The sequence below is a fragment of the Bufo gargarizans genome, chromosome 4 (genome assembly GCF_014858855.1).
Source record: "Bufo gargarizans isolate SCDJY-AF-19 chromosome 4, ASM1485885v1, whole genome shotgun sequence".
Taxonomy (NCBI): Eukaryota; Metazoa; Chordata; class Amphibia; order Anura; family Bufonidae; genus Bufo; species Bufo gargarizans.
Genome location: NC_058083.1, coordinates 433,179,584 through 433,323,762, shown reverse-complemented (window position 1 = coordinate 433,323,762; position 144,179 = coordinate 433,179,584). Strand labels below are relative to the sequence as shown.

Below are 144,179 nucleotides of genomic sequence, written 5' to 3'. Positions count from 1 at the left end.
GGGTGATCAATGACAGGGGGGTGATCAGGGAGTCTATATGGGTGATCGCCCCCTTGTCATTGATCACCCCCCTGTAAGGCTCCATTCAGAATTTTTTTTGGCTAACTTGTGTCAAAAAATAAAATCTCACATGAACTCACCATACCCCTCACGGAATCCAAATGCGTACATTTTTTTTTACATTTATATTCCAGATTTCTTCTCACGCTTTAGGGCCCCTAAAATGCCAGGGCAGTATAAATACCCCACATGTGACCCCATTTCGGGTGTCTTTTTCATAAAAAAGACACCCCAAGGTATTCCGTGAGGGGCATATTGAGTCCATGAAAGATTGAAATTTTTGTCCCAAGTTAGCGGAAAGGGAGACTTTGTGAGAAAATACAAAAAAAATCAATTTCCGCTAACTTGTGCCAAAAAAAAAAAAAATCTATGAACTCGCCATGCCCCTCATTGAATACCTTAGGGTGTCTTCTTTCCAAAATGGGGTCACATGTGGGGTATTTGTGCTGCCCTGGAATTTTAGGGGCCCGAAAGCGTGAGAAGAAGTCTGGGATCCAAATGTCTAAAATGCCCTCCTAAAAGGAATTTGGGCCGCTTTGCGCATCTAGGCTGCAAAAAAGTGTCAAACATCTGGTATCGCCGTACTCAGAAGAAGTTGGGGAATGTGTTTTGGGATGTCATTTTACATATACCCATGCTGGGTGAGATAAATATCTTGGTCAAATGCCAACTTTGTATAAAAAAATGGGAAAAGTTGTCTTTTGCCAAGATATTTATCTCACCCAGCATGGGTATATGTAAAATGACACCCCAAAACACATTCCCCAACTTCTCCTGAGTACGGCGATACCACATGTGTGACACTTTTTTGAAGCCTAGGTGGGCAAAGGGGCACACATTCCAAAGAGCACCTTTCGGATTTCACAGGTCATTTTTTACACATTTTGATTTCAAACTACTTACCACACATTAGGGCCCCTAGAATGCCAGGGCAGTATAACTACCCCACAAGTGACCCCATTTTGGAAAGAAGACACCCCAAGGTATTCTGTGAGGGGCATGGAGAGTTCCTAGAATTTTGTATTTTTTGTCACAAGTTAGCGGAAAATGATGATTTTTTTATTTATTTATTTTTCTTACAAAGTCTCATATTCCACTAACTTGTGACAAAAAATAAAAAATTCTAGGAACTCGCCATGCCCCTCACGGAATACCTTGGGGTGTCTTCTTTCCAAAATGGGGTCACTTGTGGGGTAGTTATACTGCCCTGGCAATTTAGGGGCCCAGATGTGTGCAAAGTAGTTTGAAATCAAAATCTGTAAAAAATGGCTGGTGAAATCCTAAAGGTGCTCTTTGGAACGTGGGCCTCTTTGCCCATCTAGGCTGCAAAAAAGTGTCACACATCTGGTATCGCCGTACTCAGGAGAAGTTGGGCAATGTGTTTTGGGGTGTCATTTCTCACCCATGCTGGGTGAGATAAATATCTTGGTCAAATGCCAACTTTGTATAAAAAAATGGGAAAAGTTGTCTTTTGCCAAGATATTTCTCTCACCCAGCATGGGTATATGTAAAATGACACCCCAAAACACATTCCCCAACTTCTCCTGAGTACGGTGATACCAGATGTGTGACACTTTTACTGGCACAGGCTACTTTCACACTGGCGTTCGGTGCAGATGCGTCTTGTATCTGCACAGACAGATCCGCTCCAATAATGCAAACACTTGCATCCGTTCATAACGGATCCGTTTGCATTATTCATAAAAAAATAGTCTAAGTCAAAACGGATCCGTCTTGACTTGCATTGAAAGTGAATGGGGGACGGATCCCATTTCAATTGCACCGTATTGTGTCAGTGAAAACGGATCCGTCCCCATTGACTTAGGCTGCTTTCACACTGGCGTTCGGTGCGGATGCGTCTTGTATCTGCACAGACGGATCCGCTTCAATAGTACAAACACTTGCATCCGTTCATAATGGATCCGTTTGCATTATTCATTTAAAAAAAGTCTAAGTCAAAACGGATCTGTCTTGCCTTGCATTGAAAGTGAATGGGGGACGGATCCCATTTCAATTGCACCGTATTGTGTCAGTGAAAACGGATCCGTCCCCATTGACTTAGGCTTCTTTCACACTGGCGTTCGGTGCGGATGCGTCTTGTATCTGCACAGACGGATCCGCTTCAATAATGCAAACACTTGCATCCGTTCATAATGGATCCGTTTGCATTATTCATTTAAAAAAAGTCTAAGTCAAAACGGATCTGTCTTGCCTTGCATTGAAAGTGAATGGGGGACGGATCCCATTTCAATTGCACCATATTGTGTCAGTGAAAACGAATCCGTCCCCATTGACTTAGGCTGCTTTCACACTGGCGTTCGGTGCGGATGCGTCTTGTATCTGCACAGACGGATCCGTTACAATAATGCAAATGCTTGCATCCGTTCATAACGGATCCGTTTGCATTATTCATTTAAAAAAAAGTCTAAGTCAAAACGGATCCGTCTTGACCTGCATTGAAAGTGAATGGGGGACGGATCCCATTTCAATTGCACCATATTGTGTCAGTGAAAACGGATCCGTCCCCATTGACTTAGGCTGCTTTCCACACTGGCGTTCGGTGCGGATGTGGGTAGGTCATGAGATATTTATATAGAGCAGGTTGGTATGGACGTGGGGATGCAGGATCAGATTTTTGTTATTTTTTCTATTTTTATAATTTAATTTATAGTTTTTTAAAGTTTTTTTTTTTTTTTCATTCCAGCACTGCCAGAGCAGCTCAGAGGCCTGATGTAGAAGGGAGGGATCTAGCCTCCTGTCACACTCCAAACACACTTGTGCAGCAAGCAAAGCTGCACAAATGGGTAACCCCTTCCATACAGAGGTACCTATGGCATAAATTGGGTTAAACAGCCGCCATCCACCGTGACAGCACCGTGTCAGGTGTATATTACAACTAACACTATGCTCACAGTTCGGCCATCATGAATTTTTGGGGCGGGGGGTAAAGGGCGTGGGCGCAGCAAGACGCTCAGCTATCCTGCATTATTTTATAGAGATCACTTGTATGAGGTATATCCCGGTAGTGGGCAGCAGAGGGCGGCAAATGAGCTCATCTGCACCTCAGGTAGAGATCACTTATATGAGGTATATCCCGGTAGTGGGCAGCAGAGGGCGTCAAATGAGCTCATCTGCACCTCAGGCAGAGATCACTTGTATGAGGTATATCCCGGTAGTGGGCAGCAGAGGGAGCGGCAAATGAGCTCATCTGCACCTCAGGCAGAGATCACTTGTATAAGGTATATCCCGGTAGTGGGCAGCAGAGGGCATCAAATGAGCTCATCTGCACCTTAGGTAGAGGTCACTTGTATGAGGTATATCCCGGTAGTTGGCAGCAGAGGGCGGCAAATGAGCTCATCTGCACCTCAGGTAGAGATCACTTGTATGAGGTATATCCCGGTACTGGGCAGCAGAGGGCGTCAGATGGGCTCATCTGCACCTCATGTAGAGATCACTTGTATAAGGTATATCCCGGTAGGGGGCAGCAGAGGGCGTCAAATGAGCTCATCTGCACCTCAGGTAGAGATCACTTGTATGAGGTATATCCCGGTAGTGGGCAGCAGAGGGCGTCAAATGAGCTCATCTGCACCTCAGGTAGAGATCACTTGTATGAGGTATATCCCGGTAGTGGGCAGCAGAGGGCGTCAAATGAGCTCATCTGCACCTCAGGTAGAGATCACTTGTATGAGGTATATACCGGTAGTGGGCAGCAGAGGGCGTCAAATGAGCTCATCTGCACCTCAGGTAGAGATCACTTGTATGAGGTATATCCCGGTAGTGGGCAGCAGAGGGCAGCATATGAGCTCATCTGCACCTCAGGTAGAGATCACTTATATGAGGTATATCCCGGTAGTGGGCAGCAGAGGGCGGCAAATGAGCTCATCTGCACCTCAGGTAGAGATCACTTGTATGAGGTATATCCCGGTAGGGGGCAGCAGAGGGCGTCAAATGAGCTCATCTGCACCTCAGGTAGAGATCACTTGTATGAGGTATATCCCGGTAGTGGGCAGCAGAGGGCGTCAAATGAGCTCATCTGCACCTCAGGTAGAGATCACTTGTATGAGGTATATCCCGGTAGTGGGCAGCAGAGGGCGTCAAATGAGCTCATCTGCACCTCAGGTAGAGATCACTTGTATAAGGTATATCCCGGTAGTGGGCAGCAGAGGGCGGCAAATGAGCTAATCTGCACCTCAGGTAGAGATCACTTGTATGAGGTATATCCCGGTAGTGGGCAGCAGAGGGCGGCAAATGAGCTCATCTGCACCTCAGGTAGAGATCACTTGTATGAGGTATATCCCGGTAGTGGGCAGCAGAGGGCGGCAAATGAGCTCATCTGCACCTCAGGTAGAGATCACTTGTATGAGGTATATCCCGGTAGTGGGCAGCAGAGGGCGGCAAATGAGCTCATCTGCACCTCAGGTAGAGATCACTTGTATGAGGTATATCCCGGTAGTGGGCAGCAGAGGGCGGCAAATGAGCTCATCTGCACCTCAGGCAGAGATCACTTGTATAAGGTATATCCCGGTAGTGGGCAGCAGAGGGCGGCAAATGAGCTCATCTGCACCTCAGGTAGAGATCAATGGTATAAGATCACTAGTATATAATATATGCCGGTTGTGGCCAGCAGGGGGCATCTGCACCCCATGTAAGACAGTAATCTAGGCTTTGCTAGGTTAAAACATGTCCTGCCCGCCAGCTCGATTCATTAATCTAGTGCCATGGAGGATGAAAGTGGAGCATTGTGGTGGTGAAGGACCTGCGGTGACGTCACTATCATGTGACCGGACGGCAGGGAAGAGGTGATGTCTGCTCCGCTTGGTGAGGTAAGTGAGGGGAGAGGCAGAACAATGCTGGGAGCTGGGATTATTTACCTGGGACTGTATGTTAGGGCTTAAGGGAGGGAAGTTATTCCCATGGAACTGTGTGTTGCAGGTGCCTGGTTGGTGGGGGTGATGCTAGTTACATAGGACTGTCCGACTGAATGTTGAAGGGGTCATGTTTACATAGGATTGCATGTTGTAGGTGGCTGGGGAGGATGCTATGTTATTTACATGGGGCTGTATATTGGAGGGGGCTGTAGATACAGAGGGGTATTATTTACATAGGTCTGTATATTGGAGGGGGCTGTAGATAGAGAGGGATATTATTTACATGGGACTGACTATATGTTGAAGGGGTCATGTTTACATAGGATTGCATGTTGTAGGTGACTGGGGAGGATGCTATGTTATATATATGGGGCTGTATATTGGAGGGGGCTGTAGATAGAGAGGGGTATTATTTACATGGGGCTGTACTTTGGAGGAGGCTGTAGATAGAGCGCAATATGATTTACATGGGACTGTATATTGGAGGGGGCTGTAGATAGAGAGTGATATTATTTACATGGGACTATATGTTGCAGCTGCCTGTTTGGGGGGGAGGGGGGGGGGTGATGCTATTTACATACGACTGAATGTTGAAGGGGTGATGTTTACATGGGATTGCATGTTGGAGGCGGCTGGGGAGGAGTTGATGTTATTTAAATGGGACTGCATATTGGAGGGCGCTGTAGATAGAGGGATATTATTTACATGGGGCTGTACATTGTAGGGGGGTGTAGATAGAGAGGGATATTATTTACATGGGGCTGTATATTGAAGGGGGCTGTAGATAGAGAGTGATATTATTTACATGGGACTGTATATTGGAGGGGGCTGGAGAGATGGTGTGATTTTAATTAACATGGCACTGCATGGCAGGGTGAGGGAAATAGTGTTGTTTACATGGGACTGTATGTTGGAGAGGCTGGAAGGAGGGGAGTGATGTTGTTTACAAAGGACTGTATTTTGGAGAGGGCACAAGATATGATGTGATGTTGTTTAGATGGGACTGTATGGTGGAGGGAGGAATATAACTACAGGGAACACTGCAGCGGGAATTATCAATACTGGGGGCACTTCAGGGTGAGTATTATAACAGTAGGGACCAGTATTAATAATGGGGGCACTGTAGGGGTATAATAAATCCAGGAGACATTATAGGCGTTCTTATTACTACTGGGGGCTCTATAGGAGGGACTTATTTCTACTTATAGCACTATGGGGGGGGGGGGGGTTGGTTTACTACTGAGGGGTCTGTAGAGAACTTTATTACCACTATAGGGAGTCCTTATTTCTGTGAGGGTTATTATTATTAATACTGGAGAGCTCTTCTACTAATAAGGGCACTCTTGGAGAGCATTATCAATGTTGGGGGCACTGTAGGGGGCAGTATTACTAACGAGGGCATTCTAGAAGGGAATTACTATTGGTGGGATTATGAGGAGCGCTATTACTAGAGGGGGGCGGGGACTCATTTTTCATCAGGATAGTATTTGGGGGTATTAGGGAGAATAGCGAGGAGCAGGATAACAATGGGGGGACTCCAGGTTGGGGGATGATGATAGAAAAGTGAGGAAGCTAATACGTCTGTGTGTCACACTCTGCAGAGACGAGGCCGCTGAGAGAAGTTGTCCGGACCGAGTTGAGAAGATGATGACAGAAGATCTACATCGGAGGAGATGTCACCAGGGAGGCCCTGGATGTGACAGGTATGTGCTGCTGTATAGCGAGTACAGCAAAAAGGTGATGTGCGGGGGGATGGGGGCAGGGCTCGAGTCTTGCGGGAACGTGTGGGAATTGCATTCCTGCACTTTCTTCATAGCAGGAACGCTGTTCCCTTTCAGGGCCGCCTGTCTTTAATGCCGGGCAAAAGGATCAGGAAGCGGTGATGGCTTTGTACTCACCGCTTCCTGTTCCTCTGTAGGTAACGCTTGAAGTTAAAATATACCATCGGATTCAGTGGCGCACCTACAGGGGGGGTCCAGCGGGTCTGGACCCCCTCTAGAACAACCAGGCAACTTTTTTTTTTTTTTTTTTTTTTTTTTTTTTTTTTTATCCTAAAGGGCCGCACCGCCGATCACCACAGGCGGCGCGGCCCTGGATGTAATTGTAGCAGTGGCAGCGGCGGGGGGGGACGGGGGGACGGTGGCTGGGGGCAGTAGGAGATGAGCGCTCATCTCCATATCTGTGCTGCGGCAGGGGAGGGAGAGGTGTGTCCCTCCCCTGTTCTTCTGATAGGCCGCAGGCACTAATGCCTGCAGCCTATCAGAGGCCGGCTCTGGCGGCGCGATGACGTCATCATCGCGCTGCCTGAGCCGGGCAGCACACAGCAGGGACACGGGCCGGAAGAGGCTGCATCGCATCGCTGGTGGTAAGTATCGGTATATTTTTTTTATTTTTATTTTTTTTGAGGGGGGGGGGGAGCTGGCACTATGGGGGCACTAAAAAAGGGGAGAGCTGCACTATGGGGGGCACTAAAAAAGGGGAGAGCTGCACTATGGGGGGCACTATAAAAGGAGAGAACTGCACTATGGGGGGCACTATAAAAGGGGAGAACTGCACTATGGGGGGGCACTATAAAAGGGGAGAACTGCACTATGGAGGCACTAAAAAAGGGGAGAACTGCACTATGGGGGCACAAAAAAAGGGGAGAACTGCACTATGGGGCACAAAAAAAGGGGAGAACTGCACTATGGGGGCACTAAACGGGAGAACTGCACTATGGGGGCACTAAAGGGGAGAACTGCACTATGGGGGCACAAAAAAAGGGGAGAACTGCACTATGGGGGCACTAAAGGGGAGAACTGCACTATGGGGGGCAGTAAAGGGGAGAACGCCACTATGGGGGGCAGTAAAGGGGAGAACGCCACTATGGGGGGCAGTAAAGGGGAGAACGCCACTATGGGGGGCAGTAAAGGGGAGAACGCCACTATGGGGGGCAGTAAAGGGGAGAATGCCACTATGGGGGGCAGTAAAGGGGAGAACGGCACTATGGGGGCACTAAAGGGGAGAACCGCACTATGGGGGCATTATTTGGGGGGCACCATGGGGGCTCTAAAGGGGCTTCTTTTTTTTTTACACATTATGGGGGGCACTATAGGGGAGAATGGCACTATGGGGCATCTGGTGGCACTATAGGGGCATTATTTGGGGGCACTAAGGGGAAGTGGGGGCTCTAAAGGGTTCTTTATTCTTATTGGCACATTATGGGGGCATTATTGCATCTGGTGGCACTAGGGGGGCATTTTTTTTACTGGCACATTATGGTAGGCACTATGGGGGAAAGGAGCACTATTGGGGCGTATCGTGGCACTTAGAAGGGGCATTTTTTACTGGCATATTATGGGCGACAATATGGGGAAGGGGAGAGGAGCACTATGAGGGCATTCACTGGGGCACTATATAGGGGTATTTTATACTGGCATACATTATGGGGACATTAGCTCAACAGCGGGTACTAAGCGGGGGTACAATCATTTTTGGGGGACATTATCTTTATACTAGTAGTGTCTGGGCGCAGTTAATTTTTTTAGAGCACTGTGTGCCAATAATTGTTGAAGGGGGCACTATCTGTGTGGTAGCAGTATTTCCAGGGGGACTGTTTCTGCAGTATAGTATTGGGGGCACAGCGGGCACTATCTGTGTGGTAGCAGTATTTCCAGAGGGACTGTTTCTGCAGTATAGTATTGGGGGCACAGCGGGCACTATCTGTGTGGTAGTAGTATTTCCAGGGGGACTGTTTCAGCAGTATAGTATTGGGGGCACAGCAGGCACAGTATTGGGGGTGGCAGGAAAGGGGGTTCAGAAGATGATGGAAATGTGGGAAACTAATGTCTGTTTGTTAATCTCTGCAGAGACGGGAGATGGCTGAAAAATCATCATGGCGGTCTAGTCTGAATGGAGAAGATGAGGAAAGAGAACGTCTACAACAAAGGTGACATCACTGGATGTAAGAGGTAGGGGGCGCTATGTAGGAGAGAAGATGCTCCGGCTCCTCCCCTGCCATTTGCAGAAGGAGGATTCAGAGCTGGGTGAGGACAGCCAAAGGGGGCAGCAGGCAGATGGTGGGGGGAACCACAGGCCTTGAGCAGGATCGGGGGAGGGAGGAGAGCGGAGGAGGAGCTTCCTGGCTGCAGCCTGCTGTCTATTGTATGATGTGAAGCAGGCAGTGCAGCCAGGACAGACCCTCTCTCTCTCAGTATGATGTGTAGAGACAGGCCGCAACTATAGTAGCCTATTATATGTAGGAGGGGCGTTTAATAGAGGGTGGGGCCAAAAAAATGCGCGCCGCATTGTTCTTTTCCTGCAGAGCTTTTAGAATCGCCAAGTAAAAGAATCAGCGCAACACACTACACCTCCCCCCCCCCCCGTCCCTGCAGTTTTAAATATAAAGGGGGCTTTGAAAAATTTAATTTGCACAGCACACTACACATGACACATTTTTTTGCCTTTCGGACCCCCCTAGACAAAATTCCTAGGTGCTCCCCTGATCGGATTGGAGAAAACTCGGATCCGATGGTATATTCTATATCCGAGACGTTCCCATGGTGATGGAGGCGCTGCATCATTGGTGGGCAGTGCGCCCTCCCCCTCCCTCCTGGTATTCAAATCATTGGTGGGCAGTGCGCTGTTGTGCTTTTTCATAAGTTTAACCACTTAAGGACCACAGGTTTATACCCCCCTAGTGACCAGGCCCTTTTTTACAAATCGGCACTCCACAACTTTAGCGGTTTATTGCTCGGTCATGCAACTTACCACCCAAATTAATTTTACCTCCTTTTCTTCTCACTAATAGAGCTTTCATTTGGTGGTATTTCATTGCTGCTGACATTTTTACTTTTTTTGTTATTAATCGGAATTGAATGATTGTTTTGCAAAAAAATGACATTTTTCACTTTCAGTTGTAAAATTTAGCAAAAAAAACGACATCCATATATACATTTTTCGCTAAATTTATTGTTCTACATGTCTTTGATTAAAAAAAAATGTTTGGGTAAAAAAAAAAAATGGTTTGGGTAAAAGTTATAGCGTTTACAAACTATGGTACAAAAATGTGAATTTCCGCTTTTTGAAGCAGCTCTGACTTTCTGAGCACCTGTCATGTTTCCTGAGGTTCTACAATGCCCAGACAGTACAAACACCCCACAAATGACCCCATTTCGGAAAGTAGGCACCCTAAGGTATTCGCTGATGGGCATAGTGAGTTCATAGAACTTTTTATTTTTTGTCACAAGTTAGCGGAAAATGATGATTTATTATTATTATTTTTTTTTTCTTACAAAGTCTCATATTCCACTAACTTGTGACAAAAAATAAAAACTTCCATGAACTCACTATGCCCATCACGAAATACCTTGGGGTGTCTTCTTTCCAAAATGGGGTCACTTGTGGGGTAGTTATACTGCCCTGGCATTCTAGGGGCCCTAATGTGTGGTTAGTAGTTTGAAATCAAAATGTGTAAAAAATGGCCTCTGAAATCCGAAAGGTGCTCTTTGGAATGTGTGCCCCTTTGCCCACCTAGGCGGCAAAAAAGTGACACACATCTGGTATCGCCGTACTCAGGAGAAGTTGGGGAATGTGTTTTGGGGTGTCATTTTACATATACCCATGCTGGGTGAGAGAAATATCTTGGCAAAAGACAACTTTTCCCATTTTTTTATACACAGTTGGCATTTGACCAAGATATTTATATCACCCAGCATGGGTATATGTAAAATGACACCCCAAAACACATTGCCCAACTTCTCCTGAGTACGGCGATACCAGATGTGTGACACTTTTTTGCAGCCAAGGTGGGCAAAGGGGCCCACATTCCAAAGAGCACCTTTAGGATTTCAGCGGCCATTTTTTACAGATTTTGATTTCAAACTACTAACCACACATTAGGGCCCCTAAATTGCCAGGGCAGTATAACTACCCCACAAGTGACCCCATTTTGGAAAGAAGACACCCCAAGGTATTCCGTGAGGGGCATGGCGAGTTCCTGGAATTTTTTATTTTTTGTCACAAGTTAGTGGAATATGAGACTTTGTAAGGAAAAAAAAAATCATCATTTTCCGCTAACTTGTGACAAAAAATAAAAAATTCTAGGAACTCGCCGTGCCCCTCACGGAATACCATGGGGTGTCTTCTTTCCAAAATGGGGTCACTTGTGGGGTAGTTATACTGCCCTGGCATTCTAGGGGCCCTAATGTGTGGTAAGTAGTTTGAAATCAAAATGTGTAAAAAAGGACCTGTGAAATCTGAAAGGTGCTCTTTGGAATGTGTGCCCCTTTGCCCACCTAGGCGGCAAAAAAGTGACACACATCTGGTATTGACGTACTCAGGAGAAGTTGGGGAATGTGTTTTGGGGTGTCATTTTACATATACCCATGCTGGGTGAGAGAAATATCTCTGCAAAAGACAATTTTTCCCATTTCTTTATACAAAGTTGGCATTTGACCAAGATATTTCTCTCACCCAGCATGGGTATATGTAAAATGACACCCCAAAACACATTCCCCAACTTCTCCTGAGTACGGCGATACCACATGTGTGACACTTTTTTGCAGCCTAGATGCGCAAAGCGGCCCAAATTCCTTTTAGGAGGGCATTTTTAGACATTTGGATCCCAGACTTCTTCTCACGCTTTCGGGCCCCTAACATGCCAGGGCAGTATAAATACCCCACATGTGACCCCACTTTGGAAAGAAGACACCCTAAGGTATTCAATGAGGGGCCTGGCGAGTTCATAGAATTTTTTTTTTTTTGGCACAAGTTAGCGGAAATTGATTTTTTTTGTATTTTCTCACAAAGTCTCCCTTTCCGCTAACTTGGGACAAAAATTTCAATCTTTCATGGACTCAATATGCCCCTCAGCGAATACCTTGGGGTGTCTTCTTTCCGGAATTGGGTCACATGTGGGGTACTTATACTGCCCTGGCATTTTAGCGGCCCTACAGCGTCAGAAGAAGTCTGGAATATAAATGTCTAAAAAAATTTACGCATTTGGATTCCGTGAGGGGTATGGTGAGTTCATGTGAGATTTTATTTTTTGACACAAGTTAGTGGAATATGAGACTTAGTAAGAAAAAACAAAAACAAACAAAAACTTTCCGCTAACTTGGGCCCAAAAAAATGTCTAAATGGTGCCTTACAGGGGTTGATCAATGACAGGGGGGTGATCAGGGAATCTATATGGGGTGATCACCCCCCTGTAAGGCTCCATTCAGACGTCCGTATGATTTTTTACGGATCCACGGATACATGGATCGGATCCGCAAAACACATCCGGACGTCTGAATGGAGCCTTACAGGGGGGTGATCAATGACAGAGGGGTGATCACCCATATAGACTCCCTGATCACCTTCGTCATTGATCACCCCCCTGTAAGGCTCCATTCAGACGTCCGTATGATTTTTTACGGATCCACGGATACATGGATCGGATCCGCAAAACACATGCGGACGTCTGAATGGAGCCTTACAGGGGGGTGATCAATGACAGAGGGGTGATCACCCATATAGACTCCCTGATCACCTCCGTCATTGATCACCCCCCTGTAAGGCTCCATTCAGACGTCCGTATGATTTTTTACGGATCCACGGATACATGGATCGGATCCGCAAAACACATGCGGACGTCTGAATGGAGCCTTACAGGGGGGTGATCAATGACAGAGGGGTGATCACCCATATAGACTCCCTGATCACCTCCGTCATTGATCACCCCCCTGTAAGGCTCCATTCAGACGTCCGTATGATTTTTTACGGATACATGGATCGGATCCGCAAAACACATGCGGACGTCTGAATGGAGCCTTACAGGGGGGTGATCAATGACAGGGGGGTGATCAATGACAGGGGGTGATCAGGGAGTGTATATGGGGTGATCACCCCCCTGTCACTGATCACCCCCCTGTAAGGCTCTATTCAGACGTCTGTATGCGTTTTGCGGATCCGATCCATGTAACCGTGGATCCGTAAAAATCATACGGACGTCTGAATGGAGCTGCGAAGTGCGCGGGGTGGGGGCCCCACACAAAAAATTGCTGTGGGGCCCAGTCACTTCTAGTTACGCCCCTGGAACCGTGTGTATACCTATGTCCTATAGGTGTCGTTGACACTAGTAAAAGCTGTTAGCTCGTCCCCTGGCAGCTATACCCCCTCCAGCCTGGAGAGAGAGCTTCAGTTTTTTCTAGTGTCAATAGGAGGCAAGTCCTCCCTGGGTAGCTCCTGCAGAGTTTTTATTTTAGTTTCATATTTTCTTTCTTTTTCAGGTGGGAAACAGTGGACGCCTCGCCTCCGTGTTCTCCCGGGGTTGGTCCGCCACGCTGCCTCCTCCCCCACAAGAAGACAAGGTGGACCAGGGCAGCCTCGCTACCCTGCATCCCGCGAGCAGAAGGGTCACCCACTCAAACCCCATTTTCCAGCGTCCTGCAAGTAGCTGAAGGGGTGACCCTGCTGGAGAAGAGAAAGGGCAGATGGCGGCAGGGAAGAGAAGAGAGGTGAGTACACTGGACTAGGTGAGGATGTTAACCCTCCTGGCCCTCCCTCCCTCTTGGTGACAATAGGGTTTTAGCGTAGCCCAGCACCCCTGAAGCCATCAGCACCTCTGATGTCATTCCTTTCGCTCCCCCTCTTGTTGTCCTCCAAGAAGGGACATCGGCACATTGGAGGTTAATACCGCCGTCCGGAGCGCACATGCAGAGAGGGGAGCGCAGGAGGCTCCCGATTCCGACAGTAATTTTCCACATACGGAAGGGAGTGCACTCTTGCAGCACCTGCCTCACTGCCACCCCTTTCGGGAGCGGACGTCGGGCGCGCCACTCCGGAGGGAGTTAACTGCCATACGTTCGGCCGGCACCGCATCGGTGTTCTGGCAGCGATATTGTTTGCCTGGCCCGGCGGGTGCAGCTCCCGTCCGTTGCCGGGCGGGCACAATCGCCCGCTGCTCTTTTCATTTGGCCGGCCGATGCAGGGGCTAGCATGCCCTAATCAGCTGTTCACAGGGGTTTGGTTCGCCATTTTGCAGCCCGCTAGGCCGCAAACTTCGTTTCCCCGGAGGAGGGGGGGGGGCTCTCTGGCACAAATTATTCCTGCCCTACATGCTGAGCTCCGCCCCCGGTCCTCAAGTGGCCTTAACCCTTTCTGGCCGGCCGGCGTATCTGGGGATCTACTCTAGTGCAGGTTTTCTAATGGGAAAAAACGTAACCCCTTCCTGCCTCTTGTGCGCTTGAGGCCGGCATCTTAGTTTAAAAAATAATGTGCGCCATACGGGTCCCTCTCCTCTTCCCTCACTACCGCAGGACCACCCTGTCTGGTGGTATCACGCTGGGCCCGTTTAATATCGGACAAGGAGGACCTCTCATAGTTCCCAATCCTCCCTCCGGCCAACGGTACTTGTTGCCCTTCCATAGGCGGAATATTTGCAATTCTTTGGGATGCAGTACTTGCCTTACCTTATTGTCCCCTGCCACAGCTGGACTAAGTATAGTATCACTGGTTTCAGTGCCGGACGTATGATTTCCCCCTTCTGTAGGTGGCGTAATTGCATCTCCACTGGGTTCAGTACCTGCCGTATGTGTTAGCCCCTTCCTTAGGTTGCGCGATGACATTATCACTGGCTACAATGTGTGCTGTATACATTACCCCATTAATTAGGTGAATTAATTGCACTCCCACGGAGTACAGGACTCGCCGCATGCACTATTTCTCGCCGTTGGCATTAACCCACTTAATTGGTGTCATATTTTACCTACCACTGGCTTAGGTACTTGCTGTATGCATTCCACCTTCCATAAGTATGGTAATTGCACCACCATTGGATACTGTCCGACTGTCGCGCTATCCCTCCATAGGCGGAGTGTTGCACATCACTGTGCTTCCTGGTGCATTTCCCCTTCCAAATTGATCCACTAGCAGGGGAATAACTAAGCGTCTTGGGATGCTGCAATTCAACCCATATACACTAGTGGTATATGGGTGCCGCCAGTGGATAAGTTGGCTATTCCTCAGTGTATCCTTCTTTTCCTTTGGTGCTGGTTTTGGGCAGGGGGTTACCTAGCATCACCTCTGTGTCATGGAGACCCCTCATCTCCATGGGTCTCCATTGTTACAGTCGGTCATGATTTGGTCTGCATCAATACGTAGTGCGTACACCATTGCACATATATGGTGAGTACGTTCCAGCGAGTCGAGTGTTCATTGACTCTGTATTCTCTAGCCACCACTCCTTCGGGAAGTGATTATGCTGGCACTCTGGTTTAGCTGCTACAGCTTGTTCTCCTCCACAGGTGCAGCTTTTCCCTAATGCTCGAGTTCGTGGTCGCTGCAGTGGGACATTGCCCTCAGGTAGGGGTCCTACCCTGGCGCTAGCTTGGCAGTTGCACCTCTTCAGCGCCCTTCCGGGTAGAGTTTTAGGGTTGGCTTGGTGTTATGGCCCACATCTCACTTCCTAATCCCCCTGCTGCATATTGATGCCCACCACAGAGAGACAGCTTATGGAGAGGTATTTGGTACTGTGGCTAGTATTCTGTGCTGCACTATGGCATTACTGACCTTGCCAACTTGTCTTGGCCCCATTTGCTTGTGTTGCCCCCAGGGGCGTTGCTAGGTTACAACATTCTGGGCTCAGTCAGACTCAGTACACAGCAGAGACTCTAGCAGCGCAGGGCTAGTGTAATATGGTCCTAGAGTGAAAGCCCCGCTTCTGCCAGACCCTCCCCGCCCTGCAACCAATCAGATGTGTGAATCACAAGCTCTGAGTCCTACACTGAGTCTAAGAATGGAATGAGGCTACTTAGGGTACTTTCACACTAGTGGTTTTCTTTTCCGGCGCTGAGTTCCGTCACAGGGGCTCTATACCGGAAAAGAACTGATCAGGCATATCCCCATGCATTCTGAATGGAGAGTAATCCGTTCAGGATGCATCAGGATGTCTTCAGTTCAGTCATTTTGACTGATCAGGCAAAAGCTAAAACCGTAGCATGCTACGGTTTTATCTCTGGCAAAAAAAACTGAAGATTTGCCGGAATGCCGGATCCGGCATTTTTTTCCATAGGAATGTATTAGTGCGGGTCCGGCAGTCAAAATACCGGAATTGCCCCCGGATCACACTGCCGCAAGTGTGAAAGTAGCCTTAGTTATAATCTCATTTGATTCTTTGAGTTAAAGGGGTTCTCCGGCCCCTACTTGAAAATAGCCCATCTTCATTACCTGTGGAGGGAAGGTTATTACACCAATACTTACCTTCCACAGCGCAGCCCTTCCTATGATTCTCTTCGCGGTCACGTGACCGCACCTGAAGCATTTTCAAGTCTTCCGGTCCAGCGCCGTCTTCCTTTTTTCCTGCCTGAGGCAGGAGACGGAACATCATCACTGACATCACCGCCTCCTGCTAGCCTTCCTCTTTTGGGCCCTTTGGGGGCACTGTGTATGTCACATGGGGGCACTGTGGATGTCATTAGGGACACTATTGATGGGACATGGGCACTGTGGATGGCACATGGGCACTTTGGTGGCACTGTGGGAGGCACAAGGGGCACTTTGGGGGCACTGTGGATGGCACTGTTGTGGGGAACTGTATATAACATCTAGAGTGACTCCAGAACAGTGATATCCACAGTGCTCCCATAACATTGACACTGTTATGGGGGTGCTCTAGATGCCACTGTTATAGGGGCACTGTGGATGTCACTGATATGGGTGCATTGTGGATTTCACCATTATGGGGACACTGTGGATATCACTGTTATGGGGACACTGTGGATATCACTGTTATGGGGACACTGTGGATATCACTGTTATGGGGACACTGTGAATGACACTGTTAGGTGGGATCTGTAGATGCCACTGTTATGGTGGCGTTGTGGATGTCACTGTTATGGTGGCGTTGTGGATGTCACTGTTATGGTGGCGTTGTGGATGTCACTGTTATGGTGGCGTTGTGGATGTCACTGTTATGGTGGCGTTGTGGATGTCACTGTTATGGTGGCGTTGTGGATGTCACTGTTATGGTGACGTTGTGGATGTCACTGTTATGGGGACACTGTGGATGTGACTGTTATGGGGACACTGTGGATGTCACTTTTATGGGGACACTGTGGATGTCACTGTTATTGGGGATCTGTGGATGTCACTGTTATTGGGGATCTGTGGATGTCACTGTTATGGGGGATCGGTGGATGTCACTGGTATGGGGACACTTTGGATGACACTGTCATGGGAGCACTGGATGTCACTGTTATGGGGACACTGTGGCTGTAACGGTTATGGTAGCTCAGTATAAGTTATAGGGATCATGCAAACTACTGTGATCGGCCCAGGAATCCATGTCTCAGTCCAGTTCTGTCAGGAGAGTGCGGTCGGCCTGGGAGATGTGGCGACATGCGGACCGTGTTTCCCAGGCTGATCATGGTCTTATATCACGTGTATTACACATGTTGGCCCAAGATAAACCCTTCAGCAGTCAGGACCAAAAAAATAAAATTAGGCCTCATGCACAGGACCGTATCCGTTCTGCTTTCTCCAAGTAGCAGATCTGCTAAATAAGGATACTGCCTGTGTGAGAGTGCATTTTTTTCCAGAGACATTGAGTTCTATGGGTTATAGGTCTGCATCATGAGGACCAGAATAAGACGTGTTCTATCTTTTGCTGTACTGATATACGGATGTGGAAAGCACACTGATGAAGTCCATGTGTTTTCCACATCCGTATGTCAGTTCTGCAAAAAAAAGAAAATGTCTTATTCTGGTCTTCATAATGCAGATCTAAAACCCATAGAAATCAATGGGAATGCAAAAAAAATAATGCGGGTCACACACGGACAGTTTCCTTATTTAGCGGATAAATGGTACGGTAGTGTGCATAAGGGTTTAGATAGACAGCTCAGCAGGCTGTATCACAGAAGATGGGATTAGATACACAGCTCAGCAGGCTGTATCACACAGGATAGGATTAGATACAGATGTGTCTGGATGTGCTTGCCGATTCCAGCTGTTTATTACACTCTGGAGATGGTGAGGACAGAGCCCGTGGACTGTCAGTGATGGGATTAACTACAGCTCAGCAGGCTGTATCACAGAGGATAGGAATAGATACAGATGTGTCTGGATGTGCTTGCCGATTCCAGCTGTTTATTACACTCTGGAGATGGTGAGGACAGAGCCCATGGACGGTCAGTGATGGGATTAGATACAGCTCAGCAGGCTGTTTCACACAGGATAGGATTAGATACAGATGTGTCTGGATGTGCTTGCCGATTCCAGCTGTTTATTACACTCTGGAGATGGTGAGGGAAGAGCCCGTGGACGGTCCGTGATGGGATTAGATACAGCTCAGCAGTCTGTATCACACAGGATAGGATTAGATACAGATGTGTCTGGATGTGCTTGCTGATTCCAGCTGTTTATTACACTCTGGAGATGGTGAGGACAGAGCCCGTGGACGGTCAGTGATGGGATTAGATACAGCTCAGCAGGCTGTTTCACACAGGATAGGATTAGATACAGATGTGTCTGGATGTGCTTGCCGATTCCAGCTGTTTATTACACTCTGGAGATGGTGAGGACAGAGCCCATGGACGGTCAGTGATGGGATTAGATACAGCTCAGCAGGCTGTATCACACAGGATAGGATTAGATACAGATGTGTCTGGATGTGCTTGCTGATTCCAGCTGTTTATTACACTCTGGAGATGGTGAGGACAGAGCCCGTGGACGGTCAGTGATGGGATTAGATATAGCTCAGCAGGCTGTATCACACAGGATAGGATTAGATACAGATGTGTCTGGGTGTGCTTTTAGTGGGTGTGACAGAAGCCCTTTAAGTGAAGGGAGAGGCAGAGCAATACTGGGAGTTGTAGTTATTTAACTTGGGCTGTTTGTTAGGGCTGAAGGGAGAGAAGTTATATACATGGTGCAGTGGGGTGGAGTGATATTATTTACATGGGACTGAAAGTTCAGGGGGTGATGTTATTTACATGTGAATGCATGTTGCAGGTGGCTGGGGTACGGTGATTTTGTTTACATGGTACTATATGTTGAAGGCAGCTGTGGGAGGGAGTGATATTATTTACATGGGGCTGAATGTTGAAGGTGGCTGTGGGAGGGAGTGATATTATTTACATGGGACTGAATGTTGAGGGGGGATGTTATTTACATGGGACTTTATGTTGGAGGTGGCTGGGGAGGGGGTGAATTTTATTATGTGGGACTGTATATTGGAGGGGCAGGAGAGATGGTGTGATGTTATTTACATGGGACTGTATTTTGGAGGGGGCGAGGTGGCGATATAAATACTGGGGCACTTCAAGGTGAGCATTATAACAGTAGGGGGCAGTATAAATACTGGTGGGCATTTTTAGTCCAGGGACATCAGGCGTTCTTATTACTACTGGGGGCTCTATAGGAGGGATCGGCCTTATTTCTACTTAGATCACTATGGGGGCCTTATTACTACTGTTGGGTTTGTAGATAACTTTATTACCACTGGGGGAACAATAGGGTGGCCTTATTTCTACTGGGGGCTCTGTGAGGGCATTAATTATACTGGCGGGCTCTTCTACTAATGGAGGTACTCTTGGTGAGCATTATCACTGGTGGGGGCACTTTAGGGGCAGTATTATTAATGAGGGCATTCTAGAAGGGAATTTCTATTGGTGAGACTATAAGGAGCACTGTTACTATGGGGAAGATTATCTGTATGACACTTATTTTTCTTCAGGATAGTATTTGGGGGTACAGAAAAGTGAGGAAGCTAAGATGTCTGTGTGTCACACTCTGCAGAGACGAGGCAGCTGAGAGAAGTTGTCCGGACCGAGTTGAGAAGATGATGACAGAGAAGATCTACATCGGAGGAGATGTCACCAGGGAGGCCCTGGATGTGACAGGTATGTGCTGCTGTATAGCGAGTACAGGAAAATGTACTGGTGTTTGCGGGGGGAGACTTAGAGACTATACGTAGACTAGATGTCTTTTATCTTCATGTTTTACTTGTGCCTGTGGACGTGCATGGACTGTAAATGCTATATTATCCTGAGGTGCCCTGGTTGGTATCGACTGTGGCAGCTTAAACTGTAGGGTTGGTAATCATCTCTTATCCCAGCCATAAGGATGCGGCTCCTGCAATGCCAAAAGCCTGAAGTCCTTGCCCCTTTCACACAAGCGAGTTTTCTCCGCGGGTCCTGACCCTTTCATTTCAATGTTTCTGTGCACATGAGTGCTGTTTTTCAAGCATCAGTTCTGCGTTGCGTGAGAATCGCAGCGTGTTCTTTTTTCTGCTTTTTTTTCCCCCACAGCCCTGGCCTCATAGAAGTGAATGGGGCATCAGTGAAAAACGCATTGCATCCGGATGAAACACTGAACATAATTGCAGACAAAGCTGACTGAACTTGCTTGCGAAATGGTGCAAATTTCTCTGAACGCATCAGGAGCCAATCCATATCGCTAGAGGCCTAAAGGTTTGCTACTAACTAACAGTTAATGGCTGTGTGATTTTAGGTGAACTCTAAAAGGGTTCTCCGTGCATCATAAAAAATACAAGTGTTCCCTGGACATGTGGAAGACATTGGTTCCATTAATACTTACCTGTCTGTTGCGCCACTAATACCATTGTTCCCACTGCTCTAGCATTGGCCTCCAGCTTTAACACTCCTGTCCCAACCTGATGTGTGCGCTTGTTTTCCTGTTCAGATGCATTTATTACTATGTAGCTGAACAGGAAAAGAAGCGCAAACATCTATGTGGGACAAGAGCTCACAGCCGGTGCGAGTGCGGCAGGGACAACATCATTAGTGGAGCAAGGAACAGTAGGTAGTATTAATGATACCAAATTTTTTCCACAGGTCCACTGAACATTTGTATTTTTAATGATGCCCGGAGAACCCTTTTAATTTATCTTTATAGCGTACAAACTTCTAGTTTGTCAACAGCAATTGATGTGTGCCTGTTTGAAACATAATTCACACGGCTATAGCGGGTGTCCGCTTGCAGCTTGGTTCTATTCAATAGAGCTAAGCTGCAAGCGGATCCATGGCATCTAAAGTGAACAACTGTAGCAGAAACCATGTCAGTTTGTGGTATATGTAGCAGATTTTTACAGCATCAAAATCCTACGTGTGTAAGGGTTACAGGCCCTAAGAGTACAGCATTTTATGCTGAAAAATTGGCCAGCTCCTCTTTGGATCCCACTATAGTCAATGGGGATCTGGCAATGCTCTATAAGGTGAACTCGGGGAAAGAGTTCCAGGAAAGAATGGTCTGCCAGATTTCAAAATGGTACTGTGAACATAGCCTTAATCGTCGTTTCTGAGAAGCAGTCTCTCCTTGTACATTAGAGGTGATCGCTGCATGTAAATCTAGTTCTTCACCTCCACTAACAAGCAGACAGTTATCAGGAAGGAACTGTTCCTTCCCGATAATTCTATGCCGAGTTGGCGAGGGACACAAAATGCACCTTTACATTTTTATATTTTTTTTTCCAAAATTTATTTCAGCTTTAAAGGGGTATTCCAGTTAAAGAAAGTAATCCCCTATCCACTATTGGATTGGTGAGGGTCCTATTGGTTCCCCCCCTTCCTCAGATCATGATAATGGAGACTCTGTACCTGGTGAAGCCCACCTGAAATGGACGGAGATGCTGGTCAGAAATGTGCACAACCACTCTATCCTTTTCTATAGGAGCGCCAGAGATAGCTGATTGCTGTACATAGCTATCTCCGGAACCTCCATAGAAATGAATGGAGTAGGAGCGTGCATGCCGATGAGCCATTCTGTCCATTTCAGGGGGATCCATGGGGTACAGGGCCAGCGTTCTTGTGATTGGAGAGGATTCCACGGTAGGACCCTCACCAATCTAATAGATATTTCTCTAAGCAGAATATCCCTTTAAGGGGTGATGGGGGCGTGTCTTACAATTTGGGGGCATGCTCAGTTAGGTCCGGTTTTCTTGGGTGAGGCCAGTGGCCACCTTACACTGCCTGTCACCAGGGCTTTTTTTCTCAGAGAAAAGGTGGTGGAACTCACCCCCCCCCCTCCCCTGGCCACGCCCCTACCCACCCCTAGGACCGCCCCCTAAAACCGCCCCTTTAGAGAACAGGGATGCAAGTAAAATTTGAGTGGGGTTTTAAAAGTCCAGCCCAGCAAAGAAACCCCCCAGATGGGGATGGCACTGTTAATGGGGGATCTGTGGATGGCACTGTTATGGGGGATCTGTGGATGGTATCCACAGATCCCCCATCCTATAACAGTGCCATCCACAGACCCCCCCCCATCCTATAACAGTGCCATCCACAGACCCCCCACCCCATAACAGTGCCATCCACAGACCCCCCCCACCCCATAACAGTGCCATCCACAGACCCCCCCCCCACCCCTTAACAGTGCCATCCACAGACCCCCCCACCCCATAACAGTGCCATCCACAGACCCCCCCCACCCCATAACAGTGCCATCCACACACCCCCCCACCCCATAACAGTGCCATCCACAGACCCCCCCCACCCCATAACAGTGCCATCCACAGACCCCCCCCACCCCATAACAGTGCCATCCACAGACCCCCCCCACCCCATAACAGTGCCATCCACAGACCCCCCCACCCCATAACAGTGCCATCCACAGACCCCCCCCACCCCATAACAGTGCCATCCACAGACCCCCCACCCCATAACAGTGCCATCCACAGACCCCCCCCACCCCTTAACAGTGCCATCCACAGACCCCCCCCCACCCCTTAACAGTGCCATCCAGACCCCCCCCCCCTTAACAGTGCCATCCACAGACCCCCCATTGCCGCTCCAGTAGAGTTATAGAATGTGGAAAATGAATAATGATTCTTCAATTCATGCTGCCCCCTCTGTGTACTTTATAACATTCAATATATCCATCCGATCCTACTCACAGGGGCAGGGCTACTGTTCTCTTAATGCAGGCCGGCCGGGCAGACGAGCGGCATCGTCACTGACTGACGTCACGTGCCTGCGCCGCCTACTTTATGAAGTAGGCGGCGCAGGCACGTGACGTCAGTCAGTGACGCTGCCGCTCATCTGCCCGGCCGCCCTGCATTAAGAGAACAGTAGCCCTGCCCCTGTGAGTAGGATCGGATGGATATTTTGAATGTTATAAAGTACACAGAGGGGGCAGCATGAATAGAAGAATCATTATTCATTTTCCACATTCTATAACTCTACTGGAGCTGGGGGCCGGAGCACAGTGAACGCACCGGCCCCCAGCTCCTCCTCCCAGTCCCTCCACGCTGATACATCGCAGCCTGCGACGCTGGAGCACGGCAGGCTGCGATGTCAAAAGGTGGCGGAACGCCGTTCCGGTGCGTTCCGCCAGAAAAAAAGCCCTGCCTGTCACACAGTGTGAGTCTGATGCCAAAACACCTATATTCCTGCTGCGCTGCCACTGCTTCTATTGTTCCTGTGGGTCCCTAAAGCCAAGGGTGCACTGCTTAACTGCAGTCTATCTCTGGCTATGGCTGAGCTCAGCCTCACTGTCACTCCCTGTACTTGCCTGCCAGTACTGATAAGAGGGGCAGCCGAGCCAGTCTGACTGCCTGTGCACCCACAGGAGAACTAGTAAGAGAAGAAGCCAGGCCAGCCAATCACTTTACAAGATCCACGGCAGTCATCCGAACTTGTGGAGGGGCCAGGGGTGTTCTGGAAGGGCTGGTGGTGTACTGGAGCCAGCCAGTCCCCCCTTCTCAGTAGTTATTAACCCCTTTCAGCTGTCTCCCCTTCAGTGAAAGGGAGATTGCTCGGGTTAATAATTACTGTGAATGGATGGAGGACCAGAAGTCTAAAAACCGGACGTCTTGTCACCCTTTTAGTATTAGACCTGTTTAATTGTTAAAGTGTAACTGTCATATTTATTTTTAATTTGCAAGTTTATTAGAGTTAGGCATGTATACCTGAGTTAGGCCTCATGCACACATACGTGGAACACGGTCTGTGAAAACCAGTCCTGCCGAGTGCGCAAGCGGACGGCGTCATCGGTTGCTATGATGTCGCTCGCTTTGTTCCCCTGCCGATGTACAGTAAAACACTTGTATTATAGGAGTGTAAATACTGTACAGCGGCAGCGTCATAGAAACCGATGACGTCGTGCACTCGGCAGACCATGTTTTCACGGACCGTGGTCCACGTATGTGTGCATAAAGTAGGGTTGAGCGATATACCGGCGGCAACGATATACTGCGGTATTAAAAAAACAGTGATATGGCGATTTCGCTGTTTCCTAATAACTGCGGTATTTTGTGACATCATAGAAGCAGTCGTGTGCGCTGACCGCTTCTAAATCTGCATCCGCCCGCCCCTGCATCTTGCATAGCACTGAATACAAACACATTGCTTCCTGCCGCCCCTGGCTCCCTCTTGCTCCCATATTCAAGTCTCCGCCCACCGACATCTGACATCACTGTCCGTGACCTGGGACGGTTCTACTCTATGTGGTGAACTCTTTGTGAGGAGGATGTCTGGAGAGACTTTTCCAGCGGCTGCCTCGCTCGTGTGCTCTGATTTAGAACACAAATGTATTACTTCCCGCAGCGGCCGTCCCCGGCTCCTCCTCGCTCCTATATTCAAGTCTCCGCCCACGACATCTGATTTTAGAATCGGAGCACATAAGCGAGGCAGCCATGGGAAAAGTCTCTACAGACTCCCTCCTCACAGAGAGTTTGCCACTTTACCCGACTCCTGGCCTGCCAGGAGTGTCCAAGCCAAGGTAGAGGAACAGGAGTGAGAGACCCTAAAGCATAGAATAGAACCGGCCCGGGTCACAAACGTGTCATAAGTAAAGGTGGCATGTCTATGTCTTCTGTGGCCCTGGCCTGGTCTTTCCCTTCCTGCAGGCATTAGGGAATAATGAGTCATCATGAGCCCCCCATACATGAGCAAGAAGAAGACATTACTGTATGGTGTCCACAAGACTTTATTATACTGAGGAGGGATGGGCTCCAAAAATTGTTCACCTTACAGTAGAATGTCACCTTGTGGCCCCCTTACAGTCTAGTTCCTGAGTCCACTGTATAATGTATCCTGGTGACCTCATGCAGTATAGTGACTCCTTGTGGCACCCTGCCTGCCCAGTATCCTTTACCACCCTATGCAGTATATAATGTCTCCTTTTAGCCCGCTGCCTGCCCAGAAGCCTAGCCCATGTCATGTGCAGTATATAATGTCTCCTTGTGGCCCGCTGCCTGCCCATCATCCCCAGCCCATGTCATGTTCAGTATATAATGTCTCATTTTGGCCGCTGTCTGCTGCCCACATGACCCGGCCCATGCAGAATGTCTCCTTGTGGCCCAATACAGTATCGTCTCCTCCTGGCCCCCATACAATGGGAGTTTGGTCTGTCAATGTCTGGGGCCTAACACACACTGGCTTGCAACTGGGATTATATCACAGAAAAATATTAAATATAATTTTTTTTATCTGCAAGGTATTTGTGAGTGACACCCTGTAACGGTATGAGTGGAGGCCTAGCCAGTGGCCACAATACAGTCTGTGTGGGCCTGACACACACTGGCTTGCAACTGGGATTATATCACAGAAATATATTAAATAGAATTTTTTTTATCTGCAAGGTATTTGTGAGTGACACCCTGTAACGGTATGAGTGGAGGCCTAGCCAGTGGCCACAGTACAGTCTGGGGCCAGACACACACTGGCTTACAACTGGGATTATATCATATAAAAATATTAAATAGAATTTTTTTTATCTGCAGCAGTCATAGCATCACCAAAATTTATGATGCAGCGACCAAGCAGGTTCAATCACCAACCACACGGAGACGGTTAGAACAGTCTTCCTATCTGCGTGGCATGCCACAGTTCCCCCATAACAGTGTGCATGCACAACATTATCGTCCATGTCCAGAATTCCCATTGAAAATGGAAAATAATAAAAATCCACGCCAAAACTGCATCAAAAGGTGTTTTATAAAATGCGTCAGAAAAAACACATCCCAAAAAAAACTGATGCAGATTTTGCATTTAGTTTTTTTAAGCACAGAAAATACCATGTGTGAACATACCGAAAGATGCTGCCGGATCAGCAGTTTACAGTAAAAAGGCAAAAGAGAGATAATGTGGCGTTATACAATCAGCTGCTGTGGTTGCAACTGCTGTCTGTGCTGCTAGTCCAATATTTCAGGATTTGGGGCTCCACTTTCAATTTTGCCCCGGGCCACACTTTGTCTAAAAACGGCCCTGGGGTTTGGTATGGTGGGGTCGTTTCAATTTTTTACCTCAGGCAGCAGAAAGGCTTGGTGCACCCCTACCCCTTCCCAAAGCGCTGAGGGAAGGTGGGGGGCCTAAGCTGAACTCTTGTACCAAGGCCCATGAGCCTTTAGCCACGCCTCTGACCCTCGGGTTAGCCCTAATTCGCATATCACTTCTTCATACACAGCACATGTATCCATTTTCCAGCTCTTTCCTCCTGACAGCACCACAGGTGGTTGTTCCCCTTTGACCCTCTTGAGACAGGAAACAGAGAGGTTAAAAAGTCCCTCCCACCTCCACCCACCGGTGTTCTTCCTGTCCCTACAGGGGATAGACGCAGAGAGGTTTCCTGCTCTAGCATTGAAGAGATTCTACAAGAACTTTTAGGGCCTAAGGCTGGGTCTAGGATCGGGGATGACCGGCCTCTCCTTCCAGGTCTCGAATAGCCTTGCTAACACCTCTCTGGGAAGAGGTCCCTTACCAGCCTGGAACCCACCTGGAGTCGGAGCCAATAGGTTCTATGATGGCCTGGGTCGATCGGTGGGTTCATCCTCCTCGTTCTTTCCCTATAAGTGGCCGTGCCAGTACCTTCTAAGCTGTAGGTCCCCTGGCTTGCTCCTAACCCCCAACCCCCATGAAGTGAGTAATGCACCTGGTGGTGACCTCACTATGGACAACTATGGGGTTATGGAGCTTAGATCTGCTGTTCCTTAATGGAGTTCAGCAGGATCGTGCCTCAGTCCGCCTGAAACAGTAAGCAGCTGGGATAGCGCCTTGTCTTCTTACCAACGCTGCGTATGTGTCACTACCAGAGCTTTGAGACGTTCTCACAGCTCTGTGTCTCTGCCCCTGTGATGAGGTCTTTACTCCCAGCTGTTCCTCCTGCGTTTGATTTCCCTGCCTTTAAATCACCCCTCCTCCTATTGCAGGGCGTGGATTATATTTCTCTTTTCAGTTGTAGCTCTGCCTTGAGTATCTTCACTTGTTAAGCTATTAGTTCTCTGGACATGTGTTCTGTTGCTGCAAGCACTCCGGATATTGCCAGCGGCCCTTGGATCCGTCTTCTCTGCGGCTGCAGCTCCATCAGCTAAGTGTGCAGACATTGTTGTGTACCTGGTGATTTTCTGACTGGATCTGAGGTGGCCACGGTTCCCTCCATATTCTGAGCAGGGCATCGGTGGCCGTGCCCCTTCCACTAATGTAGGGGTTACAGGGCTCATCAGTCTTAGGCACGCGGGCATGCCTCGTTCCACCACATGGATCCGGGCATGTGCTTTAGCAGCATAGGGAGAGTGTTGAGGGTCTGACAGGGGTCACCCTTTCTCTTCCCTAGTTTGGGTCCGGTCAGTAGCTCTTTTTACTGTGTATGCTCTTGTTACCCTTAAACAGCCGTGACATTATGCGAGTAATAGCAGAGGCTGCATGACAATATTAGTGCTTGTTTTGGTAGCACATACTCCAAGATTGGTAAGTAATTCATGCAAACTAATTGTCAGGTAAGTAAACCATGCATGGGTTTAACCAGCTGGATTGTCTCGACAGTTCTAATTACTTTAATTAAGAATCTGTGTATGGATCTAAATGGTCTCTGTGCATGCTCAGATGATAGCAGCATCGCCAAATGAGATCTAAAGGTGGAGTTAAAAGTTTCTGTCTGCACTTAAATGACAAGGTTGCAGACTTTAATCTTTTAGGCGAGCAACCTGGCTTAGTATGTCTGACTTGATGCCTCATGGCTTCTGTGCCCGTAGTGCCGCCTCATGGCTTCTGTGCCCGGCATGCCGCCTCATGGCTTCTGTGCCCGGCGTGCCGCTTCTATGTCCGGTGTGCGGCTTCCATTGCCCAGCGTGCCGCCTCATGGCTTCTGTGCCCGGCGTGCAGCCTCATGGCTTCTCTGCGCGGCCCGTCGCCGCATGCCTCAGTGCGCGGCCCGTCAACGCTTGCCTCAGTGCGCGGCTCGCGGCCTCTTGCTGCCTCCGTGCAAGACCTACTGCCTCTGGGCAAGGCCTGCAGTGACTTGCTTCTGCGTGCAGGGCCTGCTGTCACTTGCTGACACTTGATGTCTCCGTACCGGACCGGCTGACACTTGCCTCCTACTGGTGTCCTGACACATAAAATTAGCAAGGTAGGAGGCAGGAAGTTCAGTTAAAGCTAAAGGGGTCCTATAGTGAAGACCTCAGGAAGGACCCAGTGTGACTGGAGTCTATTCACGATCTACAGTTTTGCGCAATGCTGTATGGGAGCCAAATTCCTCCTTGGACAATGTGGACAATATTAACGGAAATTCTTTTGCACCTGGTAGCTTCTGTGTCACATGGTCTGTTGTGGGTGCGGCTCACAGCTTTATTCTACCTCACAGTGCATTGGTGATATCACTATGGAGGCATGTGCGAGCCTGGCTGTGAGGTAATTTCTAGCATTGTTCAGACCCTGTTCACACACCACAGGCGGTTTAGTGGTAGGATCCCATGCGTGCTGAGACTCCGTGACGTGGTGCATGAGGGGCTCCGTTATGTTCCTGACTGGAAGATATTGGCAAAGTTCTCAGCTTTTAACATCGGCTTGAGGAATTGGCTAGTATTGTCAGTTGCGTATCATTTTGGTGCATTTTCTGCAGTGATTTCTATGTAAATATTGCATATAAGATTTTCAGATGATTTTATTAAATCGGTTGCATCCATCCTGGTGTAGTAATCTATAAAAACACTGGTGGGTGGAGGTGGGAGGGACCTTTTAACCTCTGTTTCCTGTCCCAAGAAGGTCAAAGGGGAACCCTCCCATTGAAGTCTGTGGGTTTTTCACTGACATGCTCTAGAATTCGCCTTTCAATCTAGGGGGTCCAAATAAAGCAGATTTAACCAAGATATCAATAAGTTCCCATTTTGTACAAAATCAAATATTCTGGGTGAAAAGACAAGAACTCAGGTTTTTTAATAATGAAAAAAAAGTTCAGAAACACTCTTCACATTACTGAACATCAGTGATGTGACGGAATCTAAGGAGCTGAAACCGAGTGGGGAGCAGGTAAGTACACTTCCCTCTGCAGGTCCAGGTTATGTGGGGTGGAGAGGAGGTGTCTGATAGAAAGGCCTCCAAAGGGGAACAGCCACTTTAAGGAACTGGGACCGAATATGTTATTGGGGGTTAGGATATGTCGGCAAATATTGTAGCCGCTGCTTATGGTCATAATTCAAGTCTTCTACAACTAATCGTTCAGCCATGATTTGCAAGTCACACGTGGCTCTGTTTGGAGACCACTGCTCTACATGCAACTGTGACGCGGAATCAGCTGTGATAGGCTTATACACCCTGCAGATATATAATATATTCACAGCCTGCAACAGGATCAAAAACATCCTGTAAATAACACATACCAGCCACGGAGTCACCATACCGCCCAATATTTTACTCTCCATTAAAGGGGTTGTCTGAGATTGAGGACTTTGTTCCATTAGTACAAGACAGACATACATATAACATACATCCATGTCCTACCTTTTCCACATGTTTCTCTAGCCCCGTTTTCTTACAGAAAAATTCTTAGCTGGAAGTGTTGTTTTCTTAGACTCTGTGACGTACCTGGTCTCTTGCAGGAGCGCTAAAGCCTCTTCTTCCGGCTACTCAGGGAGCCCGGGGACGTTACCGGCACTGATGGGTGGGCTTTAGCGCTGCTCTAGCCAGTAAAACGGCTAGGGCAGCGCTTAAGCCCGCACATCAGAGCCGGTGACGTGACCGAACACACTGACAGATGGAAGCCTTCTCCCGGCAGTGTGTTACTGTAAACAAAAGAGCCTTTGCCCTGCGTGATTTAGCGCAGCGCAAAGAAGAGCATCGGAGCATGAACTGCTCCGATTCTCAAGTTAGGGGGGCTGTCTGGGTGAAAATAGAGGCTTGTCTGGGTTCAGCTCTGAACCCGGACAACCCCTTTAATAAATCAAGTCCCATTCCCCCAGCATCTTCCACAATACATCCCACCCAGAAATGCCTACTCTGGAACATACATGTAATATTGTGTCCCTGGAGATGTTTAGTTATTTAAAAAACACTTAGGGTACTTTCACACTAGCGTTAGTTTGATCCGGCAGGCAGTTCCGTCGTTGGAGCTGCCTGCCAGATCCGCCGATCAGTGTGACAACTGACAGCATTTGTAGACGGATCCGGGTGCGGATCCATCTACAAATGCATTGCAAGAAGGGATCCGTCTCTCCGCTTGTCATGCGGATAGACGGATCCGTCTTGCAGTCTTTCTCACAGTTTTCCCAGTCTGCGCATCCATCCTTCAGTTGTTTCGCAATGCCGGATCCGGCACTAATGCAAGTCAATGGGAATTAATGCCCAGAGACTGATCAGCATGCTGCGGTATTATGTCCGCCCAAAACGCCTGACAGTGACTGAACGGAAGGCATGCTGATGCAAACTGAACGGATTTCTGTCCATTTAGAATGCATTAGGATATGCCTGATTAGTTATTTTCTGGCATAGAGCCCTTTTGACGGAACTCTATGCCAGAAAAGACTAACGCAAGTGTGAAAGTACCCCTAGAATGCTTGACAATAAAATACACAAAGTAATACTTACATATGGAGTGAGTAATATCCCAGTTCTAATGCTTCCTGGATTCACCGCCGGTCTTTGCTTCTTGGAACATCTCTATACAAACATGTGACAGCCGGTGATTGGCTGCAGTAGTCACATGTCCATATCGAGAGGGACCGGGATATGCACATGTGAATGGAGCCTTAGTAGTGGAAGTGGGCAGAAGGGAGCAGATAAGTGCGTTTCTTGTTTCATATATGCCATATTCCAGAGCCTAATTATAAAGGGGGTTAAAACTGGAAATCCCCTTTAAGGCCTGGGGCAGTGGTCCTCTGTACAGCTTCTTTTCTAGAGTCTAGAACCAGCTGGAACAATGCTACTAGCAGATCTCTTATTCATGTCAGTAGATCCTGCTGTACCGCTTGTATGAACTAAGTAACAGAGCCAGTCACTGATTCCGGATGGATCATTCCAACCAATAGTGTAGATATTGTTGGGATCGGTATATATGGGATGGGGGTTAGCAATGACAACATTCAGAGGCTTCAGAGGTTAAAAATATAACTTGGCTTTATTTGGTCCAGCAACAAAACTGTGACATCACATAGAGATCAGTTCACAGATAACAGTATTCAGAGCACAGACGTTCCATTGGGGCTATTGTGCCTTCCTAGACTCAGACCTTGACTAGGCTTTTCAATAGTTTCATGCACCAGTAAGGAGTCCAGCAACATTGCCTGCGGTAATTGGGGGGAAGGGTGGGATGTACTGGAGGGGGAGGGAATGGCAGGTCCCACTGCCAACCTACCTGCCATTCCAAAAAAAACCAGGCCCGGAAAACAAAGGTACTAAAATCCTCAGTAAAGAAAATTTACTGAGGAAACCCAACTTTCCTGGATTTTTCATCTCACCTACATTTAAAAAATGTAGATGAGATGTACACCCCCTCCAGGTGTCTCCAATCTACCTATGTATTCTATGATAGATAGACAGACAGGGGGACAGATAGAGGGGAAGACAGACAAACAGAAAGACAGACAAACTGACAGACAGACATATGGCCACTGTAGATGTTGTTCCAGGGCTTACGGACTAATGGGCATGATGGTACTAAGTTAACTCCATTTAGTCCATGGACCGGCAGCTGCAGCAGGTGTTCTTCTTTTGGGTCCTTTTTTTAATCCATTTACGGAACCGGTTCAGGCGGGATGTTTTCATAGTGATCTTCTCCTTCTCTGGTTTTGATGTTCTCTTTGTGATCTCCTCCTCTGTTTTAGATGTTACCTTCATGATTTTCTCCTCCTCTCTTTTGAATGTTACCTCCACGATCTTTTCCTCCTCTGTTTTAGATGTTCTCTTCATAATTTTCTCCTCCTCTTTTTTGGCGGCTTTAAGTTTTTTAATAATTGGCATTTCTTTCTTGATATTATCCATTTGTGGTCTGATGTTTTTCTTAATTTTCACTACAGGTTTTTGAACAACTAATAAATGAGAAGGAAACCATCAGCAGGTAGTAGATATAACATAATCTATCCTTTTAATATTGTGAGCAATGGAGTAATATAGCGATACAGCTAATCAGCAGACATCAGCTGTCTCATCTCTTAATTCTAATAGAAGGACCCCAATGTGTGTGATGAGCAGATATGAGAGGTAACCCTAAGCTCTGCCTGTACCTTATATATGTTATTATATAGAAATGATTACCTGGCTTCTCCACTCGAACCATCGCTAGATCAGTTGCCTGTTTTTGTTCACGCCGGCGCCAGGCCTTGTATTTGTAACTGTGAGACAAAGAAATGTCCTGACATGAGTCGATACAGATGACAATCTTCAGTTCCCCATCAGAATATACCCATGACCCCCCTCCCCCACTACAGGGGATGAGATATAAAGGTGAAGTATGTAACAGGTAGGAAGGATATAGTGCCATAGTCTATATCACATCATAATACAGCACCGGGAAAGGGGGTACAGTGGTTACCTGATTATATCCCTGCCCCATCCGGCCCCTGTATTATAACCTTGCCACAGTAGTTACTGAGCCCCCTGTAGGTCAGACTGTACAGTGTATAGAGAATATTGTGATGTGTAGAGTAGAAAAAAATTGGAAACTCACCAGCAAAAGATGACAATCGCACCGGCAACCAATATAAATATGCCTAGAGGCAGGACAACGCGGTACATGACTGGTAATAAAGACACAAGATGCTCGTTATCAATTCTTATCATAGAGAACATATTCTACAAGACATTGTCCAACATCTCTAGATCCTCCTGATGCCAGCAGTGCCCTTCATGAGGACATCATCAGGTAGGCACTGGCAGCTTGGATGGGCATGGAGGGGGTAATTGCTGGACTGTGGGCTGATAAAGTCTGGATAAGGGGCACATCATTATATGTTCCAGCATCACTTTATAGGACTAATCCACCAAAGGAGCAGCTTAGTGACTATTCTCCTCCACTACAGTCAGGGCTTGGTAGAGGATGATGAGAGCATAATTAGGAGAGGAAGGAATTGACTACTCACTGTTATTTGCACCGGCGCTGTCCGGACCGGGGGTTGTCCTCCCTGATCCTGGGAAAGTCACTGTCCATGAAAGAATGAAGGAAAATAAAGACATGAAAGCAATAATAGCGGCAGCTGAACCCCAAAACGGGGACACGAGGAGACAGAAGATAACAATAAATCAGTATTTAGCAAGTGCCCACTAGTGGTGGCTACAGAGAAAATGTCATCATTTAAGGCCATTGAATAAGATTAGAAAGCTTGCAGCTTTCTTTCGGAAATATCCTCCCTCTTGTCCAGGGGTTGTGTACGGTATTGCAGTTCAGCGCCATCCAAGTAAATGGGGCTCAGCTACAATGCAGCACACAGCCCACTGTCCTATAACCTGAGCTCCAAGCCACAAAGATACCAGCCAGGTTTGCCTCTAGGACCCGTAATCATGTAAGGATAAATACAATATTCAGCCCCCATTCAGTAAGATAAACCCCCAGTGATAATATCCATTACCTGCAGGTGTTTTTGTGGGCTTTCCGTGTACATAAAATGTAAAAAATAAAAGCAATAGAAGAGCAATTCTTCTGAAATCCATTGTCTCCAACAACTAACCCTCAAAAGAATCCAGTGCACCCCAACACATAGAAGCCTCTACATAGCATTGTGATGTCACACAGCTTCAGTATTCTAAGGGGGCGGGGCTTCTTTCTACTGCTGATGTCATCCGAGATCTAGTCTGAATGAAGAACTGTATATAGAGCAGTAATGTTTAAAGGGGAATGCCACTTTTAGTAAACCTTTAATAAAGTCATAAGGATTTTGGGGTTATTTATCAAACTGGTGTAAAGTAGAACTGGCTTAGTTGTCCATAGCAATCAATCAGATTCCCACCTTTCATTTTAGACTGCTCCTTCGGAAAATGAAAGGAGGAATCTGATTGGTTTCTATGGCCAACTGAGCCAGTTCTACTTTACACCAGTTTGATAAATGATCCCATTATGTATATTATAGCATCAGACTACACAATTATGCAGAATTTATACATTCCGAACTCCTAGGTGGCAATGACGACTCTCCTTCCCTCCTTTTGTTTTTTAAGTCTATGGGGGTCATTTATTAAGATCGGCATTTTAGACACCGGTCTCTTTTAACCCTATAACTGGCGGTGAATCTGCCGAAGTTATGAATAGGCGACGGCATTTAACAAGAATGATAGTCCTTATAAATCTTCAGCCCCAATGATAGGACAGTGTAAAGGGGTCCTTAGTCTGGGCCTGTGCAAACCAACCTTCATGTCCAGGAAAGCTACCAGTACCTTACAATACAACACTACATAGAGTAACAGAGTAAGGCCTCATGCACGCGGCCGTTGTCCGGCCGTACCCGTATTGCACCATCTGGATCCCTCTGCGGAATCCACACGGATGTTGCCCGTGCTTTGGGGACCGAAAATTCCGGCCCTACATGCACGGAACGGCCTTGTGCATGAGGCCAACGAGGGAATAAGCAAAAACTTTTATTCTGTATATTTATAATTAGAAATATGTTATCCTGCCAAAATATTACCATGCAATGTATAGGACAATTTAAATAGTACTTAAATATACATGAAATAAAAATATACTCATTGCTAAAAAAAAACATAGTGCACCAAAAAGGAGTTGTTGGAATGGAATGAAACTTAATAGAACATAATAGAAATCAGCTAAAACTACACCCTAAAGGTATTCAAAACAGATTTTACAAAGTTTGTTAACCCTTTAGGTGTTCCACAATAATTAATGGAAAATAAAGATAACATTTTAAAATTTCACTTTTTGGGCAGATTTTACATTTTAATATTTTTTTTTCCCAGTTACAAAGCAAGGGTTAACAGCCAAACAAAACTCAATATTTATGGCTATGATTCTGTAGTTTACAGAAACACCCCATATGTGGGGGCACACGGCAGGGCGCATAAGGAAAGGAATGCCATACAGGTTTTGGAAGGCAGATTTTGCTGGACAGTTTTTTTTGACACCATGTCCCATTTGAAGCCCCCTTGATGCACCCCTAGAGTAGAAACTCCAAAAAAGTGACCCCATTTTAGAAACTACGGGATAGGGTGGCAGTTTTGTTGGTACTATTTTAGGGCACATATGATTTTTGGTTGCTCTATATTACACTTTTTGTCAGGCAAGGTAACAAGAAACAGCTGTTTTGGCACCGTTTTAATTTTTTGTTAGACAGGTTAGATCATGTGGTATTTTTATAGAGCAGGTTGTCACGGACGCGACAATACCAAAATATTGTTTGTTTGTTTCAGTTTTACATAACATAGCATTTATTTTTATTATTCTTTAGTGTCTCCACATTCTGAAAGCCATAGTTTTATTAATTTTTGGGGCGACTGTCTTGTGTAGGAGCAAATTTTGTTCGGGATGAGATGATGGTTTTATTGGCACTATTTTGGGGTGCGTATGACTTTCTGATCACTAGCTATTACACTTTTTGTAATGTAAGGTGACAAAAAATAGCTTTTTTTTTACACAGTTTTTATTTTTATTTTTTACAGTATTCACCTGAGGGGTTAGGTCATGTGATATTTTTATAGAGCAGGTTATTACAGACGCGGCGATACCTAATATGTATACATTTTCTTTTTATGTAAGTTTTACACAATGATTTCATTTTTGGAACAAAAATTTTTTACCAATTTTTTTTAACTTTATTTGGGGGAAAATTACAATTTTTTTTAAACTTGAAACTTTATTTGGGGAAAGGGGGAAACTTTATTTTTTGTCTCACTTTGGGACTTCTGTATTGGAATGCATTGTCTGTATGAGTAATACAGTGTGTATTACTCATACAGCTTACTGCCTGTGAGATCCAGGGGGCTGGATCTCACAGGCTCTTCACCGGAAGGCAGCGCCAATGCCTAAGGAAGGCATTGCGCTGCCTTCCATGCCATCGGGTCCCCATTACAGCCGCACAGGGACCCGATGGCACCGCCGACCTCCCGCCACAACTCCCGTGAACGCTGCACACCGCTGGTCTGAATTGAGCTGCGGTTTACTGCGATCGCCGACACAGGACCCCACCGCGCATTGTCCCAGGGTGCCTGCTCAATGATCACCGCCCGCCTCGTGGCTGTGATCGGAAATATACCTGTACGCCCTGTGTCCTTAAGTACCAGGACATCAGGACGTACCTATATGCCCTGTATCCTTAAGAGGTTAAGTGCATTTAAAAAAAAATTAAGTTACTAAAAATACTTATTTTTCTTATTATAAATATATTCCCAAATACCTTTCATTAGTAATAATGACTCGTTTTGTCTGTGGAGCAATCATCAGGAGAAATTAAATGGTTGCCGTCCTATCAGTACACACAAAACCTGCTGTGATAACACAGCAGGACAAGTTACTTCAGATCACTGAGCTAAAGAGCTGCCTTATCCTCCTCTCTGCTGTGCTTGTCAGGGATTATGATCCTGAATACAGTTTTCAGCTGAATCTCTGTAGGAATGGAGTTCATGAGGAGACCAAGTACAGAGAGGCAGGTGGAGATAAAGCTAATGAGCAGCAGCACTTGTATGCAGTCTGTGACATAGCACAGCAACACATCCCCACCTCCTCTCTCTACTTCATGTCTCCTCATGAACTCCATTCCCATAGAAAGGCAGAGCAGAGAGGAGGATGAGGCAGCTCTTTAGCTCCATGTTCTGAGGAAACTTGTCTTCCTGTGGGATTAGGGCAGGTTTTGTGTGTACTAATAGGACGGTGGCCATTTTATTTCTCCTGATGATTGCTCCCTAGACAAAACTAGCCATATAACTAATGAAAGGTATTTGGTAATATATTTATAATAAATTAATATTAAAGTGTTTTTCGTTTTGTTAATTCCCAGAGAACCCCTTTAAGGAGCAGTAACATCGTTTCCCCGTCTATTTTCCAGTGGTCATAACTTTTCTTATTTTGAAACGTATTATTTTTTATGAAAAAGAATAAAGATTCCCACCTTTTGGGATTAAGAACAAACACTAAGGGGAGATTTATCAAACTGGTGTAAAAGTAGAACTGGCTTAGTTGCCCATAGCAACAAGAGTCCACCTTTAATTTTCCAATGAAACTGTGAAAGGTGGAATCCCCTTGAATAATCGTTGGCGTCTAGTGGGTATACCAGGGTGCCAGCACATTGCTGGCACCCTGGTATAAACGGCTGACATCGTTGATGCGATGTCAGCCGTTTAACCCTTTCCATACAGCAGTCCGTATGGACCGCTGTATGGAAAAAGGTTAACAGCGCAGGGAGCTCCCTCCCTCTCCGATCGGGGGGCTGCTGTGCCTTTGCAGCCCCCCGATGGAGAGGGAGAGAGCCCCCAGGCAGCCCCCCGAAGCCCCGTCCTCACCCTTCCCCGTCTGCGAAGTTGTGGCAGACGGGGAAGGTTCCCATGGCAACAGGCGTCCTGCTGTCCATGGTGCTGAACAGATCTATGCTGAAGGCATAGATCTGTTCAGTGTAAGTAAAATACAGTGCAGTACCCTATATAGAGTACAGTACTGTATTATACAGACATCAGACCCACTGGATCTTCAAGAACCAAGTGGGTCTGGGTAAAAAAAAAAGTAAAAAAAAGTGAAAAAAATGTAAAAATCAAAAAAACACATCACTAATTAAAAATGAAAAAAATAAAATTCCCTATACATGTTTGGTATCGCCGCGTCCGTAACGACCTGATATATAAAACGGTCATGTTACTTTACCCGAATGGTGAACGCCATAAAAATAAAAAATTAAAAACTGATGAAATTGAAATTTTGCCCACCTTACTTCCCCAAAAAAGGTAATAAAAGTGATTAAAAAAGTTGCATGTACGCCAAAATTGTAACAATCAAACCGTCATCTCATCCCGCAAAAAATGAGACCCTACTTAAGATAATCGCCCAAAAACTGAAAAAACTATGGCTCTTAGACTATGGAAACACTAAAACATCATTTTTTTTTTTGTTTCAAAAATGAAATCATTGTGTAAAACTTACATAAATAAAAAAAAAGTATACATATTAGGTATTGCCGCGTCCGTATGGACCGGCTCTATAAAAATATCACATGACCTAACCCCTGAGGTGACCACCGTAAACAAATAAAAATGGTGTAAAAAAGCAATTTTTTGTCATCTTACGTCACAAAAAGTGTAATAGCAAGCGATCAAAAAATCATATGCACCCCAAAATAGTGCCAAACAGTCATCTCATCCCGCAAAAAATGAGACCCTACTTAAGATAATCGCCCAAAAACTGAAACAACTATGGCTCTTAGACTATGGAGAAACTAAAACTTTTTTTGTTTTAAAAATGAAATCATTGTGTAAAACTTACATAAATAAAAAAAATTGTATACATATTATGTATCGCCGCGTCCGTGACAACCTGCTCTATAAAATTACCACCTGATCTAACCTGTCAGATGAATGTTGTAAATAACAAAAAAAAAAAAAAACTGTGCCAAAAAGGTATTTCTTGTTACCTTGCCGCACAAAAAGTGTAATATAGAGCAACCAAAAATCATATGTACCCTAAACTACTACCAACAAAACTGCCACCCTATCCCGTTGTTTCTAAAATGGGGTCACTATTTTTTAGAGTTTCTACTCTAGGGGTGCATCAGGGGGGCTTCAAATGGGACATTGTGTCAAAAAAACACTCCAGCAAAATCTGGCTTCCAAAAACCAAACGGCGCACCTTTCACTCTACGTCCCGCTGTGTGGCCGTACAGTAGTTTACGGCCACATATTGGGTGTTTCTGTAAACGGCAGAGTCAGGGCAATAAAGATACAGTCTTGTTTGGCTGTTAACCCTTGCTTTGTTAGTGGAAAAAATGGGTTAAAATGGAAAATTAGACAAAAAAATGAAATTCTCAAATTTCATCCCCATTTGCCAATAACTCTTGTGCAACACCTAAAGGGTTAACGACGTATGTAAAATCAGTTTTGAATACCTTGAGGGGTGTAGTTTCTTAGATGGGGTCATTTTTGGGAGGTTTCTATTATCTAAGCCTCACAATATGACTTCAAACCTGAACTGGTCCATAAAAAGTGGGATTTTGAAGATTTCTGTTACTTCTAAGCCTTGTAACATCCCCAAAAAATAAAATATCATTCCCAAAATGCTACAAACATGAAGTAGACATATGGGGAATGTAAAGTCATCACAATATTGGGAGGTATTACTATGCATTACAGAAGTAGAGAAACTGAAACTTTGAAATTTGCAAATTTTTGAAATTTTTGGCTAAATTAGGTATTATTTTGTGCAAAAAAAATAATTTTTTGGACTTCATTTTACCAGTGTCATGAAGTACAATATGTGACGAAAAAACAATCTCAGAACGGCCTGGATAAGTCAAAGCGTTTTAAAGTTATCAGCACTTAAAGTGACAGTGGTCAGATTTTCAAAAAATGGCCTGGTCCTAAGGTGTAATAAGGCTGTGTCCCTAAGGGGTTAAGGACCAGCGCCGTACACTGACAGCTGGGCCTCTGCTGCATAAGCCGGCATCGTTGAAAACACTGATGCCGGTATATTAACCCCTTGTATGCCGTGGTCAAAGCTGACTGCAGCATGCGGAGGGTGCAGGTGCCCTCTGCTTCCCCATTGGGTCCCGCCGCTGCAGTGGCAGGGATCCGATGGCAGAGAAGGCAAGCCCAATGCCTTCCATAGGCATCGGGGCTTGCCTTCTACAGAAGCCTTTGAGATCCAGCCCTTAGGCTGGGTCTCACAGGCAAGCTGTCAGCATACAAGCTGACATGCAATATATTACAATACAGGATGTATTGTAATACATTGCAGTGGGGACCAGACCCCAGAAGTTGAAGTCCTATAGTGGGACAAAAATAGAGAGTAAAAAAAGTGTTTTTCATAATAAATAAATAAAAGTTTCAAGTTATAAAAAAAAAAAACATGACCGCATTTTACACCCTATAAGACGCACCTAGGTTTTAGAGGACAATAAGAAAAAAATATTTTTCATTAGAACTCAGGTCAAACCACTCATCAGACCCCAACAAGACCTCAGATCAGACCCCCAATCAGACCTCAGATAAGAGCCTAATGCCTCTCATCAGCCCCCATTGCCTCATATCAGCCCCCACTGCCTCTCATATTAGCCCCCATTGACTCCTATCAGCCCCAAGCATCTCCATATTGCCCCCATATCAGCCCCAAGCATCTCCATATTGTCCCCATATCAGCCTCCAGCATGTCCATATTGCTGGAGCCTTATGTTTTAAAAATAAAAAAAAACACTTACCTTTCCTGCTCCAGATGCCGCCTCTCCTCACCGCCCGGGCTTGGTCTTCCTCCTCCGTCTGCTGTGCTGTGAACTGGCTCGCACAGCGTGAGGTCACAGAGCGCCCTCACACTGTGCGCAGCCTTCACAGCCGACAGACTAGGACCAGGAAGCAGTAAGTACAGACTTCCTTCACTGCTTCCTGGTCCTCCGGTACTAATGAAGCGCTTCCATAATGGAAGCGCTTCATTAGTATTCGCCCCATAAGATGCAGGGGAATTTTTCCCCCACTTTTGGGTGAAATAAAAATGTGTCTTATGGGGCGAAAAATACAGTAAAGTTCCCAAAATAAAACACCCACCCCCTCACCTGAACGCTGTAGAAAAATTAAAACTGTGCTAAAACAATCATTTTTTTTGTCACTGTACATCACCAAAAGTGCAACACCAAGCGATCAAAAATGTGTATGCCTCCCCAAAAAGTACCAGTCACCTCATCCCGCAAAAAATTAGCCTATCGGGCAAAAAAAAAAAAAAAAAAAAAAACTATGGCTCTCAGAATATGGAGACACTAAAACATTTTTTTTTTTTCAAAAATGCTTTATTATATAAAACTGAAACAAACCATATTGTCGCATCCGTAACAACCTGCTCTATAAAAATAGCACATGATCTAACCCGTCAGATGAACATGGTAAAAACTAAAAATAACAACGATGCCAAAACAGGTATTTTTGTTACCTTACCTCACAAAAAGTGTAACATAGAGCAGCCAAAAATCATATTTACCCTAAAATAGTACCAACACAACTGCCACCTTATCCCGTAGTTTCCAAAATGGGGTCACTTTTTGGGAGTTTCTACTCTAGGGGTGCATCAGGGGGGGGGTCTTTAAATAGTGACATGGCAACTTAGAATTATCCGAGTGAAATCTGCCCTCCAAAAACCATATGGGGTTCCTTTCCTTCTGCGCCCTGCCATGTGCCCGTACAGCAGTTTATGATCACAAATAGGGTGTTTCTGTAAACTATAGAATCAGGGTAATAAATATTGAGTTTTGTTCATTTGTAAAATCAGCTTTGAATACCTTGAGGGTGTAGTTTCTAAAATGGGGTCATTTATGGTGGTTTCTATTATGTAAGCCCCACAAAGTGACTTCAGACCTGAACTGGTCCTTAAAGGGAATCTGTCACCGGGATTTGATGTATAAAGCTGAGGACATGGGTTGCTAAATGGCCGCTAGCACATCTTCAATACGCAGTCCCCATAGCTCTGTGTGCTTTTATTCGGTAAAAAAAAGATTTAATCAATATGCAAATTAACCTGATGTGTCCTGTACGTGAGATGAGTCCAGCACCGCTCCGCATCCTCCGAATCTCCTCCTTGCTCCCAGACGTCAGAAAGCCAGAGCGCCGTAATCTCGCGATGTGCAGTGTCCTCATAGTGTTCCTTCCCTGTGCTGGCATCAGCCTCAGGGAAGGAACTGCGCATGTGCTAGCTCTCGCATCACGAGATTACAGAGCTCTGGCTTTCTGACGCTGGGGAGCTGTCACCGCCAGATCTCTGAGAAGTTCTGATAGACGTTCTTCAGTACCTCCTGCATGATCATCTTTGGTTTTGCTTTCGCTTTGACATCTCTCCTCCCTCTCCCAGCTGTCATCTATTAGCAGTGATTGCCTCCCTATATATCTCTTCCCATACTGCCTCACTTTGCGGTTTATATTACTTCCTGGATTGTGTTCTCTGAAGTGGATACAGCTGGTTCTTCAGATAAGTCTATTTCTGTTTTTGTTGTTTTCCTGTTGGCTTAATTCTAGGTGACCCTGACTCCCTCCGTATTAAGTGCAGGGAGCCGGTGGTCGTGTCCCCTCACTATTCTAGGGTTTGCAGGTGTGACTCAGTCTAGGTACATGGACATGCAACTATCTGTCATTGAGATCTTTGCATGGGCTGAGAAGACAGGGGGAGCTTCAGGGTTTTAATAGGGCTCACCCTTTTGTTCCTTAGTTTTGGATCAAGCCAGTCGGATCCTTATTTGTAACTTCTTGTTTTCTGCTACACCATCCGTGACAGGAGCAAGGAGGAGATTCGGAGGATGCGGGGCGGTGCTAGGCTCCTTCACGCTGGACTCATCTCACGTACAGGACACATATTAGGTTAATTTGCATATGGATCAAATCTTTTAAGAATAAAAGTGCACAGTGCTATGGGGACTGGGTATTGCAGATGTGCTAGCGGCCATCTAGCACCTCATGTCCTCAGCTCTATACATCAAATCCCAGTGACAGGTTCCCTTTAAAAAGTGGGTTTTGGAAATTTTCTGAAAAATGTAAAGATTTGCTTCTAAACCTTCTAATGTCCCAAAAAAAGAAAATGTAATTTACAAAATGATCCAACCATGAAGTAAACATATGGGAAATGTAAAGTAATAACTATTTTAAGAGGTATCACTATCTGTTTTAAAAGCAGAGAAATTGAAATTTTGAAAATTGCAACGTTTTCCAAATTCTTGGTAAATTTAATTTATTTTCCTAAATAAAAATGAAATATTTTGACTCAAATTTACCACTGTCATGAAGTACAAAATGTGACGAGAAAACAATCTCAGAATGGCTTGGATAAGTAAAAGCGTTTTAAAGTTATCACCACATAAAGTGACATGTCAGATTTGCAAAAAATGGCCTGGCCCTTAAAGAGAACCTGTCATCAATTTAAGCTGCCCAAACTAACGGCATCATAAAGTTTGGGCAGCTTAAATTCCACATTTTTGTTCCCTGTACTGCCTACTTTTACCTGTGCTTAAAATAGGGTTGCTAGGCATGGTCAGTCTATCTGTTGATAGAAAGACTCACGATACTGACAGCCAGGGACTGTAAGTAAATGATCAAAGCCAGGTCCTCCCCAGCAGCTGATAACAGTGCCTGGGCTGTGTGCACTTCTCCCTGTCCCTCACTCAGCAGAGCTGGAGAATGCAGAGTTGAAGCTGCGCACAACAGGGAAGGGAGATCTACCATCTGCTCAGTGTATAAATGAAAGCAATATGTGGTAAGAGGACCCCTTTGTGCTGCAGGAGAGTAACCCTTTAGGGGGAGGGCTCTGGTTACTGACACTTTTGGGGGGCTATTGTTACTGGCTAGTGAGGGCAGGCGGGATTAGCCTCAGGGTGAGGGCAGTGGCGGCCATCTTAACTGAATAGTGAAATTGCAGTTTTATGCAGACTGGTTGCTAAGGGCTGAATCTTATTAAATATGGGGTAAGTCAGTCTAATAGTAACCGATTCTGGAATATCGTGTTATTAGTAACTACATATATGAAAATTGAAATTAGGGTCTAAATGTGACAGTTATCCTTTAAAATTAAGTGGTTGCCGAGAACCAACATCACAATCATTGCAGACTGGGCCTGGAAAAGAGTCACGGCCACCTGAGAAGAGTCATGGTTATTCATGAATTCGTGCTCTCCTGCCCACCTGCTGATGTCTGACAGTCTTCTACCTAGTTTTCTCCCTTTCTCTCTAGGAGAGAACTGCCAATCAGCAGATGGGTGAGAGAGCAGGAGATCATGAATAACCAGGACTCTTCTCAGGTAGATTTGACTCTTTTCAAGGCCTGGGCTGCAATGATTATGATGCTGGTTCTCGGCAACCACTTTTAGCTCATAAATGCAACACCGCTGAAATCAGCATTTCTGTCACTATTTTATGCTGCCCTCAGTGAGGTCAGCATAAAGTTGATGACCGGTTCCCTTTAAGGTGAAAAATTGCAGGGTCCTGAAGGGGTTAAGTAGAGGCTTGAAAAATGCAAATATCTTGATGCTAAGTTCTGTGATGAGCTAATGTAATATAATTCTCATTATCAAATATCTCAGACAGTAAACCTGAATATCAATTATAAATAACATAGCACCAGCTAAAACAAAATTAAACATAATACAGCATTCATGTCAATCCAAGATTAAAGTCTTTTTGTTCAGCTACATGTACATTTACTGTATATGCATCTGAACAGGAAGACCCATTTGGCGAAGTGGGCGATTTGGATTTTTTATATTTGTACTGTACTTTTAATCTTCTGATCATTTGTACCACAGGCTGCAATAGAACACTATTGCAATCTATAGGATTTTTACAGGGTATGGCTTGCTATAACAGTCCTGGGAGCCTTCACAATGCTGCCATAGCAACCAGTCATTGCCCCATGCTTTTGCTGCGGGGGTCAATGAATAACGGACGTAAAAAAATAGAACGTGTTCTAGCCTGTCCGTTTCCACTGAACGACTGCCCCCATAAAATCGAATGGGTCTGTTTCTAACATCCGTTTCTCAGAAAGGCATCAGTGAAAAATACGTCCGTTAAAAATGGACAGTTTATCCGTTTAACGGACGCTTTTTCTCACTGTCGTGTGCATGTCATCCATACTCACTTAACCCTCTGCACTTCTCCCTCCATCCCTTCCTATGACCATGATCATGTCATTCATTCTCAACATTCACGATATGTTCATATTGGTTACTGCTATAGTTGGGACACTGCCATAGCATAGTCTCTGCTATAGTACGTACTTACACTACATTGTTCACTATTACAGTCTGTCCATAGCGCTACTCTTCCACTTATGGAGCTTTATTCATAGCATTTTGCAGATCTGTTTACTATACATCTGTAAATATGTATATACATAGCGCATCTGTTTAACTTGTTCATAGGCCACTGCCGCATGATCCAAACAGGTGCACAGCCACTGCTTCTGGCGCCTGGACAGCCTTTCTCCCTGAAGAGCCAAGTTCCTACCTGGCAAAACGCGTCGGAGGATGACGCAGGACATCTCTACTAGGGAGGTAAGAGTATAGGGACTTACAGTATAGGCCTGAGGTTCCTGAGGCTGGGGGTCGTCCTTCTAAGGACGAGTGCCCCGACTACAGCCACTAAGGCATTTACACTGACTAGACTAGGTCAAGCACGTAGGGAGAGTTATTGACCTGACTAGGCTCCTCCTCATTACATACAAAACGCCCCCTACAACACAGGAACGCTACCAGGCCTATCTATGTAGACCCTATCCTCCTTCCCTAAATAGTGCAGGAGTTCACTTTACTCCACTGTCTCATTTATTTTAATGATAGAAATAAAAGTTAAATCTTAACCTAAATACAACAAGGCACACTCGGTACAGAATATACACTACATCTGTAACTTGTTCATAGGACATCTGTATAGCAATAGAACAGTCTATCTGTATATACATTAGCACATCTGTATACATCAGCACATCTGTATAACTTGTTCATAGTACATCTGTATATTCGCCATCTGTATAGCAATAGAACATATCTGTATATATGTATACATCAGCACATCTGTATATTTGCTCTATATAGCAATATAAACACCTGTATACTTAACTGATTTGTACATAATCTGTATATAACTATTCCCACTTTCTACACTATCCTTATCTGTATATAAACTTTTTTTTTATTGCACTGCTGCCCTTTGGACTTCTGATTAGATGCAAACTGTATTACATTACCCTGTACTTTACATGTGTGATGACAATAAAGTTGAATAAAAAAAATAAATAAAAAAAAATAAAGTTGCCTTAGACTGATTTTATATCCCCCACCAATAATCTGGTTTCTAGGATATTAGAAGTAAAACACTAGTCTTAAAGTTACAAAACTACATCTTTATTAAATAGAACATTTACATATCTACAAAATGTTCATAATAGGTTAATAAGTTAAAACAAACTTTAACAATCATGAGTGTGCTGAAAACCATTGTACTCACACACAAAAATAAAAAAGGACAGCGCCTTGAAGTTTTTCATGATAAATCTGCCCATGAGCGGTCGTCGTTTAATCCAGAGATGTAGCAGAGGCTCTGTGAGGTAGGACCTGGTCAGTGACAATCACCGCTGTTTGGCTTTACCTCAATTTACCAAAAGCTATTAAATGGCACAAAGTTGTCAGGAACTACTTGAATTAAAATCATAAGTACATTGTAATGCCACTGTCAGACATTTTGGATGTCATGCATTTATACTACTACTAAGGCTGAGGTGCTCTTTTTTGTGATACAGTACATTTTTTCCAAGCTCTGCCCCATCCTGCTGCCGGTTATCACCACAGAGGGGCAATCTGTTGATAGATGCATATGGTGTCTATTGACCTAGAACCATATATAGACTGGCACACTTTTGGTATAGGGGTTATTTATAAAGACCAGCGTTTTAGATGGCCCTGCACTGGTGGTGGATCTAGCGCAGTTATGTAGACGCGTCGGCCTCTACATAACTTCGGCGGATCCTCTGCCACTCCTAAATGTAAGACGGGCGTAGAAAATGGCAAAAACTTTTTTTTTTTTTTTTAGACCCTAGCGTGAGCATGGAGAACTGTGGATCAAAAGGTCTGTACTAAAGAAATGAGGCACCACAGTGTTATCCAGTGTACAAGAAAATAATCCAAATCATTGACTTTGAAACTCGAGAAAACTGAACATACAGTAAAGGCAGTTGCTGGTTAATCGATATACAGGCGGCCATATTTCTATAAAAAGTGGACCTGTCATCTCTTAATGACATCTCACTCAATAAATAAATATTCAAGCACATAACTCTTGAACATATTGTTGCATTTTGCTATTCCTGTTACTCCTCCTAGAAATATAGGACTAAAATGACAACTGTTGGTACCAGCTGAGGATTTGTCCCTACAAACTCTGACACTGTCCAATCAGCCATCATCTCATGTCACACCACTTTGCCCAGGGGCAGACTGTGAACTTAAAGTGGCCCCAATGTTGTAGGTGGTTCCAAACTGAAAGGATGTAGGCAACCCAAGTTGGCAGGGTCAGCATTACCATGGTGCAGCACAGAATACCATCCCAAAGAACCAAATACCAGAATGGAGCACAAAATCCCTCCCCAGAAGAATGTCCCTCTGTGGTGGCCACATTCTGTCCTCCTCCTCCCCTAATTAAGATACGGAGCAGGGGGCTTAGGAGGTGATATACAGCCACAGCACCAAGCCAGCCCTACCTTCGGCATGCTGCCTGGACCCCTGTAGTATGTACCTGGCCAGCAGCAGTGGCCCACTGGGAAAATTCTGCCTTTGCCAATAGGAATTGTAACATACAATTTATAAATATTCAGGAGGAATAACAGAAGAATGAGAACTCAGAATGATAACAAAAGATGCTCCAGAATTGTTGTTTCATGAAGAACACAAGAATAAACTAGACATGTCAGGAGAGCTGAAGGGACCTTTTTGAGAGTTTTCTAGTTGCCAAATAAGATTCAGATATAGTACCATATCCCATGCGTGTTCACATTATAAAAAAGTCAATGCATGTTCAAAACTACCTAAAAAAGGTGCATTGGGCCTCCAAAATCTTTGGTAAACCAATGGTTTACAATAGAAAGGATTTATCCAGCTTATTCATGTTGTTAATAAAGGACATCTCTATATTTTCAAATCTCTCACAAGGGTTGGACATGAGTTATTGGAGATGCTTAAAATTTCAAGACCAAGTTTACTGTTTCTGTTATGAAAAGTAACAGATCTGGTATGACGGATCCAGATATAGTTTCCATCAGTGCCTGTATTTCTGATGGCAAAAACAGCGGTCTGCAAAATTCTTGCCATAAATAAAAAAAAAAAAAATCACTAGAATGGTGAGGGAACGGATAACAACACTTATGTGAACACAGCTTTACTGTACTGGACGGAAAAAAAAAGTCAGTTTTCTGTAACAAAAGTAAAATTTCAGTTCAGTTCCTTGACAGTGGGAGGAGTGGAAGGAGATGAGCAAATCAGTAAGAATCAAGTTAAAGGCCTATCATGTTATATAATCTCAGTACAATCTAGAGGTCTTATGTTTTCAATCAGCATTAGTCCAGATAAATAATTAAAATAATCAACCCTGACACTGGGTCTTATGGCACATATTATGGCAAGGTTTCTGAAAGCATCAGAATTTGTTCAAGTATTTTGCCTCTTCCCTTACAGTTCGTCATATTAATTTACGTTGTTCTAGACATTGTTCTTCATCACATCCATGTAATAAAACGTGGCACCGAGGGCCCAGCTCGTTTCTACATCATTGATTTTCTTAACAAGCTGTGGAGACAAAACAATACAAAAAGACTAAGATATAATAAATGCCTTGGTATGTGTAATCCCTGCACAGAGCTAGAGCGGCAAGAAGGGGATATAGTAAGTGGCGGAAAAATAAATAAAGATTAAACATAATTCCAAATTATACTTATCAATTGCTGCAGTGATATCATTGCACCTGCTAGGATGAGTAGATGATAATCCTCTGCCCGACCACTCTTCTACTGAGCCCAGCCAAAACGATTATGTCACTGCCGGGGAATGAGTCCCAGGCCGTAATAGATGACAAACATCCATTATGGCCTAGGCCAGGGATCAGCAACCTTCGGCACTCCAGCTGCTGTGAAACTACAACTCCCAGCATGCAAACATCCTCAGCATTTCTTCTAACTCCCACAGAAGTGAGTGAAGCATTCTGGGAGTTGTAGTTTGTGAAAAGCTGAAGTGCCAGAGGTTGCTGATCCCTGGCTTAGGCACTAGCAACTATTATTACAGTATGTATGTCTGTGTACTGGCCAGTAAGGGGGGGGAAATCACTTTCATAACTATAATCAGAAAGGAGGGCATCACACAGGGGACAGTGGGTGACAATACAACACACAGAATGAAAAGTGAAATCTATATAACAGTGGCAGCCAAATGACACTAGATAAATCATTGATTTACCCGCCAAACTTGGTGCCTGCAATAGTTTGCTATTGGACATTGCAGAGAGGAGGGATAAGAGAATTATAACTCCCAACATGTCCAGGTTGTTATATGCCGTCAGAAGATCTTACAGGGAGGAGGTATAAAAGGAGAGAACTCCCAGCATTTCCATGGCTCTCACACTGAATCACATCTCCACTTTCTTCACACATGCTCCTTCCTCACCACTTCTCCCCTCCACTGCTGAGCTTCGCCCCTTCCTGCACTGATCACATGAAGGCGACGTCGTCTCAGGTCCTTCCTCACCACTTCTCCCCTCCACTGCTGAGCTTCGCCCCCTCCTGCACTGATTACATGAAGGTGAAGTCGTCACAGGTCCTTCCTCACCACTTACGAGCTTCGTCCTCTCCTGCGCTTATCACATTAAGGTGAAGTTATCACAGGTCCTTCAGCTCTTGCAGTTTTGCAGATACAGAGCAGGCCCTGGTCACTAGTCACTGCTGTTGTGTCTGGAGCTCTTTTGTCCTCTCTGTTATCAGCCATTAGCAGAGCACTCTATACAGAGGATATGTATATACTGTCTGGCAGGGGAGGCCCAAGCTGCCTGCCAATGTGGATCCCAAAGCAAATGCTACGGCCTCTACAGACGTAGTTCCAACCCTGACTGATGAGACTCCTAGGAAAGACAACGAGAGTCCTGATTATCCCCCACAATGGTTGATAGCCATCTCTATACACACACACTGATACAGGGGGATCCATCAATCAGACTGTGTAGGCAGGGTAATCAGGACTCTCACTGTCTGTCCTAGGAGTCCTGTCAGGGCACTCTGCTTTTTAGTAAGAAATCCTGCTCCAAATCATATAAACCTATATATCACACAGCTCAGCCTCTCCTATCATACTGTATTCTGCTCTGATTGGGCAGCAAAAACCCCCTGACAGGTTTGATTCAAGTGCCACGAAAGTCATGTACCACAGTGACATACATGAAATATAGTTATTCCATCCTAGAGGAAAAAGCAAAGCAGGAGAGCGCTCAAGAAATAGCAATTAGAGGATAAAAATGAAGAAAGAAGGGTGTGAGTGGGAGAAAATGGAAAAAACAGCAGAGACCAAGGCCATGTTCTGAATGAGTCATAATAACTATAGAAAAACTGTATCGTAAACTTAAAGGGGTTGTCTGGGTTCAGTGCTGAACGCGGACATATCCCCTTCTTCCCCCACTCAGCCTCCCTGACATGAAATGGTTCCATGAACTTTCTTGCCCTGTGCTGAATCGCGCAGGGTAGGGGCTTTTTCCTGGAGATTCAGTGATGTACCAGGCTCTTGAAAAAAAAAAGCTAGGAGGAGGCTTCCGCCTAGCAGAGAGCCTGGTGACGTCACCGGAACTAATGGCCGGGCTTTAGCACAGCCCTAGGCTGTAAAACGGCTATGGCAGTGCTAAAGCCTGCCCATCAGAGCTGGTGATGTCACCGAGAACACTGCTAGGCAGAAGCCTCCGCCTAGCAGTGGAAAAATATAAACAAAAAAAGCCCTTGCTCTGGGTGATGCAGCACAGGGCAAGGGAGAGCATCGAAGCATTAAATGCCTCGATGCTCATGTCATAGGGACTGCCTAGGTGAGGAAGGGGATATGTCCTGGTTCAGCTCTGAACCCGGACAACCCCTTTAAATACAGGACCTTAAAGAGGTTGTCTCTAAACAGGATCCCAGTTGACCTGTATGCCGTTCCCAGCAATCCTGGCAAACAGCAAATTTACGGGGGGGAAAGCTGCTGCCAACCAAGCAAATGTAGTATTACATGGTGGCCACTCAGAAGAATGGCCATCCATGTATTACAAGGGGGCTTGAGTCCACCAGAATGTGAGCTGCTCTTAAAGTGAAGCTCTCCATTCTGGCTCATAGAAGGTGGTCCAGGGATATATCAAAATAAAAGGTACAACACTGAAAAAGAGTCACGTTACCTTTAAGCGCTTGTCTTTTGGAAAACCAAGATCCTGAAGAAGGTGTGTTATATACGTTAGATCCATACAGAGGTAAGGATTGCTGCCTGCAGTCTTTTCCATATTTGTACATTCTAAGTCAAATGGAAAAAAAGAAATGTAGACATTTCTACATAAAAAGGGCATACATTATAAAATCCACAGAATGTGTGTAAATGAATGTACAGTACAGACCAAAAGTTTGGACGCACCTTCTCATTCAAAGAGTTTTCTTTATTTTCATGACTATGAAAATTGTAGATTCACACTGAAGGCATCAAAACTATGAACACATGTGGAATTATATACATAACAAAAAAGTGTGAAACAACTGAAAATATGTCATATTCTAGGTTCTTCAAAGTAGCCACCTTTTGCTTTGATTACTGCTTTGCACACTCTTGGCATTCTCTTGATGAGCTTCAAGAGGTAGTCACCTGAAATGGTTTTCACTTCACAGGTGTGCCCTGTCAGGTTTAATAAGTGGGATTTCTTGCCTTATAAATGGGGTTGGGACCATCAGTTGCGTTGAGGAGAAGTCAGGTCGATACACAGCTGATAGTCCTACTGAATAGACTGTTAGAAAAGCGAGTGGCCATCATTACTTTAAGAAATGAAGGTCAGTCAGTCCGAAAAATTGGGAAAACTTTGAAAGTAAGGGCTATTTGACCATGAAGGAGAGTGATGGGGTGCTGCGCCAGATGACCTGGCCTCCACAGTCACCGGACCTGAACCCAATCAAGATGGTTTGGGGTGAGCTGGAGCGCAGAGTGAAGGCAAAAGGGACAACAAGTGCTAAGCATTTCTGGGAACTCCTTCAAGACTGTTGGAAGACCATTTCAGGTGACTACCTCTTGAAGCTAATCAAGAGAATGCCAAGAGTGTGCAAAGCAGTAATCAAAGCAAAAGGTGGCTAATTTGAAGAACCTAGAATATAACATATTTTCAGTTGTTTCACGCTTTTTTGTTATGTATATACGGTAATTCCACGTGTTAATTCAAAGTTTTGATGCCTTCATAATCATGAAAATAAAGAAAACTCTTTGAATGAGAAGGCGTGTCCAAACTTTTGGTCTGTACTGTATTTCACCTGGGACTGCAGACAGTCACCTTCTCTTCTAAACTTCTATAACAGCAATAGTGAATCAAGTAATAGAGGAGAACAGCAGCCGTGAACACAGATGTGCATGGAACAGCAATGAAAAGGTCATTTATGGTGCTCATATTTAGTACATGGGGAGAGCAGTGGTGTTACTGCAATGTATAGATAGCCAGTATGACAACCACTCTCTGGCTTTCATATAATCCATGTAAATTGTGCTTGTATTATACTGCAAATACTGGGAAATACAGCACTATTATGTGCATCACTCTCTGTTAAGGGGGTCATTTGAGTCACGTAAATATATATGAGGGAACAGCTGCTAAGGAAATTCTCTTACACACGTCTGTTTTTGGCAACCACCCACATAGCATGTTACAGATATTAGTTAGTGAGGGCAGAGCTGCTTTTTCTTTCTTGCATGATCACTAGGGCCAAGGATATTATGAGGGCATTACTGGCGACATTTACTGGAGTAATTGCCTTAATAGTCTCTGAGAATTGAACCCCATACCTTCTGTATAGCAGGCAGCAAACTTACCACTACAGAACTATACTACAAAAATAGGATTACACAATAGTTCACAACTGTACTTTTGTTCTGGCTGTTTTTTTACAATGTTCACCTGACAGAGTAGATAATGTGATATTTTTATAGAGCAGGTAACGATGCGGCAATACCTATCAAGTCTATTTTTTTTTATGTTATTTTGTATTTACACAATTTTTTTTTCCATTTTCTGAAAGCCATATTTTTTACAATTTTTTGGGCAATTGTCTTAGGTAGAGTCTCGTTTTTTGCTGGAAGAGATGATGGTTTGATTGGTACCATTTTGGGGCACATATGAATTTTTGATCGCTTGGTATTACACTTTTTGTGATGTAAGAGGATAAAAGAAAAAAATGGATTTTTTGGGCACATTTTTATTTTTTTATGGTGTTCACCAGATGGGTTGAATCACATGTTTTTATTTTTTATAGAGCAGGTCGTTACGGACATGCTGATAGCTAACGTGTGCATTTTTTTAACTTTATTTTATTCAATAAAAGCATGGTTTGGAAAAAAATAAAAATCATGTTTTTGTGTCTATTTTCTGAAAGCCATATTTTTTCATTTTTTGGACGATTGGCTTATGTAGGGGCTCATTTTTTGTGGGATGAGGTCATGGTTTGATTGGGGCTAATTTTGGATACATATGACCTTTTTTTATCACTTTTTATACAATTTTTTGGGAAGTGCGGTGGGCAAAATTGCAATTCCATCATAGTTTTTATTTTTTATGGTGTTCACCATGCGGTAAAAGTAACATGATCCTTTTATAGATCAGGTCCTTACGGACGTGGCAATACCAAACCTGTTTAGTGTTTTTTACATTTTTACCCAATTATGTGTGGATATAGGATTTTTTTTTTAATTAATTTCTTTTTTTTTTTTTTTTTACTTTTTTGGGACCCAGACCCACTTGGTTCTTGAAGATCCAGTGGGTCGGATGGCTTACAATACACTGCAGTACACTATATAGTGTACTGCAGTGTACTGGACTCACACTAAGGGCTCGTTCACACGACTGTATGGCTTTTTCAGTGTTTTTCGGGCCGTTTTTAACTGATCCATTTTTTGTTTCAGTAGTGGTTCCGTTCCGTTTTTCCGTATGGCATATACAGTATACAGTAATTACATAGAAAAAATTGGGCTGGGCATAACATTTTCAATAGATGGTTCAGCAAAAACGGAACAGATACGGAAGACATACGGAGTACATTCCGTATGTGTTCTGTTTTTTTTGCGGACCCATAGACTTGAATAGAGCCACGGAACGTGATTTGCGGGCAATAATAGGACATGTTCTATCTTTGAATGGAATGGAAATACGGAAACGGAATACATATGGAGCACATTTTTTTGAGGAACGATCCCTAAGCCTGATCAGGCTTATACCACGGCAAACCGGATGCCTGTGCCATGGTAACCATCGCGACGGCTTGATGGGGGAGGGAGCAGCAGCCCGATGCTTGAAGGGTTAATACCCCACCCCTACACACACACCCCCCCTTTCAAGATGGCAGAGCATGCAGCAACCCCCCCCCCCCTCCTTTCAGGATGGCAGCAGGGCAGAGCTAACACTCTGCTTGAAACGGCCATTTAACCACTTCCAGGTCCTGGTCCTAAGGACAGCAGCGTGGAAGGGGTTAAACAGTTATGGAGCGCTGTGTGCGCGGGTGTATAGCGCTGTGTCCTGATCCCAGCCGCGCATGCCCAGTGCAGAACTGGGTACACACACACACTGATACAGCGCACTCACACAAAGATTTTATGTAGGATGCCCCATTCTTGTCCGTTTTGCTGACAAGTATAGCCAGTTCCAGTATCAACATGCGTTTGGCTGGTATCCATATTTTGTGAATCCACAAAATGGATATAGTCATGAGCATTAGGCTTTAAAAAAAAATAATACCGTATTTTTCGCCCTATAAGACGCACCGGCCCATAAGACGCACCTAGGTTTTGGGGAGGAAAATAAGAAAAAAAATATTTTTAACCAAAAGGTGTGCTGTGTGTTTGGTGAGTTTGGAACTAATGGTGGTCTCTGGATGGCACTATTACTGGGGATCTGTGGATGACTGACACTGTTATGGGGGGATCTGTGGATGACTGACACTGTTATGGGGGGGATCTGTGGATGACGGACACTGTTATGGGGGGGATCTGTGGATGACGGACACTGTTATGGGGGGGATCTGTGGATGACGGACACTGTTATGGGGGGGATCTGTGGATGACGGACACTGTTATGGGGGGGATCTGTGGATGACGGACACTGTTATGGGGGGGATCTGTGGATGACGGACACTGTTATGGGGGGGATCTGTGGATGACGGACACTGTTATGGGGGGGATCTGTGGATGACGGACACTGTTATGGGGGGATCTGTGGATGACGGACACTGTTATGGGGGGGATCTGTGGATGACGGACACTGTTATGGGGGGGATCTGTGGATGACGGACACTGTTATGGGGGGGATCTGTGGATGACGGACACTGTTATGGGGGGATCTGTGGATGACGGACACTGTTATGGGGGGGCATCTGTGGATGACGGACACTGTTATGGGGGGGCATCTGTGGATGACGGACACTGTTATGGGGGGGCATCTGTGGATGACGGACACTGTTATGGGGGGCATCTGTGGATGACGGACACTGTTATGGGGGGCATCTGTGGATGACGGACACTGTTATGGGGGGCATCTGTGGATGACGGACACTGTTATGGGGGGCATCTGTGGATGACGGACACTGTTATGGGGGGCATCTGTGGATGACGGACACTGTTATGGGGGGCATCTGTGGATGACGGACACTGTTATGGGGGGCATCTGTGGATGACGGACACTGTTATGGGGGGCATCTGTGGATGACGGACACTGTTATGGGGGGCATCTGTGGATGACGGACACTGTTATGGGGGGCATCTGTGGATGACGGACACTGTTATGGGGGGCATCTGTGGATGACGGACACTGTTATGGGGGGCATCTGTGGCAGGGCTCCAGATGGCGACCAAAATGGTCGCCAATGCGACTTAGAATTCACAAATGGCGACAAGACTTTTTAGTCTTGTCGCCATTTGCGACTAGACCCTCTGCGGCAGCTCTGCAGTTGAACAGCGCGGGCACAGGAGATAATAGTTCTCTGCCCCGCCGCCGATGTTCTTCTCAGTCAGTGAGTCACAGCACACAGAGAGTGAGACGCTGGCAGCAGGGAGGGGAGGGGCTGGGGAGGAGTGTAATCTGATCCTAGAGTGGAAGCTGCTTCTGCCAGCCCCTCCCCTCCCCGCCCACCAACCAATCAGAGCTGAGGCAAGGCGAGCACTAGTAGCTCTGAGTCACTGACAAGTACAGGGAGAAAGAATCGAATGAGTCACAGGTGAAAAGAACTAAAGATCCGACTTAGGCCTCATGCACACGACCGTTGTGTGCATCCGTGGCCGTTGTGCCGTTTTTTTTCGCGGACCCATTGACTTTCAATGGGTCCGTGGAAAAATCGGAAAATGCACCGTTTTGCAGCCGAGGCCGTGATCCGTGTATCCTGTCCGTCAAAAAAATATGACCTGTCCTATTTTTTTGACGGACAACGGTTCACGGACCCATTCAAGTCAATGGGTCCGTGAAAGAACACGGATGCACACAAGATTGGCATCCGTGTCCGTGATCCGTGGCCGTAGGTTGCTTTCATACAGACGGATCCGAAGATCCGTCTGCATAAAAGCTTTTTCTGATCTAAGTTTTCACTTCGTGAAAACTCATTTCCGACAGTATATTCTAACACAGAAGCGTTCCCATGGTGATGGGGACGCTTCTAGTTAGAATACACTGCAAACTTTGTACAAGACTGCCCCCTGCTGCCTGGCAGCACCCGATCTCTTACAGGGGGATATGATAGCACAATTAACCCCTTCAGGTGCGGCACCTAAAGGGGTTAATTGTACTATCATATTCCCCTGTAAGAGATCAGGGCTGCCAGGCAGCAGGGGGCAGACCCCCCCCTCCCCAGTTTGAATATCGTTGGTGGCACAGTGTGCCTCCACCATCGCCCCCCCCTCCCTCTATTGTATTAAATCGTTGGTGGCACAGTGTGCCAACCACCATCGGCCCCCCTCCCTCCCTCTATTGTATTAAATCGTTGGTGGCACAGTGTGCCAACCACCATCGGCCCCCCTCCCTCCCTCTATTGTATTAAATCGTTGGTGGCACAGTGTGCCAACCACCATCGGCCCCCCTCCCTCCCTCTATTGTATTAAATCGTTGGTGGCACAGTGTGCCAACCACCATCGGCCCCCCTCCCTCCCTCTATTGTATTAAATCGTTGGTGGCACAGTGTGCCAACCACCATCGCCCCTCCCCCCCCCCCTCTATAGCAGTAACATTGGTGGCAGTGTGCGGTCTCAACAGTAGAAGATTCATACTCACCTGCTTGCTGCTGCGATGTCTGTGAACGGCCGGGAGCTCCTCCTACTGGTAAGTGACAGTTCTTTAGCAATGCGCCGCACAGACCTTTCACTTACCAGTAGGAGGAGCTCCCGGCCGGACACAGACATCGCAGCAGCAAGCAGGTAAGTATGAATCTTCTACTGTTGAGACCGCACACTGCCACCAATGTTACTGCTATAGAGGGAGGGTGGGGGGGGGGCGATGGTGGTTGGCACACTGTGCCACCAACGATTTAATACAATAGAGGGAGGGAGGGGGGCCGATGGTGGTTGGCACACTGTGCCACCAACGATTTAATACAATAGAGGGAGGGGGGGGGCGATGGTGGGGGCACACTGTGCCACCAACGATATTCAAACTAGGGAGGGGGGGGGGGGTAAGCCCCCTGCTGCCTGGCAGCCCTGATCTCTTACAGGGGAATATGATAGTACAATTAACCCCTTTAGGTGCCGCACCTAAAGGGGTTAATTGTGCTATCATATCCCCCAGTAAGAGATCGGGTGCTGCCAGGCAGCAGGGGGCAGTCTTGTACAAAGTTTGTAGTGTATTCTAACCTGAAGCGTCCCCATCACCATGGGAACGCCTCTGTGTTAGAATATACTGTCGGATCTGAGGTTCACGAAGTAGCTCATATCCGACAGTATATTCTAACATAGAGGCGTTCCCATGGTGATGGGGACGCTTCAAGTTAAAATATACCATCGGATTGGAGAAAACTCCAATCCGATGGTATAAAAGAACTCCAGACTTTACATTGAAAGTCAATGGGGACGGATCCGTTTGAAATGGCACCATATTGTGTCAACATCAAACGGATCCGTCCCCATTGACTTGCATTGTAATTCAGGACGGATCCGTTTGGCTCCGCACGGCCAGGCGGACACCAAAACGACTTTTTTTTCATGTCCGTGGATCCTCCAAAAATCAAGGAAGACCCACGGACGAAAAAACGGTCACGGATCACGGACCCCGTTTTTGCGGACCATGAAAAAAAACTGTAGTGTGCATGAGGCCTTAGTTAGTGACTCATTCGATTCTTTCTTAGACTCCTTGTACAGTGTGCCCCCCAACACCCCAGTATAAGAAACATTGGTGGCACAGTGTGCCCCCCCAACACCCCAGTATAAGAAACATTGGTGGCACAGTGTGCCTCTCCCAACACCCCAGTATAAGAAACATTGGTGGCACAGTGTGCCTCTCCCAACACCCCAGTATAAGAAACATTGGTGGCACAGTGTGCCCCCCCCCCCCAACACCCCAGTATAAGAAACATTGGTGGCACAGTGTGCCCCCCCAACACCCCAGTATAGGAAACATTGGTGGCACAGTGTGCCCCCCCCCAGTATAAGAAACATTGGTGGCACAGTGGGAAGTGCCAATGAGGGTTAAAAAATAATTTAAAAAAATTAACTCACCTCCTCCAGTTGATCGCATAGCTGCCGGTCTCCTGTTGTTTCTTCAGGACCTGTGGTGATGTCACTGAGCTCATCACATGGTCCATTACCATGGTGATGAATCATGTGATGTATCATGTGATGAGCACAGTGATGTCACCACAGGTCCTGAAGAAAGAACAGGAGACGATCAATTGGAGGAGGTGAGTTAATTATTATTTTTTTTTAACCCTCATTGGCACTGCCCACTGCGCCACCAATGTTCATTATATTGAGGGGGGGGGCACACTGCACCACCAATGTTTATTATACTGGGGTTTTGGGGGGGGGGGGGGGGGTGCACACTGCGCCACCAATGTTTATTATATTGAGGGGGCACACTGCGCCCCCCAATGTTTATTATACTGGGGTGTTGGGGGGTGCGCACTGCGCCACCAATGTTTCTTATACTGGGGTGTTGGGGGGGTGCGCACTGCGCCACCAATGTTTCTTATACTGGGGTGTTGGGGGGGTGCGCACTGCGCCACCAATGTTTCTTATACTGGGGTGTTGGGGGGGTGCGCACTGCGCCACCAATGTTTCTTATACTGGGGTGTTGGGGGGGGTGCGCACTGCGCCACCAATGTTTCTCATATTGGGGGGGCGCACTGCGCCACCAATGTTTATCATACTGGGGTGATGGGGGGGCGCACTGCGCCACCAATGTTAATTATATTGACCTTCTACTATGCATTCTGTATTAAAGAATGCTATTATTTTCCCTTAGAACCATGTCATAAGGGAAAATAATACAGTGAATAGACTTTCATCCTAGCAACCATGAGTGAAAATCGCACCGCATCCGCACTTGCTTGCGGATGCTTGCGATTTTCACGCAGCCCCATTAGCTTCTATGGGGCCTGCGTTGCGTGAAAAACACACAACATAGAGCATGCTGCGATTTTCACGCAACGCACAAGTGATGTGTGAAAATCACCCCTCATGTGCACAGCCCCATAGAAGTGAATGGGTCCGGATTTAGTGCGGGTGCATTCCGGTATTTTGAATGCCAGATCCGGCACTAATACATTCCTATGGGAAAAAATGCTGGATCCGGCATTCAGGCAAATCTTCATTTTTTTTTTCGCCGGAGATAAAACCGTAGCATGCTGCGGTTTTATCTTTTGCCTGATCAGTCAAAATGACTGAACTGAAGACATCCTGATGCATCCTGAACGGATTACTCTCCATTCAGAATGCATGGGGATATGCCTGATCAGTTCTTTTCCGATATTGAGCCCCTAGGACGGAACTCTATGCCGGAAAAGAAAAACACTAGTGTGAAAGTACCCTAAAATATTAAGTTTAAATCCCCCTTTCCCAATTTTACATATAAAGAATAAATAAACATATTACACAGTGCTGTCCAAACTATTAAATTATATGAGCATTCACCATTTTTTTGTCACCTTGTCACCCCAAAAAATAGGATAGGACTGTTCTATTATGGGCCGAACCTTTCATAAAATGCGAAATGCACGCGGCTTTTTTTGGTGTGTTTTTTTTTTTTTTTGCGCGGTATTGAGTATCGCAATACTTTTTTATGGTGAAGAAAGCGAATCAAAATTTTGAATCAAAACAACCGTATGCCGATCTGATCGGAGTAGCGTTGTCACAATACCAAAATTTTGATTCGGTTTCGATTTGGCGACTAAAACTTTGATTTGGCTCCTAAATTTTTCAGTTCAGGAGCCAATGGCTACCAGGTATTTTTTTTAGTCTGGTAGTCTGGAGCACTGTGTGGATGACGGACACTGTTATGGGGGGCATCTGTGGATGACGGACACTGTTATGGGGGGCATCTGTGGATGACGGACACTGTTATGGGGGGCATCTGTGGATGACGGACACTGTTATGGGGGGCATCTGTGGATGACGGACACTGTTATGGGGGGCATCTGTGGATGACGGACACTGTTATGGGGGGCATCTGTGGATGACGGACACTGTTATGGGGGGCATCTGTGGATGACGGACACTGTTATGGGGGGCATCTGTGGATGACGGACACTGTTATGGGGGGCATCTGTGGCTTGCACTGTAACAGGGGGATCTGTGGATGGCACTGTTACAGGGGGGGGGGTCTGTGGGTGGCACTGTTATATATGTGCCATCCACAGACCCCCAGCCCATAACAGTGCCATCCACAGACCCCCCCCCAGCCCATAACTGTGCCATCCACAGATCGACACCCCCCCGCCCCCCCCGCCAGTATACTAAAATATAATGTCCTATTCAATTAATACTAATTAAACATGCCCCTTCAGTCCTATTACTACCTTAAATCCTAATCGCTTGTGTAGAACGTGACAAGAGTTACGCTGCCGCCCGCCCGCCCGGCCTGCCTGAATTCTACTGCCGCGATTAGGAAGTAAGGTAGTAATAGGACTAAGGGGGCATGTTTAATAAGTATTAATTCAATATGACATCTGATTTTACCGGAGCGGCGGGGCGGTGCTATATTACACTGACTGCACCGCCCCGCCGCTATTGCCAGCCCCCAGCTCCTCCTCCCAGTCCCTCCCCGAGTCCCCGCTCGCTCTAAACTGCACGCATTCGCCCCATAAGACGCAGGGGCATTTCTCCCCCATTTTGGGGGAAGAAAAAGTGCGTCTTATGGGGCAAAAAATACAGTATATAAATAATATCATAGGTCTCTAAACATCAACCTTTTTAAGAGAAACCAGCTAGAATTCATTTCAAAGTGACTCACCTTTTATGGCTGCCGTTTCAAAATCTCTCACTTTTACATAGCCACCAACACTTGGATCTAAAAAAACAAAACCATATTTATATACGGTATATGCATTATTTGGTGAAGGGAGCCAAGATTGATGAATCACACAATCCCTTCTCATTAGAAAAACCTTAGCTAAGTTCAAAATGGCTGCCTCATCGTGTGTGTGTGTGTACACACACACACACCACTATAAATATGTGAATAGATTTATAAAATAAAGCCTGCGGTTACATACCTATTAAATGTGTGTCCTCAGCCCGATCAAAATAATAAGAAAAGGCATAAAAGAACACAGTTGCCACTTCGTCAGCGTGGTTTACTTTGTTGGTCAGCAGCGTTGCTACACTTTTACAGCATGATTCATATAAAGATTTTACTGCACAAGAACATGGGAAAAAAATAAAACTTTTTTTAAATGTAATATTCAAGTTTTCTCTGTCAGATCACACAAAACAGAACAATTTTTAAATTTGAATGATATAAAAACAATTCCTCCTATGGCTTAATACTGCAGTAATATACTTGTTATGATGTTCCCCGATGTTCTTTTAAAGTGGTATTCCTATCTCGGAATGCCCTCCCTAACCTTTGGCGGCCTGGATGCTGCATTAACAGCCAGGTAGACTGTGCTACACTGTGTCCGTAACTCCCAGTTATTTTTCTATGGGAGCTATTAAAACTGTACTACAGGCCTGTTGGCTATTTCTATAACTCCATCCTTCTCCTGCCACTGAATCCAGGCCAGGGAGGGGGTCATCCTGAGACAAGAGTAACCCTTTAATTCCCTTTTCAGAACATCCACCTAATGTGTTCAGTGCTAGCAAGACAAAGTTGCTTTTAGTGCGCCCGTTCTTATTAGGCAGCCTGTACAAACACGAATGCCTGCACAAAACAGGAACTGGGATGAAGGATTGGGTTATTGGGCATGTGTGACCACCAGGACTGGATGCATTAAGTGGATGTTCTATGAAAGGACTTAAAACAATTACTAATATTTAACAATAACTAGACAAATATTTTTTTTAATGAACTGAACAGTAAGGCTTCGTTCACATCACCGTTCAGCCTTTCCGTTCCCCATGCACTACTTTTGCCTCCGCTTCAAAATCTTTTTCTGAGCAGAAACCTAACGGACCCAATTATAGTCTATGGGGTCCTTAGGTTCCGTTCTGCTCAGTTACGTGCTAATCCGTCTTTCCGTTCCCCTGCTCCTAAACGGAGCAGGAGAACGAAATGGCTGAATGGTGATGGGAACGAAGCTTAAATGGGTGCTGCAGTTTTTTTTTAAACGGATCTATCCATCCTCTGGATAGATCATCAGCATCTGATCGTCGGGAGTTCGACACCCGGGACCCCCACCGATCAGCTTTTTGAGAAGGCAGAGGTGCTGGCAGTAGCGCCACGGCCTTCTCGCTGTTTACCGCAGGCCCAGTGACGTCATGACTGGGCGGGGCTGAGCTCTGTTCACTTGAATGGAGCTTATCCCTGCCCACTGATAAGAGTCATGACATCACTGGGCCTGCGGTAAACAGCGAGAAGGCCACGGCCCTATTGCCAGCTCCTCTGCCTTCTCAAACAGCTGATCGGCAGGGGTCCCAGGTGTCGGACCCACGCCGATCAGATGCTGATGATCTATCCAGAGGATAGATCACGAGTTTAAAAAAACTGCAGAACCCCTTAAATATTGTTGTTTTGCATGAACATGGTTGTCAGCATTCATAAAAGCTACTTAATATCATAAAATAAAATATCAACCTACACTTACCTGTTTCTCCCTGCTATTTACACCACCGCAGACCTCCCAACTTTTGAACTAACACCTCCCAATTCGTATCTATACAAACACAGCACTACATGTGTATAGATTTATAAAATAAAGTCTGCACAGTTACATACCTATTAAATGTGTGCCCAATCCCTTGCTCCCTGATTAACCACTGCAATCAGCTGTCTCTGCGTCCTAAGGACAGACGGACAGTTAAGAGGGGGCCCTCCCAGGTCTGCAGGATAGCTACTGAAATCCGGGACTGTCACCCTGGATCGGTATATGGCACGTGATGGCTGCATCCAATAACTGGCATCTGCGGTGTGTAGTATACAGACATGTCACCGATGCAGCTAACAACATGACGTCATGGATGCAGCGGTAGGGAGAACAGGGTAGCATTGCTGGAGAAGAGGTGAGTCTTGTACAGACTTGTGTATAGAATATAATAAAATTAAATGAAATACATGACAGACCCTAACCGAAAAGGTAGTGCATTATTTTGTATCCTTGGCTGCTGGTAAGTAATCTGGATAAAACAGCTCAATGTATGCATAATATATAATTTATCACACTACAATACACGTTCACATAAGGGATATACATACCGTTATTCTGTCCCTTTACTTTGTAAGTTATTCCTGCATGGTTAAATTCTGTGACATAGTCCGGTGTTAAACAAGGCGTTATTAACTCTTCATCTGGCTTAACTACAAAAAAAGAACAAAAAGTAATAGATTTGAGTTTTCCAACTTTAGGCTACTTTCACATTAGCGTTCGGGGCTCGGCTTGCGAGTTCCGTTTGAAGGCTCTCACAAGCGGCCCCGAACGCATCCGTCCAGCCCTAACACATTCTGAGTGGATGCGGATCCGCTCAAAATGCATCAGTCTGGCAGCATTTGTCCTCCGCTCAGCAGGCGGACACCCGAACACTGCTTGCAGCGTTCGGGTGTCCGCTTGGCCGTGCAGACTTACAATGTAAGTCAATGGGGACGGATCCGTTTGAAGTTGACACAATATGGCTCAATTTCAAACTGATCCGTCCCCCATTGACTTTCAATGTAAAGTCTGGACGGATCCGTCTGACTAACTTTCACACTTAGAATTTTTTCTAAACTATAATGCAGACGGATCCGTTCTGAACGGATCCCATCGTCTGCATTATATGAGCGGATCAGTCTGTGCAGACACCAGACGGATCCGCTCTGAACGCAAGTGTGAAAGTAGCCTAAGATGTGCTTATACAGCAAATGCGGTCAGTGCTCTTCCTCCTTAACATAGCTATGCCTCTCCATAGACTTCTATGTGACAGAACTGAAGAAATCTTTTAGGCTAGGATTACAAGGCGACGTGTCGCACGATAAAGTGTGCAGCTACACATCAACATGCGTTGCTGAAAAGTCACACAACATTTATAGTAATGATAGTCAATAGTGTCGCACTGAAAGAGTTGCACAAAAATGCTACTTGGATTTTTTGCGACCGTCGCGTCACAGTATGACGCAATGCGACACCATTGACTAATTACAAAAAAATGTTGAGTGACTTTTCAGTGACACATGACGCCGTGTAGCCCTAGCCTCCCAGACGAGATCCTCCCTGTAACTAGCAAGACTGCAGTCTGACTCACTAGAACATAATCTACTTGAGTTGCAGATCGTGCAAAGTCAGAGTTAAATTAAAGTTAATTATAAGGAAATTATACAGCTAGGCATACACAGATAATTTTGTGGGTGACAGAATCGTCCACAGAAATGCCTGCAGATCAACATACCCATGTGTCGCAGCTCAATTCCATCATAACTCCTGTACTATGCCTGGACGATTAATCAAATGCATTTGATTGAGTTGCCCTTTTAACCCCTTCCCGACCAGCACGTACTAGTACGGCGCTGGCCAGTCTTTAAAGATGGAGCCCGCTCCTGAGCGGAGCGGGTGCCATAGCCACTGGTGGCCAGCTGTTTCTTATAGCAGACACCCGCAGCTTATGTCCGCAATCGGCAGTAATGCAGATCACGGTCATTTAACCCCTCAGATGCCGTGGTCAGTCCTGACCACGGCATCTGAGTGCGTGAAACACTGGAAGCGCCCGCTTTCAGTGATGCTCCGGCTCCACCGCGTGGCGATCGGAGGAGCAGCAGCCCCTGTCTTTGTGAATAACAGGAGACTCCTGCATAGCATTTCCTATGGAGCCCTTGCCTGTAATAGAAATTTTCTCATAGACTCCAATGCTAGTGCTTTGGGGTCTATGAGAATAGCAATCTAATGACTGCTTGAGAATAGCAATCTAATGACTGCTTGTTTTAGTTCCTTATGGGAACTATAAAAATAAATAAAAAAAAAGTGAAAATAAAAATAAAAAATTCTAATCAAATAAAATACACATAATGGGTGTCGCGATGTGCGAAAACGTCCATAGTATAAAAATATATTCCCCATACGGCAAACAGAAAAAAAGTGTCAAAATGGCCGATTCACCGTTTTTGGTCGCTTCATTTTCTACAAAAAAATTAAATAAATAAAAAGTGACACACACACCCCAGAATGGCAATGAAAAGTTCAGATCACCCCGCAAAAAATTAGCCCCCAAACAGCTCAGTACACATAATTACCAAAAAAGTTATAGGGGTCAAAATATGGCGATGAAAAAATAAAAAATATTTTTCCCCGATTTGTATTATTTTATCACTATCAAAGCGCAAGAAAAACTATACATATAATAGGTATTGCCGGATTCGTACTGACCTGTAGAATAAAAGTAGCTGGTCAGTTTGATCGCACATCGAACGTCGTAAAAAAAAAAAATACAAAAAACTGTGTGGAATAGCTTTTTTTGCAATTTCACCCCATTTGGAATTTTTTCCCCGCTTCCCACTACATCATACGCAATATTAAATGGTGGCGTTGGAACGTACAACTTGACCTGCAAAAAACAGCCGGGCGTGCACGATGGAAAAGCCCGGCGCATGCACAGAGAGAGGAAAGCGGCCGGCTGAATGCGGGAGCCGGGATTGCCAAGTGACAAGGACCGCACCGCGCATGCGCGAGACTTGCATGATCCCAGCCTCACAGCAGGATGTCAATCACAGTGAAGGGAGGATGGGTAAGGGGCGGGCTTAGCTTGACTTGAAGCAAGGAGGTCGCTGCCCCCTTGACTTCAAGCTGACTCTGAGGATAGTGAAAACACAGATTAAAACAGCGTTTTTTTAATAAAGGTATACAACAACCAGTGGAGGAATGAAAAACATGATTAGGAACAAACTGGGGGCTACTGTAAGTTAATGATGTCGGTTTAAAATGTGTTTTCGAGGCGACAGGTTCCCTTTAAAAGTCAAAAGGCTCTTAGATTAATCCTGAATAGGCTCAAAAGGGAGAATCCATGGAGGACAGACAAGACTAGATTTAAATCCCACGGAGTGACAGAGCATCTAAAGTTTAGGTGGAATCTATTACCACCCTTAAAAAAAAAATCTTCTAATCAGATCTGCATCAGCCAACCTTACCCCCATGAAGGCACTTAACGCAGCCACCTGAAACTTCAGTGTACTTACTCTAAGACCTTTGTCCAGACCTGATTGGAGAAAATCTAGGACCAGTCCCAGATCTGGAGGCATGGATGGATCCCAGGAGGTATTAGCAAACAAAAGAAAAGCCTTCCGGGATCTTAGATATATCTTGGAAGTCACTGGTTTCCTACTTTGCATTAAAGTATTTATTACCTTGTCTGAGAGTCTGAGACCCTTTCCGTCTTAAGATGGCAAGCTCAAACTCCAGGCTGTCAGATGAAGCTGAGGGATGCTGGCATGAGGGACTGGACCCTGGCACAGCAGATATGGAAGTAGAGGAAAGGTCCAGTAATTCTCTCCTGCCAGATTCTTGAAAATAGGAAACCAGGCCCTCTTGGGCCAGTAGGGAGCGATCAGTATCACATGAGCCTTCTCTTCTGTAGTCTATGTCAAGGCCTTGGGGATCATGGAAAAGGGAGGGAAGGCGTACAGGAGACCCTTTGGCCATCTGCATGCTAACACATCCACCTGTAGAGGACAGTCTCTGTAGGGGAAGGAAAATAAATTGCTCACTTTTCTGTTTTTTCTTGAGGCAACTAAATCTATCAATGGAATCCCCCATTTTGCACAAGTCTGATCGACCACTTTCTGGTTCAGGCTCCATTCTCCCTGCTTCACCCTCTTTCTGCTCAGGAAATCCACCAGATGATTTTCTTTTCCTTTTATATGAACCTCCATCAGAGATCTTAGGTTCGTCTTGGCCCAAACAAAAAAAATAAAATTCTGCTACCGCAAACAGGGGATGACTTCTTGTCCCCCCCCATCACCCACCCACTTGTTTATGTACGCCACTGTGGTTGAGTTGTCTGAAAGTATCTTCACATGACTTTGGACTAAAGATGGAGCGAAAAACTTCAGGGCCGGCCAAACTACATGGAGCTCTCGCAGGTTGGAAGATAACTGGACAAGGATCTTTGTCTATGATCCCTGACACATTTTGACGTTCTGATGAGCCCCCCAACTCTGATTCCACACCTCTGGAAAGATTTTCCCTTTTGAGCCACCAAGTCAGAGAGCGGGATCTTGAATCTTTTGTTCAACTATGTCTGTCTTCGATCCCAGGAATGTAAAAGGAATGACTAGAGTTCTTGAGTGGGACTGAGCCCATTTTACTGAAGGTACTGGGGACATCATGAGACCTAGAATTGTCATGATTTCTCTTATGGAGGTTTTGTGCAAATTTTGAGATCTTCTGAATCAGATCTTTCTGCTTTTTGACCGGAAGGAAGGAGGACATTAGGCGAGAATCCAGAAATACTCCTAGAAACAAACACTTTCCGATGATCTGGAAGTAGATTCGACTTCTGCATATTGATGATCTAACCTAGGTCTGACTAAGTCTGGATTACTATCTGCATCTGAAACCGGAGAGATTCTGTCGTTGGCGCCGCAATCAATAAGTCGTCTAGGTATGGAATCAAAATAATTTTTGACAGATGGAAAAAATCTGAAATCTCCGCCATGACCTCTGTAAACACTCTTGGGGCAGAGCATAGGCCAAAAGGAAGGACCTGGAACTGGTAAGGACTGAACCCAAACCGCCATCCTTAAATATCTCTGGTGATCTAGATGGATCGGAATATGACTAAGCATCGGAGAGGTCTATTGTTGCCATAACCCAGTCTTTGGATAATAGATTGATCGTGGACCTTACAAGAGATTCAAGATGGAGACAGTATGTTATAAATTTGTTTAAACTCTTCAGATTTATGATTGCCCGGAATGATCCGTCCGGTTTCTTTATTAGAAGAATTGTAGAAGCCTTTCTTCTCTTCTTCTGGAGGAACTTGGATTATTGCTTCTTTTTGTAGGAGAAGCGTGATCTGAGATTCTAACTCCTCCTGTCTTTCTCCCTTTAAAGGGAATCTGTCACCTGGTTTGACCATATTAAGCTCTCATCATTGCCATGTGTAATAAATTACCTTCTCTCCTGCAGTGGTTTTCCTTCTTATTTTCAGGCTTTCGTGATATGCAAATGAACCCAGAAGGTGCCCAGTGGGGCGTTATTCTACACCCTCTGAGCCCAGTAACGCCCCCCCCCCCCCTGCAGGGCCTAGCCTGCCTTAGTTTATAGCCCAAGCAAGCCTCCTTGCTATGTAGCAACCTCCCACAGTCTAGTTTAACGGCACCTCCCCCTCTGGTATGTCAGCTAATTAATTCAAACCAGGAACCTTGAATCTTCAGTTAGTCCAGCAGAAATCTTGCGCAGGCGCAGTACCGCCTGCGCGAACCGACCGTGAGTGCAACAGCCTCAAAAGTGACGTCTTATTTCTGTTACCCTCAGGAGCTGTCGGATCGCACAGGGGCAGGCAATAGGCGGTACTTCGCGAGATTTCAGCCGGACTAACTGAAGAATCAAGGTGCCTGGTTTGAATGAATTAGCTGACGTACCAGAGGGGGCGGCGCCGTTAAACTAGACTGTGGGAGGTTACTACATAGCGAGGAGGCGTGCTTGGGCTATAAACTAATGCAGTCTAGGCCCTGCAGGGGGGAGGGGAGGGGGGAGGCGGGCGTTACTGGGCTCAGAGGCTGAAGAATAACGCCCCACTGGGCACCTTCTGAGTTCATTTGCATATCACAAAGATCGCTTTTTTAGCAAAACGAAAGCATGAAAATAAGAAAGAAAACCACTGCAGGAGAGAAGGTAATTTATTACACATGGCAATGGTGAGAGCTTAATATCGTCAAACCAGGTGACAGATTCCCTTTAATCTTAAATTTTCCAGGTACCTGATAGTTTCAGCCAGTATCCTGATCTTATTATAGACAGCACCCAGGAAGAGGCGTGAATATGTTCCCAGGCCTGAAAGAATTGTTTTATCCCTCCCCCTGACCGAACTTCTGGCGTCATTGGGTGGCACTTGGAGAAGAGGAATCCTTTATTTTTCTCCTTTGAAGACTCATGAAGCCCCTGAATTCTTCCTTTTTTGATCAAACCCAGGACGTCTCGGGGAGCGAAAATTACTTTTCTGATGGAAAAACTTTGACTCCGTAGGAAAGCCTTTTTTTCCTATCAGAAGCCTTCTCCAGAATATCATCTAAGGGTTTCCCGAATAAACGATCCCTTCACATGGGATGGCACAGAGCTTATTTTTTTAGGCCGAATCTCTATTCCAGGACCTTAACCACACCGCTCTACGAGAGGCATTCAATAAGGCTGCAGATTTTGCCGACAATTCCAACACATCTGCCAAGGCACCTGCCAGGAAGTTTGATGCCTGCTTTAAAACCGGAATGGAGGATAGAATATCTTCTCTAGGAGTGCCTGACTGAATATGTTCCTCTAATTGAGCCAGCCATAAAGACAGGGTACTTGCTGTATAAGTGGACGCAACCTAGCTATAGAGGATTCCCGGGAGTCCTTGAGCAGGGACTCACATTTCTTATCCATGGGATCCTTAAGGATCCCCTAGTCTTCAAACGGCAAAGATCTTGGAGATACTAAAGACTGATGCATCGACCCTTGGGGCTTTATCCCAGGAGCTGGAATCATCCTCCGCAAAAGGATATTTTCTTTTAAATATCCTAGATGCCGCCTATCTTTTCTCAGGATCCTTCCATTCATTCTGGATTAAATTTTTAATATTGGTGTGTACTGGGAAAACCCTTTTCTTTTTCTCCGCCAATCCTAAGAACATCTGATCCTAGATGGATAACGGTTCTTTAGTTCTCTTCTAAATTTATTGTCGCCCTAATGGTTTTAAGTAAGGATTCGGTTTCCTCTATGGAACACAATGGGCGACCCGAGTAGCCTTCAGAGATACTAGAATCCGTATCTGAAGAAGCTTCTTCCTCATCCAGATCGGACAAATGTTCATCAATCACAGAGGGAACCGCTCTGGAGGTGGAAGGTTTAGGAGAGACTACCGCCAATCTCGCATCAATGGCTGCTCCAATTTCTTCCTTAATTAAGTATGTTAAAGTACCCACAATAGATGGGGATTCCTCTAAGACCACACTATTTATGTATTTGGGACAAAGATTTTTTGGTGGAAGAGGATAGCGTCTTTTTACACATCTGGCATCTTCTTTTTTGTGACGGTTCTCCAGAAGATTTTAAGCTCTCCTTCCCCTAAAAAAACAACAGGGGTGGGGGAGCATAGCACAGAAACTGAGGATATTTTTTATTTTATTTTTTTAAAGAAGAGCAGTCACCAAGAAGATAGGGAACATCCCACACCCTGTGCACTAATATAGGGTAAATCAATAAAAATTACATGTCCTCAGGGAGGAGGCTTACCGGGCTGGAGGTGTCGGTGGTCGTTCTAGCAGGGTCCAGATCACCTAGGGCAGACATGCTGGCAGTCCGAAGGAGGCAAGCGCCATTAATGCTCCCAAGACGCGCGATCCTGCACTACAGAGCACGGCTAGCTTAGCGTTTTTCCCTTTTCACAGGTGCCGCCGGCCCAAGCATTTCTGGGAAGGGCGTAATGACGTCACATGCCGATGCTGCGTTCCACAGTGTGCCGCACCCGCTAGTATAGATCGGAGCGTTCCCTGGCCCTGAGAATGCCCCCAACCACCGCACCAATGATTCCAGTCCAAAAAACACAGGTACAGAAGCCCGGGGCAGTCAACACACCGGACTTATGCCAGAGGGAAAGGAGGAGCACTCTAAAACTGATCCGGGAACCTTCCTCCTGCAGGAGCCCACTGAAAGACCAGGAGAACTTAAAGGCCCTGCGCAACCATGCTGATCCATCCCTGCCACCTGAGGGACAGGAAAATCTGATCTCAGCGTATAAAACATGTTGTTCTCCTGTCCCTGAAGAGGTGGGTACCCTCCAGGTAGTGGCATTGTGGAGGCGTGTACAATTGATAATCATCCTTAAATGGAAAATAATCGAGATTTATTTTTATTTTTTTCAATAAATCGCCCAGCCCTACCCTTTACAGAGCTTAATTTTGACACAGGATAAAAAAAATAAAAAAAAACACAACTGTACACAAATAGGAATAGTATAACAAAAGTTCCCATGTTGTCCTAGCCTTAGGCTGGCTGTATATGTCCAGCCTGCAGGCAAACCCACTGCTTATTTAGAATTAGGGAACTGCATAAATAATCATTATTGGATTTTCTTAATTACAGTAATCCAGGAAGTTCCAAGAGGATAGAGATCAACTATCCACAGCTTTACTTTGAATTTATAATGGAGTTTTTAAATGCTCGTGTTGGAATAAGGGATGGAATCTGACGTAAAGGTCCATTAATCCAGCAAGTAATGATCAGGATATCCTGAAAACTAACTAAAAGGACTTTACCTGATAATCTGACACTGCAGGTCCATGGTCCTCCTAACCACCTACGCTAATGTTAATAGGGTTGTACAATGGGGCAATACGTTCAGTAAAGTATCCCGGGTGGTTAAAGAAAAATTACAAATAAATTAATTGCCCACTGCTCCTGTTCCAAAATTTTCTGGGTACCTGCCTCTTGGTGAGGGCTTTGCTGCTTAGTCAATCACTGGGTGCAGTGGTGACCCACCTCAGCTAGTGATTACATGAGGGAAGGGTCCGCTCAGCCAGAGACCGGACCAAGAATCAATGGGGACCTGGCAGGTGTCTGAAAAGGGAGTGGCAGGAGATTTTAACTATTCTATGCACTCTACTAAAATTTTGCCCAGCTGAAAAACCCCTCTAAAACCCTGGCCCACAAAATGCTCGCTGTAATGTTGCATTTCATTATAACTTCAGCATCTTATGGTGCCTGTAAAGAGAAGATCCTATGCAGATATGGACTTGCAAACTGGTCATCTATGGACTGGTTAAATAGACAGTAATTCCTGATTTCCAGCCCTGAGGACAGAAATTACAATCATTTCAGTATGCTAGAGAGTTGGCCATTATGTTATTGACTAAAAGTGTTGCTTCTTCAAATGTGAGCCTACACTTTCAGTGTCTGCAGAGATCATACAGCATCATAAATGTCTTCAGATAATTCACATGTACAGAATACAATTATTTCCCTTTTTAATAAAGAACAAAAAAATAAATAAATTACTTGGTTCTCCTTCAGTGCCTCCCATAATCTGCAGTCTCGCTGACATTAATCCAAGCCCAAGGTAACTGCAGACAAAAGATGGACAAAAAAAAAAAAAGAAGATAAAAATAGTAAGGCCTTCTAAAACAGAAAAAAATATTAAATCCAAGTCTAACATTTAAGAGAATATTGATGCAAATCAGTAATTGTGATTTCATGTTTTGGGGGACAGAATACCAAGTGTTTGATATACATTTAAAACAATTTTGTATCGTGTCATAGTGTAAAAATAAATATATTATATATTATGTGTACTATTCTTGTCTGTTTTCGGAGAAGAATAGGCATTTCTAACAAAGGGAGGTATGTGCTTAGCCGCAAAATGTGGAATGTGCATGGCCGTTATCCGTGTTTTGCGGACCCGCAGTTTATGGCACACGACAACTTACAGTTGTGCCAATGTCCTCTTATACTGTAACTTCTCCTGTTTTACATGTAATGTTTACAATGTGAGCAGCGTAATGAGGGCCGGAAGGACTACAGCATGATTGACGACTCTGCTCTAAGATTCATAGTCGGAAGATTCACAGACAATTCATATCTAAATACATCTATAACAAATATAAGGGAAGAGATATTAAAGGGGTATTCTTGTTTTTATTTTTTTAATTTGTTTATATAATAGGAAATTATTAAATTTTCAAATACAAGTATTTACAATTTTGCTTAAATACCTTTCTTATATCAGGTTGTTGACGCTTATCTGCACAGTAGAATGGTATGGCCTAGGGATCAGCAGCCTTCGGCACTTCGGCTGTTGTGAAACTACAACTCCCAGCATGCTCTATTCACTTCTGTGGGAGTTCAGAGAACAGCCAAGCAAGTGTGCATGATGGGAGATGTAGTTTTTACAACACCTGGAGTGCTGGAGGTTGCCGACACCTGGTCTAGCCCATGAATCAGTCAGTCCTATGTAATGCATCCATGGCCTGACTGGAACATGGCATTGACATTCAGCAAAGCAACAGTGTTACATGACATATGAGCTGGGGCAGCACACGGGACACTTTCAAGGGATAACTACATAGGACTAATGGCGGAAACCATTGTGGCTAATACAACAACCACTTCACTGTATGTGTGCTTCCATGGCTGCCTGCTTCCAGGTGACATTCTCAAGTTGTTAATATAGTTAACTGTAAAAGACAAAAAAATAAAAAATTCAACAGTATCAACGTAATCGGATTATAACTCACCTGTGTGAATAGAGGTGGAACGTGCGGTTAAACAGCTGAAAGTTGGTAATATATCCAGTCGGAGCACCAGTAAATGTGGACTGTATAGGAAAGAATACAGGTTTACTTCAGAAAAATCATTGTAACACAGAAATATAAAATCGGATAAAATTTAGTAATTTATTGTTTCAGACTTTTTTTTGTGCATTGTCCAAAAAAGGGTGCGACTTTGCGTTAAGGGCACAGCTTAAATACACCAAAAATTTTCATTAAGGCCAATAAATAGATGGTGCAAAGTTAGACTAAAAACAGTATAAAGACGCTCCAGATTTATCATCTGGCACCTGCTGCTGGGCTGCTCTACTCCCAGGCCGGATCAAGGACCAGTAAGCAGTGCCTGACCATAGGCCAATCAGGGGCAGCGCTGGCACGTCAGGCATGCTGGCATCACTGGTCATTGAGATGCTGGACGCGTCACGTCACATCACCAGGAGGCGCGGCCTATGTAAACAGGCAATTTGCTGGCCACAAATTGCCCGTGACTGGTGCTATTCCTCTGGATTGCCCCACTAGCCTTCTTCTGTGTATTTGTCTACTGGATTCTTGACCTCCTATTTAGACTCTAACCTGGACTTTTGCCTGATTATTTGGACCCCGGTGTTTCTTCCTGGTTTTGACTCCGGCTTGGTGTTGGGTCTCATATGTCTATTTCTGGTTTTCCCCATCTCTTCTCCTGGTATTGATTTTAGCGGAGCTGGTTCATGGCTCCCGATTCAGTTTAGTGTCCTCTCTCCTGGGTTGACCTGGCTTGTCTGTTTCCGGCATAATCCCGTTTCCGTGGCTGCCGATCTGTCACTAGTTTATTATTTCCCTCCAGCTCTTCCCTCCCATATAGACCACTGCACTTACTCAGGAAGGGACTGACAACCAATTGTGGGCCATGGATCTTGCAAGTAGGTAGGGACAGTGGGGAAGGTGAATTCAGGGCACATTGCTCCCTACCGTGACATCTACATTTAGTAAAGTTGGTCTAGTGCTGAACATACATGGCAGTGTTCAATGACTCAGTCCTAGTAAAGTTTAAAGAGGGCCACCTAGTGCCACCGTGAAGTGCTCATGAATATAAAACTATATCAGTTTCTCCTTAAAATCCTATGGCAGATGAACACTGTAGCCTGTCAACAAGATGCAGAGGGTTCATATAATTACTGCAGGAGGTCATCTTGGCCAACTATACCTTTTCATATGGATAGAAGGTGATTTGTGTTGATCCACCACCGAGATCCAGCATTCCAGCCAGCTTGGCAGAAGGGTTTGTTAAACTCCCTGTTGGCATAAGACACCATTAGAGGCAAAGCACCTACACGTTATTCTCATCAACATACTATTATTAAACAGGCTGCAGTGAAAAGGCTGGAGCACACCTAACAGATACCCACTCAGTTTCTACACCACTTCTGTCACTTCTTAAAAAGTGGCAGGAGCTTAGCAGAAGGGGGTCGGCTACCACAGCCCAACACAGTTATATAATTTAGGCTATAAAATTGCCATAATTTATAACTGAAATCTACGCCAGCTACTAGTTGTTTCTGATGCACAGACGTCACAAATGTATTAAGAAGCCTGTGTCTTTTAATAATTAGGTTGCATGTTACAATGGCAGCCTTTATTAAAGGGGTTATCCAGTTATAGGTCATCATTATCAGATTGGCAGGGGTCTGAGTTTTGGCACCACCGCCCATCAGCTGTTTCAAAGAGCTGACACACTCCCCGGAGATCTGGTGAGCACAGCCGGCTCCAGGCAGCTTTACAAGCACAGCGATGTACATAGTATAGTGGCAGTGCTTGCTATTGCAACTCAGCTTTATTGACTTGAATGGGCCTGAGCTGCAACTAGGCCATGTGACCGATGTACAGTGACGTCACTGGCCTTGGAAAAGCCTGCGGCACTCACGGATAGTTCTTCTAACAGCCGATCAGATATTGATGACCTATCCTGAGGATTGGCCAGCCAAACTTGTTGGCTGGCCCTTGTCCCATGTAAAGGCTCCACTTTACTCTATATATTTACAAATGGTCCATTAGACCAATAACGCCTTTTTGTTTCATGTGCCAATTATTAAAATGTAACATTTATTAGATCCATTGTTAAAATATCATAAACAAAATAAAGATGTTTAAAAATATCAGCTGTGTCACATGGTTGCTTTATATTTTTCTCTCTACAACAGAGCCGTTTAACGCACAGTCCACTTTCACTAGTTAGGGGCCAATGAGCCGATGCTGCGCGCTAGTTTGCGGCTCACTGTCCTGTAAACCCTTCGCTATATAAATTGTTTAAATCCTAGGTGCCACTTCATTCCCTATGCGCACTAGCTGTGCTAAAGAAAACACTGCCCCCGACATGTTTCACCAGTCCAACTGGCGTCTTCATGGTAATTGGGCAGAGTGTGGCAGGGATGGCTCTATAAAGTCTCTGCTGATGACATCACCCATGTCTCTAGCGTATTGCTAATTTCCATATTCCCATGTGAGCATTAGGCCTAAGTTACCGCTCCTTCTTTTACCTGACATCCGCACTGTGTACACCCTCCCCTCCCTTCTCTCTATACATTCCTGCGCATGAACACAGACTTGGTCCTCAAACCTCAAGCCCATGTCTATTGCGCATGTCAGGAGACTTAGGGTAATTTCACACTAGCGGCAAGGAACTCCGCCAGGCTGTTCTGGCGGGTGAACAGCCTGCCATTTCCGTGCTGCTGGAGGGCCACTCCGGCCCCATTGACTATAATGGGGGCGGGCCGGAGTTCCGGAGGCAGCACGGCAAACATGCAGAGAGGCGGCTGGAATAAAACTACAACATGTCGTAGTTTTATTCCGCCCGCCTCTCGGCATGTTTGCCGTGCTGTCGCCGGAACTCCGGCCCGCCCCCATTATAGTCAATGGGGCCGGAGTGGTAGTCCGGGGCACGCATGCACTAGCGGCAGCACGGACCTGGCAGGCTGTTCACCCGTCGGAACAGCCTGCCAGAGTTCCTTGCCGCTAGTGTGAAACTAGCCTTAGGCTCTACGCCTCTCAATTCACAACACTGCGCATGTCACGGGACTTAGTCTCTCTATAGGATTGGACAACCCCATTAAGACTGGAGTGTGAAATTCCATTCTTTTGTAAATGACTCCCAGTGAAAGCTGATTTTCACAAGGTGGATTCTTGCACCATGGAATCAGTAGCGAAAACCTAAAGCTGACCCTCAGGTTTCTACCTCGGCTTTAGATTCTGAATGTGACGAGCTCATCTGCAGCTTTAGCCCCATTCATAGGGCATACAGTACTAGGCCTATTTAAGAAGATACTGATACTTCTCCTTAAATTTGTCTCCACTCTGATATAGTAGGATTAGTTAAACATAATTAAATCTTGGATATACCTAGGTTGTAATATTTGGTATAACAGCTAGATGGTAACAGTGGGGACATCATGTATCTAGACGAAGGAATTCCTTTGCTTTGGTTTTCCTGCCTTAGAGTTTCTAAATAGTTTGACGATATATAGATCATTCTTTGTTAAAACACACGTCACAATGCTTATTTCTATTTAGGTTCTGAGGGTAACACCCAAGTTGTTTGCTAATAAAAGGGATCTTTTGGGATCAAAAGAGGAAGACTCAAATACCACCACGAGTCATGTCCTCTCATCCTTTTGCCCCTATAAAAAAAATTAAGATTTGGAGCAATGCAGACAACATGGTGAGTCCTTGTTTAGGGATCATGCAAAAATTCAACCCTGACAACTCCTGTGTTTGGATATAAAAAAATTAAAAAAATTCTGTCCTTCAAGAGAGAATTCTGAAAATCTCATCCGGACGTACTTGTATGGGTAAAGAAGCGCTGAGGTTTTAGAACAGGTGATTCTGCAGACACGATGTCCAGGACATGCTTTTACACTGTCCCCCTATAATCTCTAAAGTAGATGTGAAGAGACAGTGGCACCTTGTGCAGATTCCAATCCGTGGGCACCTTTTTCAGGGTAAAGACCCCTTGGGCCCTATATAATGGGCACATGCAAATAGATAACGTTTTCCAATAAAGAGGCAGCCAGCATTGCTTACCTGTTAGAAAGTTAACAGTGATCCAAGCAAATATTCCTGGAAAATAAAAACGCAATTGTTGATAAACTGGATATTGCAACTGGTTCCCATTTATAGCTTGATGTCTTACCTTCATCAGTTCCATCCATTATAGAGACACTTTCTTTTCCAACAAGGAAGGGAGATGACTGAAAAATGTTCTTCACCTAAATATATGAAACAAATGAGAAATAAATCAGGATTTTATTACTTACAACATATTTTATATACACTTAAAGGGTTAATCTCATCTGGACATTTATGGCATATACTCTGCTATTTTCGAAACTCCTGCAGAAGTGAAAAAGAGAGCCATGCATATGCGGCCTCCTCTCTATTCACTGTGGCTGCAAGATGGGGCACTGTCCACACGATGGATGCAGGTCCCACTGTTGGCGATGGCACCTAACATCCCGCGGCAGCGAGGGGGACAGCAGCAGCATCTAGGCGGTTAATTGGCTGGGATCGGTGTAATCTCCAATCCCTGCCATTACAAGCCAATCCAAGATGTACAGTTACACCACTGTGGCTTACAGGGTTAAGACATGAATTGTTGAGATACATATCAAGATTGACAGATGCAACCTATGAAATAGATTCCGCCAGTAGTCGCTGACTACAATAAACGCATTCATTGTCCCGTCATTGTCATTTGTTCATAAGATACAAATGTAATTTGTCCGAGAACAATTCAATCTATGGAGGAAGAGACACAGAGGGAGATTGTTGTAGCTCCTCTCTGAATGAGACTCATCGCTCATAGCCCTAACAGGCTTCTTGAAAATGGGGTTTGTAAACCAGACGGCCCCCTTCATCCATCATTCATATAAGGGGCACATGGATTATTTTTTCTTACCGTGTCCAATAATTTCTGTGCTTTCTCTTCCGGTAAAAGGCGTAATCCAGCTGTCGCTTTGAGGACGAGTGGAGTCGATCTCCAGAGGTGTTCGGGTATTTCTTCAATGGCAATATCTAGCAGCTCTTTTATTCCTGCAGTACACTGGGGTCATAAGAGAAAAGGTTATGGGAGTAGATTGTTCATTCTATATGAAAGGTACTTTGGACACCGCTATACTTTCACATCTACTTGTTTTAGCTTGTTGCTCTACTACATGCCGGTCTCCTATGGCACTGGTCACATTCACCCATCTGATGATTCCTACAGAAGGACCCAAGTCCTGCTACCAGAATACTATCCTGGTGCCGTGCAGATTCCTCAGCAACAGCACCACCCAGCATGTACAGCAGGCATCCTCAAACTGCAGCCCTACAACTCCCAGCATGCCTGAACAGCCTACAGGTATCAGCCTACAGCAGGGCATTGTGGGAGTTGTAGTTTTACAACAGCTGGAGGGCCGCAGGTTGAGGATGCCTGATGTACAGGCTGCTCTGCATCCCAAATCAGACCAAGGAATGGATCAGGAGGAACACTTTAAAATTCCACCTGGGTTCGGGAGTTTTAGTTATATACCTCAAATACCTCACTAATAAATACAGTGCTTTATCTCATCCTTGACTATGACAGGGATTGTTGGCTCTTATGAGACGGCACAGGGCATTAATTCAGTCACTGCAACTTTTCGAAATGTCCGCTTATTGCTCATGACTAGGGATGAGTGAACCTGAACTTTACAGAGACTGAATTATTTCACAATTTTTTTTTATTGAGGTTTAGAAAATATTTCATAACAAAAACAGTGCATTGTCATCACTAGGGATGAGCAAACCCGAACATTACAGATTAATGTTCGGGTTCGGCGTTTGGGCAGTGGAGGAATCCCGTTATGGATTGCGTTATAATGGAATTCTACAATGGAATGCAAAATGGAAGCCTTTAAGAGGCGTTCCGTTTTGACCTGTCATAATAATGGAAACTAGACGGATTCGATATGCTTGGCCATAGACTTCTAGTATGACAGATCACAGTGGAACGTCTCTTAAAGGCTTCCATTTTGCATTCCGTCACTGCCCAAACGCTGAACCTGTAATGTTCAGGTCCGCTCATCCCTACTCGTGACAATGCACTGTTTTTGTTATAAAACTTTTTCCAAAACTCAATCAGAAAGGTGTGAAATAATTCAGTCTCTGTGACCGAGCTATTTGCGGAAAGCTCACATAATACCTACGCAAACAAGTAATGTTCCAGGACACGGATAAAAAGGAATGACTTAGTATCAAATCCCATGACATTTAAGGGTACTTTCACACTTGCGTTTTTCTTTTCCGGCATAGAGTTCCATCACAGGGGCTCTATACCGGAAAAGAACTGATCAGGCATATCCCCATGCATTCTGAATGGAGAGTAATCCGTTCAGTTTGCATCAGGATGTCTTCAGTTCAGTCGTTTTGACTGATCAGGCAAAAGAGAAAACCGCAGCATGCTACGGTTTTCTCTCCGGCGAAAAAAAACTGAAGACATGCCTGAATGCCGGATCCGGCATTTTTTCCCATAGGAATGTATTAGCGCCGGATCTGGCATTCGGAATACTGGAATGCCGGATCCGTCATTCCGGCATGCGCATATCGGTAAAAATGAGAAAAATTTACAAGACGGATCCGTCGGTCCGCATGACAAGCGGAGAGACGGATCCGTCCTTGCAATGCATTTGTGAGACGGATCCGCATCCGGATCCGTCTCACAAATGCTTTCAGTCAGCGGCAGATCGGCGGCCAGTTCCGACGACGGAACTGCCCGCCGGATCACACTGCCGCAAGTGTGAAAGTAGCCTAACAAGTACTTCACCGCCATAACTAAGGCCTCTTTCACACTTGCGTTGTCCGGATCCGGCGTGTACTCCACTTGCCGGAATTACACGCCGGATCCGGAAAAACGCAAGTGTACTGAAAGCATTTGAAGACGGATCCGTCTTCAAAATGCTTTCAGTGTTACTATGGCAGCCAGGACGCTATTAAAGTCCTGGTTGCCATAGTAGTAGTGGGGAGCGGGGGAGCAGTATACTTACAGTCCGCGCGGCTCCCGGGGCGCTCCAGAATGACGTCAGAGCGCCCCATGCGCATGGATGACGTGTCCATGCGATCACGTGATCCATGCGCTTGGGCGCCCTGACGTCACTCTGGAGCGCCCCGGGAGCCGCACGGATGGTAAGTATGCTGCTCCCCGCTACACTTTACCATGGATGCCAGGACTTTAGCGTCCCGGCAGCCATGGTAACCATTGAGAAAAAGCTAAACGTCGCATCCGGCAATGCGCCGAAACGACGTTTAGCTTAAGGCCGGATCCGGATCAATGCCTTTCAATGGGCATTCATTCCGGATCCGGCCTTGCGGCAAGTGTTCTGGATTTTTGGCCGGAGCAAAAAGCGCAGCATGCTGCGCTATTTGCTGCGGCCAAAAAACTTTCCGTTCCGGAACGGAAGACATCCTGATGCATCCTGAAGGACGGACTGTCCATTCAGAATGCATTAGGAAAATCCTGATCAGTATTCTTCCGGCATAGAGCCCCGACGACAGAACTCTATGCCGGAAGACTATAACGCAGGTGTGAAAGAGCCCTAAGGCAATAAGCAGTCTAATATTTGCTTTGGCAGCTACCAGCACAGATTTAGGGAAGTGCAGGCTCACACTGGCATTAGAAGGATGCTTTTCTCTTTTGTGCCCCTTCAGAAATTTGTTCCTCAGGCCAATGTCATATTGACCAAAATATGCAAACAGAAATCTGACTGATGGGAGAAGAAAGACTCTCACAGCGGTGGCTGGTAATTCATTTCATGTGTAGCAAATCAGAGTAGTCCTATGAGAAAACATGAAGATATCCCCAATCCTCTGCACTTACCTTTTCTGGCTGGTCAGCATACTCGGACAGTCCTGGCTTTATGGCCTTAAAGAGTTCGTGCTCCAGATGGGGTGCCCCTGAGACAAAGAGACACATGATTGTCCTGGTGGCAGCTTCTGCACACGAAGGGTTAAAGGGAACCAGTCATCAGGATTTGGGCCCTCAGTCAGCACTGCCTTATGGTGGGTATACATAACCGCCCGTACAGGTCTATCTGGATAAGCACTACCTGTATTCTGTACGCCATGCACGCTCTAAGGTTCTTGGCATCACATGCCCCGGAACCTGGGGGCGAGGACACCCTGCTTCGCTGCACATGAGAACGGCTTGAGAGGACATCAATCATCAAGCCAGTCCGAGCCTTATACAGGAGCAGCCACCATGACTGGTCAGCCAAGCGGCTCCACCTCCATGACTCCCAGAACCATATTCACACGCAGCGTGCAATGTTCAAAGTCCAGCTTTTCAAGAATGCAGGTACTGACTATATAGACAGCTACGTGTACACACTGTACGGCAGTGGTGTTGTGGGGGCCTCAGTCCTCCTTAAAGGTTCGCTCTAAAGGAGTTTTCAGACTTTATACTGATGGCCTATCCTCAGGATAGGTCATTGGCATCTGATCGGCGGTGGCCCAACACCCATCAGTTGTTTGCTAGCAGTAGTGCCGCTGCCTACTCACAGTTCGCCATGCACAGCGCCGTACATTGTATAGCGGCTGTGTTTGGTATCGCAGCTCATCTCCATTCACTTTAGGGGTGAGCTGCACCTAGACAACATGACGTCACTGGCCTAGGGTCAAACAGCTGACCGGTGGGGGCCCGGGACTTGGTCACCACCAATCAGGTACTGATGACCTATCCACTGGCGCATAGGTCATCAGTATAGAAAAGTCTGAAAACTCCTTTAACTTTTTTCCCCAACCATGTACCAACTACTAGTTAGGATAAAGAATGTTACCATCATTTACAACACAAGGTGACCATAGACATTAAAGGGGTTCTCCGGTGTCGCTGCAATTTAGGACAAGTCCCAAACTAGGCGACCACATCTCACTTGTCTGTGGGATTCAATTTGTTTAATAAGTTCTCCCCATTTGCCAGGAGTCGATCTAAGAATCAAAGACCCAGACACTCTCTGCCAGGCAACACCTGCAGAGCCAATGTTATTAGTTGTACATTGGAGGGGGGGGGGGGGGTCTAACCTCTCCCCCCCCCCCCCCCCCTTCCTTTAGCCATCAAGTTTAATATGTCCAATCACAAGCATTTATTAACCACTTAAGGACCACAGGTTTATACCCCCCTAGTGACCAGGCCCTTTTTTACAAATCGGCACTCCACAACTTTAGCGGTTTATTGCTCGGTCATGCAACTTACCACCCAAATGAATTTTACCTCCTTTTCTTCTCACTAATGGAGCTTTCATTTGGTGGTATTTTATTGCCGCTGACATTTTTACTTTTTTTGTTATTAATCGAAATTTAACGATTTTTTTGCAAAAAAATGACATTTTTCACTTTCAGCTGTAAAATTTTGCAAAAAAAACGACATCCATATATACATTTTTCGCCAAATTTATTGTTCTACATGTCTTTGATAAAAAAAAAATGTTTGGGCAAAAAAAAAAAATGGTTTGGGTAAAAGTTATAGCATTTGCAAACTATGGTACAAAAATGTGAATTTCCGCTTTTTGAAACAGCTCTGACTTTCTGAGCACCTGTCATGTTTCCTGAGGTTCTACAATGCCCAAACAGTAGAAAACCCCCACAAATGACCCCATTTCGGAAAGTAGACACCCTAAGGTATTCGCTGATGGGCATAGTGAGTTCATAGAACTTTTTATTTTTTGTCACAAGTTAGCGGAAAATGATGATGATTTTTTTTTTTTTTTTTTTTCTTACAAAGTCTCATATTCCACTAACTTGCGACAAAAAATAAAAAATTCTAAAAACTTGCCATGCCCCTCACGGAATACCTTGGGGTGTCTTCTTTCCAAAATGGGGTCACTTGTGGGGTAGTTATACTGCCCTGGCAATTTAGGGGCCCAAATGTGTGAGAAGAACTTTGCAATCAAAATGTGTAAAAAATGACCGGTGAAATCCAAAAGGTGCACTTTGGAATATGTGCCCCTTTGCCCACCTTGGCTGCAAAAAAGTGTCACACATCTGGTATCGCCGTACTCAGGAGAAGTTGGGGAATGTGTTTTGGGGTGTCATTTTACATATACCCATGCTGGGTGAGAAAAATATCTTGGTCAAATGCCAACTTTGTATAAAAAAATGGGAAAAGTTGTCTTTTGCCAAGATATTTCTCTCACCCAGCATGGGTATATGTAAAATGACACCCCAAAACACATTCCCCAACTTCTCCTGAGTACGGCGATACCACATGTGTGACACTTTTTTGCTGCCAAGGTGGGCAAAGGGGCACATATTCCAAAGTGCACCTTTCAGATTTTGCAGGCCATTTTTTACACATTTTGATTGCAAGGTACTTCTCACACATTTGGGCCCCTAAATTGCCAGGGCAGTATAACTACGCCACAAGTGACCCAATTTTGGAAAGAAGACACCCCAAGGTATTCCGTGAGGGGCATGGCGAGTTCCTAGAATTTTTTATTTTTTGTCACAAGTTAGCAGAAAATGATGATTTTTTATTTTTTATCTTTTTTCCTTACAAAGTCTCATATTCCACTAACTTGCGACAAAAAATAAAAAATTCTAGGAACTCGCCATGCCCCTCACGGAATACCTTGGGGTGTCTTCTTTCCAAAATGGGGTCACTTGTGGGGTAGTTATACTGCCCTGGCAATTTAGGGGCCCAAATGTGTGAGAAGTACTTTGCAATCAAAATGTGTAAAAAATGGCCGGTGAAATCCGAAAGGTGCACTTTGGAATATGTGCCCCTTTGCCCACCTTGGCATCAAAAAAGTGTCACACATCTGGTATCGCCGTACTCAGGAGAAGTTGGGGAATGTGTTTTGGGGTATCATTTTACATATACCCATGCTGGGTGAGAGAAATATCTTGGCAAAAGACAACTTTTCCCATTTTTTTATACAAAGTTGGCATTTGACCAAGATATTTTTGTCACCCAGCATGGGTATATGTAAAATGACACCCCAAAACACATTCCCCAACTTCTCCTGAGTACGGCGATACCAGATGTGTCACACTTTTTTGCTGCCAAGGTGGGCAAAGGGGCACATATTCCAAAGTGCACCTTTCGGATTTTGCAGGGCATTTTTTACACATTTTGATTGCAAAGTTCTTCTCACACATTTGGGCCCCTAAATTGCCAGGGCAGTATAACTACGCCACAAGTGACCCCATTTTGGAAAGAAGACACCCCAAGCTATTCCGTGAGGGGCATGGCGAGTTCCTAGAATTTTTTCTTTTTTGTCGCAAGTTAGTGGAATATGAGACTTTGTAAGGAAAAAAGAAAAAAAAAGAAAAATCATCATTTTCCGCTAACTTGTGACAAAAAATAAAAAATTCTAGGAACTCGCCGTGCCCCTCACGGAATACCTTGGGGTGTCTTCTTTCCAAAATGGGGTCACTTGTGGCGTAGTTATACTGCCCTGGCAATTTAGGGGCCCAAATGTGTAAGAAGTACCTTGCAATCAAAATCTGTAAAAAATGGCCGGTGAAATCCGAAAGGTGCACTTTGCAATATGTGCCCCTTTGCCCACCTTGGCAGCAAAAAAGTGTCACACATGTGGTATCGCCGTACTCAGGAGAAGTTGGGGAATGTGTTTTGGGGTGTCATTTTACATATACCCATGCTGGGTGAGAGAAATATCTTGGCAAAAGACAACTTTTCCCATTTTTTTATACAAAGTTGGCATTTGACCAAGATATTTTTCTCACCCAGCATGGGTATATGTAAAATGACACCCCAAAACACATTCCCCAACTTCTCCTGAGTACGGCGATACCACATGTGTGACACTTTTTTGCAGCCTAGATGCGCAAAGGGGCCCAAATTCCTTTTAGGAGGGCATTTTTAGACATTTGGATCCCAGACTTCTTCTCACACTTTCGGGCCCCTAAAAAGCCAGGGCAGTATAAATACCCCACATGTGACCCCACTTTGGAAAGAAGACACCCCAAGGTATTCAATGAGGGGCCTGGCGAGTTCCTAGAATTTTTTTTTTTTTTGCATAAGTTAGCGGATATTGATTTTTTTTTGTTTTTTTCCTCACAAAGTCTCACTTTCCGCTAACTTAGGACAAAAATTTCAATCTTTCATGGACTCAATATGCCCCTCACGGAATACCTTGGGGTGTCTTCTTTCCGAAATGGGGTCACATGTGGGGTATTTATACTGCCCTGGCTTTTTAGGGGCCCTAAAGCGTGAGAAGAAGTCTGGAATATAAATGTCTAAAAATGTTTACGCATTTGGATTCCGTGAGGGGTATGGTGCGTCCATGTGAGATTTTATTTTTTGACACAAGTTAGTGGAATATGAGACTTTGTAAGAAAAAACAAAAACAAACAAAAAATTTCCGCTAACTTGTGCCAAAAAAAATGTCTGAATGGAGCCTTACCAGGGGGGGGGTGATCAATGACAGGGGGGTGATCAATGACAGGGGGGTGATCACCCATATAGACTCCCTGATCACCCCCCTGTCACTGATCACCCCCCCTGTAAGGCTCCATTCAGACATCCGCATGATTTTTTACGGATCCATGGATACATGTATCGGATCCACAGAACGCATGCGGACGTCTGAATGGAGCCTTACAGGGGGGTTATCAATGACAGGGGGTGATCAGGGTAATCAGGGTGATCACCCCCCTGTCACTGATCACCCCCCCTGTAAAGCTCCATTCAGACATCCGCATGATTTTTTACGGATCCATGGATACATGGATCGGATCCACAGAACGCATGCGGACGTCTGAATGGAGCCTTACAGGGGGGTTATCAATGACAGGGGGTGATCAGGGTAATCAGGGTGATCACCCCCCTGTCACTGATCACCCCCCCTGTAAGGCTCCATTCAGACATCCGCATGATTTTTTACGGATCCATGGATACATGGATCGGATCCACAGAACGCATGCGGACGTCTGAATGGAGCCTTACAGGGGGGTTATCAATGACAGGGGGTGATCAGGGTAATCAGGGTGATCACCCCCCTGTCACTGATCACCCCCCCTGTAAAGCTCCATTCAGACATCCGCATGATTTTTTACGGATCCATGGATACATGGATCGGATCCACAAAACGCATGCGGACGTCTGAATGGAGCCTTACAGGGGGGTTATCAATGACAGGGGGTGATCAGGGTAATCAGGGTGATCACCCCCCTGTCACTGATCACCCCCCCTGTAAGGCTCCATTCAGACATCCGCATGATTTTTTACGGATCCATGGATACATGGATCGGATCCACAAAACGCATGCGGACGTCTGAATGGAGCCTTACAGGGGGGTTATCAATGACAGGGGGTGATCAGGGTAATCAGGGTGATCACCCCCCTGTCACTGATCACCCCCCCTGTAAGGCTCCATTCAGACATCCGCATGATTTTTTACGGATCCATGGATACATGGATCGGATCCACAAAACGCATGCGGACGTCTGAATGGAGCCTTACAGGGGGGTTATCAATGACAGGGGGTGATCAGGGTAATCACCCCCCTGTCACTGATCACCCCCCCTGTAAGGCTCCATTCAGACATCCGCATGTGTTTTGTGGATCCGATCCATGTATCCATGGATCCGTAAAAAATCATGCGGATGTCTGAATGGAGCCTTACAGGGGGGGTGATCAATGACAGGGGGTGATCAGGGAGTGTATATGGGTGATCACCCGCCTGTCATTGATCACCCGCCTGTCATTGATCACCCCCCTGTCATTGATCACCCCCCTGTAAGGCTCCATTCAGACATCCGCATGATTTTTTACGGATCCATGGATCGGATGCACAAAACGCATGCTGACGTCTGAATGGAGCCTTACAGGGGGGTTATCAATGACAGGGGGTGATCAGGGTAATCACCTCCCTGTCACTGATCACCCCCCCTGTAAAGCTCCATTCAGACATCCGCATGATTTTTTACGGATCCATGGATACATGGATCGGATCCACAAAACGCATGCTGACGTCTGAATGGAGCCTTACAGGGGGGTTATCAATGACAGGGGGGTGATCAGGGAGTGTATATGGGTGATCACCCGCCTGTCATTGATCACCCCCTGTAAGGCTCCATTCAGACGTCCGCATGATTTTTTACGGATCCATGGATCGGATCCACAAAACGCATGCGGACGTCTGAATGGAGCCTTACAGGGGGGTTATCAATGACAGGGGGGTGATCAGGGAGTGTATATGGGTGATCACCCGCCTGTCATTGATCACCCCCTGTAAGGCTCCATTCAGACGTCCGCATGTGTTTTGCGGATCCGATCCATGTATCCATGGATCCGTAAAAATCATGCGGACGTCTGAATGGAGCCTTACAGGGAAGTGATCAATGACAGGGGGTGATCAGGGAGTGTATATGGGTGATCACCCGCCTGTCATTGATCACCCCCCTGTAAGGCTCCATTCAGACGTCCGTATGCTTTTTGCGGATCCGATCCATGTATCCGTGGATCCGTAAAAATCATACGGACGTCTGAACGGAGCCTGACAGGGGGGGTGATCAATGACAGGGCGGTGATCAATGACAGGGGGGTGATCAGGGAGTTTATATGGGGTGATCAGGGGTTTATAAGGGGTTAATAAGTGACGGGGGGGGGGGGGGGGTGTAGTGTAGTGTTTGGTGCGACTGTACTGACCTACCTGAGTCCTCTGGTGGTCGATCCTAACAAAAGGGACCACCAGAGGACCAGGTAGGAGGTATATTAGACGCTGTTATGAAAACAGCGTCTAATATACCTGTTAGGGGTTAAAAAATTCGGATCTCCAGCCTGCCAGCGAGCGATCGCCGCTGGCAGGCTGGAGATCCACTCGCTTACCTTCCGTTCCTGTGAGCGCGCGCGCCTGTGTGCGCGCGTTCACAGGAAATCTCGGCTCACGCGAGATGACGCCAATCGGCGTTAGTGTGACCTGGCAGCGCCGCAGCATTGACGCCTTTCGGCGTTAGTGTGACGGCAGAAGGTTAAAGCAGCCAAGCAGAGGCATAATGGTATGGAGAAAATACATCTGAACATTACGTCCGGGTGCCCCCTCCTCACACTATATTTCATAATGTCTCAGTGTCTGAGTAGTTCCCTATTTGCAGTGTCCAAGTTCCTTATAAATGTTACAAAACAGAACCAGGAAACAGACTATATTTCTTAAAGGGAACCTGTCACCTGGATTTTGTGTATAGAGCTGAGGACATGGGCTGCTAGATGGACGTTGGCACAACCACAATACCCAGTCCCCATAGCTCTGTGTGCTTTTATTGTGTAAAAAAAACCGATTTGATACATATGCAAATTAACCTGAGATGAGTCCTGTCCCTGACTCATCTCACATGCAGGACTCATCTCAGGTTAATTTGCATATGTATCAAATCGTTTTTTTTTACACAATAAAAGCACACAGAGCTATGGGGACTGGGTATTGGGTTGCTAGATGGCCGCTAGCACATCCGCATGTCCTCAGCTCTATACACAAAATCTCGGTGACAGGTTCCCTTTAAATAAGTTATCCAATCCTATAACCACCCCCCACGCTGAATATACTTACCTGGGTCCCTGCGCTGCTCCTGGTCCCCGCACCGCCGCTGCTGGGGGGGTGATTATGGGAGCAGTCAATGGCAGGCAGGGACGGGGATGAGCAGAGAGGAGAATGAGGCAGCTCTTTAGCTCAGTGTTGTGAAGTAACTTGTCCTCCTGTGTGATTGGGACAGGTTTTGTGTGTACTAATAGGACGGCGGCCATTTTATTTCTCGAAATGTTGCTTCTTAGACAAAACAAGCTATTATAACTAATGAAATGTATTTGGAAATATATTTATAATAAAGTAATGTTTAAGTATTTTCATTTTCTTAATTCCTGGAGAACCCCTTTAAAATACAGTTTTGGTAGGATATGTTGACGACCTCGGCTGATTCAGTTTCTGTATAGGGTACGCGCGGTCAGCGATCGGCTCCAAAAACCGCCTCCCATTCATTTAAATAGGAAACACACACAGACGTGGTTTCGTGAATTTTGTAGGCAGATTTTCAAAATCCGTTGTGTGAACATATACCTACTGTAAGAAGCTGTGACAGTTGGGGTGGCTGTGGGCGGTCAGCGACTGACAGCTACTGGTCTATGCATTATCACAAAGGCAAGAGAAGGACCGCCCACATGACTCCTGAGCTCAGAACATGCCGACATTTAGATGAAGAAAAGACAAGTTATATGGAATCTTTTCCCATAAAACTATATATCAATCTGCTCAGCTCTTCCTGCGCTATACCATGCTGCCTGCAGATCACACTATTTTCAAGGTGACGATTCCCTTGAAGTAAATAAGGACTAGCGGCTACGACAAATCCATCAGAGTAGCAAAAGGAGGGAATAATCTATTCGTCACACCCCTTAATAAATTCTGCATACAATTAATATACTGAGATAAGCGGAGCAGGCTGGGAAAACCAATGGACGTCATTAAGAATTTCAAACAGCAGCAGCCCAAATGTCCTACTTCCTGTGACTTCCATTCTATAAAGCACACCGTGATCCCTGGGTCTGCTATAGGAAACATCCTGATTCAGCAGCTGTGTATGTCCTGGCAATCCTGTCCTATGATTCAGCCTATACTAAATGTACATATACCGGGCTTCCTGAATTCCTATTAACAAGCTTTAACCCAAAAGAGACTAATGACTGAACAGTAATAGCCCTGATATTCCTGCATAGATCAGCATCGCAACTCTGTACAATAAAGCCGCAGAAAATGCAGGTTTTCCAAGATTTTAATACTGAAGAGCTAACCAATGGATAGGTCATCAGTATCTGATCGGTGGGGGCTCTGACACCCGGGTCCCCCACTGATCAGCTGTTTGAGATGGCGCCAGCGCTCCTGTGAGCGCCTTGTTAAGCACAGCGCCATACATTGGATAGTGGCCGTGCTTGGTATCGCACTCAGCCCCATTCACTTCTATGGGGCTGAGCTGCGCTTAGGCCATGTGACTGATCAACATGTCATCACGGATCTAGGAAAAGCAGAGAGGAGGCCGCAGCGCTACTGCAAGCGCCGCTGCCTTCTCGAACAGCTGACTGACAAAGGTCCTGGTGCCAGACCACCAACGATCAGATACTGCTGACCTATCCAGAAAACCCCTTTAAGCAAGGCTAACAATCTAGGTGTTAGGGCTACATTTCCTAACAACCACATAGTTTGTCAGACAGCACATCCCTACCGGTCTCTCTTAGACAGTCAGGTTTTAAGGGGGTTGGCCACCTTTGTTTTTTGTTTTTTTTGGGCATACCCCAGATCTGCACACTTACCTGCTCCCCAAGCCTTGGTTGCCTAGCTGGGATCCCCCGCTGTCAATATCTGCTTTGACACCACTGCAGCCGAACTCTGGCTGCAGAGGTTACCTGCTGCCCTTACACCATGTAAAAGTGGTCACATGATGCAAAGTCAGCAGGTCACTGGCTGCAGTGTTGTCCAAGCAGATGTTGAAAACGGGGGACCTGAATGAGGCAGCCGAGGCTGGGGAGTGAAAGAGCCAGGACCCATCGCCGGGGAGCAGGCAAGTATGCTCCCCTTTGTAGGTCTGTCCAGGAGGTGAGGGTTTGCAAAAAAAAAGAAAAAATCTCCCAAATGTTAGAAAGAGACTGTCATGTCCTATATGATGTCTGATTTTCATTCTTTACATTAATCATGGGATAACCCCTTTAAGCTAGATTCTTGGCAGCCTCGGCTCACCAATGAGAAGTTTGTATACAGGATCTCTTACCGGAGGATGATTGACTGAACTTGTAGACGTGCACTCGTGTTCCTGTGCTCCCAGCATCAAACATTATACCGTAGAGTATTTCACGTCGGACAGCTCCAGGTGCGTTCTTCAGGTCTGACTCGGATTTATCCATCTGGACACTAGGATTCCATCGGAGGTAGCTGATATACAGCGTGATGCACAAAGCAAGAAGCAGGAGGAACGGAAGCTTTGGGATTTTCATGGTTGTCGTTTCAGAACTGAAAAACATTGAAGGTTTTTATATTCAAAGTCCTGGACAATAATGCGACACACACAGTACATAGGGGTGGGCGGAAGAGCATCCACACCGCGTGTAAAGAGGCGGACGTTAAAAATAGATAAACTGGCAGTTTTTCATAGCCTTTTTTCATCCATTTTCTGTCCGCCTTTCCGTTTTCGACAGCCGTTAAAAAAAAAAAAAAAAAAAAAACACACACTTGCTCCGTATTGCAGGCACGTAATCTGACGTCACAAACAACGCTGGGGGGGGGGGGTCAGGTCTTGCTGCCTTCAGTGTATAGCAAGTGGGAGTTTTAGAAATTTTATTTTAACCCCTGAAAGGCCCTTCACTTACACACCTATCTAAATGGCCGTTTAAAAACAGGCCCATTGATTCCAATGGTATCTGTCTGGCCACGAAAACAGCCAGAAATAGGACATATCCTATTTTGTGACAGCCGCTGTTCACTGGCCGTTAGAAAACGGACATGTGAATAGTCCCATAGACTTTAGTCGGTTCGGAAAACGGCCGCATGACGGACATTTTTCACTGTCGTGTGGATACAGCCCAAGTGTGTTAACCCTCGACATGCTGGCCAAATATTATCGGTGCATACTCCCCTAACAAAGGATCACCAATGTATATCAGTCCTTCTTCACTGACTAAAGCTCCTATAAGGTCCCTTTACATGGGGACGACAGATGAGCAGCTTCCTGGCCATTGCCTGCTCGTCAGAGGAGAAGACCACTGCTATTACATACAGCCATCTCCTCCACAGTATAGGGAGGAGCGATCACTAATGCCATCGCTCTTCCCCATACTGACTTGTTTACACAGCGCGATCTGCTGACGGTAAACGACAGACGATCGGATTCCTTAGGTAATCGGCAGTATATTCACACCGACAGATCATCGCTAAACAGCGTTCCTATGAACGCTCATTAGCGATTATCGTTGGGATTCTCGGCCCGTGTTAAGGGCCCTTCAGGGTGAAGATTTTAAATGTTACAGGTGGAGGAGAGCTGTAAATCGGATCCACCTACCTGCCACTGTATTCAGCAGCATTTCTCATCCGTGCGGACCTACCTTAATGCTGCCAGATGACAGTTTCTGAACCCCATCAATTTAAGCAGGAGTCTGAACTCTCCACAGACACCAAGGAGAAAGGATCAGGCACACTAGAGTTCAACATTCCTGATCATTTGCTCCAAGCCACAGCTAGAAGGATATGGCAGCTAATTTCGCTCTCCCCATTAAAAACACAAGCATGCCTGGCCGAGCAGAGTGTGCATGTGTACAGGTGGAGACTGGAGGAATAGCTGCTGGCTGAACGAACACCCGAGTCTAAAGCCATCTACGGAGTACGGGCAATTCAAAGAGCTGACAACAGTTTCAGCCAACACAGGGGTTGTCGCTCAGGTTCCTACTGTACAGTATAGTGAATGTGGCTACTTCTGTAGTGATATAGAAGGGAGGGAGACAAGATTTTGTTTTTCGTTCTTTAGCTTTGCCAGTCACACGTCCAGGAAAGCCGGGGACTGTAAACAGCAATTGCCCCCCTTCCTTCCGTTCTCCTGATCATTATGGAACATCAATGTGGTTTTTCATAGAAGCAGATACCTCACGTGTATTATAGCGCAAATGATACTTAAAGGGGGTTCTGCAGTTTGTTTAAACTGATGATCTATCCTCTGCATCTGATCAGCAGGTGTCGGACCCCCACCGATCAGAGGATAGATCATCAGTTTAAACAAACTGCAGAACCCCTTTAAGCAATTAACTGAAGAGGAAAACTGGACAACCCCTTTAAATTTGACGAAAAACTGAAAGACAGTAGACCTGCAAGTAGAGGAACTCTTCATTATAAATAAAAGTTATCTAAAAACTTCTTTAACTTTGACACTTGGACTCATCCTACAACTGAAGCCCCACGTAATGTCAGAGGTTAGCGGTACGGCGTACAGACGGTGGGCTGCAGAATGGATTCCAAGCGGCAGGGTGTAACGTTATACTTCTCTACCTCGTGAGATTTCCCTACCCTTGTCACTTCCGGTCGCACCGGACATGACGTGAGAAGGTGTGCGGCGCCGCACAACAACTGGTTAGGGAAATTTCACAGCAGGGTGCGCATGCGTCGGGAGCCTCGCCGGCGGTTAGGGAAAAATTATGAGCCAGTGCGCAGGCGCGGTGATCGGATGGATGTTCTCAGCTGGACACCGGCCGACACTGCGCATGCGCCGGGAGCCCCACCAGCGGTTAGGGAAGGGAAAAATTACGTACGGGCCAGTGCTTTTTCCCTACCCTAACCGCTGGTGAGGCTCCCAGCGCATGCGCAGTGTCGGCTGGTGTCCAGCTGAGAACATCCATCCGATCACGAGCCTGCGCACTGGCCCATAAATTTTCCCTCCCGGCGCATGCGCACTCTGTTGTGAAATTTCTCTAACCCGTCGTTGTGCGCCTGCGAAAGTGAGGAGGGCAGGGAAATCTCACGAGGTGGAGAGGTATAATGTTACACCGGCAAGGAGAAAATCGTTAGAGGCAATAAAATTATAAACATAGTGATGTCACATCTGTGACCTGATTACACTGAAAATGGGGCAAAGTTTGGAAATCACACTGCCTTACAATTCAGAAAAGTGACAGGGACAATGCCAGGGAGGGATGTCTTTATGTGCCCCAATAAGTGAATGAATGCCGGCATTCACACCAGGCGGTTATCTGCTCAGCGGTTCTGATATGAGAAAGGCAGAGGGGCAGCCCTGTCACCACCACTTACCTGCTCATAGTCACAAGCCATAGGGCTGGCGGTGCCGGCCGCTGCTCCTGTCACTACGGAAAAGCTCCACATCACTGCCCCGCCCCCCGTACGTCATCCCCAGGGGTGAGAAGGAGGAGCGTAAGCAAAGCGTCTGCTCTCATAGGCTAGGGAGCAGAGGGAGGGAGGTCACGTGAACAGACAGGAAGTGGGAGGAGCTTGCTGTCTGAGTCCAGCTGCGGCGTCGCGTTCGGTCACCGTCAGCATTCCGAAGCCGCGGGGTGATCCTCTGTGTGCAGGGGATGATGGGGGAGGTTGTCCTGTCTGAAAGAAGTGATGTGCACTGTTCACTTCAGGTTGTTTGGAAAGAGGAGGATTGTAACTAGGTCAGAGATATCTCTATAGTGCTGGTTTATACTCCGGCTGATTGGTGGGGGTCTTCTGATACCCCCTGCTAGGGTGGCCATTTCCATAACCCCAAAAAAGGGGGCATCGTGGGCAGGACACTACAATAGACATCACCATATAGAATGCCCTTATAGAATAACCATCATCATATAGAGCACAACCTGAGGGTGCTGGACATGAGCTGTATGAGTATGACGCCTCTTTCACACAACCTATGGCTTTGGCTTTTTCAGTATTTTGCAGTCTGCTTTTCACGGATCCATTGTTCCGTTTTTTGTTTCTGTTGTGTTTCTGTTCCGTTTTTCCGTATGGTATATACCGTAATTACATAGAAAATATTGGGCTGGGCATAAAATTTTCAATAAATGGTTCCGCAAAAAAACGGAACGGATACGGAAGACATACGGCTGCATTTCCATATGTGTTCCGTTTTTTTTGCTGACCCATTGACTTAAATGGAGCCACGGATCGTGATTTGCGGGCAATAATAGAACATGTTCTATCTTGGAACAGAAGTACGGAAACGGAATACATACCGAGTACATTCCGTTTTTTTTGGCGGACCCATTGAAATGAATGGTTCCGCATACGCTTCGCAAAAAAACCCCGTAACGGACATGGAAAGAAAATACGTTCGTGTGCATGATCCCTTAGGGTCCATTCACACGTCCACAAAATGGGTCCACATCCGTTCCGCAATTTTGCGGAACAGGTACGGACCCATTCATTTTTAATGGGGCCGCACTTCCGTTCCGCGTCCGGCAAAAAAATAGAACATGTCCTATTATTGTCCGCAGCCACGGACAAGAAAAGGCATTTCTATTATAGTGCCGGCAATGCGGAACACACATGGCGGGTCTCCGTGTTTTGCAGATCCGCAACTTGCAGACGTGTGAATGGTCCCTTTCACACTAGCGAGTTTTCACTTGAATAGGAGTCGACCTGCAGGAACCCAGCACGGCCCCTTCACTTTGCCAGGAGCTGTGCATCTGGCTCTAGTTCCAGCAGTGGAGACCACAGGGAACAGCTGATCGCCAGGGATGCGGGGTATCAGACCCCCTTTATTCTGAGGGTAGGTCATCAATATTAGGACCCTGGCACAAATTGCGCTACAATTCTGGTGTCCGAGATACTCACCCCTTTCTCTAACACCGTTCTCTGCGGTGCTTGTCCAGTCCTGCTGCTGCAAACTACAGCGTAGGCGTGTCGGTATATGGCAAGTGACTGCTGCAGCCAATCTCTGTAGATGGCGGTCTGATCCTGAGGACAGGGCATTGCTGCAGCAGTGACGTTCCGTTTACTTTCACATCACAGTGTCGGTGACGTGCAAGTGTACGGAATATGCAAGGTTTTAGTGCAGCTAAGGCTCCATTTAGACGTCCGTATGAATGGTCCGGATCCGTTCTGCAATTATGTGGAATGGGTGCGGACCCATTCATTTTCAATGGGGCCGGAAAAGTTGCGGACAGCACACACCAAACATCCGTTCCACGGCTCCGCAAAAAAATAGAACATTTCCTATTCTTGTCCGCAATAGCAGACAAGAATAGGCATTTTCTTTTATAGTGCCGACCATGCGCACATGGCCGGTGTCGGTGTTTTGCGGATCTGCAAAACCCTTACGGACGTGTGAATGGACCCTAAGGCCTCATGCACACGACCATATTTTGTTTCCGTGTCCATTCTGTTTTTTTGGGCGGATAGGATGCGGACATATTCATTTCAATGGGTCCGCAAAAAACGCGTGTGCTGTCCGCATCAGTATGTCCGTTCCGTTGCTCTGCAAAAAAAATAGTTTATGTCCTATTTTTTTCTAGTTTGCGGACAAGGATAGGCATTATTACAATGGATCCGCAAAAAAAACGGATCCGCAAAATAAACGTCATCCTTTTTTTTGCGGACCGCAAAACACATATGGTCGTGTGCATGAGGCCTATCAGTGATGTCAGTTGACGTTGGGTAGTGATTGCAATCAAAGGAGCAGATTTATCACAGCCCGGAATACGAAAATTGGCGTAGAAAATGATAAATGTGGCGGAACTATTGGCTCCGTCATCACCACTTCCCCTTTTTTAGCGGCGTGGTGAGGCGAGCGGAGAAACCGCACTTGCGTAAAAAATTTGTTGCACAAGTGCCATTGAAAAAGTTGCGAACGCGGCAGGTTGCAACTTTTCCATGCCACAAAAGTGCCGTATCTTAATAATAATCCGGCCCCAAAGTGTATAGGGTCAGATTTGTGAAACTGTCTAAAAACAAAACTGTCTTTTTTGCTAATAGTAACCAATCACAGCACAGCTTTCATTTCTTACAGCTGCAAAAAATGTATGCTAGGCCGGGATTGGTTGCTATGGACAAAAATGACAGTTTTACTTTTGGACAGTGTCATGTCCCCCTTGATAATGGCCAGGATAGTTTTACACTAGTGTTAGACATCTGCCGGATATACAAGCCCTAGTGTGAAACGCCCTCTCTTCTTCCCGCTGGTACAGTGGGTGGCTGGCATTGTTGCATCATTTGACATTTGAGTGGTGCCAACCATTCTTGGTTGCTTTGACACGATCACTCTGACCCGGCCACATCAAGGGAAACTTGTAAAACCTGGTTTTCTGGCTTTTATTTTATGATTAATAACTTTCAGAGAAAAATGCTTTTTTTGGTAACCAGACAGATATGTTTGTGATTATTTATAGATCCCATATTAAACTTTCTTATGAAAACTATGGGTGACCCAGGAATATGTTAACCACTTCACTACTTTCACTGTTTATCGCTCGGTCATGCAACTTACCACCCAAATGAATTTTACCTCCTTTTCTTCTCACTAATGGAGCTTTCATTTGGTGGTATTTTATTGCTGCTGACATTTTTACTTTTTTTGTTATTAATCGAAATGTAACGATTTTTATGCAAAAAAATGACATTTTTCACTTTCAGCTGTAAAATTTTGCAAAAAAAAAGACATCCATATATAAATTTTTCGCCAAATTTATTGTTCTACATGTCTTTGATAAAAAAAAAATGTTTGGGCAAAAAAAAAAAATGGTTTGGGTAAAAGTTATAGCGTTTACAAACTATGGTACAAAAATGTGAATTTCTGCTTTTTGAAGCAGCTCTGATTTTCTGAGCACCTGTCATGTTTCCTGAGGTTCTACAATGCCCAGACAGTAGAAAAACCCCACAAATGACCCCATTTCGGAAAGTAGACACCCTAAGGTATTCGCTGATGGGCATAGTGAGTTCATAGAACTTTTTATTTTTTGTCACAAGTTAGCGGAAAATGATGATGATTTTTTTATTTTATTTTTTTCTTACAAAGTCTCATATTTCCCTAACTTGCGACAAAAAATAAAAAATTCTATGAACTCGCCATGCCCCTCACAGAATACCTTGGGGTGTCTTCTTTCCAAAATGGGGTCACTTGTGGCGTAGTTATACTGCCCTGGCAATTTAGGGGCCCAAATGTGTGAGAAGTACTTTGCAATCAAAATCTGTAAAAAATGACCGGTGAAATCCGAAAGGTGCACTTTGGAATGTGGGTCCCTTTGCCCACCTTGGCTGCAAAAAAGTGTGACACATCTGGTATCGCCGTACTCAGGAGAAGTTGGGGAATGTGTTTTGGGGTGTCATTTTACATATACCCATGCTGGGTGAGAGAAATATCTTGGCAAAAGACAACTTTTCCCATTTTTTTTATACAAAGTTAGCATTTGACCAAGATATTTCTCTCACCCAGCATGGGTATATGTAAAATGACACCCCAAAACACATTCCCCAACTTCTCCTGAGTACGGCGATACCAGATGTGTCACACTTTTTTGCTGCCAAGGTGGGCAAAGGGGCACATATTCCAAAGTGCACCTTTCGGGTTTCGCCGGTCATTTTTTACAGATTTTGATTGCAAAGTTCTTCTCACACATTTGGGCCCCTAAATTGCCAGGGCAGTATAACTACCCCACAAGTGACCCCATTTTGGAAAGAAGACACCCCAAGGTATTCCGTGAGGGGCATGGCGAGTTCCTAGAATTTATTTATTTTTGTCACAAGTTAGCAGAAAATGATGATTTTTTTTTTCTCTTTTTTCCTTACAAAGTCTCATATTCCACTAACTTGCGACAAAAAATTCTAGGAACTCGCCATGCCCCTCACGGAATACCTTGGGGTGTCTTCTTTCCAAAATGGGGTCACTTGTGGCGTAGTTATACTGCCCTGGCAATTTAGGGGCCCATATGTGTGAGAAGTACTTTGCAATCAAAATGTGTAAAAAATTGCCTGCGAAATCCGAAAGGTGCACTTTGGAATATGTGCCCCTTTGCCCACCTTGGCATCAAAAAAGTGTCACACATCTGGTATCGCCGTACTCAGGAGAAGTTGGGGAATGTGTTTTGCGGTGTCATTTTACATATACCCATGCTGGGTGAGAGAAATATCTTGGCAAAAGACAACTTTTCCCATTTTTTTATACAAAGTTGGCATTTGACCAAGATATTTTTCTCACCCAGCATGGGTATATGTAAAATGACACCCCAAAACACATTCCCCAACTTCTCCTGAGTACGGCGATACCAGACGTGTGACACTTTTTTGCAGCCTAGATGCGCAAAGGTGCCCAAATTCCTTTTAGGAGGGCATTTTTAGACATTTGGATCCCAGACTTCTTCTCACGCTTTAGGGCCCCTAAAAAGCCAGGGCAGTATAAATACCCCACTTTGGAAAGAAGACACCCCGAGGTATTCAATGAGGGGCCTGGCGAGTTCATAGAATTTTTATTTTTTTGCATAAGTTAGCGGAAATTGATTTTTTTTTTTTTCTCACAAAGTCTCACTTTCCGCTAACTTAGGACAAAAATTTCAATCTTTCATGGACTCAATATGCCCCTCACGGAATACCTTGGGGTGTCTTCTTTCCGAAATGGGGTCACATGTGGGGTATTTATACTGCCCTGGCTTTTTAGGGGCCCTAAAGCGTGAGAAGAAGTCTGGAATATAAATGTCTAAAAATGTTTACGCATTTGGATTCCGTGAGGGGTATGGTGAGTTCATGTGAGATTTTATTTTTTGACACAAGTTAGTGGAATATGAGACTTAGTAAGAAAAAACAAACAAAAAAATATATATATTTCCGCTAACTTGAGCCAAAAAAATGTCGGAATGGAGCCTTACAGGGGGGGGTGATCAATGACAGGGGGGTGATCACCCATATAGACTCCCTGATCACCTCCATCATTGATCACCCCCCTGGTAAGGCTCCATTCAGACGTCCGTATGATTTTTACGGATCCATGGATACATGGATCGGATCCGCAAAACACATGCGGACGTCTGAATGGAGCCTTACAGGGGGGTGATCAATGACAGGGGGTGATCAGGGAGTGTATATGGGTGATCACCCCCTGTCATTGATCACCCCCCTGGTAAGGCTCCATTCAGACGTCCGTATGATTTTTACGGATACATGGATCGGATCCGCAAAACACATGCGGACGTCTGAATGGAGCCTTACAGGGGGGTGATCAATGACAGGGGGTGATCAGGGAGTGTATATGGGTGATCACCCCCTGTCATTGATCACCCCCCTGGTAAGGCTCCATTCAGACGTCCGTATGTGTTTTGCGGATCCGATCCATGTATCCATGGATCCGTACAAATCATACGGACGTCTGAATGGAGCCTTGCAGGGGGGTGATCAATGACAGGGGGTGATCAGAGAATCTATATGGGTGATCACCCGCCTGTCATTGATCACCCCCCTGTAAGGCTCCATTCAGACGTCCGTATGATTTTTACGGATCCATGGATACATGGATCGGATCCGCAAAACACATGCGGACGTCTGAATGGAGCCTTACAGGGGGGTGATCAATGACAGGGGGTGATCAGGGAGTGTATATGGGTGATCACCCTCCTGTCATTGATCACCCCCCTGTAAGGCTCCATTCAGACGTCCGTATGATTTTTACGGATCCATGGATACATGGATCGGATCCGCAAAACACATGCGGACGTCTGAATGGAGCCTTACAGGGGGGTGATCAATGACAGGGGGTGATCAGGGAGTGTATATGGGTGATCACCCCCCTGTCATTGATCACCCCCCTGTAAGGCTCCATTCAGACGTCCGTATGATTTTTACAGATCCATGGATACATGGATCGGATCCGCAAAACACATGCGGACGTCTGAATGGAGCCTTACAGGGGGGTGATCAATGACGGGGGGTGATCAGGGAGTGTATATGGGATGATCACCCCCCTGTAAGTCTCCATTCAGACGTCCGCATGTGTTTTGCGGATCCGATCCATGGATCCGTAAAAATCATACGGACGTCTGAATGGAGCCTTGCAGGGGGGTGATCAATGACGGGGGGTGATCAATGACGGGGGGTGATCAATGACGGGGGGTGATCAATGACAGGGGGTGATCAGGGAATCTATATGGGTGATCACCCGCCTGTCATTGATCACCCCCCTGTAAGGCTCCATTCAGACGTCCGCATGTGTTTTGCGGATCCGATCCATGTATCCATGGATCCGTAAAAATCATACGGACGTCTGAATGGAGCCTTGCAGGGGGGTGATCAATGACAGGGGGGTGATCAATGACAGGGGGTGATCAGGGAATCTATATGGGTGATCACCCGCCTGTCATTGATCACCCCCCTGTAAGGCTCCATTCAGACGTACGCATGTGTTTTGCGGATCCGATCCATGTATCCATGGATCCGTAAAAATCATACGGACGTCTGAATGGAGCCTTGCAGGGGGGTGATCAATGACAGGGGGTGATCAGAGAATCTATATGGGTGATCACCCGCCTGTCATTGATCACCCCCCTGTAAGGCTCCATTCAGACGTCCGTATGTGTTTTGCGGATCCAATCCATGCATCTGTGGATCTGTAAAAATCATACGGACGTCTGAACGGAGCCTGACAGGGGGGTGATCAATGACAGGGGGGTGATCAGGGAGTTTATATGGGGTGATCAGGGGTTTATAAGGGGTTAATAAGTGACCGGGGGGGGGGGTGTGTAGTGTAGTGTAGTGTTTGGTGCGACTTTACTGACCTATCTGTGTCCTCTGGTGGTCGATCCTAACAAAAGGGACCACCAGAGGACCAGGTAGTAGGTATATTAGACGCTGTTATCAAAACAGCGTCTAATATACCTTTAGGGGTTAAAAAAAAATCACATCTCCAGCCTGCGTGCGCGCGTTCACAGGAAATCTCGGGTATCGCGAGATGACGCGCCGATGCGTCCAGGAGGAACAAATCAACCACCTCCCGGACGCATCGGCACGTTAGGCAGTCGGGAGGTGGCTAAAGGGGTTGTCCTGGATTTTTATATTATTTGGCCTGTTATCAGGATACATCATTAGTATGTGATTGATGGGGGTCCGACTTCCAGGTGCCCTTCAGTGACTGCTGCGGCCTATTCAGAACATGCCTAGCACGGCGCCGTACATTGCATAGTGGCTGTGTTTGGTATTGCAGCTCCAGCCCATTCACTTGAATGAGACTGAGCTACAAATAGGACTTGTGATCGATGAACTTGAGGTCACTGCCCTAGGAAGCGGTAAACTCTTCAAACATCTGATCGATGGGAGTACTGGGAGTCAGACCCCTACAATCACATATTGATTGACCTATCTAAAGGTAAGAGGATATCAAAATCCCAGAGAACCCCTTTCAATTTGGTTTTAAAAAAAAGGCTATATCAGGCTCTGCATACATTATGTTTGAGCCTACCATTGGATGTACAATCAAAGCATATACCTCTGACAGAGATTTGTGATGGAATCTGTACATTGGCACATCACCCATATGGCACTGCACAGCGGCCCTCTGTATACGTTGTACAGTTTGCTGCACTTTCCTATACGGTAAGCTGATGCATACTGGCAGGGCAGAGGAGGCTCCGATACTCTGGTCGCCGTCTGTGTAATTGAAGCCTCTAGAAATGTTGCTGTAAATTCAGTTTCTTCTGCCGTATAGAATTTGTTTGCCACGTTTTTTTTCAATAAAGTAATTGTGCGTCTTATGGGGCGAATGCTGCAGTTTACACTGATACACTGCCGACCGCATGCTGCACAGCGCAGTCGTGGATGTATCAGTGGGGAGGGAGGAGGGGCTGGGGGCCGGCATCTAGTTTTGAACGGCAGAGGGGCCCGATGCAGTCACTGTATTCTTTTGCACCGGGCCCCGCTCACTGTAGTAATCCTATCTATAACTGTGGGCATTGTTTAACTATAATAATCTCCAATACAATCCATTAATCGTCACTTACTAACGTCCGTAACAGGCAGGAGGCGGGCGGGCACTGGCAGCGTAACTCACCACGTCACGTGCCCACGCCACCTGCTTCATTCATAAAGTGGGCGGAGCAGGCGGCGTGGGCGCTTGACATAATGAGTTACGCTGCCAGTGACCGCCCGCCTCCTGCCTGATACGGACATTAGTAAGTGAAGATTAATGGATTGAAGATTATAGTTAAACAATGCCCACAGTTATAGATAGGATTACTACAGTGAGCGGGGCCCGGTGCAATAGAATACAGTGACTGCACCGGGCGCCGCTGACATTACAAAACTCGATGCCGGCCCCCACCCTCTGTATTGGGGGTCATTTACACTACACAGGGGCACTGTTATAGGGGGGGGGGGGTGATCTGTGAATGACACATAGCATAAGATGCTATGTGTCATCCACAGATGCCCCCATACCAATGCCACCACCAGATGCCCCCATAACAGTGCCATCCACAAATGCCCCCATAATAGTGCATAAGAAATGATCCCACCAGACGTACTTGCTCTTCAGAATATGTTTTATTAAACTGTTCACAGAACGCGTTTCGCATGTCAGCCTTCCTCAACTGCACAGTATACACTGACGCTTTCTCACATTTTATAGACATAGGATCGCAGTCACATGATCATGACATCATCAGTCAATTAGTGACACAGGAACTGACATCACTAGCTAATGGTGCAAACACCTGACATCCTGATTCGTGTCCTTCCAAGTTAACTCCGTGGCATTGCACTCTGCAAAAAATAATAAATGTGAAAAACAAATTAAAAACACATGACCTCATGTTAACTTGGAAGGACACGAATCAGGATGTCAGGTGTTTGTACCATTAGCTAGTGATGTCAGTTCCTGTGTTACTAATTGATTGATGATGTCATGATCATGTGACTGCGATCCTATGTCTATAAAATGTGAGAAAGCGTCAGTGTATACTGTGCAGTTGAGGAAGGCTGACATGCCGAAACGCGTTCTGTGATCCCAGCAGTACGTCTGCTGGGATCATTTCCTATGCATCTTATGGGGATTGCTCCTCTCCCGTGCGGACATCGATACTGAGGTCGTGAGCTGTCTGATTTTGGAATTTTGCCCCCATAACAGCGTCATCCACATATCCCCCATAACAGTGTCAGCCACATATTCAAAATATTTTTTATTTTATTTTTTCTCCTCAAAAACCTAGGTGCGTCTTATGGGCCGGTGCGTCTTATAGGGTGAAAAGTACGGATTGCTATGAATGTCCAGTCATTTGCCAAAGTCCGCCATCACCTTCCAGAACCACCCAGAAATATATATTGTTAAAGGGAGTCTGTCACGGCTTGTACCCATGGCAATGCTATCTAGTGCTGTGTAACATGACTAAAACAATACCTTTGACTGGGTTATTGATCTTTCAGAACACCAGAAAATGAACTTTGTTTGGTATGCAAATGAGAATGCCTTGCGGAGCATCACCAAAGGCTCAAGGAGCCCAAGCCGACTTCTCCTCAGATCTCAAAACCGCCCCTTATCTTGTTCCCAGTACCTCCACTGGAGCCTTCCAGTCCGCTCCCTCCTCTGCGACGTGCCTTGAACTCTGCCGATATCTATATAGCATTCAATGCACAGCGCCATACATTGTATAGTGGCTGTGCTTGGTATTGCAGTTCAGCCCCATTCACTTGAAATAGGACCAATAAACGTGAGGTCACCGGCCTAGGAAGCGCTGAGGCTTCTTCAAACAGTTGATGGTCAAATATTGATGACCTATCCTGAGGCTAGGCCTTCAGTATTGAATTCCTGGAAAACCCCATTAACCACCTCCGGACCGCCTAACGCAGATGTGCGGTCCGGAGGTGGCAGCGCTGCGCACACGAGACGCGAGATGACGCGAATATGCGCATGCGCAGTTCGCGCCGGGAGACGCGAGATGACGCGAATATGCGCATGCGCAGTTCGCGCCGGCATTTCGCACAGCAGTATTTCGTCAGCAACCTGCCAGCCAATGATCGCGGCTGGCAGGTTGCTGATTTTTAAAAAAGCCAATCAAAGTGCCAGATATCGGATCATATTAGTAAATATGATCTGTTATATGGCTGCCTGCTCCTCTGCTGGTTCTTTTCATCGGTTGGATCCAGCAGAGGAGCAGGCTTCACAGTGAGTACACCAAACACTACACTTTAGCCCCTGATCACCCCCCTGAACCCCAATTAACCCTTTGATCACCCCTGTCAATCACAAGTGAAAAGAAAAAAGTGATCAGTGCAAACTGTCACTTTTTTTTTTCACTGTTATTGACCGTTAGGTTTTAGGTATAGTTTAGGTCCCTTGGTTAGGTAGTTAGCGATCAGTTAGCGCCCAGCCCACCGCACCGCAGTCCGTTATTCGCTGATTAGCGTATCGCTAATCAGCATTTGTACTTTTATAGTATCTGGAAGTGATCAAAACTGATCACGGTCAGATCTATAATAGTACTAGTGTCATTTTAGTTCGCCCTCCACCCAAAACGCAGTGTTTGCCCGATCAGGCCTGATCGGTCGCCCACACGTGCGTTCGCCCACACCCGCCCCACCGCAGTGACAAAAATTTTTTTACACTTTACGATATCAGTTTTGATATTTTTTATCAACCGCAGCGGCCTCCGGTACTTCGCTAGCCTCCCCTTTGTAAGACAGGCTTGCTTTTTTTTTCTTGGGTAGTCTCAGGGAATACCCCTAAATTTAGTTGCCCACATGTCTAACAGGGGGTATTCTTCTGAAGAGGCCTACAGGCTTCTGACCCAGTCGGGTGAGGAGTGGGAACCCTCATCTGATGAATCCAGCGGGTCAGAATACAAACCTGTAGAAAGCAGTGGCTCTCTGACCCAAAGTTCGGACGAGGAGGCTGAGGTCCCTGATACCACCAGGCGTACCCGGCCCCGTGTCGCTAGACCGCAGGTTGCGCAGGATCCGCTTCAAGAGCAGCAGAGTGGGGCTGGTGCTGTCGGATTACGTGGTGAGGCATACACCAGCAGCCCAGCCCTCCCTGGACCTAGTACCAGCACTGCCGTACAACCTGGTGAAGTAGCGAGCACCAGAAGGGCAGTTGAAGCTGGTACGGTGGCATGTGCAGTAGTGACCCCGTCGCAGCCACCGCAAAGACGTGCCCGTAGAGCCCCTAGAATCCCAGAGGTGCTGGCAAACCCTGATTGGCAGTCCCCAACTTCAGCCGCACCTGTAGTTTTCCCTTTCACCGCCCAGTCTGGAGTTCGGGTTGAGACAGCTCAGATCGGTTCGGCCCTGGGATTTTTTGAGCTGTTCTTGACTGCGGAGCTTTTAGACATAGTTGTGGCCGAAACAAACAGGTATGCCACACAATTTATCACCGCTAACCCGGGAAGCTTTTATGCCCAGCCTTTCCGGTGGAAACCAGTCCAAGTTTCCGAACTTAAAACTTTTCTGGGCCTCCTCCTCAACATGGGCCTGACAAAAAAGCATGAATTGCGGTCATATTGGTCCACGAACCCGATTCATCACATGCCCATGTTCTCTGCTGCCATGTCCAGGGCACGTTTTGAGGCCATTCTGCGGTTCCTGCACTTTAGTGACAACACCGCCTCCCGTCCCAGGGGCCACCCTGCTTTTGACCGGCTCCACAAAATTCGGCCCCTCATAGACCATTTCAACCAGAAATTTGCAGATATTTATACCCCAGAGCAAAACATCTGCATAGACGAGTCCCTGATACATTTTACCGGGCGCCATGGCTTCAAACAATACATCCCAAGCAAGCGCGCCCGGTATGGGGTCAAATTGTATAAGCTCTGTGAAAGGGCCACAGGCTATACCCACAAATTTCGTGTCTATGAGGGAAAAGATCAGACCCTGGAGCCGGTCGGTTGCCCTGACTACCTGGGGAGCAGTGGGAAGACAGTTTGGGACTTGGTGTCACCCTTATTCGGCAAGGGGTACCATCTTTATGTGGACAATTTTTACATAAGTGTGGCCCTCTTTAGGCATTTGTTTCTAGAACGGATTGGCGCCTCTGGTACCGCGCGAACTAGTCGCGCGGGCTTCCCCCAACGGCTCGTTACCACCCGTCTTGCAAGGGGGCAGAGGGCCGCACTGTGTAACGAAGAACTGCTCACGGTGAAATGGAGAGACAAGCGTGACGTTTACATGCTCTCCTCCATTCACGCAGACACGACAATACAAATTGAGCGAGCAACCCGTGTCATTGAAAAGCCCCTCTCAGTCCACGACTATAACCTCCACATGGGAGGGGTGGACTTCAATGACCAGATGTTGTCTCCGTATTTAGTTTCCCGACGCACTAGACGCTGGTATAAGAAGGTGTCTGTATATTTAATTCAATTGGCTCTGTACAATAGTTTTGTTCTCTACAGTAAGGCTGGGAGAACTGGATCCTTCCTCAAATTTCAGGAAGAGATCATCGAGAACCTCCTGTATCCAGGAGGTTCCGTGGCCCCAACCACCAGTGTAGTTAGCCGTCTACACGAGCGACATTTCCCCAATGTCGTTCCTGGTACCTCAACCCAACAGTCACCCCGAAAAAGATGTCGTGTCTGTAGCAGGAGTGGAATAAGGCGTGACACCCGCTATTTCTGTCCTGACTGTCCGGACCACCCTGCCCTATGCTTTGGAGAGTGTTTCCGGAAGTACCACTCACAGGTACACTATTAGCATAGGGATCATCTCACCAGGACAGGCACACAGGGCTATTAGGGCCCATTCACTCACTGCTGCTGCAAACGTCTCCTTTCACATGGGACAAAGTGCATAACGCACTTCGCCACATCTTTGGGCGATTTGCGCTTTGCACATTGACCCATGGGGAAGGAGAGGTTTGTTCTATAAAGGTAAAAAAAAAAAAAAAAAAAACACACCAGTAAGCAAACACGTTAATGTTCAGTTAAAAAAGTTAAAGTTTATATGTTCTGTTGCAAAGTTAATAAAATTATTGCGTTGCGGCCTGGTTTTTTCTTTTTTTTTTTTTTTTTTCTTTTTTTACCTTCCAGGTGGACCAACCGATCGACCAGCTGCAGCACCGATGTGCATTCTGACAGAAGCATTGCGCTGCTGTCAGACTACACGCAAGTCGGTGTATGCGGCGCTGCAAGACGGGATTTTCTCCTCTGCAGTGACAGATACGTTTGCCAAGGCATACGAGCTGAGGAGGAGGCGGCGTTCCTATGCTTTGGCAAACAGTTTGTGTATATATATATATAAAAAATAAAAAATCCCGGCAATGATTTATTCATCCACATCGATTGATGTGAATGGAGAAATCTGGTTTGCCAGGGCATACGAGCTAAGTGGGTATGGATGTAGGGCAGAGCTCCTATGTCCTGGCAGACGCCTTTCCCCTCCATTTTTTTTTTTTGGCAGAGATTTTTTCATCCACATTGATCGATGCGAATGAAGAAATCTGTGCCGTTCATTTTTTTCTTTCAGCCCAGAGGCTGAACGGGAAAAAAAAAAATCTCATTACCTGTATGCTCAATATAAGGAGAATAGCAGAAACTCCTAATGCTGGCCATACATGTAATGATTGCGGAGACCCTCAAATGCCAGGGCAGTACAAACACCCCACAACTGACCCCATTTTGGAAAGAAGACACCCAAGGTATTTGCTGAGGGGCATATTGAGTCCATGAAAGATTTACATTTTTGTCCTAAGTTAGCGGAAAGTGAGACTTTGTGAGAAAAAAAAAAAAAATCAATTTCCGCTAACTTATGCAAAAAAAAAAAAATTCTATGAACTTGCCAGGCCCCTCATTGGATACCTTGGGGTGTCTTCTTTCCAAAGTGGGGTCACATGTGGGGTATTTATACTGCCCTGGCTTTTTAGGGGCCCTAAAGCATGAGAAGAAGTCTGGGATCCAAATGTCTAAAAATGCCCTCCTAAAAGGAATTTGGGCCCCTTTGCGCATCTAGGCTGCAAAAAAGTGTCACACATCTGGTATCGCCGTACTCAGGAGAAGTTGGGCAATGTGTTTTGGGGTGTCATTTTACATATACCCATGCTGGGTGAGATAAACATCTTGATCAAATGCCAACTTTGTATAAAAAAATTGGAAAAGTTGTCTTTTGCCAGGATATTTCTCTCACCCAGCATGGGTATATGTAAAATGACACCCCAAAACACATTCCCCAACTTCTCCTGAGTACGGCGATACCAGATGTGTGACACTTTTTTGCAGACAAGGTGGGCAAAGGGGCACATATTCCAAAGTGCAGCTTTCGGATTTCGCAGGCCATTTTTTACACATTTTGATTGCAAAGTACTTCTCACACATTTGGGCCCCTAAATTGCCAGGGCAGTATAACTACCCCACAAGTGACCCCATTTTGGAAAGAAGACACCCCAAGGTATTCCGTGAGGGGCATGGCGAGTTCCTAGAATTTTTTATTTTTTGTCACAAGTTAGTGGAATATGAGACTTTGTAAGGAAAAAAGAGAAAAAAAAAAAATCATCATTTTCCACTAACTTGTGACAAAAAAAAATAAATTCTAGGAACTCGCAGTGCCCCTCACGGAATACCTTGGGGTGTCTTCTTTCCAAAATGGGGTCACTTGTGGCGTAGTTATACTGCCCTGGCAATTTAGGGGCCCAAATGTGTGAGAAGTACTTTGCAATCAAAATGTGTAAAAAATGGCCTGCGAAATCCGAAAGCTGCACTTTGGAATATGTGCCCCTTTGCCCACCTTGTCTGCAAAAAAGTGTCACACATCTGGTATCGCCGTACTCAGGAGAAGTTGGGGAATGTGTTTTGGGGTGTCATTTTACATATACCCATGCTGGGTGAGAGAAATATCCTGGCAAAAGACAACTTTTCCAATTTTTTTATACAAAGTTGGCATTTGATCAAGATGTTTATCTCACCCAGCATGGGTATATGTAAAATGACACCCCAAAACACATTGCCCAACTTCTCCTGAGTACGGCGATACCAGATGTGTGACACTTTTTTGATGCCAAGGTGGGCAAAGGGGCACATATTCCAAAGTGCACCTTTTGGATTTCACCGGTCATTTCTTACACATTTTGATTGCAAAGTTCTTCTCACACATTTGGGCCCCTAAATTGCCAGGGCAGTATAACTACCCCACAAGTGACCCCATTTTGGAAAGAAGACACCCCAAGGTATTCCGTGAGGGGCATGGCGAGTTCCTAGAATTTTTTATTTTTTGTCACAAGTTAGTGGAATATGAGACTTTGTAAGGAAAAAAGAGAAAAAAAAAAAATCATCATTTTCCACTAACTTGTGACAAAAAAAAATAAATTCTAGGAACTCGCAGTGCCCCTCACGGAATACCTTGGGGTGTCTTCTTTCCAAAATGGGGTCACTTGTGGGGTAGTTATACTGCCCTGGCAATTTAGGGGCCCAAATGTGTGAGAAGAACTTTGCAATCAAAATGTGTAAGAAATGACCGGTGAAATCCAAAAGGTGCACTTTGGAATATGTGCCCCTTTGCCCACCTTGGCATCAAAAAAGTGTCACACATCTGGTATCGCCGTACTCAGGAGAAGTTGGGCAATGTGTTTTGGGGTGTCATTTTACATATACCCATGCTGGGTGAGATAAACATCTTGATCAAATGCCAACTTTGTATAAAAAAATTGGAAAAGTTGTCTTTTGCCAGGATATTTCTCTCACCCAGCATGGGTATATGTAAAATGACACCCCAAAACACATTCCCCAACTTCTCCTGAGTACGGCGATACCAGATGTGTGACACTTTTTTGATGCCAAGGTGGGCAAAGGGGCACATATTCCAAAGTGCACCTTTTGGATTTCACCGGTCATTTCTTACACATTTTGATTGCAAAGTTCTTCTCACACATTTGGGCCCCTAAATTGCCAGGGCAGTATAACTACCCCACAAGTTCCCCATTTTGGAAAGAAGACACCCCAAGGTATTCTGTGAGGGGCATGGTGAGTTCCTAGAACTTTTTATTTTTTGTCGCAAGTTAGTGGAATATGAGACTTTGTAAGAAAAAATAAAAAAAATAAAATCATCATCATTTTCCGCTAACTTGTGACAAAAAATAAAAAGTTCTATGAACTCACTATGCCCATCAGCGAATACCTTAGGGTGTCTACTTTCCGAAATGGGGTCATTTGTGGGGGTTTTCTACTGTTTGGGCATTGTAGAACCTCAGGAAACATGACAGGTGCTCAGAAAGTCAGAGCTGTTTCAAAAAGCGGAAATTCACATTTTTGTACCATAGTGTGTAAACGCTATAACTTTTACCCAAACCATTTTGTTTTTTTGCCCAAACATTTTATTTTTATCAAAGACATGTAGAACAATAAATTTGGCGAAAAATTTATATATGGATGTCGTTTTTTTTGCAAAATTTTACAGCTGAAAGTGAAAAATGTCATTTTTTTGCAAAAAAATCGTTACATTTTGATTAATAACAAAAAAAGTTAAAATGCCAGCAGCAATGAAATACCACCAAATGAAAGCTCTATTAGTGAGAAGAAAAGGAGGTAAAATTCATTTGTATGGTAAGTTGCATGACCGAGCGATAAACGGTGAAAGTAGTGTAGTGCCGAAGTGTAAAAAGTGCTCTGGTCATGAAGGGGGTTTCACCTAGCGGGGCTGAAGTGGTTAAAGAGGACCTTTCACCGGCCGTGACATTACCATATAAATACCTGACTGTGTAGGGCATACTTATGGTATGTGATATTGCTGTTTTTTATTTCTATGCGCTGCTCTGAGGCCTCCGCCCTGTATGTAAATCCATACCATCGGTACAGGGAGGAGGAGACGGCCGTGTTTCTCAATGGGCGTCACAGCCAGGGAGAAAAAATGGTTCACCTTCTGCTTGACTGTGACGCCCTCCGCTGCGATTGGGCAGCTCACAGCCAGGAGAAGGAGACGCCCCCTTAGAAACATGTCCGTCTCCTCCTCCCTGTAACGATGGTATGGATTAGCATACATCGCAGGAAACCGGAACGGGGGGCACAGCGGCCCAAACGGAGCAGCGCATATGAAAAAATAAAGGAGCGATATCGCATGCCATCTGTATGCCCTACACAGCCAGGTATTTATATGGTAATGTCAGGACCGGTGGAAGATCCTCTTTAGGCCTCATGCACACGACCGTTTTTCGGGTCCGCATCCGAGCCACAGTTTTTGCCATTTCACATCAATGGGGCTGCAAAAGATGCGGACAGCACTCTGTCTGCATCCTTTGCTCCGTTCTGTGGCCCCGCCCAAAAAATATAGCATGTTTTATTCTTGTCCGGTTTGCAGACAAGAATAGGCATTTCTACAATGGGCCTCCCGTTCCGTTCTGCAAATTGGGGAAGGCACACGGAAGTTAATCCGTGTGCATTCCGTTTACGTATTTCCTTTCCGCAAAATAACAGAACATGTCCTATTATTGTCTGCATCACTGACAAGGATAGGACTGTTCTATTAGGGGCCAGCTGTTCCGTTCCACAAAATACGGAATGCACACGGATGTCATCTGTATTTTTTGCAAATTCGTGTTTTGTGGACTGCAAAATACATATGGTCGTGTGCATGAGCCCTTAATAAATTCACCCTGCAGTATCTACTGGGATTGATATGAACAAAAGAATGAATTGCACAAAAATCTAAGACCGTCTCCCCCACCTTAAAATGCCCACACTGGTGACAGTCGCAGTAATCTGCGTGGATCGGGAACAAACTTTGACTGCAGTGAAATGATGCAACTGTGAACTGTGTCCAGGAGAGGGCGCTGTCTGAAAGTTTATCATGATATCCCACTATAAATCAGAACATGGTGTCCTCATAGGGAATACTGTTTCACAGCCAATCATTATGGCATGTTTGATTTGCAGTCTGCTGAATTATGCAGAACTAGAGCGAACAGTGAGTAAATTTTGGAAGTTGTCACAGCCGCTGTCCATTACGACACATGCACGTCGTAGAGAGGGGACTCCCTATACAAGGCAAAACGGAGAGCTGCTCATATATAGCTATACTGTATACGAGTGGCTCCCAGCCCAGCGTTCCAGTATTTTCTGAGATCTTTATACTGATGACCTATTCTCTAGATAGGTGATCAATATAAAGGTACGACCTCATTCACATGACCGCATTTTCAGTCCACAGTTTCAATGGGGCTGCAAAAGATGCTGTCCGCATCCGCATGTCCGTTCCGCAGCCGCACAAAAAATATATTCCTATTCTTGACCTTTTTGCGAATAGGCATTGTTACGATGGGTCTGCAAAAAAAAAAAACTGACCCAATGTGGATGTCACAACCATGTTGGGTCATCCGTATTTTTTGCAGATCTGTGTTTTGCGGACCGCAAAAATATGTTATCGTGTGAATGCAGCCTTTGCCTCCATTTGCATTCACACGACCATGTTCTATCTTTTTTGCGGAGCTACGGAACAGACATACGCATTTTATGTTAGCCCATTGAAATTAATGGGTCTACATCTGATCCCCCAAAAAATGCAGACCAAAAATACGGCCGTGTGAATGGGGTCTCTACTTATCCTATTTGGAATGTTTTCATGATTGAAAGTTACGTTACGTCCTGAACAAACTCTATGCACACTAAACCAGAAAGCGGATGAAGAGGCTACAACACATGCTACATACCCCCAATTGGCTGTACCGTGGTATTACTAGTATGTGCGGCAGGATAAGCATATAGGGGACATTTATCAAAACTACTGTAAAGGAAAACTGACTGAATTGCCCCATAGCAACCAATCAGATTCCATCTTTCATTTTCCAAAGGAGCTCTGAACAATGAAAGGAGGAATCTGATTGGTTGCTATGGGCAACTCCGCCTGTTTCCTTTTACAGCAGTTTTGATAAATCTTCCATATAATACTCATGTTTCAGTGCATGACGTTGGCCTACCCAGATAACCGTATAGTCACATGCTGAAGATTTGCAGTCTCATTCATCTCAATGGTGTTTGCAGAAATCCAGCCCATTTCTGATATCAGTGACAGTCTCCGAAATTTCTGTAACAAATCTGCTGCATGTGAATTTAGCCTTTTACTTTACCCTTTACCCCATATGGATTTGTCCATGGACCAATTTTTGCCCCTAACCTGGAAAAAGTAGGCTCTTTTTCACAAAAAAAACCCAGAACACCCCTTAATAATGTGGCTTCCAATAATATTAGTGCCCCCAGTTAGAATAATGCCCCCATTAGTGCCACCCAGAATTAATTATGCTCCCATTAATGCCCCCAGTTAGAATAATGCCCCCCATTATTGCCCCCAGTTAGAATAATGCCCCTTATTAGTGCCCCCAGTTAGAATAATGTCCCCCATTAGTGCCCCCAGTTAGAATAATGCCCCCCGTTATTGCCCCCAGTTAGAATAATGCCCCCATTAGTGCCCCCTTCTCTGTTTCTGCAAAAAAAAGCACTCGCCTCCTCCATTTGCTCGCACCACTGTGAACACCCACTGCTGACTGGAGGCTCAGAACAGGACCTGCGCTCCAGCGTGATGACATCTCACAGGTCCTGTCCTCCAGTCAGCAGCGTGAGCAAATGGAGGAGGTGAGTGCTTTTTTATTAACACATGGGGGGAGGAGGGGGAGGTAAAGGCTGCACTAATGAGCTCTCCGCAATGGAAGCGCTCATTGGTAGCAGTCCTGTTAGGAAAATACCGGCAATTAAAATTATCGGCACCAGCAGGGCCACTAAAATACATTTTTTTCCGGTGATACCAGCCAGGTGGCAACCCTACCTGTGACAAGTGTACACAAAATGAGCTGTTAGGGCACCTTTCACATGCGGCAGATTTTGTGGCAGAAAATTCCGTGACTGAAAATCAGTTCTATTCACATTAATGTAGAAATCCATCCATCAAATGAATGGAACTGATTTTCAGTCGCAGAATTTTCTACCACGTGTGAATGCGCCCTTACAGGGTCAGCTCTCCCCTGTTAGCTTTTTACAGAAACCGTGCCATGTCTGCCTGTGGGTTGTGTGAAATGCAATACCAGGCACAGCTCCTGGACAAACCTGGTTCTGTTTGAGGGCAGCAGAAATAGCAAAAAATAAGAAATATTCAAGACTAAGGCTACTTTCACATTAGCGATTTTTGCGGATCCGTCATGGATCTACAAAAACGCTTCCGTTACAATAATTCAACCGCATGCATCCGTCATGAACGGATCCGGCTGTATTATGTCTTCTATAGCCATGACGGATCCGCCTTGAACACTATTGAAAGACAATAGAAGACGGATACGTTTTCTATTGTGTCAGAGAAAACGGATCCGTCCCCATTGACTTACATTGTGCACCAGGACGAATCCGTTTGGCTCCGCTTCGTCAGGCGTACAGCAAAACGCTGCAGGCAGTGTTTTGGTGTCCGCCTCCAGAGCGGAATAGAGACTGAACGGAGGCAAACTGATGCATTCTGAGCGGATCCTTTTCCATTCAAAATGCATTAGGGCAAAACTGATCCGTTTTGGACTGCTTGTGAGAGCCATGAACGGATCTCAGAAATGGAAAGCCAAAACGCCAGTGTGAAAGTAGCCTAAGGGGTTCATCTACTAACAGATATACACCACTTTGTGGTGTATAGCTTCGGCAGATTGCGGCACAGAGGTTATTTTCCCCGCTCATGCCAGGGGGCGCGGCGTGGACGGGGAAGGGGGCGAGTCGGCAGGCCCTTCTCATTTGTCATTTTCTACGCCTGTTTTAGGGTCCATACACACGTCCGTAGAATGGGGCCTCATCCGCTCCGCAAATTGTGGAACGGGTGTGGACCCATTCATTCTCTATGGGGGATGAATGGATGCAGACAGCACACAGTGTGCTGTCCGCATCCGCATTTCAGGAGCGCGCCCCTGATCTTCCGGTCCGCGGCTACGGAAAAAAATAGAACATGTACTATTCTTGTCCGCAATTGCGGACAAGAATAGGAAGTTCTATGAGGGTGCCAGCCGGCTGTATTGTGGATCTGCAATACACTACGGACGTGTGAATGGACCCTTAGCCGTAGAAAATGGGCCAAATCTACGCCATCAAGGGATGTTATTTACAGGCCGGAGCCTCTACATAAGTTCGGCACCTCCACTGCCAGCTAAAGGAGTATTAATTAATAAACGACTAAGTATTTCAGGTCCATCTGGTTCGGCTGCACACGAGCCCAGTGTGGGAGCGGGGCCCATGTGCAGCTTCTATGGTAGGGCAGCGGGAGATGAGCGTTTCCATTGTGGAAGCGCTCATCTCTATATTCATCTGTACTGACGTCCACAGGACAGCGATACAGATGGATGCTGTGGTGGGGCAGGGGAGAGATGTCTCCCTTCCGCATTAGGCCCCATTTACACGTCCGCAATTTTGTTCCACATTTTGCGGAACGGAATTGCGGACCCATTCATTTCTATGGGGCCGCACCACGTGCGGCCCCGGCTCCGGAAATGCGGACCCGCATTTCCGGGTCCACATTTCCGTTCCCGAAAAAAATAGAACATGTCCTATTCTTGTCTGCAATTGCGGACGAGAATAGGCATATTCTATTAGTGCCGGCGATGTGCGGTCCGCAAAAAGCGTAACGCACATTTCCGCTGTCCATGTTTTGCCGATCCGTGGATCCGCAAAACACACTATGGACGTGTGAATGGACCCTTAGTCTGATAGGCTGTAGGCCTAGTGCCTGTAGCCTATCAGAGACAGGTGCAGCTATTTTCGGAGGGCTCATAGCGGTGAATGGACACTAGCAGTGTGTTTACCCTCACTGTGTGGGCCCTGTTCTGGAGATAGGAGTGGGAGCCACACCTATGTGACATTTTTTGGCATTATCCTAGTTATATGCCACAAATGTTGAAATGAGAAAACTGCTTTTAGAAGGGTGTTGCATTTTAAAGTCTCACAATGTCTTATAGGGGTTGTGTTACAAAACATATTCTACATTTTACAAATCAGCACCTGGATCTGAAAAGCTTTGTAATTGCATGTAATTAAAAATGTAGTATAACCAGTGAGCTATTTAATAAAATAGTCTGTTCTTTTCCTTTTTTTTTGTCTGTCTCACGGATCTAGTCGACCATGCTCAGTTTAAATCTTCAACTGCCACCAGCCATATGTTCTGTTAGAAGCTGTGGCAGTTACAGGAAGAGAACTGCAGCAGAAAGGGCACGCCCCGGAGCTGCTGCAGAAGGGGCACGCCCCTGAGCTGGAGCAGAAAGGACATGCCCCTGAGCTTCAAGGTTGAAGATAACCTAGCAGAGCAATTGGAGCAGTGACTGTGAAGATCTATGGACCCATGTGAGGTACAGGGCTGGTTCTAAGTTTGTAAGAAGGAGATTGTCATGTTCTATATGTGATGTCTGATTTGCATCAATCATGGCATAACCCCTTTAATGACAAGACTGAATACCTGAAGCAGGGCAGGAAATGCTGTCTTGGGAGGAGCTGCATGTGTGATAATGGGACAAAGTAAACTAATAAATGACTTGGGAATTGGGATCCAAGTTTATTGACCCCACTAATAGCTGTTGATTAAAGGGTATGGAAGGTTTATCAGAGTACTTCTAGTGAATCTACCAGTATGACCCAGAAGATGTTTGAAGCTGCTCAGCGGCTGCCAACCCTCAAAAGTCAGAGATAATTAAAAATCAGGCATGAATCTGTCCTTAAGCATTCGGCATACGGTGCATTTTCCCCACTTCTTAGCCGAAACATCTGCACTACATTTCATTACCCAACCTGAGCCAAAAAGCAACACGCTGCAAAGTGCAACATTAATTCCACTCCTCACAATTTATGTGCTTGAGATAAGAAGTAGAAAGTGCTTAAATCCATTTTAATTATCCAAACACTTCAAAACCATTTATCCGGAAAAAGCTTTCTAATTCACTGGACAGTCCTGGCTGTCCTACTAGCTGTGCGTGTAGCTAGCCCTTCCCAGTCTCCTGTAACACTGTCTACAGACAGAACGTCGTTCTTCATAATAAACTGTCATGGCTGGTTGCGTTAAGGCAATCACTGTCCATATGATAGGAGGGGAGGACCCACATAGGAGAGCTGGAAGAGCAGCCCTTAACCTGGAGGAGCCGACCCTAGATGGTCACCCATTGACTGCAGTGATCAGCTTTCAATACTATGGGGGTCATTTACTAAGTGATATACGCCAGTTTTTTCTGCATATATCTGTCGTAAAGGTTATTTGTGCCGCATTCTACATTCTGCAACTTTTCCGCGCTCTCACCTGGTCTGAAAAAAGGAGGGGGGGGGAGGCGATCCGGCAGGCCCATCTCATTTATCATTTTCTACTCCTGTTTTAGGCGTAGAAAATGGTCTAAATTTAGGTCAGCAAGGAAGCTGGCTTACATTTAGACTGGCGGTGGATGCGCCAAAGTAAAGTAGAGGCTGGCGCCTCTTCATAACTTTGGCAGATCCACCGCCAATACAAGGGGTTTTTAAGACCAGCGTCTAAAACGTCTTAAAAAAAGACCCCTTATATGTCTACTGGGAAATGTTAGCTGCAGCTTTGCACGATAATAGCAAGTGATAACTGAAGGTTTCAGTAGTCAAAATCGCTGCAGAATAAAAATGTTCAGAATGTTTAAAGGAGTTTTCCAAATGTTTTTTTACTGTTGGACTATACTTTGGATATGTCATCAGTATCTGATCAGTGGGGTCTGATGCCCGGGACCCCACAGATTAGCACCGCAGCCTTCTCTCAGCTCATGAAGCACAGCGCCATACTTACTATAGAGGCTGTGCTTGGTATTACAGCCCAGCCCCATTCACTTCATGGGGCTGAGCTGCATCTAGCCAGGTGAAGAATAAACGTGATATTACATGGCCTAGGAAAGCTGTGAGAAGGCTGTGGTTCTACTGCAAGCTCCTCTGCCTTCTCAAACAGCTGATCGGCAGGGGTCCCGGGTGTCGGACCACCCCCCCGATCAGATACTGATGACCCATCCAGAGTGTAGGTCATCAGTAAAAAAACACTTGGAAAACTCCTTTAAACATTATGGACAGCTCTTTTTGGGGGCTGTTTTCCACCAGAATAAAAGCACTTTTTTCTGGACATGGACTAGGTATGTTTGGAATGTATTTGCAATCTTCAGTGGAGCAAAGCTGTTAGTTATATTGGTGAAAATGACGTGACAGATTCCCTTTAAAGGGGTTGCTTGGGTTACAAGAAATCTCTGGTATTAAATACTGGTGACTCATGCTTCAGTCAGCATAATCTGCTTATCATAATCAACATGTAACAGGCAGTGGGTGTGGACCGACTGTACCAACTAAATGGATTGTCTTTGGACTATCTATAAGGGCATAATCCTAGCATTTACCTGTTTTTTGCCTTCAACCCTATACAGCGATCTGGTCTTTAATGCAGGGAACCCACCAGGCCGCTACCTCCTGATGAGTAGTCCTGGTGTAGTTGGCAGCTGGTCTACAGTGGTCAGAGACACCAGTGCAAAGCCCCAAAGGGTCAGGCAACAATCATTGTCAGGTAACAGGCCGAGGTCATGGTGGGCAGCTTATAAACAAATCCGCTAAACAAGTCTGAGGTCAGAGAAGGTGGCAATGAGTCAATACGAGAAACAAGCTAAGGTCAGGGCAGGCGGCTTGGAGTTAGAGTTGGTCGGCAGTCAAGAGTTCGGTACACGGGTAGTCAGACAGAATATCACACCTTCACTGGTAACTAGACTAGGAACCTAAATCTCAGGCAGCCTCCTACTAGTGAAGGTGTCTTAGGCCAATGGCTGAAGAAGAATTTGGACGTGCACATGCTTTTGCTTTAAGAGGCTGAGAGTGAGCATGCACGCCCTTAGGAAAGGCTTGGCAGAGGAAGGTATCGGACACATGAAGTGCCTGGTCCGCAGCAGCAGACAGGTATGGGCGTGCTTCTACAGAGAAGGACAGTGATGGCACAAGCTGCCATTGTTACACAACACAAGGTGTAAAAGAAGCCATTTATGTCACATTTGAGACACCGAGCTTGCATGTTGTCTGCCACTTACAGTGCTGTTCTGAAACCTCTACTGAGTCAGTTTAATCACACATAACAGGTTCAGTCATGGAAATTGCAATCCACATCTTACCTCTGTGAGGTCCTTGACCTTGAGCTGATTAGGATAAACATTTTTTTCAATGTACAAGTCATTATAATTGACAGATGACGAAACTTCTCAAGAACAAATACAAGAAGTCCAGCTGCTCTGACATATTACTACTGATTTTTTTTAAAACATTTTTTCCAAATCTTTTCTTCTCTTTTGAGGTCTCATTTTTATACTAATGCTGGTGACAAAGTAATTCTTCCTTTTTATTTTTTATTCTAGTGTCTTATTATCCACTCTCTCCAGAAGTGATCTTGAAGATGCATCATGTTTACTGCTATGTGTTGTCTCATAGGCTTTGATAAACATCAAGTGCATTCCCCTCTTTCTAGAGACCTAATGCCTTGACAATTGTGGCACCACATTGTCTCTGGCTAGAAAAACAAACCTCACCTCTATAATGCGGTTCTGAATGGGAGTTAAAGTTTAGCAGGCCGCAGCCGCCACTCTCTCCTACACCCTGTCTATTCATTACTTCCAATAACAATCATTAGCTTGAAAAATGGGACAATCTGTTTCTCAGGGAGCCTCTCACCAAATATATGAGCCAAGCCAATTAACGCCCTGAATTGTGCTCTTCTGGGAATTTCATTTGGCCTCTTGGCTGACTTAAGATACCTTCATATCTATGCTATTTCCAAAGAGGGAAACAATGTTGGTTAAATGAGAGGAACCCCCAAAAGACCATATGTTACTGATATACTCGCGTCTCTGGTTGAGAAGGGCCAATGGGGTGAGGATGCTTTGTTGCAGACACATGGCTCCTGTATTCTCGTGACAGCTCACAGCAGCTGGACACAGACTGCACAAACTGCTGCCACCCGTGGTAGGCGGGACAGCTTCCCCTAAATAGCTGCACACTTCAGCAAGCCCATTGTCTGCAGAGAAAGCATTTCAACTGCCCATTAGCAGTCATCACAGGAGACAAGGCGGCTTCACAGTGGAGAAAACCTTCAGGGCATATTGTTTGGGACAATTAATTTGTAAATTGCCAGTTTGCAAAACACACCATGAATGAATTAGCTATAATGATCAAATAGGCTGAAAAACCACTAATAGTATGGAATGCCAATGAATAATTAGGGCAATGACACTGGTAGAGTCTGCTGTTATTTTATGGTATTTATCTATCTATCTATCTTAAAGAAGGCAGCACTCTCCAAAAGTAAAGGTGCACATTTATTAAGACCGGCAGTTTAGAGTCCGATCTTAATAAAGCTCTGCTCTGGTGGTGGATCCTCCACCAGGTTCTAAATGTAAGACAGCGTCTATCTTCTTCCATCTTCTGCTATAGCAATCTTCTTCTATAGCTATCTTATTCTGTCTTTTGCTATATCTATCTTCTTCTATATATATCTTCTATCTTCTTTTATACCCATCTTCTTCTATGTTTATATTCTATCTTCTATTTTCTTCTATATCTATTTTCCATCTTCTTCTGTATCTATCTTCTTCTCTGTCTGTATTCTATCTTCTGTCTTGTTCTATATCTATCTTTTTCTATATCTGTTTTCTATCTTATTTTGTATCTATCTATCTATCTATCTATCTATCTATCTATCTATCTATCTATCTATCTTCTTCTCTGTCTATGTTCTATCTTCTGTCTTCTGCTATATCTATCTTCTTCTATATCTATCTTCTTCTGTCTTCTACTATATCTTCTTCTATACCTGTCTTCTTCTATATTCACTGTCTATAGTCTTTCTTCTATCTTGACCTCGGTGAAGTAAGAGCCGGTAATTTCAGGTGTCAGCGGCAGCTAGTGCTGATTGACACTTTTGCTATTGTAGTATGGCTGTATAGCTGATCTGGGACGGCTCTTACTGGGAGTAGTCAAAAGTGCTGGGTGGGTGACTACTCCCCACGTTCCAGGCCGGGTCTTGACTGGCCTATCTCAAACCCAGCCAGCAGTGTCAGCTGGGTGTGGATTACTCCTCTCTGACAGTGGAGCTCTGTCAGTTTCTGTGTTTGGAATCTGAGGCTCTGTGCCATGCTGGAGGGCTGAGAGCCGCACGCTAGGAAACAGGCCCCCTAAAGCCTGCCTTGGACCGCTGGAGATAAAACTGCAAACAAGGTGATTTTTTGTTCTGTGGACTTCCCATTGTGTGAACTAACACCAAGACTGAAAAGTGTTGTTTTGGCCTTATGTGTGAATAAACACTGAAGTTTTGCTTTACAAACTGTTTATTTTTTTTGCCTCTGTACTGCGTCCGCTTACCCTGCCTACCAGAACGAATCCCCACAATGTATATACAGTATATATATATATATATACCCCCAACTCATGTGGACTTCAGCACAAAGTGCATGGTGCAAGATATATACACAACCTTATACTAGGTGCACAAAAACATGATCAAAGTTATAATGATATCATAAAATAATCAACTGATTATCATTTCCACACTTGTGTACATATTAAAGGGGTATTCCCATCTTAATGATCACTATTAAATCTGTTAATGATTTAACAGTGATCATTTTTCTAAATATATTTAATTAACTAATTCCCACCCCTTAGAAGAAAATAAACATATACTTACCTGACTGTTGTCTTCCGTCTCCCCTGGTTACGGCCACCGCTCTTCTCCGGAATCGCGGTGGCCGCGCTTGCGCAGATGACTTCTTCTTTTCTCCCGGCCGGCCACGCGAAGTCCCGAAAGCGCACGCCGAGGCCGCGCATGCGCTATGGTGATTTCTTCCTGGCCAGTATAGTATACTGACCAGGAAGAAGTCACCAGGGTGCATGCTCAGCGGCGTGCGTGTTCAGTCCAGCACACGGCCCGGCCGGGAGAAGACTTCAATCAAGATGGAGCCCGCCCCCTGCCGAAACCAGGAAGTGGACAGCATACCGGGAGCAGGTATGAAACAGCGTGATGAGAATACCCCTTTAATGAATCAGATACAGAAGGACAATTTCTTACACACTACTGATCCTGTATAGCGTATTTGTCCAAAATTGGGCATTCTGCTAAATCCGATGGGCAGATCATCTGTGCCATTTGACTAAGGCATTCATCATTATAGCCCTGCTGGGCACCCCTATTCTGGCAGCCACCATTTGTGGATACCTGTCCTTAGATAAGTAGCGCTTTGTCCCTGTATCATAAGCGCAGCAATTATTTGATGTTTGCTGGTGGGCGTGACATATAGCTATTCTGGTGGGTAGGGTGTCCTGTTTACCCCTAATTAATTACCTATGCTGGGGGGGTGAGGGGTAGAACAACTAATCAGACCTAATGATAATTGGGGAATCTGGGGTATATCCATACTTTTATTGAGGTGATAGACCTTTTTTTTTTGGGGGGGGGGGGTTATCAACTTGTTTTTTTTTTGTTTGCACTATAGCCCCTGATAAACCTCACAATGTTGGTGGGGGTGGGGGTGGGGGGGTATGCTTTGGGGCGTTATGCACTATTGGTTTTATACTGGGCCACTGTACAGTGGTGTATATGATTGATATTGATGGTATACCCTGAGACTACTGAGGGATCGAGTTGTTAAAGAACTGTATCATCACCGCCTCAATACCTTTACTTTACTCTGATTAATAGAACAATCCCACTTGTCTGCTTGACTCAATGGGTAAATGATACGTTGATCTAGGGTCAGATCTGAAGACAGTGGGCTTGCCTTTATCAGGGTGGGATTCCTGCTGTAGGCAGGGACACCCAAGTGTGAGGTTAGATTCAGTGCAGCATTGGGATCATAAAAAAAAAAAAAAATTATATTGTTTTGTGGATGTCCTATTAAAAGTTGAAAATCTTGTCCCACGAAAAACCAGCACCTGGATCTGAATACTTTTGTAATTAAAAATGTAGTATAGCCACTGAGTTATTCACTGAAACCTATCTGTATAGCGCCACCTGCTGTTTGCTCTTTTAATCATTTCTGTGTCCAGTTCACTGTGATGGAAGCACATGCCCAGTTCATCCTTCAACTGCCTCCAGCCGCAGTAGAAAGATCACACCCCTGAAAGGTGCACGCCCCCTAAGCTGCCAGTATGAAATTAATCTAGCAGAGCAATAGGAGCAATGAATGGGAGATCTGTGGATCCAAGTGAGGTACAGGGCTGGTTCTAAGTTTGTTAAAAATAGATTGCCACATACTATTGGATTTTCATTTTTACATTAACCATGGGATAATCCCTTTGGGCCAGATTTATCATGAGCTCAAGTCAGAATACTGGAGTGAAAAAGTCGCGAAATTTTTGCGAAATTGCTTAAACTGCGCAAAAATTTGCAACTTTTATTGGCTCTGCACTATGCTCGCCAGTTTTCTGAAAGTGGGCGTGTTTTATTATGTAAATGAATCTCTAGACAGATTTACTATTGCGACAATGTAAAAAGTTGCAAAAAAATTCGCTAAATCACTCCAGTGAGGACCATGCTTATCTTATGCGACTTTTTAAAGAACATCCGACTTTTTCGTAAAGACGCGTGACTTTTGTAAAGCTGCTTACTGACGGATAAACTGCTACCATCAAACCACATTTATTACAGTCTTAAAGGGCCGATCATAAATCTGACTTGGCTAAAACTGACTTTAGCCATATGTGAAAGTGGAGTGAGCTGTCAGAGTAAGGATAAATCTGGCCCTTTAACTTTTTTTTTTTCTTTTCTGTGATTTCTTGTTTGACTCTTCCTTATGTATTATAGCTTTCTGATAGGCGACTGATCAGTACCTTTTTTTTTTTTTTTTTTTTTTTTTTTTTTAAGAAAAGGGTTAGAATGGCTTAAATAAATTAAACAGTCATACTTACCTCAATGGTCTTTCTCAACATGGAAATAATACATTTTTTATAATTAAGGGTCTCAGCGGCAGACTTTGCATCTGTATAAAATTTGATTTCTTCACATTTACATAAATGTTATTTTTCTACATACACACTTTTTTATTTTTAACAGAACCTGGCTTGAGACCCCATCAGCTTTCCTGTCTGTTTTAGTAAATACTTGTATTCCAAGTGAAATAACATCTCTGGACTGTGTAGGGACACAACTATTTGACAATGGGAATAGTAGAACCCAGTTGTCAATTTCTTCATATATTTCTAGGATGAATAAGAGGAACGGAGCAATGCAGAATTTTAAGGAGCTAAACGCCACAATTGTTATTACAAATATTTACAAATATAGACATGTCAGGAGAGTTGACAAGTCCTGTTTAATCTGCATTCACATCTTCATGTGCGATCCCAAAAACATTGTGGTTGTCATATGGGAACTTTAGCTTTGGCCGAATGTTCATATGTAAGTAAAGTTCTCCTAGTGATAGGTATCTTTTTTCTTCACATTACTTTTCCTTTTAGCGTGACCTATTTAAATATTTCAGTCCTTTTCCTGGTGGCTGTTGTGATGAACCCCTCATCCAGATGTTACCCAGCATAGGACCGTCCTCTGCCATAAATCACTAACTAGCATAGGCTAATATGAATTGAAACTGTCCCTAAAACACATTGACATGTCTTGTCTACATCTGCTTTCTGTTTAGCGCAAGCTCACAAATTAGAATTGGACATGGGTCAATAAACATCCATAGTCAGGTCATTGCAGACCTTCAAGAGGGCTGTAAAAAATGATAATTTTCCCGCGTAGAGGTCTTTCAAAAGACTCATCTCAGACAGTTTACAAAGCTTCTATGCATTTTCTTCCTTCCTTTTCTCTCCTTCTATATCTAGAAATAAAATTATTTAGAGGAAAAATCGGTGTACTTTTTGAGCACCCATATGCGTAAAATAAATGATAGGTCCACTTTTGTTCCCTTACATACTCTGAAGTGCTACCATTTTTTTCCCATTTTATAGATAAAATACCATGTGAAAAATGGACAAGCTGTGTGTGAATGGGGTCTTATGCAGTTCTATGGAGGGATAAAAGGGTGGAAAGAAATGAGATGGCTATTACTGTAAAGGAAGGTTATGAGGGGACTGAGACTAGGAGGAGAGCAGACTGTGAGGGAGAAGGTGGCCATAAGAAACAGTGAATATTGGAAGCATTCTATGAGAGGAGGCGGCACGGGGAGCTGTCTGAGAGGAAGGGGTCATGGGCAATAGTCTGTAAGACAGAAGGGTACTATAAGGAGCAGTCTGTGAGAGAGGGGACATGAGGAGCAGACTGTGAGAAAGAAGTGGCACGGAGAGCAGTCTGTGAGAGGGATGGGAACCATGGGGAGCAGTCTGGGAGGGAAAAGGGGGCACGGGGAGAAGTCTGTGATTGGAGTTGCTGAAGGAAGGACCTACGCGAAGAAAGGACCTACATATTTGACAGTTTAATGTCCTTTTTAATTTTTAGGGTAGACATAGACATGATAGGTCATGGTTGAGAGAAATCATCATGGCGATCTTGGTCGGATGGAGAAGAAAGGGAAAACGAACGACTCCAAAACGTCACCTATGAGTCATAGGATTTAATTGTACTACCACTATATAGTCACCTTATGGTAGTAATAGTGGCTCTTATACAGTGTTTTTATTCATTAAAAGTATGAGCAAAAAGGCTCAGCACCACTAACATCAGCACCTCAGTATCTGTAATTTTTTATTTTTTTGCATAAGTTTATAAATCCTTCATCACAGTCCCTATTTACTAAAGGTACCTAAGACAGGCACTCTACATCTGAAACCACTCAGAGAGAATATATCCTGAATGAATAATATTTCCCAACTACATTCATAATAAATAAAAGGCGTTCGTTCATAAGCACAATTAAAACATCAATGGTTAAGGTACATATAAGATGCTTGAATAAGTATAACAACAGTTCACCCTCTTGTTAATTTGGCAATGGTGCTCTGTCAAGTTGAATATTTTGACGGGTTGAGTCAAACTGACAAGAGCACCATATCCAGAGTAACAAGAGGGTGAGCCGCTGTTCTTCTCTTGGCTTAAATTTTTTATCTCCACAGTCCCTATTTGCCTCAATAGCTCTACCTCTGCCTTTACTGCTTTAGCCGCTATAGCCGTGGCCCTATTTTGTTATTTTTATTTTTAGAATAACCCTCCTGATCCACAGGTGTCAACAGCTAGGAACTACACATATATCTGGACTGTAAGATAATTAAAGGGTTTGCTTTATCAGAGAAAATGCTTCCTTGCGGTGATCCGCTGATCAATCTGGGTCCTGCTAAATCGAATCTATCTATCTGTCTATCTATCTATCTAGAGAAAAAATCTGGCAGCACTATAAAGAAAGAAAGAAAAAGAGAGGTGCAAGCCCAAAGGGACTAGACTATTGCCCAATGTACATAAACAGCAAACAGGCAGCACTCCAAAAATAAAAATTCTTTATTCACCCATGTGGATACGCAACGTTTCGGCTCAACCCTAGAGCCTTTCTCAAGCAGTCATACAAGTGAGCAAATCAGATATATATGTACAAAGTGGATGTGCATTTCATCAAGCATTAGTATGAATAATGAATTTTATTTTTGTATTTTTGGAGTGCTGCCTGTTTGCTGTTTATATCTATCTATATCTATCTATCTACTATCATCTATCTATCTATCTATCTTCTATCTATCTATATCTATCTACCTATCATCTAGCTATCTCCTACCTATCTACACTCACCTAAAGAATTATTAGAAACACCTGTTCTATTTCTCATTAATGCGATTATCTAGTCAACCAATCACATGGCAGTTGCTTCAATGCATGTAGGGTTGTGGTCCTGGTCAAGACAATCTCCTGAACTTCCAAACTGAATGTCAGAATGGGAAAGAAAGGTGGGCTACAACAGCAGAAGACCCTACCGGGTACCACTCATCTCCACTACAAATAGGAAAAAGAGGCTACAATTTGCACAAGCTCACCAAAATTGGACTGTTGAAGACTGGAAAAATGTTGCCTGGTCTGATGAGTCTCGATTTCTGTTGAGACATTCAAATGGTAGAGTCCGAATTTGGCGTAAACAGAATGAGAACATGTATCCATCATGCCTTGTTACCACTGTGCAGGCTGGTGGTGGTGGTGTAATGGTGTGGGGGATGTTTTCTGGGCATGCTTTAGGCCCCTTAGTGCCAATTGGCCATCGTTTAAATGCCACGGGCTACCTGAGCATTGTTTCTGACCATGTCCATCCCTTCATGACCACCATGTACCCATCCTCTGATGGCTACTTCCAGCAGGATAAAGCACCATGTCACAAAGCTCAAATCATTTCAAATTGGTTTCTTGAACATGACAATGAGTTCACTGTAATAAAATGGCCCCCACAGTCACCAGATCTCAACCCAATAGAGCATCTTTGGGATGTGGTGGAACGGGAGCTTCGTGCCCTGGATGTGCATCCCTCAAATCTCCATCAACTGCAAGATGCTATCCTATCAATATGGGCCAACATTTCTAAATAATGCTATCAGCACCTTGTTGAATCAATGTCACGTAGAATTAAGGCAGTTCTGAAGGCAAAAGGGGGTCCAACACCGTATTAGTATGGTGTTCCTAATAATTCTTTAGGTGAGTGTATATCTATCTACCTATCATCTATCTATCTATAGCTATCTACCGATCTATATCTATATCTATCTACCTATCATCTATCTCCTATCTATCTATATCTATCTATCTACCTATCATCTATCTATCTATCTATCTATCTATCTATCTATCTACTATCTATCTATCTATCTATCTATCTTCTATCTATCTTCTATCTATCTATCTATCTATCTATCTATCTATCTATCTCCTATCTTCTATCTGTCTATCTATCTATCTATCTTCTATCTATCTACCTATCTCCTATCTATCTAGCTATCTCCTATCTATCTATGTCTGTCTAGCTATCTATTCACCTAACTATACTATGTTTAATAGGCTAGTTATTTCACTGCAGAATCATGTTTCTCACCTAGCTTCATCCTGATAAATTAACCGTACAGTTTGTGCACATCGCACCCAAGACCGTTATCTGCTTAATTTATGATGCAGCACTTTTGCATGTAAGGTGCGGATACCGACACGCCATTTCTTCCACTTCCATATCCCTTATAATGACTATTGCTGCTAATGAACGGTGGCTGTGGTTATTATCATTATGATTATTGTAAGAAGAGATTTGCTTAGGCTGCTGCTAAATGCTCAGTGAGTGCATGTAACTATTTTATCAGCGACATGCAAAATATAATCGGATAAAATGCTCACTTATTGGTGGATGATTATGGAGAAGCATTATGCCATTTTGCCTTTTTCCATCTCGAAAATCTCTACATTTTAGATCAGATTTTACTTTCATTTGCTGCCATTAACACTTAGGAATTACACAGGAGTATATTTCAAATGCTAAATTCTCTGGGATGAGGATTATGTGATCAGAAATAAATATGAATTTCTCAAGTTGGCCTTGACTGTGTTGGTAATCAGGAAATCGCTTATCCGTAAGCTAAAATAGGGGATTGTATTCTTAAAAAAATGAATCAAAAATGCTTTTAGGATGATTTATTTGGAATAAAACAAAGATAAAAGTGCACATTTATTGTCATAAACTCAAAAACAACCGAGACCTACAAAATGAGGTTTGTAAGCTAATATATCATCATGAGAATCATGTAAAAAATAACAGGATTTCATTACAAAAAGAAAATAATAATTCTATGTAAGTCAATGTGCTGCCAGGATATAGGCCGCTGCATTCAGCTTTTATTTAAACCTTACATTCGAAACCTGAACCAATTTGCTTAACCAAAGCTTACAGTACCTATAATACTCTTTTATTTAGTTTGTGCTAAGCGTCTATTCCTGTTGTGGCTCAAGTCATGGGCAATACACCTTTAATAACAAAACCGCAGGGTTAATCTCCTTTAAAGCTCTGGGAAGTATTATCATGCATAATCTAACTCTCTGAGGTTACTGCGGATGCACTTGAGAAAATTAGACCATCTTCATCGAAATTAGGTATTTTCGCCATTATGCAAAAAAAAAAAAAAAAAAAAGTCAGCTGATTAAGAACAAATAGATTTGTATGTGAGGTTTGTGACCCATAAGCATTCCTGTTTGGTTTTCTAATGGCCCCCAAAAAAGGCAGAGGATGTCGTCATTACCACTATATTCTGCCATAAATGTTAAAGGGGTTATCCAAGGCCTATAACGCCCCCCATATGCCCGGGCTCCTCACACAGATAGTACTTACCTTGCTCCCCGGCATCCGCGTAGCTTCTGAGCCAGCATGGCCGCTGCTGCATCTTTACGTCCGGTGTTGGAGGGGGGGGGCAGGCTGCGATGGGGACGTTATCTGCGCGACAAGGAGATGCAGTGGTGACCGCGACGGAAACAGAAGTGAAGCGGGTGCTGGGGAGCAATGTAAGTACTAGTGATGAGCGACAGGGGCAATATTTGAATTTGCGATATTTCGTGAATATTCATCATAAATTAGAGAATTCGAGAATTCACCATTATCTTCTTTATTGCGAAAATCAGCCATGTAATATGTGCGCATTGTGCATGAAATACAGGTGTGGGTCACTTTTGCTACATTTTTCAATCTGCTAGAAGTTTCCTGAGATTGGAGAAAATGGTTGGCACGGCAGAACATTACAATAGCTTTATATGCAGATAGAGTGCTCCAATACATTTGCAATTGCGCAAATCGGCAATGAATGATGCGCATGTTTTGGCGCAATACATGCATCTTCACATTATAGCAGGTCTGACTACATATTACTGATTGGTGCACTAAGTATTGTTGTGAACTTGTGACATCACTATGTCTGTAGCATGTATGTATGGACAGCAGAACTTATCAGCCACACTATATCACTATCTAACCTACACATCTCCCACTAACTATCTGTATTACAAACCGGATTCCAAAAAAGTTGGGACACTAAACAAATTGTGAATAAAAACTGAATGCAATGATGTGGAGATGGCAAATGTCAATATTTTATTTGTAATAGAACGTAGATGACAGATCAAACGTTTAATCCGAGTAAATGTATCATTTTAAAGGAAAAATACGTTGATTCAAAATTTCACGGTGTCAACAAATCCCAAAAACGTTGGGACAAGTAGCAATAAGAGGCTGGAAAAAGTAAATTTGAGCATAACGAAGAGCTGGAAGACCAATTAACACTAATTAGGTCAATTGGCAACATGATTGGGTATAAAAAGAGCTTCTCAGAGTGGCAGTGTCTCTCAGAAGCCAAGATGGGTAGAGGATCACCAATTCCCACAATGTTGTGCAGAAAGATAGTGGAGCAATATCAGAAAGGTGTTACCCAGCGAAAAATTGCAAAGACTTTGCATCTATCATCATCAACTGTGCATAACATCATGCGAAGATTCAGAGAATCTGGAACAATCTCTGTGCGTAAGGGTAGGGTCAAGGCCGTAAAACCGTACTGGATGCCCGTGATCTCCGGGCCCTTAAACGACACTGCACCACAAACAGGAATGCTACTGTAAAGGAAATCACAGAATGGGCTCAGGAATACTTCCAGAAACCATTGTCAGTGAATACAATCCACCGTGCCATCCGCCGTTGCCAGCTGAAACTCTACAGTGCAAAGAAGAAGCCATTTCTAAGCAAGATCCACAAGCTCAGGCGTTTTCACTGGGCCAGGGATCATTTAAAATGGAGTGTGGCAAAATGGAAGACTGTTCTGTGGTCAGACGAGTCACGATTCAAAGTTCTTTTTGGAAATCTGGGACGCCATGTCATCCGGACCAAAGAGGACAAGGACAACCCAAGTTGTTATCACCGCTCAGTTCAGAAGCCTGCATCTCTGATGGTATGGGGTTGCATGAGTGCATGTGGCATGGGCAGCTTGCATGTCTGGAAAGGCACCATCAATGCAGAAAAATATATTCAGGTTCTAGAACAACATATGCTCCCATCTAGACGTCATCTCTTTTAGGGAAGACCCTGCATTTTTCAACAAGATAATGCCAGACCACATTCTGCATCAATTACAACATCATGGCTGCGTAGGAGAAGGATCCGGGTACTGAAATGGCCAGTCTGCAGTCCAAATCTTTCGCCTATAGAGAACATTTGGCGCATCATAAAGAGGAAGGTGCAACAAAGAAGGCCCAAGACGATTGAACAGTTAGAGGCCTGTATTAGACAAGAATGGGAGAGCATTCCTATTTCTAAACTTGAGAAACTGGTCTCCTCGGTCCCCAGACGTCTGTTGAGTGTTGTAAGAAGAAGGGGAGATGCCACACAGTGGTGAAAATGGCCTTGTCCCAACTTTTTGGGGATTTGTTGACACCACGAAATTCTGATTTAACATATTTTTCCCTTAAAATGGTCCATTTTCTCAGTTTAAACTTTTGTTCCGTGATTTATGTTCTATTCTGAATAAAATATTAGAAGTTGGCACCTCCACATCATTGCATTCAGTTTTTATTCACGATTTGTATAGTGTCCCAACTTTTTTGGAATCCGGTTTGTATATATATGAGCTATCTAACTAACTAATTAAATAACACAAAGCACACAGCACAGCAATGACACTGCTGTCTCTCTCAGAACTCCATAACACTACAGAAAATGGCTGCTGGGGAGGTTCTTCTATAGTAATGGGTAGGCAACTTTCCTATTAGTTGCTGGGGATGTTGCTAAGCTGTGACAAAGACATTGCAGCCTTCTCATTGGCCCACAAGCAAGAAGGGAGGTTACTGATGAAAAAAAAATCTAGAATATTCGCAAATACAAATATACAGTATAGCACTATATTCTAAATCTTCGCTAATTCTCAAAGTGGCGATATTCACGATTAAAATTCGCGATTCGAATATTTGCGCCCAACACTAGTAGGTACTATGTGTGTGTGGGAGCCGGGCATATGGGGGGAATTAATAGGTCTTGGATAACCCATTTAATGCCCCTTTACACGGGCCTACTGTGTAAGCCATGATAAGAACAAACTGTTCATTCCCGATAATTGCCTGATCATCTACTTTGTATGGGAACAAGTCACTACTGCGATCGCTTGTCCCCATACAGATGCATTGTTTCTGGGCAGCAGATCCCTATTTATACAGGACGATCTGCTGCCCAGAAATGATGATTTTGGTGTCTTCATCAACAATGCTTTCACCCAATGAACAAGCGTTTGCTGGTTCATCGGGTAATCGGCAGCAATTTTACACAGGCCAATTACTGGTTTGGGGACAAGCATTTTTAGGAATGTTCCTTCCCAATAAGTCCTCTGTTCCTTGCTCTCTGTAGCAACATGACTTAAAGGGGTTATCCCACGAATAATGTAAAAAATGACAATCGGACATCAATTGGTACTTAACAATACCTTTTTAACAAAGCTAGAACCAGCCCTGTACCTCACATGGATCCAGAGATCTCCACATTCATTGCTCTACTAGATTTACCAGGCTGACAGCTCAAGGGGAGTGTCTTTACTGCTGCTGCTCAGGAGGCGTGTCCATGCTCTCGCTATCACAGCTCAGGAGGCGTGTCCAGGCTCTCCCTATCACAGCTCAGGAGGCAGTTGAAAGATTGAACTGAGCATGTGCGGCCATCTCAGTGAGCAGGACAAAGAAATAAGAAATTAAGTGGCACTATACAAATACATTGTATTGAATAACTCAGTATCTATACAAAATGTTTAATTAAATGCAAAATTACAAAAGTATTCAGATCCAGTTGCTGGTTTGAAAGCTGTAGAATATTTTTCGTGGGACAACACCTTCAACAAGTAGCCTGTTACATTCTATCTTTATTGATGACATGTACCCTGCTGTTATCCTCCTTTATTCTGTAAGGTTCTCATTATGAGGAAAGCAAATGAGAACATTTGAAGACAATTGGGACATTTATAAATAATAGAGTAATTTTCACCCAAAAAATACTAAGGTTATAAATCAAAACTGGTGATTTGATTCACCTCATATATCAAAGGGCACGGGCCACTTGTAAAATGTGAATTTTAAAATGTCAACTTGATTATCCGCCTATTTCTCTTGATTTGCAACATTTTCATACCAATAGCACTAAAATGTGACTTTTTAAAACTGAAATGTGCCATTCCAGCCACCCCTGCCCAGACCAGACTTGTGACAATTTAAACATATTTGCGACTTTTGAAGCATATTTGCGACATTTCCACTGGTTAACTATGACTTTTGTCTCAGACTCGGGACGCTTTTGTCATTGTTTTGTTTTTAATTGAATGACAATTTACTGACAAAATGCTGTTGTTTAGCTCATTTATATTAAGTAATAAAGGAATCCTGTTTTAATACTTACCTATCACTTGTCCCCACGACCCTTTTTTTTTTTTATAAATGCGACTTTTTGACAAAAAGCCGCATCTTTCTCCCATAAATATGACTTTTTTACACAAAACACCGCCACATGAGCTGGCTTAATTGTCCTCATCAATTTGAGCCATTTTTGCCAATAAGAGGATGATAAATGAGGGAAATATGCGCCAATTTGATAGCCCCACCCACTTTGACATTTATACCTAATTTCTGGCGTGATGCCTTCTTAATGGTGAGAATTCTGGAGAAAACAGTTGATATATTTGGTATTCTTTTTGGTGCATTTTATGCCAAAATTCTGGTGCAACATGTTAATGTCCCCCAGTGAGTAGTTTACATTTGAGCGATATTTAACCCATAGCAACCATTGTATATTGTTCTACTGGCCATTTCAGGGACTTCTTCAGATGTCCTGTCTTTTTATTGCGGTGGTTCAGACAAAGATTGTGGTGCTATGCACGCTGCAGTCCGGATGGCCAAGCTGTTGCTAATAGCTCAGGGCGTCGGGCACTGATTGGAAACCAATAATGATGGCCTCCAATTGTTTTAATGCTTTAGGTGCATCAAGTAAATCATTGTATAAGAAGACTGTGCTGCTGCTCACTCCTCTGAGCCTCCTCCTTTTTCGGTACAGAGCAAAATTCTGGCATGGAAACGGACCATGAAGCTCCACAGATAGTTATCTCTCCTCTACCCAACCTTCCTGTAGGTAATCAAGGAATCGCAACCATAGTGAAGCACGTACATTCAAAATGTTTTATTATACTAACAAGCAAAAACTTGATTAAAACGTATGTATAAAATCACAAAGGTGCACAATCACAGGTATCGCCCAACCTGAGTTTTGTTTACGAGCTTCTTCAGGAGCGAACCTAATCAAGTTTTTGCTTGTTAGTATAATAAAACATTTTGAATGTACGGAGGAACTCAGTGCTTCACTCTGGTTGCGATTCCTTGATTGCCTACAGGAAGGTTGGGTAGAGGAGAGATAACTATCTGTGGAGCTTCATGGTCCGTTTGCATGCCAGATATTTGCTGTGTACCAAAAAAAGAGGAGGCTCAGTGGAGTGAGCAGCAGCACGGTCTTCTTATACAACGATTTACTGGATTCTGTGATTTTAACCCACATCACATCGAGGACCTGCAGCGCGTTAAGTAAAGCTACGTATCTAAGTGACTTTTTTCATTGTGAACTGGGTTTAGGTGCATCAAGGGTGATGTCAGTTCATGGCCATTTTTCTACTTCTTTTGCATTTTCTGGCCATCTGTCAGTTTTTAATGTCCGTTTTGCATCCGTTTTTCATGGCCATTAAAAATGAATGAATTTCATTGGCTTTAAAAAAATATATACAGTGGGATGCAAAAGTTTGGGCAACCTTGTTAATTGTCATGATTTTCCTGTATAAATCGGTGGTTGTTACGATAAAAAATGTCAGTTAAATCTATCATATAGGAGACACACACAGTGATATTTGAGAAGTGAAATGAAGTTTATTGGATTTACAGAAAGTGTGCTATAATTGTTTAAACAAAATTAGGCAGGTGCATAAATTTGGGCACTGTTGTCATTTTATTGATTCCAAAACCTTTAGAACTAATTATTGGAACTCAAATTGGCTTGGTAAGCTAAGTGACCCCTGACCTACATACACAGGTGAATCCAATGATGAGAAAGAGTATTTAAGGGGGTCAATTGTAAGTTTTCCTCCTCTTTTAATTTTCTCTGAAGAGTAGCAACATGGGGGTCTCAAAACAACTCTTAAATGACCTGAAGACAAAGATTGTTTACCATCATGGTTTAGGGGAAGGATACAGAAAGCTGTCTCAGAGATGTCAGATGTCTGTTTCCACAGTTAGGAACATATTGAGGAAATGGAAGACCACAGGCTCAGTTCAAGTTAAGGCTCGAAGTGGCAGACCAAGAAAAATCTCTGATAGACAGAAGCGACGAATGGTGAGAACAGTCAGAGTCAACCCACAGACCAGCACCAAAGACCTACAACATCATCTTGCTGCAGATGGAGTCACTGTGCATCGTTAAACCATTCGGCACACTTTACACAAGGAGATGCTGTATGTGAGAGTGATGCAGAGGAAGCCTTTCTCCGCCACAGCACAAAAAGTGCCACTTGAGGTGGGCTAAAGCACATTTGGACAAGCCAGCTTCATTTTGGAATAAGGTGCTGTGGACTGATGAAACTAAAATTTAGTTATTTGGCCATAACAAGGGGCGTTATGCATGGAGGAAAAAGAACACAGCATTCCAAGAAAAACACCTGCTACCTACAGTAAAATATGGTGGTGGTTCCATCATGCTGTGGGGCTGTGTGGCCAGTTCAGGGACTGGAAATCTTGTCAAAGTTGAGGGACATGTGGATTCCACTCAGTATCAGCAGATTCTGGAGACCAATGTCCAGGAATCAGTGACAAAGCTGAAGCTGCGCCGGGGCTGGATCTTTCAACAAGACAACGACCCTAAACACTGCTCAAAATCCACTAAGGCATTTATGCAGAGGAACAAGTACAACGTTCTGGAATGGCCATCTCAGTCCCCAGACCTGAATATAATTGAAAATCTGTGCTGTGACTTAAAGAGAGCTGTCCATGCTCGGAAGCCATCAAACCTGAATGAACTAAAGATGTTTTGTAAAGAGGAATGGTCCAAAATACCTTCAACCAGAATCCAGACTCTCATTGGAAACTACAGGAAGAGTTTAGAGGCTGTCATTTCTGCAAAAGGAGGATCTACTAAATATTGATCTAATTTCTTTTTTGTGGTGCCCAAATTTATGCACCTGCCTAATTTTGTTTAAACAATTATAGCACACTTTCTGTAAATCCAATAAACTTAATTTCACTTCTCAAATATCACTGAGTGTGTCTCCTATATGATATATTTAACTGACATTTTTTATTGTAACAACCAACGATTTATACAGGAAAATCATGACGATTAACAAGGTTGCCCAAACTTTCACATCCCACTGTATATACATAATACATAATTTCCCCAATAGTGGCCCCTAACCGAAATAAAGTCCCCCCATAGTGGCCCCCAGCAGTAATAATGTACCCACATTGGCCCCCAGCAGTAATAATATCCACCATAGTGGCCCCCCGGAATAATAATGCCCCCATAATGGCCCCAGCAGGAATAATGTCCCCATAGTGGCCCCCAGCAGAAATAATGTCCCCATAGTGGCCCCCAGCAGTAATAATATCCCCTATAGTGGCCCCTAGGAATAATAATATCCCCCATAGTGGCCCCCAGGAATAATAATGTCCCCCATAGTGGCCCCCAGCAGTAATAATGTCTCCCATAGTGGACCCCAGAAATAATAATGTCCCCCAATGGTGGCCCCAGCTGCATTAATGTCCCTTATAGTGGCTCTCAACTGTAATAATGCCCCCTATAGTGGCCCCCAATGTCCCTCATAGTGGTACTGAGTCGGAAAAAAAAAAGACTCACCTCATCCACTTGCACGTTCAAAGGCAATCTCTCTTCTCTTGATGCTGAAGGACCTGCGCTGAAGCCTGATGATGTCACCAAACTATATAGGTGTTCTGTATTTCACTGTCATATGAATGTAGCCTTAGGATTAGGCCACGCCAGAGTATCACTGTCAGTGTAACACTGACATGCAATAATGGTTTGAAATACTATGAGAAAAAAAGTACACCCTTTTTGAATTCTATAGTTTTATGCATCAGGACACAATAAATAAACATCTAGTCCTTAAAGGGTCTTAAAATCAGGTAAATAAATTAGGTAATTAGGTACAGATTTCATCATTTTATTATATAATTATAACAACAATGAAGCCAAAATGGAAAAGCCATGTGTGAAAAAGTTCTAAGTGCTAAAGTCTGTGGGAGCTGAAGCACCGGATATATGGTATGAATTGTGACATGTTTTTAGGACACTTGGTGGTAGACCCAAGTCATGGTAATTAGGGAGAACTACTGTGTAGTTAGTGTTCAGATGGCCTTGGATTTGATTTGTATCCTGTGTTGGAAATGTACATTGATTGCTGTGGAGAGTACACTGTAATGTGACTACCTGGTTGCTGTGGATGAAGAATAATAAAGCTATTTGCAGTCAGTTTCCACCCTAATCTACGGTGTTGGAGAGGCTTCTTGAGGTATGCTAACCATCTTAGCCATTTGTCATATATTGTTGATCTGAGGTTGTGTTTACCTAATATAAGACCTTTAGGACAATCTAACAAAGCTAGAACCAGCCCGGCACCTCGCTGCTCTGCTAGATTTATGTCAGACAGACCGCTCAGCTTGTGTCCTTTCCTAGGAGGCGCGTCCTTTCTGATAAGCCCCCTCTCTGTAATTGTCCCAGCTTCTAACAGTAGATATGGCTGGTGGCTAGAGATGAGCGAACTGAAGCTGACGAAGTGGAATTCGATCTGAATTTCCTCTCGCTTCGTGGTAACGAATTGCATTTTTTCCTAAAATGGCTGCTGCACGTGTGAGGACATGGAGAAAGGAACTCTGGGATATCGGGATCACTATAATGCCATGCATGCAGCCAATCATCAGCCAGCCAGCCCTGTGATGTCACAGCCCTATAAATAGCCTCAACCATCTTGGATTCTGCCATTTTCTAGTGTACTTAGTTCAGGGAGAGACGTCTGCAGGCACTAGGGACAGTGGTAGAAAAAAGTTCATTGTGCTAAAAAAATAATTTACAAGTGCAGGGAAAGATTATTCAAGGTGTAGGGAAAGGATAGGGCGGAATCATTCCACAGCTTTTATGTAGAACAGCGTTCAGTAGGGGAGGAACAATCCTTTTACACCTTGCTGCACTGACTGGGGATCCAAATTGCCATTATACAGCTCTGTAATTCCAGCAAACAGTTCTTGTTATTGGGGTGAAAGTGCTGTTTGATACAGCCATTAACAGGGTTTATTATAAGGAAATATTTCTACGTCTTATTTTCCCTTGTGCGGTGCAGTTATATGTTCTAAAGCATTTTTTGGCTTGAATTAGTGGTAAAAAAGGGCTTAATAGCTGTTGTGTGGTGAAGTGCGAAAAAACAGCCCTTTTTGTCGTGTATTAGTGGTACAAATTAAATATATTTGCCGTTCAGTGGTGCAGTTATCTGTTCTACAGCCTTTTGTGACATGTATTAGCGGAAAAAGAAAAAAAAAAAAATTCCGCTCAGCGGTGCAGTTATCTGTTCTAAAGCTTTTTGTGACATGTATTAGCGGAAAAAGAAAAAATATATTTGCCGCTCAGCGGTGCAGTTATCTGTTCTAAAGCCTTTTGTGATGTGTATTAGTGGAAAAAGAAAAAATATATTTGCCTCTCAGCAGTTCTAAAGCCTTTTGTGGCGTGTATAAGTCGAAAAAATAAGGGCCTATTTGCCATTCATCGGTGCAGTTATATGTTCTAAAGCCCTTTTTGGCGTGTATTAGTGGCAAAAAAAAGTATTTGCCGTTGTGTGGTGGAGTAAGAAAATTACAGCCCTTTTTGGCATGTATTAGTGGTAAAAAAAGGGCTTATTAGACGTTGTGTGCTGAAGTGAGAAAATTACAGAGTTTTTTGGGGTTAAAACACCCCAAAAAACTCACTTCAGCACACAACATCTAATAAGCTCTTTTCTTTTTTTACCATTTCCTTTTTATTTATTTATTGGATCTAACAGTATGTCAGACAGAGAAGTTCCAGGCCCTGCATAGGGGAGTGGCAGAGGCCTAAATGTTTCTGGCGCAGGCACAGGTCGCAGCAGAGTAAGGGGGCGTGGCAGCAGGGGTCGCAGCGAGAGGCCTGAGCTCCCAGTGTCATCTAGCGGTCGTGTCTTGACCAGCAACCCAGCAGTTCTTGAATAATTGACTTGGTCAATTGACATCAGACATCAGACACCCCCAAGTGCCATCAGACATCAGACACCCCCAGCCAAGAGCCGATGGGTTCGTCAGATACAACCCTTAGGGTACTTTCACACTAGCATTATTCTTTTCCGGTATTGAAATCCGGTAAAGAGTCTCAATACCGGGAAAAAAAACGCTGAAAGAAAAGCAATCCGTTCAGTATGCATCAGGATGTCTTCCATTCCGTCCCGTTTACGGTATTTGACCGGACAAAATACCGCAGCTTGCTGCGATATTTTTTCCGGCCAAAATTCCGGAACACTACCGCACTTGCCGGATCCGGCATTAATTTCTATTGAAATGTATTAATGCCGTATCCGGTACCAAGTGTTCTGGAAATTGCTGCATCGCCGGATCTAGTTTTGCTGGTCTGCGCATGCGCAGTTCTTTCTAGCTTTGAAGAAATTAAATGCCGGATCCGTTATTTCGGATGATACCGGAAAGATGGATCTGGTACTTCAATGAATAAGTCTAATGGATAAAAAAAAATATATATCCGTTTGCATACGTATTTCCGGATCCAGCAGGTAGTTCCGGCAACGGAACTGCCCACCGGATTCTAACAACGCTAGTGTGAAAGTACCCTTAGTTGGCATGTCCCGGGAGCAGGCCCTGTGCCCTCACCTGTCCTCAACCTGCCTCTGTCCTTTTCTGTTCCCTCAGCCAGACAATATTATACAGTGAAGAACAGAAGTATTTGAACACCCTGCGATTTTGCAAGTTCTCCCACGTAGAAATCATGGAGATCTAGAGGAGATCTGTGTGAAGGAGTGGGCCAAAATCCCTGTTGCAGTGTGGGCAAACCTGTTCAAGAACTACAGGAAACGTTTGAACTCTGTAATTGCAAACAAAAGCCACTGTACCAAATATTAATACTTATGTTCAGCAGTGCAAGACAAATACATTTTTTCAAAATCATACAATGTGATTTCCAGATTTTTTTAAATTTTATTCTGTCTTTCAGAGTGGGAATGCACCTACAATGTGAAGTTCAGACCCCTCCATGATTTCAAAGGCTACTTTCACACTAGCGGCAGGACGGATCCGACAGGCTGTTTACCCTACGGAACAGCCTGTTGGATCCGTCCTGCCGCAAGTGAACATGTGCCCCTGGACTACCGCTCCGACCCCATTGACTATAATGGGAGCGGGCCGGAGTTCCGGCGGAGGTACGGCAGCGCACGGTGAGAGGCTGCCTGAATAAAACTACGAAATGTCCGACATTTGTTCCGGCAGCCTCTCGCTGTGTGCTGCCATGCCTCTGCCGGAACTCCACCCCGCCCCCATTATAGTCAATGGGGCCAAAGCAGTAGTCCGGGGGCACACGTTCACCAGCGGCAGGATGGATCCGACAGGCTGTTCACACGACGGAACAGCCTGCCGGAGGTCCGTGCTGCTAGTGTAAAAGTATCTAGAAATCAGAACCAATGGCCACCAACATCCACATCTCTAATGGTGGAGACTCTTCAGGAACTCTTGAAGGCTGGACGTTGTCTGCAACAGATTTCATATGGCTTGCCTCAGCCCAGATGACCAATAGAGGGCCAAGTGTGGCCACAGAATGTTCCTAAAGATGAAGGCCAGTTTCTCTCTTCTGAATGCTTCTTGATTCCCCGTAGATTCTGCCACATCTTCTGGCCTGGCCAAGAGGAGCAGGAGCACAGTTCCCAGAGTCACAGCAGCAACAGATGTCATTTGAGCCTTCAAGAGCAGACCAGCTTCTAGTATTCTTGTTGTAAGAGCAGGCTTTGTTCATTGGATCAAGAGTTTGGTTGGCTCGAGTAGCTCTTAGCGAATATGTGATGTAGATCGTAGATGCATCTGTCCCAGAACCAGATGCATCTGAACCAGAAGGCATCAACTGTGAACTGAATCTTATCCTCGCCGAGACTGCTAGACCTGCCGGAGGTCCGTGCTGCTAGTGTGAAAGTAGCCTAAGTGGGAGAACTTGCAAAATCGCAGGGTGTTCAAATACTTCTGTTCATAACTGTGGGCTCAGCTCAATTATACAGCGAGGACGAGCTACTAGAGGACAGTTAGCAGCTACTGCCCAGCCAAGATCTGGAGGAGTCATCCGCCGCTTCCTCCGCTAGGCGGGCAAGTAGTGATGAGGAGAGTGGCATGGGAGCTGGCGTTTCGAGTGATCAGGCTCCTGACCCAGAGACGGTTAAGGAGGACATCAGTGACGTGCAGACAGTACCCGATCATGATGATGTAGCTGATCGCACTTAGGAGCTGGGTGACGAAGGGGCTGCATCATCATCGGGTTACCGAAGCGATTGCCAAGAGACAACAGTATGTGTGCACTCATCCAATGGCGCAGAAGCTGAATGTGCTCCTGTCTAAGTTGTTGGTGCTGCAGTCCCTCCCTTTCCAAGTGGTGGACTCTGAACCTTTCAGAGAACTGATGGCGTACTAGCCGAGGTGGAGAGTCCCAAGCCGTAATTTCTTTGCCTAAAAAGGCACTACCAGCCCTGCACACACATGTAGAACAGAAGGTGGGCCAGTCCTTGAGCCTGTCGGTGTCTGCCAAAGTGCACGGCAGCGCCGACATGTGGAACTGTAACTACGGTCAGGGACAATACATGTCCTTTACAGCCCACTGGGTGAATGTGGTTCCTGCACAGCCACACCAGCAACTTGGCCAAGTGACGCCGCTTCTGCCTCCACGTTGCAACGCCGTTGGTCCAGCGACAATATCCGCCTCTGCCTCTTCATCCTCCACCGTGTCCTCAGCCTCCACTGCAGGGACAATTCACAGTGCCCCTCCAGCATACATGTGCAGGGCACAGCGGTGTCACGCTGTTCTGCACCTCGTTTGCCTGGGCAAACGGAGTCACACAGGGGAAGAAATGCTCCATGTCCTTCAGCAAGAAATCGAATCCTGGCTTTCTCAGCAACAACTGAAAATCAGAACCATGGTGACCGACAACGGGAAGAACATTGTGTTAGCACTGCGTCAAGGAGGGCGCAGCCATGCTCCCTGCATGGCACACATGTTCAATCTGGTTGTCAAGCAGTTCCTGAAGTCTTCCACCCATCTGCAAGACATTTTAAAAATGGTCAGGAGACTTTGCATGCACTTCAGCCACTTGTACATCACAAAGCACACCCTCCTTGAGCTGCAGCGGCAGAACGACATCCCCCCAACATAGGCTGATATGCAACGTTTCCACCCGTAGGAATTCCACCCTCCATATGTTGGACCAACTGTATGAACAGAGAAAGGCCATAAACGATTTCCTGATGATCCAATTAGACAGGAGTACTCCCCTGTGTAACTTCGATGTCAGCCAGTAGCAGCTCATGCATGACACCTGCCGTTTGCTCAGGCCCTTTGAGAAGGCCACGTTTTTTGTCCGTCACCAGGACTACCGGATGAACAATGTCATTCCACTGCTTCATGTCCTAGAACAGATGGTAAATCTGGCTGGTCAGGGGACTGGAGACGTGGCGCCTAGATCTCACAGCCACATGAGGCCTGTGGGGGCTGAACTGGAG

General features: G+C 45.1%; 1 protein-coding gene across 1 annotated transcript; it reads right to left on the bottom strand.

Annotated features, from left to right (window-relative positions):
* Window positions 1–46,096: 46,096 nt before the first annotated feature.
* LOC122934982 (ectonucleoside triphosphate diphosphohydrolase 6-like) lies at window positions 46,097–94,914 on the bottom strand. The gene is made up of 14 exons (XM_044290677.1): window positions 94,827–94,914; window positions 91,810–92,048; window positions 81,914–81,990; window positions 78,977–79,120; window positions 78,212–78,287; window positions 78,103–78,138; window positions 75,233–75,321; window positions 74,017–74,096; window positions 72,782–72,846; window positions 63,823–63,924; window positions 61,685–61,825; window positions 61,423–61,479; window positions 51,163–51,275; window positions 46,097–48,551 (listed from the first exon to the last, which is right to left on the bottom strand). Exons 1-14 carry the CDS (start codon window positions 94,832–94,834, stop codon window positions 48,465–48,467), a joined length of 1,314 nt encoding a protein of 437 aa, XP_044146612.1. The 5' UTR covers window positions 94,835–94,914; the 3' UTR covers window positions 46,097–48,464.
* Between the last annotated feature and the right edge of the window lie 49,265 nt (window positions 94,915–144,179).

What these genes read in the sequence shown, in the direction of transcription:
- LOC122934982 (XM_044290677.1), bottom strand. An exon ending in TGAGGACACACATTTAATAG is followed by an intron (nt 61,480 to 61,684) that starts GTATGTAACCGC and finishes TTGTTTTTTTAG; the next exon opens with ATCCAAGTGTTGGTGGCTAT. An exon ending in TGAAACGGCAGCCATAAAAG is followed by an intron (nt 51,276 to 61,422) that starts GTGAGTCACTTT and finishes CATTTGACTTAG; the next exon opens with AATGTACAAATATGGAAAAG.